The sequence below is a fragment of the Doryrhamphus excisus genome, linkage group LG3 (genome assembly GCF_037039965.1).
Source record: "Doryrhamphus excisus strain RoL-2023G ecotype Guam linkage group LG3, RoL_Dexc_Guam_v1.1, whole genome shotgun sequence".
Lineage (NCBI taxonomy): Eukaryota > Metazoa > Chordata > Actinopteri > Syngnathiformes > Syngnathidae > Doryrhamphus > Doryrhamphus excisus.
In genome coordinates, this window is record NC_136359.1 from 7,403,346 (window position 1) to 7,521,260 (window position 117,915).

General features: G+C 46.4%; 8 protein-coding genes across 17 annotated transcripts; 4 read left to right on the plus strand and 4 right to left on the minus strand.

The window, feature by feature from the left end:
• Positions 1–12,813: 12,813 nt before the first annotated feature.
• suds3 (SDS3 homolog, SIN3A corepressor complex component) lies at positions 12,814–18,806 on the minus strand. Of its 2 annotated transcripts, none has more exons than XM_058069679.2 (12): positions 18,588–18,806; positions 16,791–16,860; positions 16,652–16,707; positions 16,049–16,120; positions 15,959–15,978; positions 15,733–15,889; positions 15,563–15,658; positions 14,459–14,520; positions 14,378–14,399; positions 14,186–14,291; positions 13,404–13,488; positions 12,814–13,317 (listed from the first exon to the last, which is right to left on the minus strand). In XM_058069679.2, the coding sequence occupies exons 1-12, from the start codon at positions 18,700–18,702 to the stop codon at positions 13,219–13,221; spliced, it is 960 nt and encodes a 319-aa protein (XP_057925662.2). In that variant the 5' UTR covers positions 18,703–18,806; the 3' UTR covers positions 12,814–13,218. The 2 variants fall into 2 exon arrangements, with proteins under 2 accessions (XP_057925662.2, XP_057925663.2); XM_058069680.2 differs by lacking the exon at positions 18,588–18,806 and adding an exon at positions 18,086–18,286.
• Positions 18,807–19,025: 219 nt separating this feature from the next.
• taok3a (TAO kinase 3a) lies at positions 19,026–66,947 on the plus strand. 3 transcript variants are annotated; one of them, XM_078789562.1, is made up of 22 exons: positions 19,027–20,845; positions 20,913–21,081; positions 38,987–39,069; positions 42,023–42,255; positions 42,624–42,695; positions 43,218–43,319; positions 43,602–43,647; positions 44,689–44,785; positions 45,072–45,185; positions 46,320–46,411; positions 46,503–46,596; positions 49,574–49,655; positions 54,442–54,609; positions 55,418–55,615; positions 56,429–56,554; positions 59,327–59,563; positions 60,863–60,991; positions 61,104–61,307; positions 62,449–62,688; positions 62,762–62,974; positions 64,092–64,274; positions 65,090–66,944. In XM_078789562.1, exons 4-22 carry the CDS (start codon positions 42,124–42,126, stop codon positions 65,249–65,251), a joined length of 2,691 nt encoding a protein of 896 aa, XP_078645688.1. In that variant the 5' UTR covers positions 19,027–20,845; positions 20,913–21,081; positions 38,987–39,069; positions 42,023–42,123; the 3' UTR covers positions 65,252–66,944. The 3 variants fall into 3 exon arrangements, with proteins under 3 accessions (XP_078645689.1, XP_078645688.1, XP_057925602.2); XM_078789563.1 differs by lacking the exon at positions 38,987–39,069 and having other exon boundaries at positions 19,026–20,845; positions 65,090–66,945; XM_058069619.2 differs by lacking the exons at positions 19,027–20,845; positions 20,913–21,081; positions 38,987–39,069; ... (6 more) ...; positions 46,320–46,411; positions 49,574–49,655 and having other exon boundaries at positions 46,512–46,596; positions 65,090–66,947.
• LOC144898216 (uncharacterized) lies at positions 30,174–31,919 on the minus strand. Its single transcript, XM_078789245.1, has 2 exons — positions 31,841–31,919; positions 30,174–30,911 (listed from the first exon to the last, which is right to left on the minus strand). Exons 1-2 carry the CDS (start codon positions 31,917–31,919, stop codon positions 30,358–30,360), a joined length of 633 nt encoding a protein of 210 aa, XP_078645371.1. The 3' UTR covers positions 30,174–30,357.
• pebp1 (phosphatidylethanolamine binding protein 1) lies at positions 65,964–69,434 on the minus strand. 2 transcript variants are annotated; one of them, XM_058069695.2, is made up of 4 exons: positions 68,911–69,434; positions 66,550–66,659; positions 66,383–66,483; positions 65,964–66,309 (listed from the first exon to the last, which is right to left on the minus strand). In XM_058069695.2, the coding sequence occupies exons 1-4, from the start codon at positions 69,130–69,132 to the stop codon at positions 66,092–66,094; spliced, it is 651 nt and encodes a 216-aa protein (XP_057925678.2). In that variant the 5' UTR covers positions 69,133–69,434; the 3' UTR covers positions 65,964–66,091. The 2 variants fall into 2 exon arrangements, with proteins under 2 accessions (XP_057925678.2, XP_057925679.2); XM_058069696.2 differs by lacking the exon at positions 68,911–69,434 and adding an exon at positions 68,073–68,295 and having other exon boundaries at positions 65,967–66,309.
• On the plus strand, positions 68,834–73,370 carry vsig10 (V-set and immunoglobulin domain containing 10). Of its 2 annotated transcripts, XM_058069642.2 has the most exons (9): positions 68,836–69,119; positions 69,201–69,533; positions 69,798–70,106; positions 70,170–70,439; positions 70,497–70,781; positions 70,876–70,992; positions 71,059–71,071; positions 71,781–71,923; positions 72,012–73,369. In XM_058069642.2, exons 1-9 carry the CDS (start codon positions 69,071–69,073, stop codon positions 72,098–72,100), a joined length of 1,608 nt encoding a protein of 535 aa, XP_057925625.2. In that variant the 5' UTR covers positions 68,836–69,070; the 3' UTR covers positions 72,101–73,369. The 2 variants fall into 2 exon arrangements, with proteins under 2 accessions (XP_057925624.2, XP_057925625.2); XM_058069641.2 differs by having other exon boundaries at positions 68,834–69,119; positions 70,170–70,781; positions 72,012–73,370.
• A 143-nt stretch (positions 73,371–73,513) lies between these two features.
• Positions 73,514–77,066, plus strand: wsb2 (WD repeat and SOCS box containing 2). The gene is made up of 9 exons (XM_058069666.2): positions 73,514–73,782; positions 73,896–74,064; positions 74,695–74,888; positions 74,959–75,090; positions 75,493–75,593; positions 75,671–75,867; positions 76,097–76,186; positions 76,264–76,380; positions 76,580–77,066. Exons 1-9 carry the CDS (start codon positions 73,743–73,745, stop codon positions 76,791–76,793), a joined length of 1,254 nt encoding a protein of 417 aa, XP_057925649.2. The 5' UTR covers positions 73,514–73,742; the 3' UTR covers positions 76,794–77,066.
• rfc5 (replication factor C (activator 1) 5) lies at positions 77,028–79,324 on the minus strand. The gene is made up of 11 exons (XM_058069681.2): positions 79,155–79,324; positions 78,805–78,869; positions 78,592–78,728; positions 78,442–78,521; positions 78,305–78,378; positions 78,083–78,242; positions 77,781–77,862; positions 77,588–77,717; positions 77,442–77,519; positions 77,295–77,349; positions 77,028–77,215 (listed from the first exon to the last, which is right to left on the minus strand). Exons 1-11 carry the CDS (start codon positions 79,199–79,201, stop codon positions 77,116–77,118), a joined length of 1,008 nt encoding a protein of 335 aa, XP_057925664.2. The 5' UTR covers positions 79,202–79,324; the 3' UTR covers positions 77,028–77,115.
• A 148-nt stretch (positions 79,325–79,472) lies between these two features.
• ksr2 (kinase suppressor of ras 2) lies at positions 79,473–114,601 on the plus strand. 5 transcript variants are annotated; one of them, XM_078789560.1, is made up of 21 exons: positions 79,473–80,338; positions 83,405–83,545; positions 84,155–84,305; positions 90,729–90,764; positions 91,113–91,617; positions 98,140–98,312; positions 100,350–100,419; positions 100,999–101,082; positions 101,182–101,267; positions 104,196–104,216; positions 104,329–104,438; positions 106,029–106,197; positions 106,268–106,309; positions 108,060–108,129; positions 108,979–109,027; positions 110,107–110,468; positions 111,009–111,105; positions 111,176–111,309; positions 111,647–111,775; positions 112,956–113,085; positions 114,409–114,601. In XM_078789560.1, exons 1-21 carry the CDS (start codon positions 80,165–80,167, stop codon positions 114,553–114,555), a joined length of 2,880 nt encoding a protein of 959 aa, XP_078645686.1. In that variant the 5' UTR covers positions 79,473–80,164; the 3' UTR covers positions 114,556–114,601. The 5 variants fall into 5 exon arrangements, with proteins under 5 accessions (XP_078645686.1, XP_078645687.1, XP_057925593.2 ...); XM_058069610.2 differs by having other exon boundaries at positions 79,478–80,338; positions 111,641–111,775; XM_078789561.1 differs by lacking the exon at positions 104,196–104,216 and having other exon boundaries at positions 79,477–80,338; positions 111,641–111,775.
• Positions 114,602–117,915: the final 3,314 nt, after the last annotated feature.

Consider the following 117,915-nt stretch of genomic DNA (forward strand, 5'->3'; position numbering starts at 1 on the left):
TGTTATTGCTGGCAATGTGACACCTCGCCACACCACACTCGTTCACAATGGCTCAGGCCACCAGCCAAAGGCTAGTGCGTTTTATTCTGCTACGTGAAGCTTCAAAATGACCAAAATACTGTAGTATTAGTATTATAATATACTAAAGAAGTGTTGTGTAACTTCACGTTTTGCAAGAACATCCTTTAGCACATAGAGGAAAATCCTGGAGGTTATGGCTGCGTCCATTCTCTAGTGTTTATACCAACAGCAGGCATCTAGCTACAGCGCTACACGTCAGCTAGCCCAAAGGCCTGCAGCCTTTAGCATGAAGAGAGTTACAGACGCTGTATTTTCCTTGGGCCTGGAAAGCATCCTACTCCAGAGTGATAATAAAAGCAACCCACTCTATAAAGTGTACTATGGCCGTGTACAATAAACACAGTTTATGTAGCACTTACACCTACACAACCACAGTAAAGAAAAGTGTGACATTTTATTTCAAAGGGCAAAAAAGTAAGATGCTGAATTCCAATGGGCTGAAGATGAAAAGAATGAAGAGTACTCTTGGCTCATTTCCAACATTGGATGTCAGTTGGGAGGCTGACAACAACGTGCTTCCTGATTGTGGGGGGTGGGGGGCTAACTGGCCAAGGTTGCAGCTGGTAGCGTTGGGAAGTCCTCGGGCAAACGTGCTCTCATCCCGTGGGACCGAGCTTGTGTCCATAGGGACGACCCACGGACAGCCTGAACCAGAACGATGAGAACCAAACATGGGCCTTCAAACTTCGGGTTCCGCCCAGTCTCAGAAGGTGGTGGGTGCGTGATAGCGATGGACCGAGATTCCATCCAACAACCCTTCATGTCATGGCCCAGATAGTCCTCGGCGACGTGATTAAAAGCGCTGAGTAATGCATCCTGCTGGCACCACCGCCGTCCATCTCCTCTCTGGCTCGTGCATTCCGTGCTGCCCCCCCCTCATGCGAGCCTTCGGTGGCAACATTTGGGAATGTTTCACCATCGTCAGGGGCGAACTGCTGATTCCTCAGGGCGCCTCCTTCAAGGAGATGCTCAGGAGGGTTCATCGTTCCCCCGCAAATCTTTTGAGCGTGTTTGCCGGAGTGTTAAATGACTCCAATTAATTGACTCTCATTTTTTATTTGGGCGACATAATCACAGGATAATGGGCTCCCAGCTGAAGGCGTAGATGCTAATTTCAAGTCAATGAATGCTATTCTGGGAGAAGGCCGGCCGCTGACAAGGACCATATTGCTTTCAGTTGTGGTGCAATTAAAGGCTCTCGTCGTACGTCTTCATCAGAAGGCTCTAATTAAGAAGGAAGCGCTGCCTTGGATCACAGACGCTGTCAGAATCAAGCGAGAAAGGATTTACCGTCTCTGACACTCGCCATTGAGCTAGTCATGCCGCCATGCTGTAGATATGGCATTCATGGCACCCCCTATGGGCCGTGCTGCTACAACGTCGCTCCTTGAAATATTTCTTGACATAAAACTTATACTTGCTTACAACCATAGATTTTTTTAAACATGATTATAGCCCTTGAGCCATGAAATAACACCCCTATAGTCACCTTTACACCCAACATGGTAGACATAATCAGAAAAAATAAGACATAGAAAACTTGTTTATGATCTTCTAAATATGCTTTATAGGATTATTAGAGACCTCTGGATATGAAATAGCACCCCTATGGCCACCTTTACACGACATGATAGCACAGGCAACACAGCAAGGTTCATATTTGGACTCATTTCCAACCTTTTATGTGCAGTGGTTCAGGAGTAGAAAAGATTGATCAGATTGGATTTTATTGGGTGCTTCAGACGTCATCGCAGTCCTTGCAGAAAATATTCATTCAGTTTGAAAATGACTTCGGGGGCCTTGGTTTTTGGAGGCGGGGGTAGTGAGAGAGCGATGGCAAAGGAGGAAATGAAATGGAATGAAAAGAACTCTTCTGCTAAATGGAGCTTGCAGATGTCGCACACAAGCTCGGCCGCGCTCGGCTGCGTCAACATCTGCCGCGCTCGGTTACGGTTGCCAGGCTGGGATTGGCTGATCAGCAGCTCGGGGGCGGGGCTGACCTGCCAATTAGCTGTGGTTTTGTGAGCGTAAATCACCCCCGTCACAAGCGCCAGTTCGTCCTTCTGCGCCGACTGTGGGTCACGAGGGTCACAAAGGTCACGAGGCTCGGCGTGTGGGACGCGTGCTTCCATTGAGTGGCAGCGGCGGGAGAACGGCGTGAGCGAGTCCACATGCGAGTGATGTTGTAAGTTTGAGATGTTTCACAGAGCCTTGACTTGTTTTCCTTCTCTGCATTCATGAGACACCCAAAGGTGGGGAGGGGGCAATGTTCGCTCCTCCAGAAGAACCTCTGAAGCACCGTGGACAAAAGCACCTTGACTTTGGAGGATCCTTCTGGTTGCCTTCAAGTCTGGTGTGTTTTTGTTTTTCATGAAAGACCCCATCCTTACTTCCCTTCTCCACCATTGATGATCATCTGCCGGGGCCAATGGCCTCCTACTTTGCATCATCACAAGGAATTATAATGAGGACAAATATTCCCATTTTAGAAGCAGAAAGTAGAAATATTCCAGAAAAGTTGAGGTTGTAATATTGTGCAATAAAATATCAATATTACGGGAATAAAGTCATAACATCACAAGAAGAAAATTCCCAAAGATGATAGTAGTATTATCCAGCATGTACTGCGTGGTACCTGCAGTGGAAGGGGGGGTGTCCCATTACATCCCCTGAAGGAAATACGTGTTGGTGTTTCACGATTGATGGTGAGACTCAGTGGGGGGGTGCTCCCTCCGTCTTGGGAATGCTGGAGGAGGTCAAGTATCTCGGGCCTTTTCATGAGGGAAGGTGGGAGCGTGAGGTGGGCAGGCGGATTGTAGTAATGCGGTCCCATATATACGTCCCATTCCCACCTATGGTCATGAGCTTTGCGTTGTGACCGAAAGAAGAAGATGGCGGATACAAGGGGCTGAAATGAGTTTCCTCCGTAGGGGGGCTGGACTCACCCTGAGGGAAGGGGGAGGAGCTCAGTCATCTTGGAGGGGCTCAGAGCAGAGCCGCTCCCCCTCAGCTCAGAGTGAAGCTGAAGCTTCGATCAGATAGTCAAAGTCACACAAAGCCAGCCTGAAGGACACCCGGCAAGAAGATGAATGGACATCTCCGGGAGCGCTCCAAAGGCGGCTGAATGAATTACACCTCCCAAATTTAGCCAAGCAGTCTACCTTGAAATCGGGCTAGACTTCCACCTTTGGAGGCGCACAGGTGGCATATTTATTCTCGAGACACGACCTCTATTTGTGCTGTGATGGCAAGGTAAGGAAAGGAAAGACAAATAGGGTAGGACCAAGAAGAAGACGGATGTTCGAGCCAACATTTCACGCTCACCTGAGTAATACGGCCAAGATGGAAGGTTCCATCCGACACCAGCACTGGCAGTTAAAAACCATTTGGAATTTGCCCACATTAACCCTCTGATGGATAGATAGATGCTTTTATCATCTCCACAGATGCTGAACTGCACTGTAGCACTGTCGAATCCGGCACACAAACCTGCACCAGCTGACGTTAGACTGAAATGCTGTAGCTAATATGCTGTTAGCATGCTAACACCCAGACCTGACAAACTGATGCCAAACTGGACTACTGTAGTTACTATGCTAACACCTCGCCCTGACACCAGACTGAAATACTGTTGCAATTATGATAACTGTTAGCCTGCTAACCCCTGGCCCTGATGAGCTGATGTCAGACTGAAATGCTGTAGCTAACATGCTGTCCGTTAGCATGCTAACACCTAGCCCTGACAAACTGATGCCAGACTGAAATGCTGTAATTACTATGCTAACATCTCGCCCTGACACCGGACTGAAATACTGTTGCAATTATGATAACTGTTAGCCTGCTAACCCCTAGCCCTGATGAGCTGATGTCAGACTGAAATGCTGTCGTTATCATGCTAACTGTTAGCATGCTAGCATTTAACCTTGATGAGCTGAGGCCAGATTGAAATGCTGTAGTTATCATGCTAACTGTCAGCATGCTAACACCTAGCTCTGATAAACTGACGCCAGACTGAAATACTGTTGCAATTATAATAGCTGTTAGTATGCTAACACCTACACCTGACAAGCTGATGGCAGACTAAAATGCTGTAGTTACTATAATAACCATTAGCATGCTAACACCTCGCCCTGACGCTGGACTGAAGTATTGTTGCTATTATGACAACTGTGCTAACACCTATACCTAACAAGCCAATGTCGAACTGAAACGCTGTAGGTATCATAATGACTGTTGTCATGCTAACACGAAGCTGCCGCAGGACTGAAATGCTGCAGTTAGCATTATAACACCTAGCATGATAGCAGTGTCAATGTTGCTAACAGGTAGCATAATAGCACTTTCTCCTCAATTAAGTTTCCACATACATAAAGGCACTACGGGAAAAAAGCAGGTTTTGTGTGACTGATTGAAGGGAGGCATAGAAAGCAGTCCAGAAATGTCTGCTGCGTATGAATCAGCAGTGAGTGGACAAGACAGCCTCTTCATGCTTGGTTAGCTTTTCACTCTCCTCGGGCTCACAGCGCAGGAAGGTTATTACGCCCATCAGCTTGAAATCACATTGCTAAGGTGCCTCTTGCTCAGCGTCCTGTGGTCTTTGTGTATCCTTGAAAAGAAGTGGAAACGCATCAAAAGCAGGGCCGGTTAGAATCCTGACCACGACGACTGTATCGCTGATGCTGACAACAGGCTTCAGGACTGAAGGGGAGGTCAAGAATACGGTGACCCCCCCCCCCTCGCTATCATGCTGCCATATTCAATTAGTGCAAGTGACTTTTGGCAACCCCCACCCCCAACAAAATTTCTCTGCTGGAGACAGGATTTACAATTTTGTCTCATGCTTGGCCTTCCTTCTGAGAGCTTTGCTGTGACACATTTGCTCAGGATGGATGGGGAGGGGGGGTCACCGTACTGTTGACCTCCCCTTCAGTCCTGAAGCTTCAGCGGCTGAAGACACACTCGACTTATCTCTCGAACGCCGCTGTCACTACACGGCCTCGCCGCTTTTTCAGGGACAAGACAACACTCCTGAGTTATGGTGAACCTGCTCTCTCTCTCTCTCTCTCTCTCGCCGTGCGTCCTTAAATGTCAAGTGAAACGTGTTCAACCACCATCCAACCACGTGGATTTCATATCAGATTGCTCCACGATCGAGAAACAGGAATGAACTCAGGTGAAAGACCATAAGAATAAGAGCAATAAACAGTCCAATTCACACTTCTGTTCCATTAACCTCTACTCAATTAACAGCTGTGGCTGTAGGCAGTTTCCTGATGTCATTTTTAAAAAAATTAATCAACATGTTAACGTTAGCACGCTAGTATCAAAAATGCCAAGTCTATCCTGCAGTGTTCCTACTTCATGCAATGGCTGTTTTTGCATTTAGAGTTAAGGAAATTAGCTAAAAAGCTAAGAGTCTAACAGTTAACATGCGAGCCCCTAGCAAGATAGCTCTTTGCACCAAAGGTGCCAAGGCAATTCTGTAGTCTCTCTACATTAGATCATCTGTGTATTTGCATGTAGTCAAGAGCAAATTAACTAAAAGAATAATATGCTAACATTTAGCATGCTAATGTATAGCACTGTAGACCTTCTGTCTTGCTAAATGTTTGCATGATATCAGTTTATAGAACTCTGGGACATTTTCAGTATTTAGTGCTATCTTGGTCGGTGCTAGCATGCTTTGCTAGCATGCAAGTTTTGGAAAGTTAGCATTCCCCCCAAAAAGGTAGGTGTCCTATTTAATTGCCTGTTTACTTTGGCTTTGAGTTTCCACTCTGCCATTAGTCATGGGAAACATGGTCCATCCTTTAATGGCTCCACCGATCCTCTCCAGATGACCGTAATCAACTTGTCACACTTGTTGTCGCCACATGACAACAAAAGTGCACAGAGCGACCAACAAAAGTATATACCACTGCAACAGCAACACAGTTTGCATTAAATGAACAACAAAGATGGAAACATGGAAAAACAAATATAATTCAAATTAAAAAATAAAATAAAATTTAAAAATCCACATTTATTGCCTCTTTTGCTATATAAGTCACAATAAAACCATTACCTCCCTCCTCAGACTTGAAAATGGCACGGTCTTGTCATGTTAGTACTGCTAGCTAGCAAGTGGAACTTACAAGTGGCGGTTTATGGCGGTTATTTTTGGAGAAATTGATGGTCTCGTTACTGTTTGAGTCACAATGGAAGATACATTTTTTGACTCATGCTGAAAGAAAATGGAAAATGGTGCAGTCCTGTCGTGTTATGATATCATGCATGAAACAGGAAGTAACATGCGAACAAAAAACACCACTTGATGGGCCACAATTTTTGTATTTATTTTTAAAGAATTGTGTGTTTAGTTACTGTATGAGTCAAAGTGAAAGAGGAAAGTATTGACTCATGATGAAAGAGAATGGAAAATGGTGCGGTCCTGTTGTGTAACATTATTCTGCTTGAAACAGGAAGTAGCCTGCTGGCAAACAAGCGCACACACGACATGCTCCAATTTTTGCAGTTTGTTTGAGGGATCTGTCTTCTTGTTACTGTTTGAGTCTATATGGAAAGATCTTTCCTCCTCATGAATATAAAAACGGTATGGTCCTGTCGTCTTACATCATCCTCCGTGAAGCAGGAAGTAGTTGCCAGCGAACACAGACACGTTGATCCGTGCTGGATTTATCCCAGCCAACATGTGTGGCTAAAGGAAAGGAAAGGGATACATTTTTGCCTTCTTTTTGTCTTTCATGCAGTCAAATGCAAGAGCTGTCACGTTGTGGTTGTTGCTAATGTGACACACACACGTGCGCACGCACACAGGCTCACACACGCACGTCTGCATGATGACTCAAGTGGCTACAAGCACAATGTAGCACATCTCCAAACTGCCATCTTTCCTCCTTCTTGCATGGAAATGTTCTCAGATTTTGAATTCTAGAAGAAAGTGAAAGGAAAAATCTGGTCCATCAGCCACAAAAACAAACAAAGAAAAAAAGCTGACAAATGGGCAGAAGCAGCATCCTCAGAGCACCCCAGCAGCAACAGCGGGACGCCTCAGGATCGATGCAGTGCCGGGCTGATCCCGGGTGCGTGTCAAGCTTCTGTGTGAGCAAAACATGGATCATGTCAACCAGACGCATAGCGACCAGGCCACGCCTTTTTGAGCATCGCGGCTGGCATGAAGGGTAAAAACGCTTTCCTTGAGCAAAGGATGGAGACCGGGGGCAACCAAACGTTTTCTATATCTAGGTGGTCATCAAACACAACCCCAGAGCAGCTTGTGACACGTCCACGGCAAGGCCACACCGTCCACATCAAATCGAGCGAGTCGCGAGGCATGAACTATACCAGGAAAGCAGTAGAATCCTGCCTAGCAACAGAGTCTTGCTAGGCCGCATGGCATAAGAAGGCCTAATAGGAGATTGGCTCTAGGTGTGCTGGCCAGATGAGCTGGGAGTGGAGTCCTCAGCAGGACTGCAAGGAGACAGCAGACAGCAGCGGACCAAGCAGAGTGAAGAGTGAATCATGACAGTACCCCCCCTTTTAGAAGACGCCCCCTGGCCGCCCGCCTGGTTTTCCAGGGTGGCGTGCATGAAACTCTTTGATGAGAGAGGGGTCGCAGATCCAGGAGCGGGAGATCCAGGAGCGGGAGAGTTCACTGTAAATACCTCCTGGCCATCGTTCACACGTGGAGGAGAGGACGCACAACCTGTGAGGGCTTAGCTGGCAGGTGGCGACTGGCTTGAGGTTGGAGACGTGGAAGACTCTGGGTTGACCTTGAGATTGGGAGGCAGCTTGAGCTTGATTGTTGCCGGGTTGATGATGGCATCGATGTTGTAGGGGCTCACAAACCTCGGCGCCAGCTCCCTGGAGACACCAGCAAGTCTTAGATCACATACTGAAAACCATGCCTCCTGGCCTGGGAAATAGTCAGGGGCTGTGCCGTTCTGCCAGCATCCTATTCCGCTCAGCGGTACGTCCCAGGGCAGCACGAGTGTCCCGCCAGATCAGATGGGGATGAATGGATGGCACTGAGACATCTGATTCTTGGGATGGAAACAAGGGGGGTTGGAAACCATATGCTGTCTCAAAAGGAGACATAGTAGCAAACTAGGGTGTTGTGGGGAGATGAGTAGACCAAGCGGAGGGGTGGCGATGGCAGACGCAGCGCAGCATTGCCTCCAGGTCCTGGTTAGCTCGCTCTATCTGGCCGTTGGATTGGGGATGATGACCTGAAGATAGGCTCGCTGATGCTACCAGTGCCTTGCAGAAGGCCCTCCAGACCTGGGAGATGAACTGAGGTCCTCTGTCAGATGCCATGTCAGAGGGTATGCCATGAATACGGAAAATGTGTTGAATGAGCAGTTGGGCAGTTTCCAGAGAAGTGGGAAGCTTGGGCAGCGCAATAAAGTGAGTCATCTTAGAGAATCAGTCTACTACCGTCAAAACGAGCGGGGAAGAGCAGTGACAAAGTCCAGGGATATGTGAGACCATGGCCGCAGTGGAATACAGTGCATCCAGAAAGTATTCACAGCGCTTCACTTTTTCTACATTTTGTCATGTTACAGCCTCATTCCAAACTGAATTAAATTAATCTCTTACCTCAAAATTCTACACAAAATACTCCATTATGACAATGTGAAAAAAGGTTTTTTTGACATGTTTTGAATTTATTAAAAATAGAAAACAAAAAAATCACATTTACATAAGTATTCACGCCTTTGCCATGAAGCTCAAAATTGAGCTCAGATGCATCTTTTTTCCACTGATCATCCTTGAGATCTTTCTACAGCTTAATTGGAGTCCACCTGCAGTAAATTCAGTTGATTGGACATGATTTGGAAATGTAATAACTGTCTATATAAGGTCCCACAGTTGACTGTGCATGTCAGAGCACAAACACCAAGCATTAAGTCAAAAGAACTGTCTGTAGACCTGCGAGACAGGATTGTCTTGAGGCACAAATCTGGGGAAGGATACAGAAAAATTTCTGCTGCTTTGAAGGTCCCAATGAGCACAGTGGCCTCCATTATTCGTAAATGGAAGATGTTTGGAACCACCAGGACTCTTCCTAGAGCTGGCCGGCCTTCTAAACTGAGCGATCGGGGAAGAAGGGCCTTAGTCAGGGAGGTGACCAAGGCCCCGATGATCACTCTGTCAGAGCTCCAGCATTCCTCTGTGGAGAGAGGAGAGCCTTCCAGAAGGACAACCATCTCTGCAGCAATCCACCAATCAGGCCTGTATGGTAGAGTGGCCAGACGAAAGCCACTCCTTAGTAAAAGGAACATGGCAGCCCGTCTGGAATTTGCCAAAAAGCACCTGAATGACTCTGAGACCATGAGAAACAAAATTCTCTGGTCTGATGAGACAAAGATTGAACTCTTTGGTGTGAATGCCAGGCGCCATGTTTGGAGGAAACCAGGCACTGCTCATCACCAGGCCAATACCATCCCTACAGTGAAGCATGGTGGTGGCAGCATCATGTTGTGGGGATGTTTTTCAGCAGCAGGAACTGGCAGACTAGTCAGGATAAAAGGAAAATGAATGCAGCAATATATAGAGATATCCTGGATGAAAACCTGCTCCTGAGCGCTCTTGACCTCAGTAGACTTGTCATGTACCTTGACCATATAGACAGTAGACATTAGCACACAGCCAAGATCTCAAAAGATTGGCTTCAGAACCACTCCGTGAATGTCCTGGAGTGGCCCAGCCAGAGTCCAGACTTGAATCCGATCGAACATCTCTGAGAGAGATCTGAAAATGGCTGTGCACAGACGTCTCCCATCCAACCTGATGGAGCTTGAGACTTATTGCAAAGAAGAATGGGCAAAACTGCCTAAAGATAGGTGTGCTAAACTTGTGGGATCATATTCAAAAAGACTTGAGGCTGTAATTGCTGCCAAAGGTGGATCAACAAAGTATTAAGCAAAGGCTGTGAATACTTGTAATACTAAATGTGATTTTTTTATTTTCTATTTTTAATAAATTCAAAACATGTCAAAAAAACCTTTTTTCACATTATCATAATGGAGTATTTTGTGTAGAATTTTGAGGTAAGAGATTAATTTAATTCAGTTTGGAATGAGGCTGTAACATGACAAAATGTAGAAAAAGTGAAGCGCTGTGAATACACTGTAGGTAGGGGCCGTAACAGTCCTACAGGGGGGCGATGGGATGCTTTATTGCGGGCACAGACAGAGCAAGCAGCGACGAACGACTTGACATCAGCGGCTTGGGGTTGCTGGGCTGTGGTGGCTGGTGCGGGGGGCCGGGCAGTGTGTTGGGGTGGGGCTTGCTGTCGCTCTCGGGGACTGGAGGCCTGGCCGGGGGTGTTGTTTTCGCCCCAGGAGTCCTACTCAAACTCCTCCTACAGACCTCGGCCAAATTAGCCCAAATCATTCGGATGGGCGGTGACAGTGCCAAGGATTTTATTGTGGGTGGGGCATGGTGACACAGGGTGACAAAGGTTTGCCATGCAGTACCTGACCCAGGGACCCTCCATCCCGCCGCAAAGGCCCGTGTGATGCCGCTCAGATTTATTTGTCCTTACAAAGCAAAGGCGGTGTGTTATCCCCCCCAGCCGAGGCAGGAAGAAGGTGTCATGTCACAGATTTACACGCGTCTTTTCTGATTAGGCTCAAAGCGCAGCGAGGAGCAAAGCGGCTCTTTGTTCCAACGTTCACGCTGGGGGGGACAATCAAATTGTGGAGAAGGCTCAGGAGATGGAATCCTTCTGCCGCAGGATCAACGGGGCCTAAGCGCCGCTGACGATGAGGAATGGTAACACAACAGATGTGATGACGGCTATAGAAAATATTATATACGTATGTATACATATATAATAATCGAATAAACTATACTATAAATACCACGATTTTACTTTATTTTTCTTTATTTTTAGCTCACTCTCCACCAATATTGAGTAATTCATGCAAGGATTTATTATTTCTACATTTAAAAGAATCAAATTTATTCACCTATGACATCAGATCTCATATTTATTACAATATTGTATTGTAAATTTAGATTGAGATGTTTTTCTGTCCATTTTCTCATGCACTCCTGATGATTGAAGTGAAGGCTGTGAGCATCCCGTTCGACACGATTACTGACCGATTACGCAGGCGACAAAGCCTGGATAAGCACAAGATAGCAGTATGGGCTGGATATTCACCTTAATTAGGGGTGTCACTAAATCGATGACTGCCTCATTTAGTGCTTTCATGGCTTTAAGCTCATTTTTAGCTCATCTCTACCCTGCCTGTGCTGGACCTCCTCTGCTTGACTTGTTGGGGGCGGAAACCAATTGTCAGGCACACCCTGAAGCCATCACCGATTGGCTCATTGAGTGTGGGCTGGTCGAGCATCCACAGAGAGGCGCCCATTATAGTTGGGTGGGGAGGGCACGGCGAGGAGCGGCAAGGAGGCAGGCAAGTGGAGCATGTGAACACACTGATACAATACCTCAAGATCAGGGCTTTTCTTTGCAAGAGATTAATTAGATCAAATAATTATTCAGCTTAATTCATCCCTAATTGGAGTGAAAGTGAATAATTGTAATTAAAGAATCAAATTTATTAGACATCAAATATATTATAAAACATAATGTAATTAATTCTATATTACATTTAAAAACATTTGTAAAAGGTTTTCTCAACCACACTAATAATGATAACAATAATAATGAATTCATTCAATTTGCAAAATGCTGTGGGCCAATAAAAAGCCAGCTGTGTACATATACCGGCCCGCATGCCGCATTTTGGACATCCGATTGATGGCTTGGGACGCTTGCGGGCTAACATAAAGTACGTAGAAGGGTACGCTTGAAGAGAAGAGCGGGGGTGGGGGAGAGGGGCAATCATAGCGTCCTGATGTTGGCTGCAGCATAAGTTTTAAAAATGATCGCTGTGTCGTGTTGCCAAGTCACCCCCCCGTCCCCCCCCCCAGACCGCCGCGCTCTTCCTGAACCTGCGGGTCAAATAGCGAGACTCGCAAACTCGCTCTTGATGAGTTCCTGAGCTTCCAGTGCACAGCTGCTGCATGCTGATAAAACACACACACACGCACACACAGACAGGGCCCGATCCAACTCTCTTCCCGCCAGATAGAGTCGCCGCTCGGAGCCATGCCACGAGAGCCAACATGCGGAGCGGCGGACGGGCAGGAAGGGAGGATGAAAGAGGAAGTCGGTCCTCGGATTGAGGCTGCTGGGGGATTCTTCTCTTCTTTTATTGACGCCTCGGGCGGCTTTTTATGCACACAAGCAATAACCAGCCAAGTGTTGTACGGCCCGGCGAGAGCAGAGATGCGGCTGTTATTACACACCATGTGTCCATGCATCATTACGTCTCCACCTTCACTCAGCCCAGGGGTGACCAAGCTGCGGCGTGGGGGCCACGTTCAGCCCGTAGTTCCTTTTCTATTGGCCCCTGCCGTGGGGTGAAGACATGAATTTGCTAAGATGTTTGGGTGGGATAGTAGTGGCTTTCCAAAGGAGACGCCATCACACGTTTAGATGATGATGGCGGGAACACCGGGGTCGGCTGGGTTGTGATGTAAAGCACTTCCGGTTCACCTGGTGGGATGTTTGGGGGCCATTTTGCTGGTTGATAAATGGGAGCGGTTATCATCATGTGGTAATTATCAACATGTTTTCTGAGATCATATCTTCATGAATTATAGAACAATACTGAACGGGAGCATTTGGAGCAATGGCACAGCAACACCGTCTGCGAGCGCACACTTTTTATTTTCTATTTACATTGCCGATCAAACGCGTCATGCTCCTCTTCATCCTTCCTCATCACTTCCTTCCAACACAAAGGGACTCTTTAAGTCAATTCTAAGAGTAATATGTTTATCTACAGCCCCTAGCTAGATGAACCCGACACATGTCATGTATGCCCCCCTCACTTGGCAAAAGGGGCTTTACTTTGTTTTTTCCGATTTGTCCTTATTACGGAGACGCTACAGTGGATCTTTTGTAGCAAGAAGGGGCTTTGCTAGCCTCGCTAGTGTCTTGACAATGGAATCAGATTTATTCTGAAAAAAGGAAAGGAAATAAAAACGGGTGAGACGTGGGTGGAGGAAGTGTACAGTAAGGGCTCAGGTATAAAAAGGTACAGCTTGAAGTTTTCACGCCGCCGAGCGCCGCCGGATAACGAAGGCCCCCCTTTGCAGCTGCCCCAGGTAGATCCTCATCTTGGTGCTGTCGCTGGTTTTCCTCACCCAAATCTCCAGAAGAAGAAGCAGAAGAAGAAGAAAGCGGCGCGTGTTAAAAGTAGGAAGTACGCCAAGCGTGTAGAAGAAGAAGCAGCCACCTCATTGGTGCCCACTGAGCTGATGACGCAGCTGATCTTGGTGTTGTCTTTGGACTCCAGATAGATGGCCTGGCTCTTGTGGTACCTGCCGTCCAAACAACAAAGAAGGTTTTCTCTGGTTTTCCACTAAAACCCAAACCACAATTGGATTCAGTGTTTTGTATGTACACAGGATTATTTATACGTATGAGAGAAAAATTTGTCCAACAAGATGCCCTGTAATTGGCAGCGCCCCGCCCCCAGATATGCGCTCTCATTTTATGATATAAAAACTAACCCAGTTTTTGTCCTTATTGTTTGGGGTTATAATTTGACAAAATTGGATTGTTGTTTTTTAACTTCTAACAGTACATGATATGCTTTCTACTTGTTAATATAGTGTACTTTATGAATTGTATTGCTGTCATATTATTTATGTTTAAGTGGCGTTCAGCATTCTCCAACACAGCAGTGGAACGTAAGGTTGCTTTCACACATGGAGGCCTTAAAGGCGTCAAAGGGAGCGTTCTTCCCTTGTTTCCACCTCCTACTGTCCAACCACGAGCACAGGAGGGAGGGAGGTAGTGGGGAGGGAAGCAAGGAGGGAACGAGGAAAGGAAGCAAAAAGAGAAAGAGGAAGGGAAGCAAGGAGGGAAGGAGGGGAGATGAAAGAGCCAAGCTGCAGCTAAAAACTGGAGCGTTCCAAGCATTCCTAACAAACAGTCACCATCTGGTGGTGAGAAGGAACTCCTACACCCCCACCAAGTGGTGGGAGAGAGCGAGCGAGAAAGAGAGAGGGGTACCATCTTTTGTCATAGTACAGACGGCCTTCCTCGATGCGAGCCTCAAAGCGCTGGGACGGGTAATCCAAGGGGGCAGAGGGGACGTGCTCCGGAGACGAGGGGGACACTGGAAGCGACAAACAGCGAGACGTTGGCGTGCCTGTTACGTGGTAGTACCTGCAGTACTAGGTGTACTCCGCCGTGACGACATACCTGGCCGCTTGGGCGACTTGAGCTGGAAGGAGAAGGCACGTTAGCGAAAGGAGCAGAAAAAGAGGTGGAAATAGAAGGTACCTTATTTAACATTCTCAGGTCTTCCATGATCTGATCGTCCGTGAGAAGGTAATTCAGCTGCGGTTCCAGGAGTTAAGGAAGTGGATGTTGGCTCTTCAGGAGACACTTTGGCTCCAATGGTCCACGAAAGCACACACACAAGGAAGATGGCAAAGAAACTCAATGGGAAAGAGAGGAAGAATGGCAGTCAAGACCAAAACACCTAAATAATAAATTGAAAGATGGAAAAATGGGGGAGGAAGGGCAAAATAAACAAAAAACAGCAAAAACAGAGGCGACAAAGAGCTAAAAGGAAAGAGAAAAAGCTAAATTTGGGAATAAAGCAAAAAAAAAGCAACATAAAACTGGAAAACTGAGCAGGAATATGCAAAAAAACACGTGATTAAAAACTAGAGAAAGAGCAAATACATGTAATTAAGTCATGTCATGGATTAGGACCAACCAACACAGTCCTAACCTGAGGGGTGTACAAACTAGACTTAGATCTACAGGATAAAAAGTAGCAAGGGGTTATGGCCGCCATGTCGCTGTTGAGGACAAGATACTCGGACATTTGTGTTGTTGGAGCTACCATGAGCCAGTGGATGGATATTAGACCTACAGGGAAACCAATGAGGCTGGTTACCGGTCCAGGGTGTACCTGCCTCCTGCCCCAAGTCGGCTGGGATGGGGTCCAGCTTACCCGGAGTGAGGACAAGCGGCATTGAAAACCGATGGATGAAAGCGATGGCATCCATTTTCTACCGCTTATCCTCATTAGGGCTACAGGGGAATGCTGGAGCCTATCCCAGCTGTCTTTGGGCTAGAGGCGGGGTCCACCCTGCACCGGTGGCCAGCCAATCCCAGGGCACATATAGACAAACAACCGTTCACACTCATATTCATACCTATGGACAATTTGGAGTGGCTAATTAGCGTAGCGTTTTTGGATTGAGGGAGGAAACCAGAGTACCCGGAGAAAAGCCACGCATGCACGGGGAGAACATGCAAACTCCACACAGAGATGCCACGTGGAGAATCAAACCCAGGTCTTCCCGATCTCCTGACTGTGTGGCCTACATGCTAACCACTCATAGATTGCAGTCCTGTGGATGTCAAGGATATCAGGTGCTGGCTTTCTTCGTTTGTCGGGAATGGGCACCGGGTCGTTGGGTCGTCTCCTCAGCTTGCGTGTCATGATGGGTTTCACCTCCATAGAATCTGTGTCAAAATGGCCATTCTATAAAAGAACACACCCACAATATCCCCAAGAGGTCTTTCTGACGCCACTTTACCGCCTGTGAGCTCCATGGTTAGTTTCTCATTCTCTATCATTTTCTTCTTCTCCTCCAGCTCGGCGATGAGGTTCTCCTTCAGTTCCACCTTCTTGTCGTCAAACTCCTTCACCGCTGCCTTCTTCTCCTTGACGTAGTTCCTCTCCACCTGGTCCGTCTGCACCAGAAAAGGCTGAGAGTGAGAAGGCACCATATTAAAAGGCCTGTGTGGTCCTGATGGGCTCACCTCAAGCTGAAGAAACAGATCTGCCAAGAAGAAAGACGAAATGTGGATGAGATGTTCACTCACTCATTCATTCATGGTGGTGTCGCTTACCCGCATTGCGGAGCCTCTCTTTATACTGCTGGTCCAACTTCTTCATCCTCTTCTGGTACTCCTGCAGCGTGCCTGCAAACAGCTAGATTTGCTTAGTAGACGTCCTATGCCATCCAATGAGACCCGGTGTGTAGGAACCTACCCAGCTGCCCTATTGTAACACCTAAAGGAAAACCATCGCTGTGTAGTAGGCAATAGTGTTGTCATTTAGGCAATAGTCAGGCATTCTGTGTGCCTAACTGCTTCACAACACCAACGCAATGATTTCTTGCGTCTACCAGGTGTCCCCAAATCCGCTATGAACTACGACATACTCTGGAAAGTACGCTAAGAAAAGAAGCTGACTCAAGTTTACCACAGTTTTCACAGCAAGGCTGTGAAAGAAAAGCTGTACTTCCTCTACTTCTGACCTGCCCCTAGCTGGATGAGCCCACCCACCAGGCTTCACTATCTTAAAATGAAGTCATCGGCTCTAAGTTGGATCGTTTTGTTTTTGTTTCAGCAAATAGGCTAACCTCGCATGGTGATGATGATGATGTTAAAGTGTGAGTGTAATGTTAGCACTGTAGCAATACATCGCTATGCTAGTGTTGCTAAGCTTACCTTCTTGTAGTTGCTGCAGTTGCCTTTTTAAGGAGGCCAGTTTGTCCTGGTACATTCTGGAAGGAAAACAGCAGCAGATATCAGACACAGGTTGATCTTGCATACGTCACAATGCTTTCAAATGAACAATAGGACTCACTGCTCCTTGATCTCCACATAGTCGTCCTCGTCGTGCTTGGCGAGGTCGGTTTCACTGGCGTCTTCTGTGTCTGCCACAACAGAAAGCAGAAAATAATTCGGACTATTCATGTCAAAACACAGGCTACTGGTAGGCCCCCCTCCGTGCCAACAGAATCATCAGCAAACCATATTATGTTTGCTAATATTCTTCCCGCTATGTTTGCTCATATTCTTCCAGCTACATTATGTTGGCTGCTATTCTTCATGCTATGTTTGTGATACTCTTCTGACGTTTGCGATACGCATTTGACTGCCTTTGTTCGTATCCTTCATGCTAGCTTCATCAAAGTTCATCAACATCAAAGCACCCACAGAGGAAACATCAGCATTCAGAAGTCACACTGGTATCGATACCCAAACGTGATACTGGATCGGATCGGCCCCAAACCTGCTAAATAGCTTTTTCCTATTACAGAAAAAAATTACAAGCCTGTGACTTTTCTACCCTGAATGGAGTGCTCATAGTCCTCCAAGCAGATATGATCAGTGTTCCACAAACGTAAAAAATGCTCGGTGCAAAGGTGGACTGGATTTGGTTCAATTTGGCCCCAGTTGCCACGGTGAAAAGATCAGCTGCGGTAAAAGCTTTGGTAAAATGTCAAACGATGCCTTTGATGTCTGGGTTGGGCCAGTCAAGCTTGGAATGTTTTGTTTTCAAGAAAAAGGCAGGAAGTCCTCTGGTAGATGCCTTATAAATAATCAATTCATCGATGCTGGTGCCATGAAGAGTCATTCCCCACTACCCCGTCCCCATCTTTCAACCCTCGTGACGTCCCCGGTGGTGTGCCAAATGAAGTGTCCACTGGTGAGTCTATCATGGTTCCACGGTTTCCTACGAAACCAACCCGTCCATTAGGAGACACGGGGGGGGGTCCTCGTCCTGCCACGGAGCCTGTGGATTCAAGTTGTGCGGTTTCTTTTAAGAGAAGTAACATGTACACTTTTTACGTGTCAGGCGTTTTGTCGCGTGGAAAGGATTGATCGTGGATTAATTGCAGTCAACCCCCGCGGAAGAGCAGCTCAGATCGGACGTGGCAAACCTACACCGCCGGTTAGGACAACCTTTCACCCACCGGGGCCCTGCGAAGCTGACACACAGCTTTCGTTTCCAGGGGTTAGCATTCGTAACCGCCGCGCGCTAGCTCAAGTTAGCCTGGTCAGTTGTTGTTGGAAAGCGGAATGAGTTTTTAAAGACACTTTGGAACGGCGAGACGAGCATGCAGCGGCAAGTTAAAGTGAATAAAGTTGGCTAACCTTGGATGGCTGCCATCGCGGCCCCCGTCTGTCTCTCTCTTTGGCGTCTCAATGAATGGCGTGAAAAGGGCAGGACGCCGGACACCGATCGCCTGCTTGTTGCCTGTCACGTAGATGTTTACGGCAAGCATCGCGCATAAACTGCCGTTTGTAGTCCGGTGAATGCACACACGGTCGAGAAGCATCTTTGTTAAAAGTGTTTAAAAACATTGTAACATTTACAGTCGTGACTTGGTAAAAAATAAATAATAATTTGTGAACAATGGCAAATAACTACCTTGGAAGCTAGCCTTGCGCGTAGTGGCCTTCCATCACCGTATATAACAGTACTAAATTCCCTCCAAGCTAGTTTAAACAACACATAACTTAAATTATTAAAATTTTCTTATTTTAAACGTGCTTTAATTTGTGACAGCCACGTGTGTTTGCGTTTCACTTCCAACAACTAGACGGAGCCCTGCAGTCGTGGCTGCTACTCTACTCCATTCCCGCAAGGCTTTACCTTCTTCCGAGTCTCTGCCTCTGAAGCTGCGGTCGTCGTCGTCGTCCACACTGTCGAGTTCCTCTTCGTCGTTGTAGTAATCCACCATGGGCGAGAGCAAAGCGGTTGAAGCCATGTATTCCCTTTAGGCAAAAATAAAAACGTAAACAGACAAAAAATAAACAATCGAGTTGGTGTTTTGTGGCTTGCTTGGGCGCCTACACGGGAAAGGACCCACTTCGTCGAAGGTGCCAATGTTATGCCTGTCCAAAAACAGAGCACTCCTACTGCAAAGTGGAAACATTTGTATCTGTCTTTATATATTGATTTCGTTTTTAAGCTTAAAAAACTGTGTTTGTGGATTCAATTATATGTAAATGCTGGCTCGTGTGTTTTTGACTGAACACTGAGTCAGGCATATTTTTGAACACCATGAACACATGGGGTTTGGCTGATTTTCATTCCGACGTTACTGCCGCACACGCGAGAGGGTCTCCAATCACTTGTGAGGAGTTTATTTTTACTCAAAGTTACATACTGGACAAATCATTTTCCCCTAAAATTGACCATAATATCTTCTTTAGACACAGACAAAAATAAACGAAGAACGATCGATGTTCTTTTACTTGCTTGAATGGCAACTGAGAAGACCCTACCGCGTGAAGGTGCCTAACGCAATGCCTGCAAAAAATAGGGCACAGATAATGCGAAGTGTACACGTTTTCAATACTTTCGCGGTTTGATTTAGTATGTACTTTTGGCAACCTGTGATACGGAAGACAGGGTTGGCTGGAGGAGGAAGCTTCCACAGCTTAGCATACATGATCTGTCATTAGCGAAGAAAATGCACCTATTATAACTGCTTTTCAAAATTTTAAACGATACTTAAATCCTTGAAAGTAATCCAGACCAAAAATGCACAATGTAGTATATATCCAATCTGTTCCAATCTGGCTTCACCTTGCTTTTGCACCCCCTTTCTTATTTGTTTGGTTTTATTTTGTCCATGTCCACTTTATTCTGCGTAAGAGGGCTGTTTCTATGTTAATATGTGCGGTACTTGACTTCACTATATTATAATGACATTCTGTTTGTTAATAATAAAATAAAATAATAAAATAAGTTGTACAAAAAACGAAAACGAAAATAAACAATAGGAGAGGATCTACACGAGTGGAGGTGCCCCAAGGTTATGCCTGTTCAAAATTCGCGCACCCGTCCTGCAAAGTGGGTACATTTTATGTACGTTTGTGGATTAGTTTCTTTTCAAAGTGTTGGCAAACAGTGTCAGTTAATGCAATGATAATTAAATGCTGATTAATACGTTTTCATATTAATATTCAATCAGGCAGATTTTTAAACACTATAAACACGTTGCGATTGTTTTTCCCCAAATGCACACCGGAGACGGCCTGCAATTACTAATGCGTGGGGAATAATTCCACTCCAAGTTCTCGGAATTGCAAATAACGAGGTTGCGTACAAGTTAACGTTAATATCTTTATAGAATATGGTGGGTTCGGCAAGGTGGTTGGCTGGGAAACTCCGCCTTCTCCGGGCTCGCATTGGTTGCCATGGTTACTTGACGAACCCGCACATTGTGATCATTTGTAAACACTGGAAGAGAACAAAGACAGAGGACCTGTGGCTGTTGTACTGTTGTATGACAGACGTCATTGAGCTACAGCGCATGCGTCGACTGAGGGCCGAAGCACTGCAACTTTTCTTTCCAAGCAGTTTCTCCAGCAGGTTATTTAATTGGCGAGCTCCTTATCCAAACCACCTGCTTTAGTGTCTCGGTTCTCCCTGGAAGGAGTTTGACACCCCAGATCTATAGCTATCGTCACGGTGAGATGAGGTCATACTTCTGCAAGAAGATTGTTACCCGTGGCTTTTCTTGACATATTAATAAAGCTTCTCATGTTTCCCATTTGTGAAGCCATCTGTGATTTGTCAATCGTAGTGCCGGGTAGCATTGTAAATATAGAGTTAATCTAAGTTAACCCCTTTAGCATGGAGCCAAATATATGACTTGGACCATTCAAATGGCGCCACATGCCCAGCGGGTGCAATGCAGAGCAGCACCAGCAGGTGGCAGCATTGTCTTTAGACGACGTGATGAGGGACGCGCTTGCAAAGTTGCTCAAACGCAAACGCCACGGCTGTCCACAAGCTCCAATTCATCTGCCAGGCTGGGAATGTGTCGTGGTCGCTAGATGGTCGGAGAGCTGATGCCCCCACCCCCACGCCCACCCGCTCGCTGAAAGCCTACTCTAAAGGTTCGTGTTCCCCGTACCCTTGGCAAACTTTTATCCCCTCACCGTTTGCACATGTGTTCTCTTGCAGCACTCCACTTCCGGCCGGGGTGTCAAAGTAGCTGTCTGGCGAGGGGGGGGGGTGATCTGCACGAAGTCCACACCGACTCAAGTGATCACCAAGTCGCACCGACACCTCTCTGCCGCCCGGAACTAAAAACAAATGAAAGAGAGAAACATCAAAACGACACAAACAGAAGGTGAGCAGCATTTGGGGCGGGGGGGGGGGGTCTTTTAAAGTGTTGTCTGAGGAGGGGGGGGGTGACACTTCCTGGTCAGGGATTAGCGGCTAATGCTACAACCAGCAGCTCTTAAGGTCAAAGCAGTAAAAGTGGTACAAATGTTTATTAACGTCGTTGGTATGTCCGTGTTGTTACTACATTGATTATTATTTTGATTGGCGTCAGTCGGCACCTGCTCCGCGTCGACGACGCAATTTGGTCACGTCTTGGTCGTCACGGGTGGGGGGTGAGTAGCGTGTTGGTCTCGGAAGGACGGGGGCAGTTTTAAGGTTGCCCCGGTGCTTGTGTCAACGATGTGGGTCGGTGTTGGCGAGTGTACCGTGGTGCCTTCAAGTGTGCCCGTTTTTATTCAGCCATTACGAAAGCCACCGCGATCACTGCCCCCCCTGCCCCATTCCCAATAAATAAATACCCCGACCTTCTTGCCTCTTATGTCCGTTTCTTCCTACGGTGCATTCATTCCAATTCATAAAAAAGACAGACACGCGCCATCGTAGATTTGATCTATCGTGACCAACGTGCCATGAACGCATCACGAGCAAGTCGTCAACCTGCTGGGTTTGTGTTGACATGAAAGTCATAGTGTGGTGGTGGTAGTAGTACTAGCAGTACTAGCAGTAGTATCAGTATGACTATTACTGAAGAGGCTGAGTGAGAGAACCGAACCGAAGATGACCAAAAATGATGTCATCGCTAGTGCACGAGAGGCAGGCAGCAGAACCGTGTGCGCGCGCACATCAACGGCGGGAGGAGTTGTAGTAGTACATCAACGGCGGTAGTAGTTGTTGTAGTGGTGGTAGTACATCAACGGCGGTAGTAGTTGTTGTAGTGGTGGTAGTACATCAACGGCGGTAGTAGTTGTTGTAGTGGTGGTAGTACATCAATGGGGTAGTAGTTGTTGTAATATTAGTACATCAATGGCGGAAGTAGTTGTAGTATGTCAGTGGTTAATAGTAGTCTTACAGAATTTGGTGCTAGTAGTAGTACTTTATTGTTGTCAGTAGTAGTGTCTGTGGTATTGTAGTAGTATGTTGTACTTCATTATTTGTATTAGTAGGAGTGTATGTGCTTTTGTAGTTGTAGTAGTATTTAGTACATTGTATTATCAGTAGTAGTTGTGTGTTCTGTGCTTTAGTAGTTGTAATTGTTGTACTTTGTAATATGTTTAGAAATAAGTGGCTTAGAACGGTGCAAAGTGATTTGGTTGGAAGTTGGATTCTGAAAGGAAATACACATTGCTTTGATGTTGGCATTGCTTTTAGCAGTAGCATTATGAAGGGAAATATACATTGCTTTGATGTTAGCATTGCTTTTAGCAGTAGCATTATGAAGGGAAATATACATTGCTTTGCTTTTAGCAGTAGCATTATGAAGGAAACATGTTGCTTTGATGTTAGCATTGTTTTTAGCATGAGCATTATAGCATTGTCTTTAGCATTAGCATTATAAAGAGAAATGTAAATTGCCATAAAGTTAGCTTACTTTTTAGCATTAGCATTATGAAGTCCACCCACATCAAATCAAATATGTAAATAAATCATATTTGGTCCTGAAAATATAATGAAATTAAAAATAAAATAAACTATTTAAAGTAAAAGTAAAATGAAAAGTAAGAATTAAACATTAAAAAGTAAATAAGTTTTCTCCGAGGTAAAGCAAACAAATGAGGGAGATGCTGGATGTTTTTCACGTTTGGTGCTCCTAAACAGGCTCTCGGCACACACATGACATTTCAGATTGTGTAGCGAAGCCTGTTTTTGTACAGTTTTGATTGAGGGGGCTGTGAGCGTTTGCTGACTCGGGGCTCCTAAAGAGTCTCCAGGGCCCCGCTTTCCGGGTAGCACATCCTTTTCCATCAAGGGGGCCTTAAAAGCGAGTCTGTGATGTATTTTTACACTTATCGTGTCTTTGTTCCGTCATGCGTGTGCTTTCATCCACCCTCACCTATATTTAGTGGGAAAGCGCGCCAGGGAGCAGAATGTCACCCGCTTCTTCATTAGCGTTGGAATGTAGGGCAGGTCACTCCTCGCCACTTGGCATATTATTTTTTTGGCTACACGTCTTGACATTTTCTACTGTCACGCTTTGTGTGTAAACATGGCGTGAATAGTTAATTAAGCTGTAGCTCTGCCAACCATCCATCAGTCTGTTATTCTAACCTCGCTAACCTAGTATGACCCTGTTGCTAAAATGTGAGCATATTGTTAGCGCTTTAGCTCACATGGCTAGCTAGCATTGCTAGGGCTCACTAAAAGCACATTCAAATGATCTAAAGTCAATTCAAATAAAAATTGTGTTAAATGAATAGCAATAAATCATAAAACAAAACAATCGAACTTGTTAAAAAAAAATGTTAAAAAAAGGAAAATGTTAAAAAAAAAAAAACAACTGAAATAAATTGGATCCAACAGACAGGAAATAATACTTCCCATTTCAGCTGATGATCCCAATTTTCTTAACATGGCATGACGTTCTTCGAAAATCTGCCTTTTTGTGTCCGTGTGTTTTTTTTTTTTTGTCTTTTTTTTTCCACCGTGTGGCCACAGCAGCAGAGCGTATGAAATATGAAGGCGCTCCTGTCGGGCTTAATGAGTGGTTAGCGCGCAGACCTCACAGCTAGGAGACCAGGGTTCAATTCCACCCTCTGCCATCTCTGTGTGGAGTTTGCATGTTCTCCATTCGACCAGTCCAGGGTGTACCCCGCCTCTCACCCATAGACAGCTGGGATAGGCTCCAGCAGCACCGGAACCCTCGTGAATGTTACACATGACAAGTGGTTGTGGCCCCCGCCTCTCCTCCACCAGCTTTCATGCTCATTTCAGACGGTGGCCCGACAGGGGGCCAGCATCGTTAGCCAAGCTGACATCTTCCTCCGCTGGCCGTCAAGGCGACTTTGGAGCGCCGATATCGCGTCCCTGGAAGGCCCATTCGCTCACGGCCGCCTGAAGGATGACTCGAGGGGTGGAAGTCGACAGCGCTTGCTAACGGATGGGCTTGTAAAAACGGCAGCTCATTCTTGGCCACGCTAACCCTCGTCATCATCAGAGGCATTTTAGCGTTGTGCCCACTGCCCCCACAGACAACCCCCCCGCCCCACTTAGGGTTGCCTTGCGACTTGGGGGGCCAATACCCCACTGCCCCCACCGACCAGAACTCCTGCATCACTCCAGGTTACTGGTGTGTGTCTGTCTGTGAGAGAGAGAGAGAGAGAGTGAGTGACAGGATGAAAAGCCCAAAGCTCTGACTCAATTTGCATATAAATCTCTCGACTCCACGAATACGCTCAATCAATGTATATTAACGTAGGGCTTTATCCCTCTATGTTACTGGTGTGTGAGTGGCAGGAAGAAAAGCTCTGATTCTTGGTTTACTTGATTTTTTTGCAGGCCTTTTTAGCTGAATTTATATACATTACTAGTGTGTGTTTGTCAGTGATAGGAAGAAAAGCTCTGATTTGTGGTTTGTGTATAAATCTGTAGACTCTTTACTTGGGGGGGAAATACTGCTTCATCTCTTCAGATTACTGGTGTGCTGGTGTGTGTGTGCACGTGTGTGTGTGTGTGAGAGAGAGAGAGTGACAGGAAGGAAAGCTCAAAATCCCGACGGCATATATAAATCTGTTGGCTTCACATAAGCTGACACCACTGTTTCAGACCTTTTTCTTGGAAAAAAATCAGCTGCATCTCTCCAGATTACTGGTGTTGTGGGAGCATCAGGAGGAGAAGCTCTGATTTCAGATTAGTTTTTTTGTATGAATGTTTAGACCCTGCATGTAAGAGACCCTTTTTCTTGGAAAAAAGCTGCTGCTTCTCTCCAGGTAACTTGTGAGTAGGTGTGTGTGAGTGACAAGAAGAAACGCTCTGGTTTGGTTGGTTTGCCTGTATAAATGTCTAGATGCCGCACATAAGACGACACCACTTTGTCTCTGAAAACATCCAGCAGCATTCCTCCGGGTTATGGGTGTGTGTGAGTGTCAAGAAGAAAGGCTCTGACTCGCAGTGGTTGATGCTGAAGCTGACTTTGGCCAATCAGAAGCCAGAAAAGGCAGGTGTTTCCCGGGAATGAAAGCGTGTGTTAGCTCGATAGAGAAGATGGACGGATGCTGTGATCCGTGAGTGCTGGCCATCAACCGTGGCGTGGAAGCCGGTCTGCAGTGGCGGCTTCTGGCAAGGATCGCCGTGAGCACGACATCAACGCTTGATGATGCCTCGTCTGTTGGCTTATCAGCGGGAAAGTAGGCCTCCATGCCGCACGCCTCTAATGCTGCCACTGGCAGCCTCCATTGGGTCAAGTGGAGATTTGTCTCTGATCGTCTGTGCGTGTGTGTGTGTGTGTGTATGCATGTGTGCGTGTCGGGGGAGGTTGTGTCACCAGCCAGCAGTGATTTATTTATTTTTGGGGTATTTAAGTCTGTGCCTGGCCTGGTATGTTAACCACAGGATTTCCCGCCAAGCGTGGTCCAACGCCAAGGCTAACGGCTCATGAACGATGAACGACACCCCCTCCCACCTTCATCAATAATTTCCAGAATATAACCCACATCAGCTTTTTGCACTGATTCTTACACTGGGGCGGCACGGCTGTCTAGTGGTTAGCGCGCAGACCTCACAGCTAGGAGACCAGGGTTCAATTCCACCCTCGGCCATCTCTGTGTGGAGTTTGCATGTTCTCCCCGTGCATGCGTGGGTTTTCTCCGGGTACTCTGGTTTCCTCCCACATTCCAAAAATATGCTGGGTTAATTGGCGACTCCAAATTGTCCATGGGTATGAATGTGAGTGTGAATGGTTGTTTGTCTATATGTGCCCTGTGATTGGCTGGCCAACAGTCCAGGGTGTACCCCGCCTCACGCCCGAAGACAGCTGGGGTAGGTTCCAGCAACCCAGCAACCCTCGTGAGGAAAAGCGGTAGAAAATGAATGAATGTTCTTACACTGACTTTTCATAAAGCCAATTTCATCATAATTTCCCTTTAATGCAAAATACATCAATTCAGAATGGAAAAAAATCAACTTTTATCTTTTAAGCGTTAAGAGTGCTTTACTCTATTTTTATTTACGCTATTTCATTCTTCATATCCTCATGAGGGTCACAGGGGTGCTGGAGCCTATCCCAGCTGTCTTGGGGAGAGATGGGACGCTAATGACGCTAATGTGGGAGGAAAGCGGAGTACCCGGAGAAAAGCCACGCATGCACAATGGAGAACATGCAAACTGCTATTTTTTCCATTTGAGTTAGTATTTTCATTCATTTGAAATTGGTTTCATTTTTTTTTTCATGTATTTTTCCCGAAACTTTCCATCACCTAATTTGTCAACAAACGTCGACCTCCTGAGGAAGACATGCCAATTCTTTGGATTCATATTTTTTAATTTTAATGTGGATTTATTTTTCTATTTTTATTGATTTACTTCCCCTGAAACTTTGGAAACATGGTCTTCGGGAGGAAGCCATTTTGTGTGCCGGTTGTCCAAGCACTCCAAAGGTGAGGTGACGAAGAACCATGGAGCACACCGAAGACCTCATCAGCAACCTGAAACCTTTGATAAGTCGAAAGCTTTGCCACAGACCTCCGTGGCGGCACCGTGGCTGCTCATAGCGTGCGCCTGAATACAGTGCACCTTGCTGGGCCACAGTATGGGGCTCCTCCCCCAACAGCCTCCTTTTCAACGATTTCAACGGAAGGAGATTTCCGAAGGGTTTTCAAGTTAAGGTTCGTGTCTCAGTCGTACGTCCACATGCAGAAGGAGCAGCGGTGCAGCGTGGGGGGCGGGGTGGTGAACTTGAAGGACCAGTCAGGACCAAGCGGGCGAGTGGCCTCGGCAGATGTGCCATTGTGTCGAGCTGGTGGATGGGCCCCACCCGTCACTTTGCACATACTTGCTTGACCAGAAGCGGGACAGATGTTATTACGGGCTTCCATGTGGCCAGGGGGGGAGCGGGGGGCAGACGAGCAGAGAAGCAGCTTTCATGCAACACATGCTCATCTTTTTATTGCTCTATTGGCCTCTTTTGCTCCGTTCTTCTATTTTTCTTTTGACTTTACTTTGCTGGGTCTTGCTTGCATTTAGCCAATCTTGCCTTTCTTGCTTTTCTACTGTTTTCCTATTTATGCTGTTTTTCTTGTTTGTCTGTTTTTACCATTTCTGAGGTTTTGGGTTTTTTGTTTCTGCCAGTTGTTGCCATTTGCAACATTTTTGGGGCAAAATTTGCCTTTGATTCTACTTTTTGTTCCAAGTGTGCCGTTTTCCAATCGGACCAGTTAAAAGTAGTATTTTTATTTCCAATGTATTGACTGGTCATTTTAGCCACCAAGCCAGCAGCACAAATAAACAAACAAAAGCTTTTAGACTAAAAAGCATGACACATTTTCTATATTTCTCACGCTTTTTTTGTTTCCTCCTTTTTTCTGTGTGGCAAATAGAAAAAGAAGCGATGCTGTTACTAATTCATGAACATTCAAGAAGAAATATTTGCAATATAAAGATGCGGTGAATGAATTATTGATCCGAAGAACACAAAGAAGCTTTCCTTTTGTACTTTGCTACCAGCCTATCAGCGCTGCTGGGAGGATATCAGTAATATGACAATAAATCTATGATCGCATGGTTGTCCTTTAAAGAGGCCCACAGTGGAAGCGCTACTTTGACTTTCTTACTTCAGTTATCATGTGGAGTGCATGAGAAAGTGGAAAAGAAGTGAGAGTACCTGTTGAGAACCAGAGTATAGAGGGGGCGGAGCCACCTGCTGTGGCCTGGCAAGTTGCACTGTATTCAGGCGCACGCTCCGAGCAGCCGTTGTGACGCCACAGAGGTCTCGGCAAACCTTTTGCTGCGCTGGCCTTTCGGTGGCTGTATTTTACGCTTTTGGGGGGTTAAATTTTCCTTTTTCTGTTTCCTCATAATATGTAGCTGCGGGTCAACTAAAAGGAAGGAAACGGTTAAAACGGCGTAAAAGAGTGAACTGTAAGTTCATGAATGAGTCCTTTCTGTTTTTGATGATCAAATTGCAATGAGTGATGGAGCTAAACAAGCTGACTTTGCAGTCTGTTGTGTCTGTGATGAGTCACATGTAGGTGTTGCAAGTGTGCAAGTGTGGTTGTGCTATGTGAGTGCGGTCACATGTAGGTGTTGTGCAAGTGTGGTTGTGCTATGTGAGTGTGCTACGTGAGTGCGGTCACATGTAGGTTTTGTGCAAGTGTGGTTGTGCTACGTGAGTGCAGTCAGATGTAGGTGTTGTCCAAGTGTGGTTGTGCTACGTGAGTGCAGTCAGATGTAGGTGTTGTCCAAGTGTGGTTGTGCTATGTGAGTGTGGTCACATGTAGGTGTTGTGCTGTGTGAGCGCGGTTACATGTAGGTGTTGTGTTAGTGTGGTTGTGCTATGTGAGCGCGGTTACATGTAGGTGTTGGGTGTTGTGTTAGTGTGGTTGTGCTATGTGAGCGCGGTTACATGTAGGTGTTGTGTTAGTGTGGTTGTGCTATGTGAGTGCCGTCACATGTAGGTGTTGTGTTAGTGTGGTTGTGCTGTGAGTGCAGTCACATGTAGGTGCTGTGCTGTGTGAGTGCGGTCACATGTAGGTGTTGTGCAGTGGTTGTGCTATGTGAGTGTAGTCACCAAGCAGCACGGAATGTGGGCTTTCTAGCGGTAAAGGTGTGACATCATGGTCGTGCTTTTGCAATCCAAAGGAAAGGCTTCCGCCATGACAGCGTTGCTGTGGCTACGCCTGATTAATCTTTCTGCTGCTCTTGATTAGAAAATCCGTCGGGGCTTTAGAGCGGGACGAGACGTCCAGCGGCCAGATCATCCGCTGGTGGAAAGACGACGCTGGCGTGCACACGTGTCTGTGGACATGTATGAACGCTGTCACGCGTGTTGTGTTGAAGAGGATTTGACCAGCGGCCTTTGTTGGCATGTAGGCAAGGCTTCCGTCCCCTCTTAAGACGCACCAGCGTCAGGCCGCCGTTTTTAATGCCGGAGCTTAAAGCCTCGCCGTGACTATGCTGCTGAAAATGCTGCTTGCGCCATGCAGACTTCTGATAAATAACATCCTTTTCATTCCATTTTCAGCATTTGGTAGTAGTACTAGTACTAGGATTAGTAGTAGTAGTAGTGTGATGTCAGCAAGGCTACATGCAGGATGTAGGATCCTCGGATGCTTTTTTTCCTTTGTCCTCTGACACAAACAGCAAATGCATACGCAATGTAGAGGACTCCTTGACTGTTTTTGCAGATCGTGTCTGCCAATTTGACTATTTTGGAATATTTTCGAGCAGGTCCTCAAAAACGTCAGTACTCATGCAATAGAGACAATCTTTGATTGTTTTTGCACAGTATGCCTGCCAATGTAATGATTTTTCTTGCAGTGGATTCTCATAAAACAGCAGATGATGTTATATAGAGGATCTTTGGCTGCTTTGGCAGTAGGTCTTCAAGAACAGCAGAGTGCTGATGTAATTGGAGGATCTTTGGCGGTTTTGGCAGCTCTCCTCGAGGTCGTCATGCTGAAAAGTAGAGAATGTTGGACTGTGGGTCGAGAGCAGCGGACGTCATCCGGAGGCTGGATGCCCCTGCTGCCGGCAGGAGGTAGTGCACACAGCCGGCTGTGTGGGCTCCGTGATAACGAAGTAGGTTAGTGTGACGCCCGGGGTTTTTATTTTTAACCCTGGGAAGTAGATGACTAACACACAAAGCTGGTGCAGATCTATGACTTGAATGTTCTTGGTGACTTAACGAGGTCCAACGGGGAGGATGCGTGTTGGAGTTTGGGTGAGTCAGCTTCAGAGGAGGGGGTTAGTCTGCTCAAGATGAACATGTCTGATCCGCACTTGTGCCTCGGAGGTAAAATGCATGTTGAAATGAAAAGAAGACATTTTGCATGCAGACACGGTTTGCTCCTTACCGATTGCTCCGTCTAGAACCCATGCCATATTTTGACTTGTTGTACACACGATAAGAAGTCAATACTATAGGGGTCTGATAGTTGTTGAATCATCACTAGTACAAGAGGGAGGTTCAAAGTTTATCACAAGGCCCTACATCAGTAGAAGGCAAGACAGACAGTGGAGCATTTATGGGTTGTGAATCTGTATGCATAATATGTTGCTTTATTCTACAGAAAGGGCTATGTGTATTGTTCAAGTCCGGCATAGCGCCAGTTAGCCATAACCTTACAGACTCCACACCCGTTCTAACAGGCTCGCTAATCACCTGTCCCCCGACTTGTTCTAGTGCAGGATGTCATGTGGGACTTAAACAGTAATCTATATTTCTGGAAAGGGTAAGAGCACCTTCCCCATTAGGGTGAAGGCCATCTCTACCAAACAGTCGGGGGTTCCTCCAGAAGGAAGGCCAGTTATCTACAAACTGAAATCCCTGTTCGTTACAGAAGCCAGCCAGCCACCGGTTTAGCGAGAATAATCTACTAAACCTCTCATCATTGCCTCTCGCAGACAAGGGACCAGAGACAACTACTCGATGCCGACACATCTTTCTGGCGAGATTACAAGTCCTTGCTATGTTCCTTTTTGTAATCTCTGATTGCCTCATCCTAGTGTCATTGGAGCCGACGTGTATCACTATATCAGAGAAACTAGTGTTGTTTGCTTTATGTCGGTGTTTGGACCTGTTGCGAGTCAGCTCCCTAAGGCTAGCTTCAATATCGGATGCTCTGGCCCCAGGAATACACATTACGGTGGCTGGGTTCTTAAGCTTAATGTTACGGGTGATGGAGTCACCTATAACTAATGTGCGGGAGCCAGTAGACCAGGGGTGCTCATTAAGTCGATCGCGATCTACCGGTTGATCGCGGAGGTGGTACTGGTCGATCGTGGCGTGACATTAAAAAAATATCATCCTAGCATCAATGCCGTCACTTGATTGATATACAGGGCAGCCATTCAGATGACAACTGAATGTTGCCCTTCGGGTGACCAATCAAATCAAACAACGTCTCTAAGTGCAGCAGAACTTACGATGTCAGCCTATCATCCATCCCTGTTACTTGATTGACATACAGGACAACCAATCAGATGACAACTGAATTTTGACCTTTAGGTCACCGCTCATGCGTAAACAACGATGCAAAGTGCTAAGCTAGTCGGCGAATTGCGTCAGATTTTAAGCCCTCGCTGAAGTTTATGGTCACTAAATGAGTGAAGTAGCTGGACCAAGTAAAAAGGCACAAACATATCACTTCCATACGGAATGGGAGGTGGACTTTTTTTTTCACAATGTCTTTTTCGAAGTGCGTTTGCCTGACTAACCTGGCTATCAGCAGCTACTGTCCGGACTATGCATCCCTGGCTGATTCAATTCAGTGCAAGTCATCAAAGTAAACTCAGGTAATTACAAAAAATGTTAATAGTTAATTATGTGTGTTTTGCAATATTGGCTCATTTGGTTATGTAAAGTACATCAACATACATTGTACGTACAAATAATCCTCAATACATTTGAAAATAAATAGATGTTTTGCATTTTTGCAGTGGGTAGATCATTTTGACTCGGTCATTTTAAAAGTAGCTTGCATGCTGAAAAAGTGTGAGCACCCCTGCAGTAGACTGTGACATAGTGGGGCATTCTAAGGGAGTGTAACTGTTATGCGTCTGAATTGGCTCACCGCGGTTAGCCGGCCGCTTAGGGCTAATAATAAGCAGACTAGTAGGTTGGCTACAACCTACGCTATCCGGTGTGCCCGCCACATCTATTGTTACGAAATTACTCTGCTCTAGTTGGCGGACACGTTCCTCCAGCAGGGAAAGCCTCTCAAGGAGGAGGGAGCAGGAGTTGCAAGAAGCCATACTCACGTTTCTTGTTGATCGGCGAGTTAGTAGGAAACTTGAAGAACAACTCCGGTGACACCGCTGGAAGTCCAAGTCGACGGGCAAGCTTGGTCCAGTCAGTCGTTTTAGTTTAAGAAAAAAAAAATTGGTTGAGAAAAAAGTCTAGAAGAAAAGATCTGTTGAAGATCGGAATGAACGGAGCTAGCTTAATTCAACGAGCGCGCGCGAGCGGTCTGTCAGCACAGGAAGTGCTGTCAACATAGTCTAAATATCTGCTAACACAAGAGCATGGTGGCGGCAGTGTGCACGAGTGCTGCTGATCTATGTGCAAATTGTGCTCCCGGTGTGAAAACCCAGCATGAGCGCCGCTTCCTTCTTTCTGGACGTGGTTCAGCATGTTGGGCTTCATCATCATCATCGTGTTTGGGCTCCTTACCACGTTGGAAAACATCATGAAGGCTAGCGTGACTCATGCTCCATTTAGCAGCGTCATGGCAAGTGTCGAGTTCATGATTGGCCCCGGTTGAACCCCCCCCTCCTAGTGGAGGTTCTCTTGGGTCGTTAATGTTTTAACCGGGTGAACCACAGCTACACCACGTCCCAGCATCACTCGTGCATGCTACCACAGGCTGGGCCGGACTGGCTTTTGCCAGATAGTGGAGGGTCTCTTGGGTAGGCCCCCACTCCGGGTCAGAGGTCTGCACGTGGTGTCGTGGATGGAATATGGACTCATGTTCTGCCCAGCTGTTTGTTGTTGACCTGACCTGGGACGGTCTCCGGAGGTTAATTTCATTCCACTTCCCATTCGGGCGATCCATGCAACCTGTGGATGCACTCGTGTACCCCCGTTGTTCTCCCCCGCACCTTTTCACTCCCTTGCCACCCTCTGATGTGCAAAATGATTGATGAATAATGGAGTGATGCTGCGCTGCTTTATGCCAGCAGAAGCAGATAGGAGGAAGGTGTATTTTGTAAGGACGCACACACACACACACACACAGTTAGTGACCCGTAGAAAACGAGGCGGCGGTTGCCAGAGCGGATGAATGGCTTTCATAGTGAAAAGTCCAGGCGTGGCTCCAGAGGGCCATGCAGCTCGACCCTTCTGGATTCATGGCCTGAAAATGCTGTGACTGACGCATCTGTGTGCGCTTGTTTTCATCACCCGCACGGCCTTGTGCAAAGACAATTTCTTCATATTTGCAAATGGGAAGTAATGTAATTACTTTGCTTTCTTTTTTGTCCGGAACGTTAGCATTAGTGCTGCTAGTTGACCTTCGAATGACCCTTAGCAATCACTAATCCCTCCATAGAAATTGAATATTTCCATAGCTACAGCATAGAAAGCCTGTTTACCACCTTCTAAATATGCATTTTACCACGATTAGAGCCCTCTAGACATGAAATAGCACCCTTATAGTCACCTTTGCACTCCTATTACCCAATATAGTAGACATAAGACTGTTTACCACCTTCTAAATATGCTTTTTACCATGATTAGAGCCCTCTAGACATGACATAGCACCCCTATAGTCATTTTTGCACTCCTATTACCCAATATGGTAGACATAGAAAGCCTGTTTACCACCTTCTAAATACGTATTTTGATATGATTAGAGCCCTCTAGACATGATATAGCACCCCTATAGTCACCTTTGCACTCCTATTACCCAATATAGTAGACGAGAAGAGAAAATAAGACATACAGGACATGGATATTGGATAAGACTTGTGTGTGATGCTGTAAATGTGGTCCAGTGGTAGTGGGGGGTGGGCGGGGTTCCTGCTGTGCGATGGCTCATTCAAACCTGCAATAAAAATGTGTCTGGTGCTTGTGTGTCCCACGGAACTTTGCAGTCACAAGCCCACCCCCTAGTGACCAGTGTGTGTCAATGTAGCCATTTTTCTCCATGGAGATGCTTCATTTAAGCCCAATGACAGAAGATTGACTTTACAAACTTCACAAATTATTTATGCATGAATATATATTTTTATAACATACACAATACGTCACATTTTAATGTTCTTAATGGTTGCAAGTGTAAAAAGAAGTGATGCGGTGCTGATATTAGTCCAATAAATTGTCGAGGTATATGAACTTCTGATTTTGTTTGCATGAAAGCAACAATCCCCAAGGCAAAAAATGACAACTCTTGATTGACAAAAAGGTGATAGAAAATGTCCAAACTTCATCAACTAGCATCTAAAAAAAGAAATGCGGTGACGAGCTAGCACATTGTCATGGTGACGCTTGGATGAAAAGAGAAAAGGAACAGAAAGCCAACATGAGTCCCGACCATACCTTTGAGTGTCACACGCCATCCCCGTCTGAGCTGAAGAATGGTGGACGCGAGAGTGAAAAGTCAATGGGACATCCCGGGCAGAACGGCTGTCATTCAGGAAAACCCTGGTTTTCCTGAAGCATGGCCGTATTTTTTACTGGTCTGGCTGGCAGCAGCTGTGGTAATTAGCATGGCTGTATCTGGCAACGCAGCGTCCCTCCCAAATCACCCCCGCCCCCATGCCGAGCGGAGGCTGAAGGGAAGAGGAAGAGCGAGGAAGAGGAGGGTTGGTGCCATGTTTCCCGAGGCTCCGGCAAGCGTCAGTTTGCGTTATAAATCATTCAGGGACGCTCAGCGGGGGCACCATCCCTTTTTATCCCTCTCCTCGCTCTATCCCTTCCACCGCTTCTTCATTATTGAACGGGGGGCGGATTGTCCTCGCAGCGCCCACCAAATAAGCAACAACACTTGGACCAAAAATATCACAAACGTCCGACCGATGTTGTAACGGCGCTACTGATGTTGATTAAACAAACAAACATGACAGGCGGACACGGGATGGCAGAGAGGGCCAGGCGTCTACTTGGGGCAAGGCTTTTTAAAAAGGAAAGGGTATTATATTAGTATTCAATACCGAATGCAGTCATCCTCCTCAATAGCAGTTCCTTGGTTACACGGCATTCAACATCTTAATCGGGACATTTTCAGATTTAGGAAACCTCTTTTAAGACTTTTAAATGTGCAGTTTAATATCATTAGAGCCCTCTCGACATGAAATAGCACCCCTATAGTAACCTTTATACACGTATTACCCAGTATAGTAGATATGTAATACAAATAAAACCTGTTTGCCCCCTTTTAAATACTTTTTAACATTACCAGAGCCCACTAGACATGGAATAGCAGCCCTATAGTCACCTTTACACTCCTATTACCCAATATACTGTGTGTATGTATATATACAGTGAAGAAAATAAGTATTTGAACACCCTGCTATTTTGCTATTTCTCCCACTTAGAAATCATGGAGGGGTCTGAAATTTTCATCGTAGGTGCATGTCCACTGTGAGAGAGATAAACTAAAAAGAAAAATCCAGAAATCACAATGCATGATTTTTTAACAATTTATTTGTGTGATACAGCTGCAAATAAGTATTTGAACACCTGTGTATCATCTAGAATTCTGACCCTGAAAGACCTGTTAGTCTGCCCATTAGAAGTCCACCTGCACTCCATGTATCATCCTGAATCAGATGCACCTGTTTGAGGTCGTTAGCTGCATAAAGACACCTGTCCACCCCATACAATCAGTAAGACTTTTAACTTGTAACATGGCGAAGACCAAAGAGCTGTCCAAAGACACCAGAGACAAAATTGTACACCTCCACAAGGCTGGAAAGGGCTACGGAGCAATTACCAAGCAGCTTGGTGAAAAAAGGTCCACTGTTGGAGCTATCATTAGAAAATGGAAGAAGCTAAACATGACGGTCAATCTCAATCGGAGTGGAGCCCCATGCAAGATATCACCTCGTGGGGTCTCAATGATTCTAAGAAAGGTGAGGAATCAGCCCAGAACTACACGACAGGACTTGGTCAATGACCTGAAAAGAGCTGGGACCACCGTTTCCAAGGTTACTGTAGGTAATACACTAAGACGTCATGATGTGAAATCATGCATGGCACGAAAGGTTCCCCTGCTTAAACCAGCACATGTCAAGGCCCGTCTTAAGTTTGCATATGACCATTTGGATGATACAGAGGAGTCATGGGAGAAAGTTTTATGGTCAGATGAGACCAAAATAGAACTTTTTGGTCATAATTCCAATAAGCGTGTTTGGAGGAAGAAGAATGAAGAGTACAATCCGAAGAACACCATCCCTACTGTGAAGCATGGGGGTGGTAGCATCATGCTTTGGGGGTGTTTTTCTGCACATGGGACAGGACGAGTGCACTGCATTAAAGAGAGGATGACTGGGGCCGTGTATTGTGAGATTTTGGGGAACAACCTCCTTCCCTCTGTCAGAGCATTGAAGATGGGTCGTGGCTGGGTCTTCCAACACGACAACGACCCGAAGCACACAGCCAGGAAAACCAAGGAGTGGCTCCGTAAGAAGCATATCAAGGTTCTAGCATGGCCCAGCCAGTCTCCAGACCTGAACCCAATCGAAAATCTTTGGAGGGAGCTCAAACTCCGTGTTTCTCAGCGACAACCCAGAAACCTGACTGATCTAGAGAAGATCTGTGTGGAGGAGTGGGCCAAGATCCCTCCTGCAGTGTGTGCAAACCTGGTGAAAAACTACAGGAAACGTTTGACCTCTGTAATAGCAAACAAAGGCTACTGTACCAAATATTAACATTCATTTTCTCAGGTGTTCAAATACTTATTTGCAGCTGTATCACACAAATAAATTGTTAAAAAATCATGCATTGTGATTTCTGGATTTTTCTTTTTAGTTTATCTCTCTCACAGTGGACATGCACCTACGATGAAAATTTCAGACCCCTCCATGATTTCTAAGTGGGAGAAATAGCAAAATAGCAGGGTGTTCAAATACTTATTTTCTTCACTGTATGAAGAGCTTGCAACCAAAAGGCGCTAAATCCATTTTGACTGATTTCGAGAAAATCAATGATTTTCAATTACGCACATATCAATCTATTTGGTCATCAAGTCTATATTGCAAATGAAAGAGCTATCAATATAGGTCAGGGGTGGGCAAACTTTTTGACTGGCGGGCCGCATTGATTTAACAAAATTGACGGGGGGGCCACACTCGATATTTTACATGAAACAGTCCAGCTGGAATTATTGTATCTGTAAAAGTGTCATACAATCTGCTTTATGGGCACTTTGAGATCATTTATTTCATGTAAAGTGTGTTATAAATTTATAATAATAAATTGATTATTATTTGTAATTATTATTATTTGTTATTATTATTATATGCTTGTGTCCCTTTTTTCAGGAGCACTTTGTAAATAACAGACCACATCAAATAACGAAATTATTAAATCTGTAAAAGTGTCATGCAATCTGCTATATGTGCACTTTGAGATCATTTACTTGATGTATTATTATTATTATGTGCTTGTGTCCCTTTTTTCACTTTGTAAACAACAGACCGCATGAAATAACGAAATTGATAAAACCGCCAAACCATGAAAATGTCGGCTCAAACCATGATGCCAGCTTGTATGTTGACTTTAAATGAAATACTTTGGAAAGAACGGGCGGGCCGTATTCAAACACTTGGCGGGCCGGATGTGGCCCCCGGGCCGTAGTTTGCCCACCCCTGATATAGGTCATAAAAATGCATGCTATAAAAATCCTGCACACACCCTGTATTTTATATATATTTTTTTAATTAATTTTTTTTTTCGGATTTAGCGCCTTTTGGCTGAAATGATGGATTTAGCGCCTTTTGGCTGAAGTACATTTGAAGTCACCTTTTAACTTCTTCAATGGCATTGTTGTAAAAGAATGTAAGGTGCTTTAATGTGCTATGCTAATAAAATAATTACACAGAAGCCATTCTCAACATACAATACACCCCCCACCCCCCACACACACATGCACTCGTTCACCTTCACACATTACAGAAACAAAATGTTATAACCTATCACTAGTACACTGTTACTGATAAAATGTTGTTAAGATATTATAGCACACATTAACATCATCCACATTCCATGATGATCAGCTTTAACACAACTCAACATACCCAATTATACAAGACAATGGTACAAGACATGTCATACATTGCAGGTGCATTCAACCTGTAGGCTGCAGTAGAGCGACACATGAAAAATAACAATTTGCAGACAATAATGAAAATTTTATTAAAAGCAGTGCTCATATTTGACTGCACCATGAAGGTGACAGTGACAAAAATCATCTCATTACAAACTCTTTACATTGTAAAGAGCCACACGCACATCAATTCCCTAACACCAAATGGCACATATGGGACTGAATCAAACACAAAATTTCAACTCACCTTCACCGCTATTTGATCTCCTTTTAGCCTTGTTTTTCTTCCATTCTCCTTCATTCTTCTGTCTTTTCCTTGGGTTATTTGTTATATCAGCTAGCTCATTCATGGTAAAACTGCACTAGGATTGTATAAACTGCAGTATTTTTGCGGCTTCGTATTCGATCAAAATGTACAGAAACAAAACGGGATGCGCACTGATACTGGCTTTCTGTTTGTGCAGGGCCAATTGTATTCTTCTCTCTGATTGGTCAGATTATCAATAGATGGGAAACTTGGGCAAATCAGAATAAAGAATAAAGAAAGGGATTTCGCTCCTTTTGGTTGAAATCTGAAATGGAAATAGCGCCTTTTGGTTGAAAGCATAAATTTCATATCACTTTTTTTCATATTTTTTAAAATGATTTCAAGACCAAAATATGTGATTTGAATACACATGACAGAGGTCTATTAAACTCATGAAAAACATGCAACTTAGTGAAAATTGGATTTAGCGCCTTTTGGTTGCAAGCTCTTCATATGTGTGTATATATGTGTGTGTGTGTATACGTATATGTAATATAAAGACTAAAGATTAAAAATAAGATCTAGAAAACCTGTTTGCCACTTTCTAAATACTTTTTAACATTAGAGTTTTCTAGACATGAAATAACATCCCTATAGTGACTATTGAACTCAGATTATTTACTTAACTGCAGAGAGTATGAGATGTCCATCAAGGGTCACGCTTATAAAAATTCCAAACTTTTTTGTAAGCCAACAATTCGCTTGTATTGATCCACTTGAACGCCAACAACATTCCTCCCTGGCAGGATGAAGATGGCGGCCAGACAGAAATCTCTTTGGGCGTTTTAAAGGAGGAGCAACACGTCTTCATCCGTGGCATTCTACACAGGTGACAACACACACACACACAGCTTGTCTGGAAAGAAAAGGTGAAAAGGGTTGATGGGAAGGCTTGGTCGTTCCCAGCTTGATGCCAAAGAAAGATGAATCAGCTGTTGCTATGCTAACAAGCTCAACATGCTTTGCCTCCCAGGTGATTAGTATCAACGTCGCTCCTTTTTCCCGTTCTTGCTGAAACATAAGATAAAACATTTTCTTGGACATGCTGACTTTGCTCCCGTAGACAACCCAAGCTCACTTTCCCACGGCGACAACTTTTCCTTATTTTTCTTGAGTGTTTCTACTCTCTATTTCTACGCTCTATCTCCTCTTTATCTACTCTCTATCCCCCTGCTAGACCTCTATTCTGCTATAGTGGCCGGGTGCGTCACCTATAAACACCCAGGGTCTCTCATCAGTGCAGCTTTGGCGTCATCTCTGGCTGTAGACAACCTCCTGATGGCATTTTTTTTTCAATTTACTCCACACGATGGTCATAGCAGCCTTTCATGGCCACAGTTTGACTCTGGAACTGATTATCTCCATCACAGGGTCCGACGTATGACATGTTGCATTGTGGGGTGGTTGGTCCACCATGTGCCAACGTGCCAATGTGCGTTTGAACTGGCATCTGCTGTCCATAATGAGGCTGACCCATTTAGTCTCATGCAACACACAACACAGTCTTTATGTTTCTACTTTGTGAGAAGACAAATACGTAAAGTGTGTAGTAGTCCAAAGTAAGTGTAGAATGTGTAGTAGTAATAGAGTAGTAGTGTGTAGCTAACGTGAACTATTTGCTCAAGTCAGAGGAAGTACACGCTGTACATGCTGTACATGCTATTGCAGTTTGCTGGCGTGTAGCGCAGCAAGTTGTAAGGTTCACAGCATTTTTTTATGATGTGTTTGGCTTAGCTAAATCCAGCTCAGGCAAAGTACAGCAAGATAAATATTATGAATATCATAACTTACCTTTGGAAAAGGACCCCCCCCCCCCCAACTGAACAGCCGTGGCTGCATGAATTAGTCATAGCTGTGCCGGAGGGGTGGGCAGTCTTTTCTGGCTTTAACTTGCCAATGTTTCGTCGACAAGCTAACTCCATTGGAAATGTGGGCGTCTTTCAGGGAAGGGCCGGTCCCAGCACATGGACCTGTTTCCCTCGGTGGTCACGTTTTGGGCCCCCCGAAATCCTCGTGTGAGATGTTTTGGAGGAAATGGGTGCGTGTCTGGCCACGCACCCAGGAAGCAGGACTGTGTACTTTTTACGTTAGCAAGGCTAGCATGGCTATGTAAGCTAAGGTGCTAACATTACGCTCCCATTTGAACAGTAGCATCATGCTAGGTTAGCGTGACGTCGTTTCCGATCCCGTACTCAGTGAAGTGCAGGCTGCAAACTGCTTCTGGAGGTAGATGCTGGACTTGGTTCAGTATGTTTTTCATTCAAATAGTACTCATGCCAAAACGTTGTGTTGCTGCTGGATGTTCACAGTAGCCCAGTGATACTGTAAGTTTTTCTATTCCAAAAGAGGACGCTTTAAGACAACAATGGACGATCAAGTGCAGAGAAGGAGAGCAAGACGGATGCTTACCTCCGATTCTGTTCTGTGCAGTGATCATTTCACTGATGACTGCTGGGAACACCTTTCCAAGAAGCGTTTGGCTTGGAAGTACTCTTTGGAAGTACACATTTTGAAAAAGGATGTTATTCCAAAAAGGCGAGAGTAAGTCAAGTCTTGTTGACATGATGTCTTCTCAAGACTCTTCCATGATGGCGACAAGGCTGCACGGCACGATGCATCTTATGTAAGCATCTTTTCAGACACACGTATGTTTACTGTGAGGATGATGCAATCTAAAAGAAGACTCTTGTGCTGATTTCAAACAGTAATTACCTCCAACAGGCAGTGCGGAGGTGATGTTTTTGCCAACATTTACCTCTTTAGTGTTGAAAATAACTTCAAAAGGTTTGGTTGAAATTGCCAAACAATATCCAGCGTATTTAAGCAAAGCTGATGAGTGATGTCGGGGAGCCTTTAAGAGGCTGATGCTGCGTCTCCACGGCGGCTGAACGCTGTGCCTCCTCCTATCCTCCTCTCCTCCTCTGCTGGCTGCATCTGGATGATGTGCAGGCCGATTCCCTGCCAGACCCAGATGGTGAGTGTGTGTTGCATGTGCAGCCAAGCTAACTGGAGCAAGCTCTCCGGCGTCAGTCCACGCTTGACGGCCCGCCTGCGGCCTCGTCATGCACTATAATGCGCCTGGCGGAGGCCCATCTGAGCCGATGACGCCTTTGGAAAGCTTGTCATTAGCATGTCTTCACACCAACATCATTAGAGCTCGGAAAGTAGGGCCCCCCCTTCTATGAGCCCCCTCCTGTGTGGCCCAGGACCTCCATTTTGCTGTCATGCCAGCACAATTCAACTCATTCAGGTGTTCACCAATGCTGCCTTTCTCATTCGTGCTCCCAACTCCCTTGACATCATTAAGCAGCTCCTCCCTTGTCATCCTAAACCGAAAACTAGCAACTAAGACTAAAAATTTGAGTTTTAGAAAAATAACGGGCGATGTGGAGATCGTCCCTCATGTCCGTGTGGCGATGACAAAGAGGAGTAAGCCGACTCCTTTGGACCATCCTGCATCTCCCCCTCATCTAAATCTAAATGGCGAACATTTGGGGATGTTTTTAGAAAGATGGACACGAGTTCCAGACAGTGAAGCCATCTTCAGCAGCTGGAGGGCCTCCTGGAAACATGGCATCAAGCACGGCCAAAGCCGTTTGGGACACGTTTGGTTTCTAGTTAAGGGTTTTTTTCAGCTTCGGTCTTCCACTTTTGAGGAGCTCATGAACAGCCTGACTGGAATGTTCATACTGACATCATCTCATCCTTCCCCTATGATGGTCTCTTCCATGACCCTTCACCCCCACCCCCCTAAGGAGGCGATGCTGTGTTTGTCTCCACAGTTCTTTCCTGGTCTGGCTGGCCAATGCCGGGCCCGTCATGGACGTCTGGCGGCGGTCGCAGCAGTAATCGTGTGAGCTCGGTGCCCGCCGCCTAGCCCGTGATGCCGTCGTCCACTCGGAAGGGCGCAACCAAGGACCCCGAGCTGGCCGAGCTCTTCTTCAAGGATGACCCCGAGGACATCTTTTGCGACCTGCACGAGATCGGTCATGGCAGCTTCGGGGCCGTCTACTTTGTATGTGTGTTTTCTGTACTCTTTCTACTTCCTATTGAAGTAGAACTAAAACTAATATTGGATGTATTCTGTACTCTTTTGTACTTTCTATTGTATACATTCTTAATATTGGAAGTATTCTTTACTCTTTCTACTTCAAGAAAAAAATTCTAATTTGTTTAATTCGTAATAACATATCGATTAGCATTTATTTATTTAATAATAATTATTATTATATATTTTGATGCTGATCCTCGTGTGGTGCTGTGTAAGTGTGGTATGATGCTCAGCGTGTGGAACTCTGACACAGCGTGAACTTTGTGTTTTCCTTTTGGTTTTACTGTTTGCACGTGGATGATATGAAGGACGATGTCTTCTTTCTATTTCAGGCCCGCAACTCCTATTCCAACGAGGTGGTGGCCATCAAAAAGATGTCCTACAATGGCAAGCAGACAACTGAGGTAACACACACACACGTCATGGTCACACAAGTGTGCCAAATGTGACAAACATGCCAAATGTCTTGTGTTTGTGTTTTGAAAGACCAAAGCCAGCACCATCTTCATGTAACGCCTGAGTGAAGTTGTCCCCCACCCCACCCAAAACTCTGGTCCACCAGTCTCTTTCTTTGTGCTGCATTTGTGCTGTTTTGTGCATTTCAAATCACCATTTCTGCTGTCATAATTTTTGAATTAATATTGAGTTGATTTTTTTTTGGCTAATGCATAATCAGGTTTTCTGACCTATAAAAAAAATCTGTAATATCTCAAAAAAGAAAGCACCTCAGATGTACATTTTAATTTTACAAAGCACCACAAACGACTGGGACTACTTTGGTTTCATTTGGAGGAAATGTGGTTGAACTTATAAGATGGAGTGTGATAACTGAAAAAGCTGCTTTTTGGCACTCAATTTTTCACTTGACAGATACACAACTTATATCCTTATATCCTGTGCATGTGTGTGTGTGTGTGTATGTGTAGAAGTGGCAGGACATTATTAAGGAGGTCAAGTTTTTGGGGCAGCTGCGGCACCCCAACACCATCGAGTACAAAGGATGCTACTTGAAAGACAACACTGCCTGGGTGAGTGTAGCATCAGTGTTAGCATCCCTGTATCGCGCCTGCGAACACGTTAGCGTCCGTGTATCGCGCCTGCGAACACGTTAGCGTCCGTGTATCGCGCCTGCGAACACGTTAGCGTCCGTGTATCGCGCCTGCGAACACGATAGCGTCCGTGTATCGCGCCTGCAAACACATTAGTGTCCGTGTTTCGCGCCTGCAAACACGTTAGCATCCGTGTATGACGCCTGTAAATATGTGTTATGTGCTGTGTTATGATGATGATGTGATTCTTTTGTGTTCCAGCTGGTGATGGAATACTGCCTGGGCTCTGCATCAGATTTACTAGAGGGTAAGCGTATTTCTCTTTTCATATCTGAAAAAGGAAATAAAGACATTTGGGGGCAAAGCCAGCTTTTTCACACCAAGCTGATCTTACAGGACTAAATATAACATTTCAAAGATGTCAGGATGACATAGTGTACTGCAGTAGCGGTGGTTTCATCATAGTGTACTGCAGTAGCGGTGGTTTCATCATAGTGTACTGGAGTAGCGGTGGTGTCCATCATAGTGTACTGCAGTAGTGGTGGTGTCCATCATAGTGTACTGCAGTAGCTGTGGTTTCCATCATAGTGTACAGCATTAGCGTTGGTTTCCATCATAGTGTACAGTGTAGTGTACAGTAGCAGCGGTGGTGTCCATCATAGTGTACTGCAGAAGCCGTGGTTTTCATCATAGTGTACAGTAGTAGCGGTGGTTTTCATCATAATGTACAGTAGTAGCGGTGGTTTCCATCAAGTAGTACTGCAGTAGTGGTGTTTCCATCATAGTGTACTGCAGTAGCGGTGGTTTCCATCATAGTGTACAGTAGTATTGGTGGTTTCCATCATAGTGTACTGCATTAGCGGTGTTTCCATCATAGTGTACTGAAGTAGCGATGGTTTCATCATAATGTACTGCAGTAGCGGTGGTGTCCATCATAGTTTACTGCAGTAGCAGTGGTGTCCATCATAGGTGTACTGCAGAAGCGGTGGTTTCCATCATAGTGTACAATAGTAGCAGTGGTTTTCATCATAATGTACAGTAGTAGCGGTAGTTTCCATCAAGTAGTACTGCAGTAGTGGTGTTTCCATCATAGTGTACAGTAGTATTGGTGGTGTCCATCATAGTGTACTGCATTAGCGGTGGTGTCCATCATAGTGTACAGTGTAGTGTACAGTAGCAACGGTGTTTCCATCATAGTGTACTGCAGTAGCGGTGGTTTCCATCATAGTGTACAGTAGTACTGTATGTGTCGCTGGACTGCGACCACGGTCCAGCGGTCGGTGATGCATGGTGTTTATTATTAAAAGGCTGTAACGTGTGCGTGTGCATGCATGTGTTCCCCCCAAAGTTCACAAGAAGCCACTCCAAGAGGTGGAAATCGCTGCCATTACCCATGGTGCCTTGCTGGGACTGGCCTACCTGCATTCCCGTAATATGATTCACAGGTAAAGTAGTTCCTGTTGCTTCCGCCTTCCAATGGCGTCTCGGCAGCAACGCCACATGACCATCTTCTTATGGTCCTGTTGTAAAGCCTGCTATCTCAGCATCTGCTCGGACATACGTCTTTTTATCTTTCATGGCTCACGCCCACAACCTTTGGACTGTTGCAACACAAGCTTTTCCCAAGCTGCAAGTTCATGCTAGCCACAAATGCTAACATTTGCTGTGCTATTATGATGTGCTGCCTTCATAATCCTTCATAAGGTCGCGTACCATTTTGTCCTCTTGCAGAGACGTGAAAGCCGGGAACATCCTGCTGACGGAGCTGGGACAGGTCAAGCTGGCTGACTTTGGCTCCGCCTCCATTGCCTCACCCGCCAACTCCTTTGTGGGCACACCTTACTGGTGAGTTGTCTTGAGTCTAGCGTCTTGGCTAAACAACAGAGCTGACATGTCTTTAAGATGTGTAGCAAAGCCTGCCCTTTTTGCCGAGTGGTGGGCGTATACACGGGGCGGGATCATCAAGCGAGGGCAGGTCACAGGTGGTATCATGTCCACGAGGAAGGAGATGTTTCCTTCATGTCCGTCTTTGTTTTAAGAGGTATAGTGAAGCCTGCTTTTTTTGAAGGGCCTGTAAATGGGGCGGCTCGTCTTGCTAGGGGGCTCAGACGGTGGTCAGAGGTGGTACCATGTACACCAGGACAAAGATTTTCCCTTCATGTCCATCATTTTAGGAAGTGTAGTGGGTACATACAGTACGTGGGGGGGCTGCTCAAGCTTGGATGGGTCAGAGGAAGGAGATTCTCCCATCATTCTGAGTGGGATGATCTCTTGTCTAAAGCGTAGCAAACACGCGAGGCATATGATAGCGGTCGTCACGCTCGATGCTCCACATGGAAGCTCTTCATTCCGAGCCTCAAAGGGAAGCCATGCTGTCATATATGGCAGACAATAGCTCCTCCCATCACTCACCCTCCTTCTGTGATGTCGGCGAGGAGACATCCCTCGAACAGTCGGACCTGCGGATGAACTCTCGTCTTGGTACACGACGCGGCGATGAGGCGAGGTTACCTGTACTGTGCAAGTGAGCAAATCAAGTGCTCCCCCTGCCCCATACTTCTCCTGAGAGTGGTGATGTGCTCGTCGCCATGTCAGGATATCCCAATCGGACTAATCACAATGTTCCAGCCCTTGCCTCCAGGCGTGTACACACTACACATGAAGAAGTACGGTAGAGATGGGTACCATGCAGGTCCTGGGAAGCCGAAAGGGATGGATGGCTGGATGATGGATAGATAGACGGATGGATGGACAGATGGATGGATGATGGATGGATGGATAGACGGACAGACTGACGGACAGATGGATGGCTGGACGGACGGACGGATGGATAGACAGACAAATAGATAGACAGACTTCCTTAATTGTCATTGCCCAAAAACACGGCAGTGAAATTGCCCACAAAATGTGGTTTCCTGAAAAAGAGGATATTGTGCATGCTCGTATATTTAGGATTCATCGGCTGTCGTGTGTCCCCAGGATGGCCCCGGAAGTGATCTTAGCCATGGACGAGGGTCAGTACGAGGGGAAGGTGGACATCTGGTCCCTGGGGATCACCTGCATCGAGTTAGGTGAGACGTCAAAGGCGAGGTCACAACACGTGGACCCTGTGCAAAGAATTGGACTTTCACAAGGTTGAAACTCTGTCTCTGTCCCAATCAGCGGAACGTAAACCGCCCTTGTTCAACATGAACGCCATGAGTGCCTTATACCACATCGCCCAGAACGACTCCCCCACTCTGCAGTCCATCGAGTGGTAAGTTGGCCGTGTGATTTGTCGGCGCTAATAAAGCCTCCAGAGATGACGTAAGTGGCATGTTTGAGTTCAGGCCAGGATATTTCTCCACCAGGAATATCGTGTGTCGCTGCCATCAGGCTGCTGTTGATTGGCTAAGTTAGCTCTCTGAGTTGTCCAATCGATGAAAGGCTGGAAGACGATGAATGGTCCCTAACTGCTGCGCTTAGCGTGTCGGCAGATTTAAATGATGAATGGCGTCTCTGGCGTGTGTGAGAGGCTTGCATTATTCACACACTGCTGGAATGCACGTGATGCATTTGAAAGCAGCAGAGTTTGAATTTCGGCCCAGTGGCGCCAAAGCAGGAAGTGATGGATAATAGGAATGGACAGTGTGACTGTATGGATATACATTGTATGCACCAAGTGGACGCCCATCATGTACTCCACCAGGCATCCTCACATTGTGACCCAGGTATATTCATGTTAAACGTCACACCTTCCATCACAAAGAAGAAAGTACGTAAGTTAGCACGCCCTTAACATCAACATTAAATGATCCAGCTACGTAGCTAGCTAGCGTGTGCAGCTGGAGCCCTTGGTCCTCCTTGACAAGCAGGTGGACTCGAACACCAGCCCAGCCCAGGAATATCCAAGTCCTGCGTACATACGAGTCCTGTCACGTCAGATCGCTGCTGAAGAACCAAACATCTGAGTTTGCGTGCATGCTAGCATAGCGCCGTGCCAAGGCAAAAAAACGGTGGCACTGCCACTGAGCGTTGGCGGTGGTATTTTTGGAGGCCCTCCCTCTCTCACTCTTGCTCGCTTGCTCCGTGACGGCCTGAGGCTTCAGCAGCATGCATCCAGCCGAGACTGGTGGACGAGGACCACATTGTATGAGTCCAAGTATACGTGTACGTTAGGGTGCATCAAATTTGAATGGGAAATTTTAATTTCATAATATTAATTTGGCTGGCATTTCATTTTTTTCTAATGAACATAAAAATGTCTTTTGCAAAATTTTGAGGAAATCCATTGAGATTTAGGGGTGCCACCTCACACATAAACTTTTGTAAAATTTTGGAAAATGTGCAATTTCTAGTTTAATTGCCAAAAAGTTGACCTGGAAATGTTGAGTACAATGAACTTGCTTACAGCATGATTTTCTATAGGGTTATCAAAGTAAATATATTTGTTTTCTCTTTGGATTGGGTATTCGTCAGAATTCAACTTTCAAGATTCTCCATTCATTTGTCCTATTGACAAAATGAATGGCGGGAAATGGGACATGTTCACATGGCCTTACCCAGTGCATCTAACCCCAGATTTGTCATCCCACCTGCCACCCAGGAGTAACCCTCCTATTCAGGGATCAGCTTGCGTTTGCAGCGACGAATGTTTGGCTGTTGGCTGTGGTCATGTTCAACTGCCTGCAGCACATTCTGCAGGTGCTGCTCCCTCCTGGGTCATTGCGACAAAGTCGGATGTGAGTTTGACGCCATGCTCGGCACAGTCATTCACCACATTCATCACACAGACATTGACCGGACTTATTTTGAACGCAGCATTGATAGCCCATTCTATTCTCGGTCAGCTGTTGCATAGGAGGCAGAGAGATGTAGTATGTAATCACCGCATGAGTCTGCGACCAGGCCATGAGTGAAGGCAGCCTGTTGCATTGGCGACATCTTCAACCTTGCAGCCAGTGACACAACACTCGGCTGAGGATATCAGGCGGAATGAAGACTAAAATAATAAATGGACAAGTGTATATCAGATTATGTAGGACGACAGTACTACTCTCAATAAATATGAAGCATCAGTAATACTGTCTACCCTGTGTTACTGTTGTTGATGTTAGGCTTTCTCAGCTATTAGCTAACTGTCATTAACTGTAGCTAGCTAATGTTAGCTACAGTAGAGGCAATGAGCATTAAATACCTATAAATATGACTACAAGTCATTCAAATTACAAAGACAAAACCACAAATTTGGTAGTAATATGTAATAGGAGTATAAATACCAACAAAAACATCAAAGATCACTGCAGTTCTTGAGCTGCAGTCTTTGCTGACCTCAAATCTCCATGGCGACCAGTGAGCACTGTTTACCACTTTATTCCACAAAAACAGATGTATGGTGGCACCCCTAAATAATCATGTATTGGAAAAATATTTTGTATGTGTTGTTTCTACCTATATTGGAGCACTTTTAGTACCCAGCCATATCAAAATTCAATAATTGTGTTTTTTGATGCACCCTAGTGTACGTGTACTGCAGGACTACTCACAGAAATACGTGATGGCATCGGGTGACGCCATACTGACCGTCGTCGTAGGATGAGGTTTGATCTTTTTAGCGTCGCTGGTCCTCCATGTTTGCTCCCCTTCTTTACATCATCCATGCATCCCGTACTGTAGGGGACAGGTTGAGGTCGCTGTCGGCAGAGGTGTGGAGGGTGTAGTCAAAGGAAAATGATTGTATTCAATTCCATAGATTCACTTACAAACACTACACTACACTACACATCACTGTACTTTGTAGGATACACTCCACTACACGTCATTGTACTTTGTAGTATACACTACACTACACATGTCACTGTACTTTGTAGTATACACTACACTACACATGTCACTGTTTCGTTGTAGTATACACTACACATGTTATACACTGTACATTTTAAAACAGTCACTACTGCCCCAAAGTGCTCCACATGCAACATCAGGCAACAAAACAAGCAACAGCATGAAAGTCAAAGGCTAAAACCTAACTGGCTCGAATAAAGACACTCGGGGCGCCATCGGGACACCGTAGTAAGCACGGATGCCGTAGGGACGCCATAGTAAGCACGGATGCCATAGGGACACCGTAGTCAGCACGGACGCTGTAACAGACGGTGATCACAGGAGCCGTGAGCGTGAAAGAAGTGTTGTGGTAAAGGAAGATGTTATCAGATGTTATCTGAGAGGAAAAATCCTTGCTGGTTTTGTCGCAGGTCTGACCCTTTCCGGAGCTTTGTGGACTACTGCCTACTGAAAATTCCTCAGGACAGACCCTCGTCGGGGGAGCTGCTCAGAGTGAGTGATCAGAAGGAATCTAAGCTGACTCGGTGTGAGGTTCAAACTTCTGTGACACTTGTGCAAACACTTGAATACAGAAGAGACAATATTCAAAGTTACTCACAGCGAGGAGAATGAAACAACATACCCAGTGACATGCAGCTCCACTCTGAATATGCAGTTCACACTCCTCTCTTTTTATTCTCTTTGGGGGGTCCCTACTACATCGTCGTGCAAATCAAGGGGGGCAGTTGCACAAGTTGTATTTGTTTGTCTATGTGTGTGTATATCAGCTGTCTATGGGGCTTGCATTACTGAGCTATGGGGCTTGTTATTCCTTGTGCCGTTTAGCTATAGCTACAATATTAGCTTTAGCTACAATATGGGCTTGCCCAGCAATGCAAGCCCCATAGACAGCTGCTAAGCTATTATTATATCTAAATCTTCCCATTTTTCCGCGTGTAATGCGGCCAAAACCACAAGAAGGACCCCTACACATGTTACACCACCGGAATCATGACGCTCGGGACTACAGAGGTATTTATTTTTTTGAAAGGTTCATGTAACCATGGCGACGCTATGAACCAAAATGTTTAAAAAAATGGGCCACGAGATTAGGTACACATGTTCTATTTTTAGAACAGCACATGCCAGAGAAAAAAACAAGAATTTACAGACTTCTCACATCCTTGTAGCTCAGCCATACGGCATTTTGAGATAAACTTCTCAACACTCTCTGTGGTAAGTAGTTTTTTCATCTGATGTTTAGTTTTCGCTCTATCTTCATCAGAAGGAGGTGTGCGCAGGGCCCTCGTCTCCCACTCTGACTCCCACTCTGAGCAGGGGAGGCGAAAAGATAACTTTTTTTTTTGCAAACAACTCCTTCCTGGCCACACTGTTTTAGCTAGCTTACTTTATTTTGGTGAAAACGTAGGAATTTTTGTCCCCTTTCCAAAAATGTCACTCTTATGTCTGAGAGATGTACGGTTTTCCTTCTGTGGCGCCTAGAAGCGACCAAAGTCTAGAATTTCTCCCATAGTCTCCCATGTTAAAGACGGCGTCTTTTTTTTTTTGAGGTCGTTTCTCATCCGATATGCAAACTGCAAAACAAGCAGATCTATACGAAGCCCCGACCCTCGGGCCGCTCACGGTCGTCTTGTGGTGTCGATATCTTGAATCGTTTGGCCGTAAGAAGCTTCTGTTCGACATGAGCGATTTAGCCTTTTCAGCCATTTGTGCCGATTCACTGTCATGGCCGCCATCTCCTCCTCCTCACAGCCCCTCCATTCAAAAACCACGGCGTGTTGACATGTGCGGTTACAATGATTCCCTTCCCAGTTGATACCATAGAGCTCATATATTTGGTAGATTTTAAAATTTTTATTTTTGTATTTAAGCAGTGACTCCAGGCACCTCAAAGACCAGGCAATATCAACATTTTTATAGAATCCATTATACAGCATTCAGCTGTGTTATCATCATGTCATTCATTCATTCACTCATTTTCTACCGCTTTTTCCTCACGAGGGTCGCGGGGGTGCTGGAGCCTATCCCAGCTGCCTTCGGGCGAGAGGTGGGCTACACCCTGGACTGGTCGCCAGCCAATGACAGGGCTATCATCATGTCAGGAATCAATAGTTCAGTATCGACCCGCATGTCACTCCCTCTCTGCTCTTTAGTACACCACAGCAGTGCCTGGCAACTTTCATGACTTGATGCTATATTGATAGGTGCTAGAATGGTTATTGCTAGCATGTTAGCATTTAAACTAATTTACTCATGTCTGGAGGCAAATACACACATGGCATGATGCAGCGAGGTTAAAGGACAACCTTGGCAGTTTCTAAACTTGAGGCCCACTTGCTAGGTGCTAGCATGGTAGCCGTTAGCATGTTAGCATTTAAGCTAATTTACTCATGTGTACAGGCAAATAAATACACATGGCATGATGCAGCGAGGTGAAAGGACAACCTTGGCAGTTTCTAAACTTGAGGCCCACTTGCTAGGTGCTAGCATGGTAGCCGTTAGCATGTTAGCATTTAAGCTAATTTACTCATATGTAAAGGCAAATACACACATGGCATGATGCAGCGAGGTTAAAGGACAACCTTGGCAGTTTCTAAACTTGAGGCCCACTTGCTAGGTGCTAGCATCGTAGCCGTTAGCATGTTAGCATTTAAGCTAATTTACTCATATGTAAAGGCAAATACACACATGGCATGATGCAGGGAGGTTATAGGACAACCTTGGCAGTTTCTAAACTTGAGACCCTCTTACTAGGTGCTAGCATGATGACTGTTGGCATGTTAGCATTTTAGCTAATTTACTCATGTCTAAAGGGAAATACACACATGATATGATGTCGGGAGGTTATAGGACAACCTTGGCACTTTCTAAACTTGAGGCTCTCTTGCAAGGTGCTAGCATGATGACAGTTAGTATGTTAGCATTTTAGCCAATTTACTCGTGTCTAAAGGCAAATACACACACGGTATGATGTGGGGACACTATGGGACTGCCTTAAACTTTTCGGGGCCTGAGGCTGTCATGCTAGGTGCTAGCATGGTTGCCGTTAGGATCTTAGAATTTAACTAATTTACTAATGTCTAAAGGCAAATACACACATGGCATGATGCAGGGAGGTTATAGGACAACCTTGGCAGTTTCTAAACTTGAGGCCCGCTTGCTAGGTGCTAGCATGATAGCCGTTAGCATTTAAGCAAATTTACTCATGTCTAAAGGATAATACACATATGGCATGATGTATGGAGGTTACAGGACAACCTTGGCACTTTCTAAACTTGAGGCTGTCTTGTCAGGTGCTAACATGATGACCATTAACATGTTAGCATTTTAGCTAATTTACTAATTTATAAAGCCAAATACACACATGGCATGATGTAGGGAAATTATAGGACAACCTTGGCAGTTTCTAAACTTGAGGCCCTCTTGCTAGGTGCTAGCATGGTAGCCGTTAGCATGTTAGCATTTAAGCTAATTTACTCATGTCTAAAGGCAAATACATACATGGCATGATGCAGGGAGGTTATAGGACAACCTTGGCAGTTTCTAAACTTGAGGCCCTTTTGCTAGGTGCTAGCATGGTAGCCGTTAGCATGTTAGCATTTAAGCTAATTTACTCATGTGTAAAGGCAAATACACAAATGGCATGATGCAGGGAGGTTATAGGCCAACCTTGGCAGTTTCTAAACTTGAGGCCCTCTTGCTATGTGCTAGCAATGTATCCATTAGCATGTTAGCATTTAAGATAATTTACTCATGTCTAAAGGCAAATACACACATGACATGATGTTGGGACACTATGGGGCTACCTTAACACTTTATGGACTTGGTGCTTTCTTGCTAGATGCTACCAAGCTAGCTCTCAGCAAGTTAGCATTTTAGCTAATTTGCCGTTCTCTAAAGGCAAATACACACATGGCATGATGTGGGGACGCTATGGGACTGCCTCTTCACTTTTGAGACTCGGTGCTTTCTTTTTAGCTGCTACCATGCTAACTGTTAACATGTTGGCATTTTAGCATGTCAGCTTTGTTGCTAAATTCCTCGTCTAATGTATGCTCGGCATTGCTGGATCGTCATGTAGATCGGGATCAAGGGCAGATGCTGGGAAAAAGTAAAAGTCTGCTGTGTCCTTCCTTGCCTCCTTATCTCCCTCTCTTGACCCGCCCCCCCTTCCTCAGCCCACCCACCGTGCCACCATCTGTCTGAGTCGTCCCTTAAAGCAACACTTAAACCTCCCACACGCTTCATTGAGGCAGACTTCTCTGTCAGGTGGTCCTGCCATGTCAACGGTCCCTGAGATGCTAACAGTAGCACATCACCCCACGTCCCCTACGTCCCCCAACATCCCCCACGTACCCTCAGCCTGGTCAAGCAGCAACCAGGACAAACATTCACTATGTCCCTCACATGTTTGCTCTGCGTGGAGAGGACGAATGCAGTCCATCGCTTTTGACAGTGGAGACAACAAGGCTTAGCTACACATCCTAAAATCAGGCCTGGAGCCTTCCCCCAGACAGACAATGTGTGGCCTGACTGAGACGCCAGCCGCTGTCACACAAGCAGCGCTGCAAATCAACATTTTCACTGCCGACACCTTTCCTGAGGGCTACGTTCACCTCACAGCGTCTCCCTCCAAATGAGTGTGACTAACAGGATGGGGGGGGGGGGGTGCTATTTTTATCTTTTAGCCTGTGACGGAAAGCAAATTACACCGCTAACCATAGAAAACTAAACAAAAAAAATACCACTGCCACAAACGATGAGGTTTATTGATCAACATGGATCATATTTATCTCATCAAACTTGTTTACAGAAAGCTTTTTGATGATTCATTTTTTTCCTTTCATCTTCTCAACGTCTCCCCACACTGGACCACATTGAATAACACCAAGAGGGGGCCGCCCTTGTGGCCAAAAAGCACACAGCACATCCAAACTGCAAAGTGAAACACAATGTGACAGTTGGAGCAGGAGTGGGTCTTCATCCCAAATAAAAAAGATTTCAAGGATATCATTCGTAAATGTTATATTATTTGATGTTTGTATTTGATTGATTCATACAATGTGCTTGTGTACTTCCTGCAAAGCAGACATCTTGAATTTAAAGTGGCATCAACATCAGACGGGCGCCCTCTAGTGTAGCGCACCAAGCAATACAAAAACGGACATTTTTACTTTATTTTAGTTGGATTGCAGTTTAAGTGAAGTGAAGTGTACATTTCTGGGCATTAAACTGTCAACCCCCCCCCCCCCCCCCTCGCCACCCCCCACCCACCCAGCATGACTTTGTGCGGCGGGAGCGCTCGCCGAGGATTCTGATGGACCTGATCCAGCGGACCAAGGACGCGGTGCGTGAGCTGGACAACCTGCAGTACCGCAAGATGAAGAAGATCCTCTACCAGGAGAAGCACAATGGCCCCTTGGGGGACAGCCAGGAGGATGAGGAGGTGGGAGGAGCTGGCCTGAAGGAAGTCACCGTGTCCGTCTCTGTCCTCCACGGTGGACACTTGATCTTTTACATCAAATACATTTCAAAGGCCTATTATTATTATCAGCAATATTGTTTTTTTTCATTACTGTGTCACGTAAAAAAGGCCACTCAAGCCAAAAAAGCTTCCCAAAAAGTGCTATATTTTGTATGAATGTTTTTCCACTTTAAAGAAATCAGTTTTAAAAAAGAACTTGGCTCTTCCACATCCATACAAAGTATTTATTATATTTTGACTTCATTACTTTTTTAAATCCGCTATGATTTTATAACGCCACTTTTGTCTCTTACCAGTTTTCATTTCTTGTGGTAACGTTCTTTCACCTTTCAACGAATAATTCGACTTCTTCCTCATAAGACTTTTTCCACAACTCCTTTTCGTCGTTTGGTCGTTTCTTTTAACCGAGTGTCAGGGCCACCTTTTGGGAATAAAGTTGTACAATTGCAAGAATAAAAGTCAACTAAATGCATCATTTTATTCATGCAAATGTACGCCTTTTTACCTCCATAAGAGTTTAAGATTTGCAAGCATAAAGTTTATGCGTGGAAAAAGTCGTAAATTGACCAAACTGAAGTTTGTGAGGAAAAGTGAACATTTACGAGCATAAAGTCAGAAATTTTATGTTCAGCCTTTTGTTTGCCCCCGTGATATTTTAGAATGTTTTTTTGGTCAATGGTCTTGTGAAAGGGTAAGCGTAGGGTCGGGTTGAGCTTGCCAGGTAGGATTAGTCCACGTGCCCAATAAGTGTGTGTATGTCCCGGTGCAGGACAGCGAGGGGGCCAGCTGCAAGATGAACAGCCTGGGCAGCAACCACTCGGCCCCCAGCACGTCGCTCAGCACGGGCAGCCGGAGCAGCAGTGTCAACAGCATGCAGGAGGTGTTGGACGACAGCTGCTCCGACATGACCGTGATGCACCCCCGGGACTACACTGGCACCCCGAACTCCTCGCCGCACGCCAAGAAGGTACCCCCACCCTCGTGTGGCCCTTTCAGTCACATGATCCTCTATTTTGGGCAACGCCATCTTCATAGGACAGATTCTATATATATATGTATATACAGTGTGTGTATATATATATGTGTTAGTATACTGTATATAGTATGCTAACATTAGCATACTAGCATTTTATCCTTTTTCATAAGTCAACACAAAAAAATTTACCACAATTACGTTAGCATTCACTGACATGAATATAAGACCACCCCTCTTTCTGCTATAAAAATCAGACGTTTGATGCCACTTTCTGGGCGGCTCAACTTTTTCAGATGTTTCATTTATTGCATATTTTTGGTCCAAGAGGTGGATGGAAAAGTACAACATTGACACAAATATAAGGCCACTATGAATATAAGACAACCCCTCTTTTTCAAGACCTGCTTCTTTTTGCAGTAAAAATTAGACGTTTGGCACCGCATTCTGCTTTGCATGCATATAATAATCTTTAGACTCCAAATATAAGACGCCCGCCATCTTTTTATTTTGTTTTTGTATTATATTGATTTATTTTCCAAACTCCAAGAATGAATAACAATGTGCCACCTGGCTTGTGTGGTTCGCACAGGACCTAAGGACTCCAAATATAAGATGAACCGTCTGACCGGGGGGATATATGTATCAAGCCTAGGCATATACGTTGTTATCAGAGTACATGAACTGGAAATGCTCAGGAGAAGGTTACCAGGATGAATGGAATTCCAGGAGAATTCCAGTCACCAGGAAATCAGAAGTCAGAAAAGCTTGGAGGACGTCATGTGTCCTTTGTGTCTTTGATGGCAGGAGCAGCAGTACAACTGGGACGACGGCATCCACAGGGACCACAGGCTGATATCCCTGGACAAGAGCAGCCAGGCCCAGAACTACAAGAACCAGGGACGCTTTGCCACCATCAAGTCCGCATCCCTGGTGAGATGTCTCACGGAGGCTGTGTCCAGTGTTTGTCTTCTTTTTACACTTGTAAGATGTAGGGATCCCTTTCTTTATCCACGCCTCAGCTTGTCCTTACTACCGAGTGTCGGTTATTTTCCACTCGTTTTGTTTGTCTTGTTCAAAGCCCCCCCCAATACAGCACATCTGACTCAATATTGGGTCTTGGTGGGCGGGCACTTGTCTCTGTTCTTTTTCTATGCTGGTTTGTTGTCATAGAAACAAGCAGTAGTAAGTAGTAAGTCGCGCCGCTGCCTTCACGTGATCACTTTAACCCACCCCCCACCCCCGTCCTCATGTTGTCCTTGACGAAGGCTTGCAGCCTGACCCTCCTGGCATCTTGTGAGCGAATGAATGCAAATACGATGGAGTGATGGGTGGTTCCACAGGTTGGACTTGGTCGGGTTCAGGTTGGCTCTGGTCTCATCTTTGTAACGCCGTCGTGTAAACCACACAACCCCCCCCCCCCTTCCCGCTGCCTGCCGGCTCTGGAGAGATGACATCATCTTTTCTTTCCTTGTCCTCGACTCGACAAGCGACAGACGGGCAGGTAGACAAACGACAACAGACGGAGACCCCAGCAAGACGCCCAAAAATACAATAAAAGAATAAAACATACACGGAGGACAGGATAAAGGATGTGGGACACCAGGGAGGACACTTGAAGGAGGTCACAAGGATTTGAGGGGACACGTTGATATTAAAAACACACATGACATGCAGGAAGACATTGAGTTGAGACAACTATCTGATATCAGGGACATTAGTATGAGAGGACAAAAGGGTAAGACATAGACCAGGACGTAGCAGGGATATTACAGAGACATGAGCAGGCTTGTGTGGTGAGAACATGCCAGGAGGATGAGGGGAGTTGATATCAAGGACATGAGGATGACAAGAGACAGACATAGCTGCGAGGAAGAGACATACCTACATAGCTAAACATAGAGATCATCAAGAAATAGGACATGTCCATCTCCATCAGGTGTGGACATTGGGGTGGGGTGGGGGGTGACAGGGACATTCTTCTGTCCAAAATGACACTTTTCACATACGGGTGCTGGTGAAAGAGCGCATCACATGACCTGACTTGGCCCTTTGTGGCGCTGAAACAAGTGAGGAGGATGGAGGGCTGGGGTTACAATAGAGGTATTGATTCAGGGTTGATTTCAAACTGGGGGCTGCGGTGGGGGTATCGGGTGGGTCAGGGGGCCTTCACCTGTCCCCATGCCCACTAAGGTTTATCTTATCCCTGTATGTTATGTCTTATTATTTATTTCTATTCCCCACCCCCCCAAAACCCCCTCTCTCTCAATGAGGTATTCATGTGACCCACCTGCCGCCCGCCTCTTAGTGTTAGCACCGCTAAAGAAGAGGCGCTCTGTGCCGGGCTTGGCCGCCCGCCATTAGTGGCTCACGTGGCCTCTGCGGCTGTGTGCCCTGGGCGCGAACAAGCCCGCCGCTGGGGCGGGGTTTTGAATGCGGGACCCTTGGTGAGGCATGGAGGGTGGGGGGGATGTGGTCCTTGGACCCGAGACGGGCTGGAGTCAGGCGTAGGATGCAGCGCAAGATTCCCGAGCTCAAGTGGCAGTGATGTTTGGGCTGAGGCGCTCGGCAGGTGGGAGTTATGAGAAGATGAGGAGCGACAACCACCTCCTCCACGACGATGGAGACAACCCCTTCCTTCTGCAGGTCTTACTTGGCGTGGATCACGTATGACGGGTGGGGGGGGTCAAATGAAAGCGTGTTTGTTGAAAAACACTTGGGACTTTTTGTTCCTCCTGCAGGAATTATGATAATAATGATATGTACATATATATATAATGTTTATTATTATTATTTTGTTATATAAGATTATGATATAATGATTATAATTGAAATGAAATAAATGATTATAATGATATGTATATATATATATATATATATAGCTTCCTATGCTAGCTTCCTAGAAGACGGGGTTCTGTCCTCATTGATATGTTAGCATGTTATCTTAGTTCAAAACATGTTAGAAAGGACAGACATTCATCTGTGAATTGTCTAGTTTATGAAAATACATATGCTAGCTATGTTGAAGACTTCAAATTGTCTCTGTTTACAAAAGTATGTATGCTCGGTTCCCTGAAGATTAAATTGTCCTCATTGCTAACATGTATGTTATTATTATTCAAACTTTACATGAAAACCTGTAAGCTAGTTTCCGATATGTATAGCTTTGTTGACTTTGCTGGTGTTAGCAAAAACGTGTATGTTAGCTTTGTTAAAGACTCTAAATGATCTTTGACTTCCGCACACACACTGTGTGTAGTTTCTGAAAACACATGTATGCTAGGTTCCCAAAATGGCTAATGTTAGCTTTGTTAAAACGTTCAAACATGTTGGCTTGCGTCAGAATTTTTGAAACAAACAATTAACAAACACGTTTGCTTCATTGACTTTGCTGGTGCTAGCGAACAAGTATATGTTAGCTATGTTAGCTTTGCTAGGTTCCTAGAAGGCTAAACATCCACATTAGCGTTGTTGAAGACTAAGTTGTCTTAGAAGGACAGACACTTTGGCCTGCTGGAAGACTAGATTGTGTTTACTCATAAAGAAACCAAGTAGAAGACTCTCTGTGTGTGTGGAGGACCAGGTCAATAAAGGTAGTATGTGAAGTTAGCTCATGACAGCTAATACAACTGATCCAGCAAGATTGCTGTCAGGTAGTGACCTCCTCCAAGGCAAAGTGTGACTCGTGTGTGTACGCGCCCACAGGTGACCAAGCAGATCCATGAGCACGAGCAGGAGAGCGAGCTCCGCGAGCAGATGTCAGGCTACAAGCGCATGCGGCGGCAGCACCAGAAGCAGCTGATCGCCCTGGAGAACAAGCTGAAGGCCGAGATGGATGAGCACCGCCTGAAGCTGCAGAAGGAGGCAGAGACGCAAGCCAACAACGCCTACATCGAGCTGGAGAAGCTGGCCAAGCGCCACGCCGTGCACAGCGACAAGGAGGTGGGCTCCCGACACCGATTCCGAAACACTATTAGTCTGTTCCTGGGTCAAACTCTCACCAACTGGCATTTGCATACGGAAAACATAGTACCACTGTATAGAAAGAAGTAGTATCTCCTAATTGAACCACTGTGACAATACTATTAGCAAACATGTGATACTAGAGCCCAGACCCCCACCAAGGCAGCTTATCATCAGCAACCTGTTCATCGGCTAATGTTTTTCTAAAAATGCTGTTCTTCATGTCCTCTTTTTGACTTTGAACTCATTTTTAACTGGTGTAGCCTGCCTCTTCAATACGCTCCAACGTCTTCGCAGCTACAGCAGCACTTATGCCTCTTTTGTTTCCTCATTTTTTACTTTTTAATGGCATTTTACTTATCACCACACAGAGTATTGCATCATCATTTTTTGTTTATTTTTCTGAAATATTGTATTTTTATTTGTTTGAAATAAATTATTTCTGTTTTTCTGAAATTTTTTCTGTAATACTTTATTTTTTATTTCCTGAAATATTAGAATATTACGGAAAATATTAAATTTTATTTTTTTGAAATATTTTATTTCTTTTTCTGAGATAATGTTCTATTTTTATTTTCTGAAATATTCAATTTTTCTTGAGAAAAGTTATTTTAATTTAATTTTTCATGTTAAAATCTTAGATTTGTATTTGTCTGAAATAATATAATTGTATTTTCGTGAAACACAGGGTCATGTAAGATTATCTGACACATTTGTAGGTTAAATAAAAGGAAAATAAAGTAAAACAAAAAGTACATACAATGCCATTCTGTTTCATTACGTTGAAAAAATGAAATAGTTCTGGCGGTGCGAGGTCGGCCAGTTGATTTTGGTTCCAATGCAGATCCAGTACCTCCGAAGTTGGTAACCCAAAACAAGATGGTGTTTCCAGCCCCTACGGGATCAGGTCTACCGAGATTGAAGTGCAAACGAAACACTCGTTGTGTTGCAGTTACAGATTCCTTTGTTTTGATAAAAGTTTTGATTAACAAAGATAACGCCATGCTCACCAGTCCAATTCATGGCAGCAACCAAAAAAGAAACCAAAAACAATGCAGTTATAAAGAAACAAAGCAAAATGGCATTATATGTACTTTTCCAAAATAAAAACACTTTTGTTACTTTACTTTATTTGCCTTTTATTTAACCTACAAATGTGTCGGATCATTTTGCCTGACCCTGTATTTATTTACATACATACTGTATATACAGTACAAAGACCCCATGATGCTAAGCTAGCATACTAACGCTAATACTACTACTAATAATACGTTCCAGATGAAGAGCACGTTGACGGATGAGAAGAAGTTTCAGCAGCAGATTGTGGCTCAGCAGAAGAAGGAGTTGACCAACTTTCTGGACAATCAGAAGAAGCAGTACAAACTCTGCAAGGAGAAAATGAAGGAGGTTGTTTTTCTTTCTACAAAGCCAAACATCCTAGACAACAACAACAATAATAAGCTCTTCTTTCTGTTCTATGGTTATCATCATCTTGTTAACTGCGACTAATCCCTGCCAGGAGATGAGTGAGGACCACAGCACACCCAAGAAGGAGAAGCAGGAGCGTTTGTCCAAGCACAAGGAGAACATGCAGCATTCCCAGGCCGAGGAGGAGGCCCACCTGCTGGCCCAGCAGAGGGTCTACCACGACAGGAACTGCCGCGCCTTCAAGCGCAGGACCATGATCAGGAGGCACGACCTGGAGCAGGAGCAGATCCGAGAGGTGATGCCTTCAGACGCTTCTAAAGCTGGTTCTAAAGACCTCCAACTGTGGAGCTCATTCTTCCTTCCTTCTCGAGATCAGGAATCAAGACAAACATTCGTCCCTGTCTCAAATCCAAAGTCAAGTAGTTAGCTTCGTCCCTCCGACGAGAGATGGTTACGTTACATAACAGCCTGTCACCCACCCAGTTTTACTCGTACGTCGTTTTTAGTTCCTACAAATTCAAATGATCTTCTTCACCTCCTTTCTAATCTATTTTGATTGGTATTTATTTTATTTCATTGAATTGAATTGAAACTGCATGGATTTCTGGATTTCTTTTCAGTTCCAATATTGTTATTAATACCTACATATTAATAACCTATGTTATTAATATTCTTATTTACTTTAAATAGATTTTAGCAGTTTAGTGTAATCGTAGTTTTTGTATTTTGTTGAATATCAAAAGTAGGATGTCGTAGATGTGGGGACAGCGTGACCAGGACGTCGTAGATGTGGGGATGACCAGGACGTCGTAGATGTGGGCACAGTGTGACTAGGACGTCGTAGATGTGAGGACAGCGTGACCAGGACGTCGTAGCTGTGGGGACAGGATGACCAGGACGTCGTAGATGTGGGGACAGGATGACCAGGACGTCGTAGATGTGGGGACAGGATGACCAGGACGTCGTAGATGTGGGGACAGCGTGACCAGGACGTCGTAGATGTGGGGATGACCAGGACATCATAGATGTGGGGACAGCGTGACTAGGACGTCGTAGATGTGAGGACAGCGTGACCAGGACGTCGTAGCTGTGGGGACAGCGTGACCAGGACGTCGTAGATGAGGGGACAGGGTGACAAGGAAGTTGTCTGTGGGGACAGCGTGACCAGGACGTTGTAGATGTGCGGACAGGGTGACCAGGGCGTTGTAGATGTGCGGACAGGATGTCGAAGATGTGGGGACAGGATGTGCTGCGCCACCCGGTGGCGGCGTTCACATAGAAGAATTGATTGAAGGCGTTTTAAGAGAAGAGCGATGGAAGGTGGACGTTGTGTTTGGGTCCATGTTGGGATGTCGATGCTCCTCACAGATGCGGGTGTGGCGGTTGGCGGAGGATGAACTTGGTAAGATGGCGGTTTAATGTAAGACTGTGTGCAGGAGCTGAACAAGAAGAAGAGCCAGAAGGAGATGGAGCACGCCACGCTGATCCGCCAGGATGAGTCCACGCGGGAGCTGGAGCAGCGGCAGCTCAGGACGCTCCAGAAGCTGCGCGTGGACCTGATCCGCCTGCAGCACCAGACCGAGCTGGAGAACCAGATCGAGTACAACAACCGCCGCGAACGTGAACTCCACCGCAAGCACGTGCTGGAGCTCCGGCAGCAGCCCAAGAACCTGAAAGTGAGACCTTTAGCGTGGGACAGGAAGTGATTGCGGGCGGGCGGACCTTCATGCTCCCCTCCTCCTCCGCCAGGTGCTGGAGCTGCAGATCAAGAAGCAGTTTCAGGACACATGCAAGGTGCAGACGAAGCAGTACAAGGCGCTGCGCCACCACCAGATGGAGGTGACGCCCAAGGCCGAGCACAAGGTCGTGCTCAAGTCCCTCAAGGACGAGCAGACCCGCAAGCTCGCCATCTTGGCCGAGCGCTACGAGCAGAGCATCAACGAGATGATGGCCTCGCAGGCGGTGAGTGCCGCGCCCACGTGTACCCGTGTACGCATGTGTGCCCGAATGAAGTGCTACTAGTAGTACTAGTCGTACTAGTGCTATTTTATACTGTTCTATATTGTATTTAGCAGTCCTACCCTTTATTATTTACTTTTTCATCATCTTCATCACAAGTGCTACTGCTATTGGTACAAGTAGTGGCTGTAATAGTAGTACATTTTTACAGTATTTTAGTTTTTACTATTTAGCAGTACTAGTAAATTTTTTGATGTAATATTTTTTGTGTTTTCATGATACTTTTGTTATTTTTAGTAGTACCGTCATGTTTTTGTATGTTTTTATGACTTTTATATTATAAGTTGTATTGGGGACGCACGGTGGCTAGTGGTTAGCATGTAGGCCACACAGTCAGGAGAGCCTGGATTTGATTCTTTGTTTGGAGTTTGCATGTTGCGTGCGTGGCTCCTCCCCCTTCCCCCCTCCCACCTTCATTAGTCCCCCCAAATTGTCCATAGGTATGAATGTTAGTGTGAATGGTTGTCTATATGTGCCCTGGGATTGGCTGGCCACCAGTCCAGGGTGGACCCCGCCTCTCTCCAAGACAGCTGGGATAGGCTCCAGCATACCCCCACCCTCATGAGGATAAGCGGCCTAGAAGATGGAAGTTGTATTGGTAATTGCAGCAGTATATTTTCTACTAATATTTGGAGTACTGTTTTCTTTTTTTGAACTAATATTTTTGGTACTTTCATTTTTACTGTTATTATTAGTAGCAGTATTTTTAGGTTTTATTATTAAGGCGTGGTTAGTAATACTCTCCAGAGAAATATTTGTAGAAGTGGTATTAGTAGTATAACGACTATGATGAGTATGGGTTGAAGTACTGTTGCCGTGGTTACGCTTTGCGGTGAGTATTATGGTGGTGTCATGTCCAGCATGGTAGAAAGTGTGAACGTGTTGGTGAGGAAGCGTGGTGCCAAGCCCGAGACGTGCTAGCGTGACGGGGAACATTCCCGTGTAGCTGCCGAGAGGTCGTTGACGGAGTCATAGAAGAAAGACGGGATTTCGGTAGAAAGTATCCAAGTGAAGTCTGGAGACGTGACCCGCTGTCCCACTGTCGTCCGTGGCCGTCCAGCTGCGTCTGGACGAGGCGCAGGAGGCGGAGTGCCAGGCGCTGAGGCAGCAGCTGCAGCAGGAGATGGAGCTGCTCAACGCCTACCAGAGCAAGATCAAGATGCAGACGGAGGCACAGCACGAACGCGAGCAGCACAAGATGGAGCAGAAGGTGTCCCTGCGACGCGCTCACCTGGAGCAAAAGGTCAGGCGACGCCCCCTGCTTCTTTACATTTTTCATACGGGCAAATACGATATCGTATACATGGTACATATACGATATACATAAATCCATATATGTGGATATGCTGTGTGTATATGTATGTGTATATATAATTGTTGTGAGTTCCTATCCTGGAGTCACTGATGGTGGGGAGGGGTCAGTGCCCCCATTTGTACCCAATGCAAGCGCACTGTAACGTCCAAACATCCCTTTTATTTGGATTTGCACCAAAAATTGCCGCCCCCTGGTGGCTGTGACCATCGCAGCATTCTGATTGGACGTAAGTGCTGTGATCCTCAGGCGATGCTATGACGTCATTTCCCAGCCCAAGTATACACAAATCAAATAAAAAAAACAGTTATAAACTAGTCATTCATTTATTCACGACGTCTTTAAACGCGTCATTCTCGTGCCCAAATGAGACTTGCTGAGTGATGACGTAACCGTCTAGCTGACGGCACACAGACAACAAAGAGCCAGCAGACATGTTGTTTCCCGCTCAGGAGAAGGTAAAGCAGATGTGGATTCTGTCGCCCTCCGATGGCCGCCCGGCAAAGTGCACCTCACACATGATGACGTCATCTCATGGAGGCGCGATTGTCCCAGTCTGGAGTGTGGTTTAATAACCAACCACCCCATCGTCGGGTTTGTTTGCATCTTTCATTTCACGTGCTAATGCTAACGTGCTAGCTAGCAACATTGGAGTCCAAACATGGGGTTCTTCCTCAAAACACCCCCCCCCCGCCCCAAAGAGTTGGTGTTGCTCCCCCCTCCTTGAGGCTGTGCTGTGTTTGCAGATGGAAGAGGAGCTGGTTTCCCTTCAGAAGGAACGCACGGATCGCATCAAGCACCTGCTGGAGCGCCAGGAACGGGAGATCGACGCCTTCGACGTGGAGAGCGTACGGCTGGGCTTCGGCAACCCGGCCGCCCTGGACCTGGCCAAGGACGACTACAGATGAGACATGAAGTGACCTCAACCCCGGCGCCCCTCCCCCAGTCACGCTGAATGACTTCCTGTTGTGGCGTTCCCTCCTCCTCCTCGGTTTTGACCCCTTGTGGTGACAGGAGGCGGGGCTAAACAGCGTCACTTCCTGTTTTGGTTGGTTTTGACACGTACATCACCTGACCACTTTCAGCACGTGAAGAAAATATGTGACGTCATCGCACACAAGGGCTTCCTGTCAGGGAGGGGGCGGGACTTTGTACGGAAGGATTTATGGAGAGCTCTTATGTATTTTCATATTCTATTTTAAATCTCATGCAAATGTTGGAAGATTGTCTTTACCTATACCCCCCCCCCGCTAAACGTGACTCCATCATCAGTGGATTATTTTTCTTAACACTTTCTTACCGACCCAGCAGCACCAACCACGCTCGATGATGCCGATGATGATGACCATTGCATGCACTTTAACTCCCCCCCCTCCCGAGAAAAGCATGGAAGTGTTTTAAAGTTTTTAATTATATTTGTAAATAAAGTTCTGATGACACAACGGCTGCAGCGCCCTCGTGTCCTCCCCCTGTCACTCAACAACTCTCATATTTGTAATTGTAAAAATATGACCCTGTGATTATGACCAAGTTTCATTAGTGTTCACATGAGTAAAATTAGTTTATAATAGATGAATTATTTATGAGGTGTGGCTGCACCTGAATGCTCTAAAAGCTCTAAAAAGAAAGAAAAAAAAGCCCATCCTAAGTGTTACGTTCATTTATTGTCAGTCACAGGAAGTGGCCCTTTCACAGCAGATGTATTGAAGTGGAAGTCCTCCATCCAAGAGGGGAAAATATATATTTTTTTACTTTCCAGCGAGCTGCTGGTAGAGTTTGGGCACGTAGTCGTCCCATTCGGCCTGGTAGCAGGTGCCTGCCACGGGGGCGCCCAGCTTGTGGTTCTGTCTGAAGCTGTAGATCTTAAACTTGCCACGCCCCTCGCCTGAGCGGTTGGTGAGGACTGGCTCGCTGCAGGACAGCTCGCCCGACTGCTGGTAGACCAGCCACACGTACCGGTGCAGACCTGCGGGCCGGGGTTTGGTTATGATTAAGCCATAATGAAAGAGTTTGTCGTCTTGATGTGGCATTTGTCTCACCCGAGCCTTGGGGAGGACCCGAGCCCACGTAGTCGGACATGACGCAACCGGACGACACGTCGTTCCCCTTCATGTTGACCACCAGGAAGTGATGCCACTCCCTTTAAATGATCACAGTGGAGGAATAAAAGACTGAAAAGTCCAGTTACTTCCAGCACTTTACTCACCTGAATTTGGGTTCCTTCCTGCTGGGGGCGTCTGGGTCAGTCAGGGCCAAAGTATAAAGTTTGCTGGGGTCGCACCCCTCCCACTCGATGCTGGTGGGTCGGTTTTTCACCTAAAAAACACATGAAGTCTGTTTGAAGGCTCAACCCTACCAGCCACGTCCACTGGGGGCGCTGTTTGTGAAAACGCTGCAGAGTGTAATATTATTAGGACCAAAACTGCCAAAATAATAAATAAATAAAAGTGGGAAAAAAACAAAAATGAAAAAAAAGAAAAAAATTAATACAAAAAAATAAATATAAATGGAAATAAAAACAAAAATATTTTTTTTAAATTTTTGAATCTTGTTTTTTATTTTTGTATTTATTTTTGCTTTTATTTATTTATTTATGTATATATTTTTTTATTTTTGTTTTTATTTCCATTTATATTTATTTTTTTGTATGTAATTTTTTTTCATTTTTGTTTTTATTTTCACTTTTATTTATTTATTTATTATTGTGGCAGTTTTGGTCCTCAGAAATGCAGAAGGAAAAACTATTCAAATGAGGGGGCGGTCCTAAGTGTGTCTTGGGTTGAACTGTTCGCCTATTGGTTGATCGACATGCGAGTGTGCGAAAATCGACTAGGTATGCCTGCAAACAGCCACAGCAAGAGGAAGTCACCACACCACTCTCGTCGGATTCGTCCGAAGTTGAAGCTTGTGAAAGCAGAAAGTAAAGAGTCAACACACCTGAACTGGAATTAAGTAAAAGCGTAACACATCAGCTGTTTCATACTTACCACGTTCCAAATCATCCAAACGATTGGCAGCGTCCCTGAGAAGCTCGAACACCGACTTCCTGGTGGACCCCGCCATTATTGTCCCGGTAAATTTATACTTTTCTCCCTGTATACTTCCTCTTGCTGTGGCCGTTTGCAGGCATACCTAGTCGATTTTCGCACTCACATGTCGATCAACCAATAGGCGAACAGTTCAACTCAAGACACACTTAGGACCGCCCCCTCATTTGAATAGTTTTTCCTTCTGCATTTCTATGAGGACCAAAACTGCCACAATAATAAATAAATAAATAAATAAAAGTGAAAATAAAAACAAAAATGAAAAAAAATCAAAAAATTAAATACAAAAAATAAATATAAATGGAAATAAAAACAAAAATAAAAAAATATATACATAAATAAATAAATAAATAAAAGCAAAAATAAATACAAAAATAAAAAAACAAGATTAAAAAATTAAAAAGAAAATTATTTTTGTTTTTATTTCCACTTTTATTTATTTATTTATTTATTATTTTGGCAGTTTTGGTCCTCCATATAATATCGCATAACTGCCGCACTAGTTCCAGAGCGGTTCACTGTGAGCTGCACTAATACGTGAAATATGTTTCCGTACATGTTGTTGACATTATTTACGCACATTTACCACAAAAGACAGCGTGTTGGAATAATATGTATGCTAACGACGCCAGCATGCTACGAGCTCGGTTTTGCTAGGCTATGCTAATCAGAATTAGCATACCTGCGTCGGCGTGAGCACTTTGCCCAGCTCGTCTATTTCCACAGAGCCGTATTTAACGGTCAGCGGCTGGCCGGGCTTCTCGTCCACCTCCTGCAGGGCCAGCTGGCCTCTCCACTGGTTCAGATCAACGGGCATGTTGGCTTGGACTGGACGGGGTTTGTTAGCTCCGCACAAGTCTCACATATGATAGTAACAGTAGACGTTTGAAAGTGGTGCGTTCGGGGTACCAGCAGAAAATACGGAAATTACTTATGGCATGATTAATTGAAGTCTCTGCAAGATGGGTAAGAATATAGTTGCTAAGTTTTATCACATTCACACTTTAGTTTTGTTATTCTTGTGACCGATAAACAGGATTATGCCTTTTAAAATACCGTAAAATGTATTTTCTAATTACCACTCTGATTACACCCAAACGCCACTGACCAGCAATGGCAGATCAAGACCGCTAGATGTCTCTATTTCATTACAGTATGTCAATGTGTTATAAAACATTAGAAATATTAATAAATAGATCAAAAATATCATACATATTTTCTCGTTTGTGCCAAATCAAATCGTTAGCGAGTATACACAGATTCGTGCTGTCTGTAATGTATTTATGAGTATTTTTATTTTTTTGCATAGGATGAACTGCATTTTTTAAACAAAATACTGTAAAAAATAAAACTATTTTCACACGGCAGTGTGAAAAATGAATTCCCGATGGATTATTATTATTATATGTTTTTTTAATCCGTGTGCCTGTGCCTTTAAGAAGGTGCATTCAGGGTGTGTCTGGTGGTTCAAAGGTTCCGGTTCAATCTGTTGGAGCAAACAAACAAAAAAAAGCTGTCACCGTCACACGGTTCCCCGGACACAGAGGACCCTGAAGGCAACATGGACACTGTGGTGTCTCAGGTGGACTGGGTGGGACCCCGCACTTAAACTGGTTGGACTGGTCGGACTGGGACACTTTTTCAACCACCCCTGCAGGAAATGAAGCCGAATGGTGGCCGATGATGACGACGACAGTCAAACTTCTCTGCTTGTGTTGGTGCGCCGCAGGTAATTTCGGCATCACGTGACCAGGTGGCCCGTGTCCTTAACTAGTCTAACTAGACTAACTCGGGCCTGTCCTCCTTCCAGTCCCCGTTTGGGCCGACGAGCCTTCGGCCGAGTCTATCATCGCAGCCTCGCCCGGCGACGTCGTTCGACTTCCGTGCTACGGCGACGGTCAGGTTACGCCGTCACGAACCACGTGGTCGAAAGATGGCCAGCAGTTGTCTCTCGGAGTGACCCTGACAGACACCGGGGACCCCCCAAGTAGCCCCACTCGTGCCGGACGTCGCCTGGACCTGTTGGAGGACGGTAGCCTGGACTTCTGGTGGGTGAGGGAAGGGGATGAAGGGGTCTACTTGTGCGCCGCCCAACTTCCGGGTAACATCACGTGGCACGGACGCGTCCTGCTGCAGGTGGCAAGTAAGCAACTTAACATCACGTGACCTTTATTAGGCAAGGGAAGTCACCATATACACTACATGTCTCACTATGTGGCAAATGCGCTTTATTTTATTTTTTATTTGAGGTACCAAAAATGGCATTTTAGTAGTATAACATTTAATACTTTTAGCAAAACTGTTGTGGAAAAACTTGTTATATTCGGAAACGACAGTCGTAATGAAATGAATGTAATGAAGTCAACTATGAGAAGAAAAGATGCTGAAGAGCAGAGTGGTCCTCCAGGCGCTCCGGCAAACATGTCCATGTCCATCGTGCCTGCCACCCTCCTGTCCAACGGCACGCTGGTCACCTACCGCGGCTCCACGGTCTCCTTCCACTGTGCGGCCTCCTCGTACCCGTCTCAGCGTCTCACCTGGATCTTCAGAGGGGCGTCGGCCGGCGACGGCTCACTGGTGTCGACCGCTGAGACGTCCTGGCTGGACTTTAGGCTGAAGGACATCCAGGCCGACGCCCAGGGGGTGTACAGCTGCACGGCCAACAACACGGTCAGCCACCAGGCGGCCAACAAGAGCGCCCAGCTGCTGGTCTACTGTAAGCCTCTGCAGCATGGTGGCGTGTCAGGCGTGTTGACTAAAAGTCGTGCTTGTGGTCCAGACGTTCCAGACCGACACCCTGAATGCACATGGCTCCGGTCCCAGGACCACACCCAGGTGCTCTTCAACTGCAGCTGGCCCGGGTCATACCCGGCGCCCACACTGCGCTGGGGCGAGGAGGGGGCCAGGCGCGTCTTCGCCTCGGGGGTGACGGACAGCCTGACGGTGGCGCTGAACCGTTCGCTGCTGTCCGGCGGGCAGACGGTCAGGTGCACGGCACAGCACCTGGCGCTCGCTCCTGCGCAGGAACGCTCCTGTTCCTTCTTACTCGGTAAGCACGACATGGTTGTTTGGTTTCCTCTAACTAACTGCTGGCCACGCCCCACAGAGCCTCCGTACCCCGAAGGCGAGCCGCTGGTCTCGGCTCAGGAGGGGAGCAATGTAACGCTTGCCTGCACCGAGTCCACGTCCGTCCCGCCTGCCGCCACCACCTGGAGGCGGGGCCTGGAGCAGGTGGAGGTGGTCATCGGCACCAAGTACTTCCTGTTCGAGGACGGCCCCGCCTACTGGCTGACCATCGCCAACGTCAGCAAGGACGACGAGGGTGTCTACTTCTGCCGCAGCGAGAACCCGCTGGGTGTGCGCGAGCTGGAGGTCTACCTCACGGTGAGAGGTGAGTAAGACAATGCATGATATACTGCGTGCCTTTTTTAGAGATACAATGCTGACGAACCGGCCGCCCCGCCCTTTTCCCTCTGCCCCCACAGCGTCTTCCTCGGCGTTCACGGGCGCCATCGTGGGCGTGTTCATCGCGGCGCTGATCGTGGGCTGGGCCGCGGTGGTGGCCAAGGTGGTTTACGCCAACCGCCACAGGGTCTGCCTGGGTGAGTTCCTGATGCAGTGATGCCGCACGCACACGTGCTGACTTCCCCCCGTGTGTTGTCTTGCAGGAGGAGCCCTTGGGTGAGTCAACTTTGCCAACACCCCCAATCCATGAGTGGAACACCCGAGGATTGACAGCCCCTCATGTTGGTTGTCTATTGGCGTGGCCACTTCCTCACACCCGTTCACATTTGGCTAAGTCATGTCATCACAGCGCACAGGCAGGCTCGTATTCCCGGCATGTGGCGGTTAATCATGATCTGGAAAGTGGAAAAGGTCATTTCTTAACGGGACTACTGCAACAACACAGCAGTGGCAGCAACCAAACCAATCTTGTAATCATGGCAGTATTTTCAAGCGCATGTAGATGTAGACCAAGCATAAAAAATACCAAAAATGTCAATATTGTAATAATTTGAACCACTAAAGAGCCATTTGACTCAATGACTCACTGTTTTGGTTTGATCAGTTATTGTCCCCGTCATAAACGTTGTCAGAGATCAGGCCAACTATGGAGAGAAAGTATATCAAGGAAGAACATCGTTTTTGATGCTCTGGTATTTTTGGTTCAAGGTCAAATTCCAAATTTACGACCTGACAAAAAAGTCCAATGACTTCCATATAAACACCATTTTCCCCCATGGGGGGCTGGAAGGCGGACAGCCGAGGTGTCTTTGGCCCCTCCCCACCCTGGGTCACTGTTACTTCGGTGAAGCGCGTCTATTCCAGCGGAGCTCACGTCTTGAGAGAAATCCTTCTGACGTTGAGTCATCTCATCACATCTCTCCAGGCGCCCGGACAACAACTGCGGTGATGTGCTGAGCCTGGTGGACTCGGACGATGAGCAGATCTTCCAGGCACCCGTCCCTCGACTCCCTCCACCAACGGACGCGGGTCGCACCACCCTGGTCCAGATCCACCACATCCCAACTTGTACGCACCTCACCTGGAGACCCAGGAAACACGTCTATTTGGGATCTTATTGTTTTTACTAACGTATCGCTAGTACCGCCCCCTGCAGGTGAGAAAGAGGACATGAGAATGACGATCCGGACGCCAGAAGAAGAAGACGAAGCAAGAGAGGAGCTTCCGGATCTTGTAACGTTTTAGTTGAACGTGAAGGAAGACGTCTTCTTCTTCCTTCTTATTCCGCCACCCTCCACCCGTCCAGGCTTCACACACGAGGATGGAATTACCTGAGATACATTTACACGTATTCCAAGACGTTTACCGGGCCTGTTTCATGAAAGCTACAACGCAATCGCTCCTTTTTAAGACGCTTGCCAGCACCAAGATTGACTGCTCCAAGGAACGTCTCTTATTATTTCCATCATAGCAGGGTGGCTACTAACCTGGTTGCTCCCATTGGTGGAGTCGTCATGGAGGACCTGCTGTAACCCAGGACGCTCCTATGGGGGTTGGGGAAAAAACCCAGATCGTCATCCGAGCGTTCAGTGCAGCTCTTGATGCAGCAGGAGCGAGGCTTGCCAACAGTCTGGCTAGCATCCGTGACACCAGCTCAGGGCTCGGCAACCTTTACGATCAAAATGAAAATGAAAAATACTCCCCATCGATTGGTGTAAAATACCAAAACACTGTGTGAAGATCCTGGAAGCCAAAGCGATACCGTAGCGCTGCTCTCATGGAGGACTAAATACTCACGTTTAAATTAGAAGCCGAGCCCAACAAAGTCGTTGTTGAGGTGCATAGCGGATCATTCATCAGTCAACTGCTGCGGATTGAATGAAACAGCTTTATTTAGAGTGTGGCATTCTGACACGTATCTGTTTTAATGGCCCGCCTCCAGGCACGCCCACTCCGCTGTGATTGGTCACACTGCCTAGTGCATAGAAAGAGGCCGCTAACTCTGCAGTTTTTTTTCTTGATGTGGGCTTTTAACATACAGCCATAGAGAGTTTATCTTACAGCCACGCCCATATAAGGAAGGCCACCCTCTGTGACATCACAACGGAACAGTTTAACCACACCCTCTGAAAGCGAACATTTTGAACCAACATTCTAACTACATTTATAGGTCATAAAGGCGGGAAGAGCATCTTAGGTCCCCTTTAAATATATATGGAGAATGTTGATTGTATACGTATATTGAAAAGAATAAGACTGGTGGGCAAATGGATGAGGGTTGATGTAGGTTAGGGTTAGTGTTTTATTGTGGCTGTATGACATCACATGTAAATAATCTTTTGCTATTAAAATGTGTACAGTGTTTCTTTAACAAGCAATGATGTCATTTATAAAAATGCACTATAATAAAGTCAAATCATACTAAAAGTAACCTATTTTATCAGAAGTTTATATATATATATATATATATATATATATATATTTGTTTTCATTTTTAATAAAATGGGCCAGCAGATACAAGAGCTCTTAAATTTGTTCAAATGAATTCTTTTTTGGACATTATTATCGTATTATATGAAAACACGTACCTTTTCATGCTACCTAGCCGTGGCCCTGCCTTCTCCACGCTTCGAGAACGAGACTTATTGGGGGCGTGGCCTAGCGTCGTTGCGTAATGAGACGTGAACTTGACCAAGCTGAGAAAATGTCGTAATCGACGCCGGCCTCACCATCAAAGACTGCAAGAGACCCTTGGAACCTTCCATTTTTTGTTTTGTTCTGTTCAGGCGAGGCTCGAAAGTCCCGCTAGGCCCCAGCTCGGTCTCCATGGATCGGACACAACCGCGGAGGTTCGCTTGAGGAAGTAGAAGAATGTGAAGAGGCGACGATGTGCTCCATGCAAAGCAACGCGGAGCCCCAGCCGACCGGTAGATGACGCCTTCGCTCGCCGCTCTTAGGTCACCAGAGAGCGGGAATTTGCGCCTCGTCGCCGCGGTCCCGTGATTCATGCCGTTGTTGTGTTTTGCCGTCGCTTCCGCAGCCTCCGACCCGGCGCTCATCCTGGAGCTAAAGACGCGGCGCCCCCCGTCCCTGGAGGGCCGTCCCGGATGTGAGACCTGGAGCGTGGACTTCTCCCCCGACGGAGCCTGGTTCGCCTGGTCCATGGGACACGGCATCGTGTGGGTGGTCGCCTGGCCCCTCGACTCGGAGTACGTGCACGTGAAGTTCACACGAGGCGTTCACCGACCCTCGGATATTGGCCATCAACAATATGTATCCAAAATAGTAACACAATTTCTTGTAATAGTAGAATAGTCTTCAAATAACAACCCCGGATCTGATGATTGTTTCAAATGGACAAAAACGCACATTTGAACAAGTGGTTAAAATGCTCTGGAGATGTATTTTGTATGAGAAATCATCCTGAAACAACACCCTAGAGGACTGTCATATTTCTTATGAACGCATCCATCATGATCCGGGTCTCCAAATGGCTGTAGAACATTTAAATGCAACGAGCCATATGATGACTAATCATCCTGAAAGGCAAGTCCTGCTCACCTATAAATATATATATATATATAGTATATATATATTTGAATGTCATAAAATTGAGGCTATTAAAAATCAAATTTACAAGAGTTATGTCGTTGCTTTCTAAAGGAAAAACAACAGCTGGTTTTCACCCCATCGCTAACAGCTGACTCAGCATGTGCAAAGAATGATTTCTTGTGTCAAAATATGTCATCTCGTCTCCAAAATATTCCAAAGTAACCAAGCGATGCATGTCAAACTAATCAGAGCCTACCGTCCATCTTTTCTGGGTCATCCCCCCACAGAGAAGGTCAGGACGGGAGCGTGGACCGAGGAGACAAGAGCTTCAGCTGCGGGTATCCAGTGTGGGGACTGGCCTTCGGACCCAGACCTCCCAAGGGGGCCTGCGCCAAACCGGCACCGAAAGGGAACAACGACAGTCTCCTGTTAGCCACGGGCCTGGAAAACGGCGTCATCAAAATCTGGAACGTTCTCACGGGTGAGAGCTCAGCTCCTGACGAGGACGCCATGTGGTCTTTATTTCACCCGCTTATTCCCGCGTCCACCAGGCATGGCCGTGTTTGACCTCCACGGCCACGAAGGCGTTGTTCGGCACCTCGTGTTCCCTCGGAACGGGACGCTCACGCTCGTGTCGTCGTCCCGGGACAAGACGTTGAGGATCTGGGACCTGACGCAAAAAGGTAGACAAACATTTTCATACATAATTCATATTCCGAATTTAAAGTGATCTGTATTTAAAAGAGAATCACATTAAATGTGAAGGCAATTATTTATGTAGCCTGAATATTCAGGACTAATATTCATCATGCATAGTTTCAAATGTAATCGCCAAGTAGCCATTGGGTTACTCCTGGCATATTTACTAATATTTATTAAGTGTTCATGAACTGTAAATCAATAGAAAATGATGCCATTAAAAGAATGGAAGGCTGGCATGCTTGTTGATTTCCTCAAGTGTAAAAAGAAGTGCAGCGGTGTAAATAGCAGGATGTTAAACAATAAAGCAGTTTTGGAAGAGCAGCTTCCATGAATGTGGTGCAAGTGTAAAAAGAAGTGAAGCCTTGTCACGGTTGCATGGGCAGGTAAGAAGGTCCAGGTGCTGTCAGGCCACAAGGACTGGATCAGCTGCTGCTGCGTGTCGCCGGACTGCAGCATGATGGCCACCGTGGGGAGGTTTGACAGAGTGAGCATCAACCGTTCACCAGCGTCCCCACTGAGGGGGACACGGGCGGTCACGCTGGTTTTTGCTTTCTTCCTCAGATGGTGTGCCTGTGGAGTCTGCGCTCGTACACCTTCATCAGGAACCTGACGGGCGGCAACCACAAGACGCTCTACCTGCTCTCCTCCTGTGACTTCTCCCCCGACGGTGCCCTGCTGGCCACGGCGGCCTTCAGCGGCGCCAGCTGGTGGATCGTCCTGTGGGACCCGTACACGGCCGAGAAGCTGGCCACACTGGTGTAAGAACAAAACCCCTCCCCTTTCCTTCGCCAGGTTTAAATCACTGGTGGCCGACGGCGTCTGGACTGCAGTACTTGGCTGCACCAGCAGTGGTGCTCAGCAACATGGTGTGAGCTGGGGGTGGCGTTAGAGCATCATCATGAAAGCACGCATGCTGATGTTCATCTGGTTTGGCAACTCTCGCTACCGACGTGCATCATGTCACCTGACTTCTAGCTCCTCCCACAGGGACTACTTTGAGGACTACGGGCAAAACCAGATCTCATCCATCCAGTTCTCTCCCAGCGGCTTGCACCTGGCCATCGTGACTGACGACAGGTGAGTCTGTCGTCGCGGTAATGGTCGCTCACAGCGGGTAAAAAAACAAAACGAGAGTCGACTCCTCACCTTGGCAGAGCACTTCGCATCTGGGAGCCCGGGAAACCAGGCATGGCCATGCAGACCAAAGCCGACAGGGAGTCCAACGGACTGTGCTGCAACTACCATCCACAAGGGGGCGTGGTCGCCACGGGGTAAGTCCCGCCTGGCTTGGTTTTCAACCTAAAACTGCCATTTATTTCATACATTTCCTAGTTTAAAACAGTTCGGATCTTTATCATAAAATTAATAATACATTCATATTACATTTCATAAAATATGTATATACATTAATCAAATCATGTAAACTGTGAGTTTGTAGTATTTATTAGCTGTGCCTAATATTTTGTCAAGGACCCGTGACGGCCACGTGCGGTTCTGGAAGGCCCCCTGGACTGTGCCCACCCTGCGCCACCTGTGCCGCTCCATCCTGCGCCACTCTGTGTCCACGCACCAGATGGAGCCGCTGCCCCTCCCAAAGAGAATCCTGGAGTACCTCACCTACCGCGACATCCCCAACTGCCTGAGGGGGCACCACGCCTCGGCGGACGACACTTGGCAAACCTAAGGCTTCGAGGGGCCTCGTTTACAGCCTGTGATTGTTGAACTGCCTCATGAGGTTTAGTTGTTGCTTTGCCATCATTTGATTGGCTGAGCCATTCCTACACTAAAGTTGTATTGCACTAGCACATCACTGTTAAATGATTTAATATATAGACATAATACTGCTGCTAATTTATTGTGTACATAGGAAAGGTGTTTCTAATGTTCCACGGCTGATCTCATGCATCACGACTCTACCTGCATGCCAAGAACTTTTATTAAAATCATTTACACAGAGCGCGGTCTTGTTGTTTATTGGAAGGTAAAGACTGACTGACTTGGCGGCGCTACGAGGCCTCGCTGACCACCAGGTCCCTGACCGCTTGGAAGGCTGCCACCATGGAGCTCAGCTGGATCTTCTCGTTGGTGCCGGACGCCAGCCTGTGCCTGCGGACGAGAGGAACGCCGCTTTGTGTCAGATAAAACGCTTTGCGCTCACGTCTCGGCGGAGAGTCACGTGACTTACTCCACGTCGGCCAGCTTGATGAGCAAACCCATCCGGACCGAGGCAGGGAAGTCCACTAAGGAGAATGAAAAAGGAGCAGTACAGCTTCAATTGGTGAATATTACAATGATAAGGAAGCACCAACCAGAACTTAGTGAATGCTCCTACCTCGGTGGATGAGCAGGTGGACTTCTGTGAGGATGTCCTGCAGCGCCAAACCTTTTAACGTCTTCAGCTCAAGGATCTCTGGTGTGGAGTTCAGGAACACCTTCAAAAACGCCTTTTTGCCTTTCAGCCACCAGGATAGAGGATACGTGTGTAGGCGGTGTTGAAGTCCTTATTGAGGGACCAGTCCAGGATGTTGGCAATGTCCGAGCGCAGGGGGTGACCCGTGCAGGTGTACACCGTGTCCTCAGTGACCGTGGAGTACGCCATGCTGGTGCTCTGTCGTCACAGGAGTCAATCAGAGAACACAAATGAAAATAGCAAGAGGTGGACCTCCAGTACCTGCAGGATGTTGAGGGATCTTCTCATGTCGCCTGATGACAAAGTGACCACTGCCTTCATTCCATCTGGCCTGATGTCGATGCTGTGGCAAGGGAAAAAAAGATCACCCTTCCAGAAGGAGACATTAAGGTGAGCATCAAGTACTCGCTATGGGTCGGTGGGTCCAAAGTCTTGCACAAAAAACACACACTTCATCAAATGCCAGAAATCCCCAAATCCGAGGTTTCCTGAATGCAGCATGTCGGGGTGGAGGTGTGTGTGGGTGGGGGGGTTAAAAAAATCTGAATTAAAAAAACACTGACCTCTCCTGCTGGATGACGTGCTCCAGTCGGGGGATCATCTGCTCCGGCGAGAGCGGCCCAAAGCGGAACCTCGTGCAACGCGACTGCAGCGCCGGGATGATTTTGGAGAGGTAGTTGCAGATCAAGCAGAAGCGAGTGTTCTCTGTGAACTTCTCTATCACTGTCAGGAAGAAGTCGATAACTTTATGGCTATCGGACGCGATCGATGTCTTCTGAGCTCACCTCGCCGCAGAGCATTCTGGGCATCCTGTGTCATGGCGTCGGCCTCGTCCAGTATCACCAGCTTGAAGCCCTTCCTGCAGCATGTGAAGGACAAGAGAGGTAAACAAAGACATGAGCCTTAATGCTGGTGAACTTACTTGAAAATGGTTCTGGTGCTGGAAAAGCTCAGGATGGGCCCTCGGACAACATCCATGCCTCGGTCGTCTGACGCGTTCAGCTGCACATCAACATAAGCTTCAATCAAAACGCATTTGACCATTTAAAAAGCATGCGCAGCGGAGACCAACCTCCAGAACCATGGAGTTAAACTCTTTGTCCTTGTACAGCTGCTTGGCACACGCCAGTATGGTGGAGGTTTTTCCGGTGCCGGGAGGCCCATAGAACAAGAGGTGTGGAAAACGGTCCTCGCTGATGAACTTCTGGACTGGAGAGTGAGGCGGAAGAAGATTGTGTCAAGGACTGGCAGCTGGAACAAAAGTTGTATCTTGCCATTATCTTACTGGTGCTGAGAATATCCTTGTGGGAGATCAGGTCGTCGAGTTTCTGCGGTCTGTATTTTTCAACCCTAAAAGAAATGAAATGGCATCAGTGTGATTAAGACTCAGCATCGTCTTTAGTCTATGAACTGCATTGGAAAAACTTTCCGATTTAAGCATTTGTTCTTATTTTGTGGAATAGATACGTCAAACTCTCGCTTACTTGAACCACTTTAACAAATAATGAAGCAATTTTCAATTCAAATTATAATTTGTACTAATATATAATTTTCAAATTATGTTATTATTAAAGTGCCGCTACGTATGGACATAGCTAGAGAGCTAGCTAGCTAGCTAGCACGTCCTTCGCTCACCAGGGTAGGTTTCTAGACTGCAGTGGTGCTTTACTGGAAGACTCCATGGCTCATATATGTTAATATAAACTCCTGGGATACACAATCACGACGTTTATCGGCTCATCTGGTTGATGATGTGTAGTTGCTGCCAGTGTTTGGCGCGCTATACGCTGACCCGGAAGAGGTCAGCATTATGCGTGTCACGTTATGCGTGACACGACGTACAACCAATGGATGGAAGGGACGTTTTCCGGTATTGTGGGCGGGTTCTACATGACGTCACGGCAGATTTCAAAGCGCTGTTGGGACATGTTAAGCCCAAACAGTTTCTCAGCGTGCACGCACGGTACGTGACAGATACGTTGTCTGTCAATCTCATTTAATGACGCTAACATTGACCTTATAGACCGTTGATAAAAAATAATGGTGACCCCTGGTGGTACAACAGCGCTGGTGCACGTCCTCCTTCTCTGCTCGGCTTTGATTGACAGCCAACATGTCGATGGTGGCGGCGGTGTGCTGGCGGAGGGAGAGGACCGGCCGGGATGCAGCTGCTGCCACGGGAGACAGGGAGTACCCGCGTCCGATCCACGCATCATCACCTTTAAACGACCGAGGGATACCCCCTCCCCCACCTTCCCCTCCCCACGCACACTCACCACCTCCCTCCTCCCGCCTCCATTCCTAACAGCCTGAACCGAGCTTAGCGAGAAGCGAGAGGATGGATACTGCGGCCGGCCGAGTCGTCCTGGCCGCCATCCTCGTATCGTTGTGACCGAAACTCCCACCCACCCATCCGACCCCTTCCTCCTCCTCCTCCTCCTCCTCCACCACCACCATCATCATCATCAGCGACACCTTGACGAGACAGCAGCCACGACGATGGAGCCTCTAAAGCGGCAACATCTCCTCCTCTCATGATGATGGCCTCCAGCCTCCCTGTGTCTCCTCGCTGAATTTATACTTTTCATTTTTTGTACATTTTTTGAGGGGGGAGAGCGGGGTTCAAAAAAAGGACTGGCCAAACTATGAACGAGGAGATGACCAAAAGCGAGGAGCAGCATTTGAGTTTGCAGAAAGCCTTGCAGCAGTGCGAGTTGGTGCAGAACATGATCGACATCAGCATCTCCAGCCTGGAGGGGTTGAGGACCAAATGTGCCACCTCCAACGACTTGACGCAAAAAGAGATACGGATGCTGGAAGTAAGCGACACACACGCACGCGCGCGGGCACACACGCACACGCACGCACGAGGGAGAGTGCGTGTTTTCAGGCGTGCAACAGTCTACCTTGCTATTGTTGCATAACCCAGCAGCCTGTTTAGTGCAGGGCAAATCAGAAAAAAGGCTGCAGTGGCTGAGAGAGACGTGCGCATTCTGCAGGTGGTGGAGGAAGAGGAGGAGCACCTTCTTCCTCCATCGCAGCCTCCTTAAAGGAGGCCGAGGCCTGCGGCCAGGCGGCCCATGTTTACCCTCCATCACGCCAGCCTGCTGCACCATCCAAGCCCATCAGACGTTCTCATCGCCTTCATCTCAAGAAGACATTCGCTCTCCATCCCGGGTGTCATTTTACTACAAGAAAACCAGGGATGCTGCTGGTGGCTCCACTGTGGACATCAAAGAGGCCAAAACTACGGTGGCCCTCAGGGTTCAACCTCAAAAGTAAAAGTAACCAGGCTTCCAGGATTTAGCCACATTAGCAGGAAGTAAAGAAGAGTACCAGGAGTTTAAGAGGCCAACAGGAAGTTAACGAAGCTAACAGGCGTACAGGAAGTAAAGAAGAGTACCAGGAAGTTAGCTAGACTAGCCGGAAGTATTGGGATGCATAATAAAGTTAGTGGGGTGAAACCATCCATTGTTACTTTGTTTCAGTTGGCTGTGAACTGGTATTTGTATACATCGGTATTACACCTTACGTCTTGAAATACATATACCCCGCAGGTCTGGCGCCTCTGCTAGCTTGGTTAGCATCCTGCTAGCCAAGTTAACTTCCTGGTATAGTGTGGCTAACTTCCAGAAAGCCTGGTTTACTTACTATTAGTCTACTTCACTTGATTAACGTCTTGGTAGTGTAGCTGACTTCTTGGTAACCTAGTTAATGTCCTGCTCACCGGGGTAACTTCCTGTTAGCTTATTTAACTTCCTGGTAGGCTGATTAACGTCCTGCTAGCTTACTTAACTTCCTGATAGCCTTGTTAACATCCTGCTAGTGTGGCTGACTTCTATCACACGAGTGTCAGTCAAAAGTCAGGATCATGTGTCTATGTTACCTCTTGGAAGACCGTTTCCTCCACTGAAAAAAGTTATCCCATTGCTAAATCAGGATTATGAGATAAAAAGTCAGGATTATGGGATAAGAAGTCAATATTATGATAAGAAGTCAATATTATGAGACAAAAAGTCATACCATGAGATAAAAAGTCAACATTATAAGACAAAAAGTCAACATTATGAGTTAAAAGAGATGGCGACACTATTGGTCCTGGAAAAACGTCCCGTAAAGCCTAGGTGAGATGGAAGCCCATTTCCGCCACTGAAAAAAGTTATCCAATGCTAAGTCATAATTATGAGATAAAAAGTCCAAATGATGAGGTACAAACTGCGCATGTGGCACACGTGCCGCCTTCTTCACTTGGCAAAAATGGCGACTCAAGGTGGGTTTCCTACTGATGTCCGTGCTCGCATTCTTCTTCAGTAGGATAATTCTGACTGCTTATCTCATAACATTGACTTTTTATCTCATAATTCTGACTTTTTGTCTCATAATATTGACTTTTTGTACCATAATATTGACTGTTTAGGATACGCACCTTGTGTCGCCATTTTTGCCAAGTGAAGAAGGCAAGCGCAGTTTGTACCTCATCATTTGGACTTTTCATCTCATAATTATGACTTAGCATTGTGTAACTTTTTACAGTGGCAGAAACAGGCTTCCATCTCACCTAAGCTGGTCGTCAGCTCGGAGGCTTTACGCGACGTTTTTCCAGCACGGTGTTCAGAAAGCCAGCTCGACCAGCGAGGAGCCTCAGACTCACTTGAGCGTGGAGGACCTGCAAGCACGCGACGGCGACGCCTCGGGAGATAGAAACAAACACCATTAAAGGGCCATAAGGCGGCCATTAAAGTGGCTTGGAGTGGCAGGGGACGTCACCTTACGTAAGAATACGGAAGCCACAAAAGCCGAGAGTGGAAGCAAAAGTACCGCTTTTATTCAATGACATCTTGTATGCTGGAAGCTTGGTCATACCCCCCGCGCTAAGAACGTTAAAAAAACAGCAGATGAAAGGAGTGCATAGTGACAGCTACCATGGGGAGGGGGGGTCAAATTCAATCTACATCGGGACCTCGTCCATCCAAGGTCCAACTTAAACTGAATTTTATCTATCCATCCATTTTCTATACTGCTTATCCTCATGGCCTGGTCGCCATCCAATCACAGGGCACATATAGTTTATTATTTCATGAATTCTTTTAAAACTTACATTTTTTTTATTTCAGTTTCTTACTGGAGGACCAATGCAATATTTTTTTCATATGTTCTGTTTTATATTTACTTCATTTGATTTTTTGTATTTTTATTAAACTTTTTCAAATTGTGTGTATAGATTTTTTTAATTGAAGTTTAATTTAACTGAATTTTCTGCAGTCATTTTATTTTATTATTAAGATTGTTTTTCCTTGCATGTTTAGTTCTTTTGTTAATTAAATTGAATCGTTTTTTCATTAGTTTTTATTTCCTTATAAATGGTATATATATAATATACATGGATTGGCGTTTGTGGGCGTTTTGCTCGTTGCCGCGTGACTGTCGACATTTTGTTGCATTAGAAGTTTGCCACGTGTTGTCTGAAGGAGGTTTGGTGGACTGACCTTCTTCTGGAATGTGAAGTCAATTTCACCAAAAATGGGGGCTGCAACAGTCCCCTCGTGGGCGGCCGGTGAGTTGCTCCCTCCTCCACTACGTTCTTGGCCACTATACAGTGGACACTTGGTACATTCGTTCTGGTTCTGGTTCTCGTCTCCTTCTCATTCTGGTTCTGGTTCTGGTTCTGGTTCTTTTCCAACAGCAAACAATGTATAATCCCCCAATCTCACTATAACCTGACCACAATGATCGGGTATGAGAAGCGTTGCACCCACATCTCCATCATCTTCATGTCGATGATAAAACAAAGGCGTGTGAGATCCGGTATGAGAAGCGTTGCACCTACATCTCCATCACCTTCATGTTGATGATAAAAGAAAGGTGTGTGTGTGTCCCAATCCCAGGGGAAGCTGGTCAAGTACTTCAGCCGCCAGCTGTCCTGCAAGTGCAAAGTGGCCTTAGAGGAACGAAGCACCGAGCTGGAGGACTTCCCTCGCCTCGGGCACTGGTTCCGTATCGTCAACCTGAGGAAGGAGGTCACGCAGGTGGGGCCAACAGTCCTAACGGGTAATACTTCAGTATAACAGTAATACTTCAACATGTGACTTTGACATTTTCAGTAGCGTTCAGTGCCTTGCATATTTGCCCTTTCTTTTCTCTGATTGAAATTGTAAACAAAAAGAGTACTGCAGCTATTGATCCGGCAGAGGGCTCTTTGTCAGAAAAGGGATTCAAACCCGCACCTACAGACAAGAATGAAAGCTTTTTCATGAAAGCTTTTTCATGAAGTATCTCCTGATGTCTGTAGGACAGATAAGGACCAAGTCCAAGGTCCAGTACCCGAGACGACTGCGAGGTCCATAACCCAGCTTAAATCGACTGGGACCTGAACGCAGTACCGTAGACCACGGGCCATCCTGACACATGTCTTTTCACAGCACCATTGTCTGAAACTTTATTTAAAATGGCTTTGTTTACACTGTGCTCCAGGTAATGCTAAGGAAGCTAGCATGCTAGCCTTGTTACCGGTTTGTAATTGCTTTTGTTTATTAGTTGCCAGTATGTTTTGATAAAGATGAAAACACGAGATGGCAACTCAACATGAATGGAAGGTCATTGGGGGGTTTCAACACTTTTTTTGTGGGTCTACAAAGGACATGAGCCCGGGCGAGGTGACTCTGGAGGGTCTGCTGGACATGAGCGAGCAACAAGTGTTTGAGCTCCTGCAAAAGTTTGGCGCCAACCAGGAAGAATGCGCCCGACTCAACGCCTCGCTGTCCAGCCTCCGGAAGGCCCACCAGCTGGGTAAGATCTTCCCTGCTAGTTTAGCGGCTAGCTATTTTGTATTGTATTTATTTATGGACCAACATAACTGGTCAATAACCATACTTCATGGAAGTCATGCCTTCTAATTTATCTGCTTGCACCATGGATGATAGAAGAAAGAAAATACGGAACTACGTAAAACAATTCTCGTTGCCTGACATTGAGCTCTGTAACTGAGTCATAATACTAGATGGACGGATGACGATTGGTATCCGGTTATGGGATATTATAACATATTAGAGTCATACGGCATGCAGGTGAGACTCTTTTAAGTCTTTTTTTGCTTCTTGCATGATTGCTGACAGCCTCATGAAGCACAACCCAATGTTGCGTTCACGGCCTATCCGATAATAGTGGGCGATAATGCGATATATATCGTAACCACAGGATAAAGATGTCTATCTTTACTGTTAAGAAAAAATGTCTACATTGCAGGAGTTTGGTTGGGAATACAACACAATAGTGATTTCTGTGAGGCATTTCCATGTACACTTCGATCAAAAGTTCGTGCTGGTGTTGCAAGGAAGTCAGCAGGCTAATTGGGAGCAATTAGCAGGCACACCTGCTTCCCATTAGCTGTTGTTTACTCGCCCCCTCCAGCTCGCCTCCAAGATGTTTGGAAAAAAAAATCTCCCCGAGTGTCATTCATGAAGGAGGTTATTTGTTTCTCCTCCTCCCCTTATTTTCCTTTCTGCGCGTTTTTTCCATTGTGTTGTTTGCGCTGCCGTGGCTGCTGTTCCCAGTTGAGACACTTGGGGGCGACAAAGACCGACCTGTGGGTTGTCGGTCGTTCATGTGCTTTGCCACTGCAATGACGCCATATAAATGGGGGCAGTAGAAGCTCACTAGTCAAGCTGTTCATGGAGAGCCGCTATTGCCGTTACAGTTTTGACTTGAACAATTGAGCGATTTTTGCCTTTTTGGTGATCATGAACATAGGACAGGTTTTAGGCAAAAAGTGTTTGTATTCATCAGTTTTTATTTAACAATATATTACTGGATTTTGTTTTGATTGTATTTATTGGTTTTCGGTAGTCGATGTTCCTTGCACTTCCTCCTTCCTTCCACTGCAATGATGCCGTATGGCCAGATGGGGGCAGTAGAAGACCACTAGTCCAGCTGCAACACAACCAGTATTGCCAATACATTTTACTTGAACATTTGTCAAGAATATTGAATAATCTTCAGATTTTTCCCTTTATTTTGTGATCATGAACACGTGTTTTCATCAAACTATTATTTAAAATTGTATATATGTGTATATATACATAAAAGACAACATAGAAGGATTCCCTTCTCCTGCATTTGTTTGTTTCTTTCGGCGTTTTCCCGATTACGGCATACAGTTTTGAATCCAAATAAAGGCAATATACATAAACAAAATAGCCATGGTATCAATGCTAATGATACTTTGATCGACCCACCCATCGTTGGGACATTGTGAGGGTGATTATACGAGGCATTTTGTCATAGTTAAATGAAACAAATTCAAGTTTTGGACTCTGCTTTCCTCAACAACATTTCTTCCTCCTCCTCCTCCTCCTCCTCCTCCTCCTCCTCCTCCTCCTTCTGCTTCTTCTCCTCCAAACAGCCCAGCCCCTTCCTTCCTCGGATTGCCTTCACAGACTCTTTGGCACGCAAAGACAGAATGGAATTAAGCGAGCTAATGAATCAAATTAGGCGGTAATGTGACTCAGTCCGGTTCCAAGAGAGCCGTGCTCGCAAAGAGGAGTCTTGCGGTCTACTGTGATTAAAAACTACTTTGCGTTAACAAACCTGCCTCCTGATAACCAGGGGCCTCCTTTATGAAACATGGCGTAGAAATCGCACCAAAAGTGTGCGTACGCCACAAAATTTTCCCATTTCTAAAAGTGTGCGTACGCACACCTGAATGCAAAGATAGCTTGATAGTCGCACTCCACTTACACGTTTGCGTAGCGAGACTCACCTCCCACCAGCCCCGGCAACCCACATTTTCCCATCAACGGTCCATGCTAAGTACCACGGATGTTGCCGCCATGCTTCATGAGCCTGTGTTGCATTTGGCCGGCTTCTTCTGAATCGTGGCTGCTGAGAAGATGAAGCCGAAGACAAAAGAAAAGTGATAAAGGGAGCACGAAGGAGATTAGCTGTGCCTCGTAAACTTAATCCATGTGATGATTGACGAGCTAGCCTGATGTTTATGTGATATGTTCATGTTTGTCATTGAAGGCTGCTTTGTTTTTTTCATCTAGCTTTATTTTAGTCAGGATATGCGTCATGGTGCGTAATGCTCAGTGTCAAATAACAAGACTTTCCACAAATGTTGCTTGTCAATGATGGATCCATCTCTATCGGCTTCCATTGCACCTTTATTTCTACCATACGGTTTCACTCCACCGCGTCTAATATGTGTCCACGTTGCCACATGGCGTACACAGCTTTCAAGCCCCGTTTTGTGTGTAAGCATTTTTTCTAAATGAGGCCCGTGATCCTTTGATGTTGACGTCATGGCGGCAGTGGCGGCTGATATGGAACATCTTGGTACCGGTCCGATACGATGTGCGTACAAGTACATTGTGCCAGCTTAGCCTAGTCGGAAAGAACAAGGAAATGATTCAAAGTAGCGCTCCCATGTCTGTCTCTGGCTGACGGATAGTTGGCAGAGCTTTGCTTTAAGATGTGTAGCAAAGCCTTCAAGGGGCCAAGTGGTGGCATATTCATTTGCTGCTCATGAAGAGGCGTTAAAAAGTCACTTTCCTGAAATGCTAGCCACACCAGATGGGGGAACCTCACTCCATTGACATGCTACCAGTGTGCATTAACCCGAACCGGTTTCAACTTCCTGTGTATTTATGTTGAATGCATCAAGTAGCTCTCCTGTTTCTTCCACTGTGGCTTGCACAAAGACAACAAAAGCCTATTTTTGACATAGGATTCTGGTGAATGGAGTGAGGTTCCCAAGTGTGGTGAAGTTAGTGCACTTTAACTTTGGCACTTTCCCTTTCACATGTTGGCTTCCTGCCTAATCGGCTGGGACGATCCAAGAATCCACATGGGAGGTAAACACAAAGAGAACAGCAGGCTTAGGGTGAATGGAGTGAGGTTCCCAAGGCCGGTGAAGTTAGCACATCATAGCTTTAGCACTCTCCTTTTCATACGTTGACTTGCTGTCTAAACAGGCTGCGGAAGAAATCCAAATGGGAGGCAAATGTAAGGAGAACAGCGGGGCTAGGGTGAATGGAGTGAGGTTCCCGAGTCTGGTGAAGTTAGCGCATCTTAACTTCAATAGCATGTCATCATAAATAAATGTGTCGTCCCTCGTGTGATGTGTCCAGTGTGTGGTTTGAACAGGTTAAAGAAGCTCCTGAGAGCTTTGGGGTGTTATTTTTACCAACTGGAATGGAGAATCCGGTCCTATAGGAGCATTTGGAAGCTGCCAGGAGGATTAAAGATTATGTATCTGTGAGAGAATATGTTGTCCCTGTGTCATGACTCATGGGGTGAATTATATAAAACAGGCCGGCATGGTTGGTGGCTACAATCCGGGGCGGATTAGACACGGCATCAGAGGAGAGGTGGAGGGGCTGCACATGGCGTGATGGTGTAGGATGGAAACTAATAGAATTCTTCGCTACGAGCTCCTGGGACTGCGGTCCGCCAGGCGCAGGGAGGATGAGTCATAGGTTTCAGAGGCAGCTGCTCGCTGCTTTTTTGCATGTTAGACCTGCTGTAGATCAGGCTAATGGTGCTGATGGCCACCTCGCTCCGCAGGTGTCCTCTCATGGCTCCACCAGGGAAGGAGTCCGCCTCTCCGGGCCTAGACGGCACCAAGGGGGCCCGCATGAGTAAGACCAGGAAGTCGGGGGAGGGGACGGTTGAGAATTGGAGTGAGGACTGTTGAGGAATTTGCTAACAAGCGAGGATGATCAGGTGACGTCCTTTGCTGAGCTGTCACCCACAAAAGCCAAAGAAAAAGCAAAACACAGGTGTAGAATTCATCTTGTGATGCTCAGCTAACCACGCTCATCTCCAAATCTCAGTGTGGAGATTGAGCAAAGTATGTACAAGAAGGAATGTGGAATTCTGCAAAGTTAGCATATCGGAACGTTGACTTGCCGCCTAAACGGGCTGTGGAAGAAATCCACAGAAACCCAAACCCACAGAAAGGGTTTGGGTGAATGGACTGAGGTTGCCAAGGCCAGGGAAGTTAGCCCAACTTAATTTTAGCCACCTGCTTTTCCCATGTTGAAATGCTAGCTAAACGGGCTGCGTCTATGTTAGCTGTGCTAACAAGCAGGGGACGTTCTTCTCTCGTCGTGCCCTCTTATGGACAAACGTTGCAGTGTAAAAGCTAAAGAAAAAGCAAAATACCTTTGAAGGAGTTCATCCTTTAAAGGTGACGGTGAATGGAGCGAGGGTCCCCATCTGCTGACGTTAGCGTGTCTATGGGCTAACGGATCGGATTCAGGTTTAGCTCCGAGCCTGTGAATCTTTGCGTCCGTGACAATGAAGGTGTTTTTTGGATTCATTGAGTCGGAACGCTGCCACATGGAAGCCAAATGAAAAAACACCCAAGTGGAGGCGTGAGAATGTCAAACTGGGGTGATGTTTTTGGCGATCCAGTTGCCCGGCAACCGGCGAAGGGCGGGCCCAACCTCAGCATCACCTGACAAACACACTCAAGTCCTTCCCTGAAACTTTCCCGGTTGAAATTGGCCAAGAAGTGAACCGCATGGACTGAATGTGAGCGCACCCGGTTCAACTTTATGACAAATGAGCACTCCAAAGCGCTCAGGCGTCCACCACTTTGCCGCCTCTGCCTCATTTAGCCCGAGGCTGCTGGCTCAGGTGAGACGGTGCAGATGTGGACGTTCATTAGCGCTCCGCCTCGGCCCGGATCGTTGCTAAGATACTCACTGCTGCGGCGGGGGAGATTGACTCCTAACATGGTGTGAGTGTGATTCCAGTTGGCTGAGAGATATCAAGGGTGTCGGGTGATGAGCGATGTCCCTGGAGGTGGGGGTCCATCTCTTAAGGCCACCGCCGGCTCGGAAAGAAATATTTCTTTGGATTAAATTACACTTGGAAGATGGGAATCTTCCACAGCGCTGTCAACAACATCATTTGGCAAATTTTAGATACGGTCCGACAGAAGTTGCTCGTCAGGGACAAAACTCCTGTAGTCGTACAGCTTGGATAGCAGGATGCATTTGCTGTCAAACACAGCACATTATTGACGCATGGCAGGGTCGCGTGCACGAATGCTGCCAGCACATTATTGGTCAAATAGCTGGCAACACAAGTGAGGCTCAAAATAATTGTATCATGCCTACAGTCAAGCTCGGTGATGCAGGTGCACGAGTGCTGCCGGCACATTGTCTACACAGCTGGTGAGAAAAGCGAGTACACCTCAGTAACATGCCCAAAGAGTGGTCCAAAGTGGCGGTATGTCCCGTAATGCACCATTACTCTGCCAGTGCCGGCAGCACTCATGCAGCCCCAGACAGTGACACTAGCAGCAGCATGACTGTTGTTGGCCGAGCCAAAGATGCGGGTTGTGTTTGTATCCCTCTGATGGATTCCAACCAGGAGACATTCAACTTCAAAGTAAACGGAGGCGTGTCTTGAATGCGACTAAATTTAAAAAAAGATGAGTCGCCGTGTCCCTCGCCTCGCAGCGTCATCTTACTCTCAGTTGGCTCCTTTTTCACTCTGAGTTCAGAAACTCAGTTGGGACCTTTTATTGGGGGTGGGGTGTTTTTTTTAAACGGGTTGAGTTGACGCTGCTGGTGTTGATCATTTGTCTTTGAAGTCTGCTTTTGATGCTTGTCTCTCCTCCGAGATGCCGCCACCGCAAAGCAAAATAAGAGCCGAGAGATTTGCATCAACGCCTTCTCGGTCAACAGCCACCTCAAGGCGGCCCCTTTTGACCCGCCGGGATATTGTCCCGCTTTATTTCATGTATGAAAGATGCTGAAAGCAATGCAGAGTAGGTCGGTGTCAGGAAATGAATACTTAAGTAGTTATCCACTGTTGGCATGATTAGAGCCCTCCAGGCGGGACATAGCACCCCTGAAGTCACATTTACACTCATATTACCCAATATATCATCATTAGAACAAACAAGGCCTAATGTAGACTGAAATGTTTTTTGCTTTCGTTATATTCATCATTTTTAAAAAATGTCATCATTTTGAATTTTTTTGACATTCCGTTGTGTAATTCTGACTTTTAACGTCATTTCTTTTTGAATGAACTTTTTGCCCAAATGTACATATTTTTGGATGAGTAATAGGTTGTATTCAAACACGAAACAGCAGCGCTATTAATAATAATATCTGGTTATGGATCATTAATTGATTCTCTTTCCAATAAAGAGGAATAAAGAAATTCCTTCTATTTCTTTGTGTCTTTCTGAAGAGCAACTTGAGGAGGATAGGTTGCACAGTAACGGAGGTAAAGTATGGCTGCTGTTTGCCCGCCGTGCTTCCTCTCCTTTTGCTTTGTCTTCCATTTTGCCACCGCCGCACGTTAAAGCTCATTCATTGGCCGCCAGCAACCTCACCGCCCACGTTCATGCTTCATAAGCCAGTAGCCGCCCAGGAAGTATGACGTGCATGAAGGAGCCATCTCATTCACCCAAAGCATTCTCCAGAGTCTTTCATCATCTGGAGTACATGAGAAAGTGCTCTATGAGCACATTAGAGACAGAGACAGGAAGAATTAGAGACAGACAAACTGCAGGATGCTAACTGCTCACGCTGCTGGTAGTTTGGTTCTCAAGACGTTGTATGTGGTTCACAGGGAGCCAGACCAAGCAGGACTGGTCCATCCAGTGGCCTACCTCCGAGTCGGGCAAGGAGAACACCCCCGTGGGTCAGCCAGAGGCAAGCCAGTGGATCCGCTTCCAGCTGTCCCAAAGCCCCAAGGTCCAGTCCAAGTCCAACCAGCACATGTGCCACAGCCTCCAGGCCCCGGCGCCCCCTCTGTACACGACTGACCGACTGACCGTGGACAGCCCCTCCACGGGACTCCTGCCCACCCTGAACTCTGGCCCCCGCTCGCTACCCCCATCGCCTCGCCAGAGACATTTTGGCCACACGCCTCCTCGGACTCCCCTGGTGTTCAACACCATGACCCCGCCCGGCACTCCGCCCATGCGGCGAAGGAACAAAGTGAAGGCCCCGGGAACGCCACCGCCGCCCAGTCGCAAGCTGATCCACCTGCTGCCGGGCTTCACCGCCCTGCACCGCAGCAAATCCCACGAGTTCCAGCTGGGGAACCGCTTGGACGACACGCAGATGCCAAAGTAAGTCGCTCTGTGTCCGTCAGCCGGATCTTTATTGATCTCTCAGCTTAACATTCAACGTTCACACATTTCTCTATCGTGGCGCCATCGTACCTGCAAACCTTCTCTAAATGCACGGCATAACACCTGCTAGTCAAAGATCCTCTATACCACAGGAGCACGCTTCTGTTTCTCAGTACAGACTATAAAAGCACAAGGCTAAGATCCTCTACAGGCGAGGATCACTCTTCTGTTCATCAAGCTCTAAAACGTCAAAGATCCTCTATATGACATACACATGCTCTGCTGTTTTAAGGACAAAAACACAAAAGATCCTATGTATGACAAAAGCATTCTGGAAAAAACACTCTTCAAAGATTCTCGATGTAAGAGAAGCACTCTGCTGTTTGTCGGGACCTATTGCAAAAACACAAGTCAAAGATCCTCTATATGAGAGGAGCACTCTCTAAAACACAAATCAAAGATGTTCTGGATGACAGACAAGTGCTCTGCTGACAAGCCTATCAAAGATCCTCTATTTGACACACTCTGCACTGTACTGCAAAAACGTGAGTCAAAGATCGTGTGTATGACAGGAGTGCTGTGCTGTGTTGGTAAAACTGTTCAGAAGAGAAGGGAGGCAACGGAGTGAGGTTCCCCAGGCTGCAGAGGTTAGCTTTATTTGAATGAGAAGAAGTTGGCGCTATAAATCCATCATGGCGGTAGGGTGACCGATAACGTAGCGGCTCCAAAGATCTCCATCGCGTTCTTTCCTGGAGTCCCATCATTGGAACCCACGGACACGGTCCAGATAGGAGGCCAGGGGGGGCGGGGGGCAGTTGCTGACCGTCGGTGTTTGCGTCTGCTGCTATGCTGATCAGATTTTGCCATAAACAGAGTCCGCCACTGCCGGCTAATCAGGAACCAGAGCCGGCCCCGGGGGGGCTGCGCCCATTCCGATAATGCCATTAGATGACAGTGCTCTATTACCGCCACACTTGCTGACAGTCATCTGGGCCGCCATGATCACGCTGGCGCTGAACAGCATTAGAGAATTGATTACCGGTCCCTGAGCAGCCGACTGCAATCCACGGGCCTGGAAACCATTCATCCACCTGACGGGGGTGAGGTAGAACATCCTTGATGAGCATCACACGGCTGCTTTCTTGTTGTGGCACATCGTGGCCATGTGTATTTAACCAGTACAATTGCTCCGTGCTTGCACGGCTTCTTGTTGCTAGGCAGAATTCATGGGGCCCAAAGAAACAGAACCCTTTCCTGGGAAGGTCTTCCCAAAGACGAGGTCACATGTCAGCTCATTGGTTTACCGAGCTGCCATAGCGTTGGGAGTACTCCGGGAACATGGGGTCCCAGACCACCTAGTTCAGGGGGTCCCAGACCACCTAATTCAGGTGGTCCTAGACCACCTAGTTCAGGCGGTCCCTCCACTGTAGACCCGTTTCCAGTGAGGGTCGGACTCCGCCAGGCCTGGACCTTGCCACCCATTCTGTTCTAGGTGCATCCAGGGCGTTCCGGTTTGGTGGCTGCAGGATCGGGTCTCTGCTTTTGTCGATGGGCCAAGGATGAGTTCCTACCCCAAGTGGAGGTCTTTGATGGAACACGAGATGGACAGGCGGATTGGTGCGGCGTCTGTATGGGTCTGTTACTGTGAAGGGGGGGCATCTAGGTTCCCATGGTTATGGATGGCGGTACAAGTGGGGTGGCCAGGCTCTCCCTGAGAGACAAGGTGAGAAGCACTGTCATCTGGAGAAACTCAGAGCAGAAGCTACTCCTCCGCATTGAGAGGAGCTGGGTGAGAAACTCGGAGCAGAAGCTACTCCTCCGCATAGCTAGATGAGGTGCCTCGGGCTTCTGGTCAGGATGCCTCCCGGACACCACCCCCCGGTGTCAAGGACACATCTGACCAGTAGGGGCCTCAGGGAAGACCCAGGACGTGTTGGAGAGACTATGTCTCTCAGCCCCTGAGACCCTGACCTGGATGAGCAGGAGAAGATGAATGGATGCTATCATGGACTCTTGTTGCTAGGCAGAATAGACAGGGCCCAAACGAAGCAAACTAAGCGGCATGGAAAATGGATGGATGATTGGTTTAGCGCTTCCTTCCCTACTGTCGCCATCGTGTTGCTTTTGTTTTCCCAAAATAGTCTGAAAATAGGCTTTAAAACGGCCACCGACACTAACAGGGAATCACACAAAAGCTGAGCTTTTGCTGCTGCTGTAAAATATCTCCTCCACGTCTCCTCCCGAAACCACCTCGGGCTTTTTAATAAGCTCTCATGGCTCCTCAGGCCCTCGTTGTGGGCGGCTTAATTGCCTGGCACGGTGGCCGGGACACAATAACCAGGGATTACCCTCTGACCCCTGGAGACATTTTCTAGCCGCCATCCAAATGAGATATGACACGTTATCTCATTACGGCCGCATAATGCAGCGCCGCTGTGCGCATGAATATGCATGGCGTGTCGAGGGGAGGGACTCAGGCCTGCTGATGCGTGCCGGCCGGATGAGGCTTCATACCATCATGCTTCTTTCCAGAACGTGTCTTCATTGTTCACACATGAATTAGTAATCTTCATAGGAGGACAACTGATGAGGCGTCTTCAAGATGTGTAGCGAAGCCTAAACCTTAAAGCCAGCATTTGAAAGTAAAGCAAACAAATAAGGGAGGTGATGGATTAGTCCTGAAAATGGCCTTCCAATGACCTTTGACCCCAGCTCCAGGTCCTGGGGTTATCTTTCAACGAGGGAGTCATTTGCGACGTCTCCTGGTGGTACGCGTCCGCCAGACCAGCCGGCGCCACTTCAACGTTCGTCTCCAGACAAGTACATCGTCCGCGCCGTCTCCTGTCGTTATTTTTGGGACACGAGTGCCGCCGCTCCCTCTCCCTCCATGGCCTTTTCACAGCCGAGAGGCTCTTTGAGCTGGAGAGTCCATTCATGAAGCGCGTGGCGGATGTTAATGAGCGCTATCGCTAGCACGCTAAAGGCCAAATGACTTCTCTGCTTTGGCGCCGCCGCACTTCTGGGAGGCGGGCGTGTTTGCTTTTGGGGTGGTTTTTTTTGCTTTGTTTCCTAGTGGAGAATATAGATACTCTCGTGCAGCTCTTTGGTCTTGCCTGTGGTGGTGGGGGGCTTTGAAATGACAGGATGCAACTCTTCCACTTCTGCTAAGAGTGATACATCTCACCGTGCGTCTCAGCTTTGTCATACGCTGGAGGGGAACACTACGATTGTAACTTCCGACGTGGCGCCGTCTTCTGCCTGGGTGCTCGGCTGGAGCCTCCTCCTCCTCCATATAAGAATAGGTTGTTCGTGGAGACGATGTGATGGAGATGATGCGGCGGTGCTGATGAGTGACAGGCAGATGATGAACATCTCCCCGCCAGAAGACGCAAAGGTCAGCCGCCGAGCACGTCGGCACACCTCAAACACCTGCACCGCCTCACGATGAGCCGCTGTAGCACAAAGATCATCACGGCGCCATGGCAACCCGTCTCCCTGCCGTGCAAATAAAGACCTTATTGTTTTAGCCTGCTAATCACACCCCTCCCTTGCTTGTCTTTATTTACTACTCACACATTTAATAGTTGGAATTTCCTGTTCCTTCAAGCCCAGTGAAGGCAGCCGTTTGGTTTTTGCCACTCATAATACTCCCACTTTATTAACTGATTCTTCTTATTCTATTGTCTAATATCTAATATTAGGACCTTTTTTGTCATTTCTCAGAAGGATTACTCTTTCTACTCTTTTCTTGAAATATTCTGGCTATATAGTTGAAATATTCTTGCTAAATCAGGACTTATTCCTTCACCACTGTAAAATTGTACTTTGGTCCCTGAAAGTATCCTGACTTTATTGTTGTGAAATGAAGTCAATCTTCGATCAGAATTCCAGCTTTTCCTTTTCCCGACTACATTTCTCGTATTTCTTAGTTTTTGTCATGATACCAAGTGTTTGTCTCGTGTAATTGCAGTCTTTTGTCGAGTTCAGTCCATGAATTTACCTCGGAAAAGTACACGTGTTGCTAAAGGTATCATTGCAGTACTTCCCCCCCAAGTGATGGGCTAAGATTGCAGTATTTTGTCATGAGATGATGACTCTTATTACCCATGGATAGCCTGTATAGAGAGCTGTGTGGTTGCTATAGCAACTGATGCAGCGTGTAAACACCTGATGGTGTTAGCAGGTGAGTTGCCATGGTTACCTACGGGTCACATTTCTATTCCATCTTGTCAAGTGGGAAAAAAAATCCTCACGCGAGACTCAGCTGCTGACCTTTAGCCCGAGGTCGTCTCCCGCGGCGACCTTCCTTGTTGATCGGCACTCTGACCCCTGACCCCTAGTGTCATCAGACACCCTGGGGGGGGGGGGGGGGGGGGTCGGTAAATATCTCCATTTTACTACGTGAAATATCATGGCTGACGGCCTTCCATATGCAGTATTCAGTATGCATCATATACTAGTATATAATGATATACTAGACAGACATAGACATATAGACTCCCTTTATTGTCATTGCACAAAAACACAGTAGTGAAATTGCCAACGAAATGTCGTTGCCTGGCTCCCATATAATAACAGACACAAAAGAAGATAAGTAATAATAAATAATAATAATAATAATAATGTGGAGAATAAATAGATAGAATAGACACCAAATATGAACAACATAATGTAAAGTGCAGCGTGAACAGTAAATTGCCCAAATAATTTAAATAAATAATAATAATGTAAGTAAAGGTAGAGGGGCTTATTTGGCATTCAGCAGTCTGATGGCCAGGGGGAAGTAGCTGTCTCTGAACCTGGTCGTCCTACAGCGGATGCTGCAGAGCCTTCTCCCCGATGCCAGGCGAGAGAACAGTCCATGCTGGGGGTGTGTGGGGTCAGAGCAGATCCGATGGGCTCTAGATACACACCGGCTGTTTGCTATGTCCTTAATGGGGGGGAGCTGGGTCCCGATGATCTTCTCCGCTGTCCTCACCACTCTCTGCAGTAACGTCCAGTCCGAGGCCTTGCAGCTCCCAGACCAGACGAAGATGCAGTTGGTCAGCAGGCTCTCGATGGTCCCTCTGTAGAAGGTGGTAAGGATAGGAGGGGAGAGGGGGGCTCTTCTCATCCGTCGCAGGAAGTGCAGTCGCTGCTGTGCCTTCTTCGCCAGAGCGGAGGTGTGGAGTGACCAGCCGAGGTTGTCCGTGATATGCACCCCCAAGTACTTGGTTGTGTTCACAACTTCTACGGCTGTGTCGTTGATGCTGAGTGGAGTGTGGCTGGGTCTGGATCTCCTGAAGTCGACGATGATCTCCTTTGTTTTGTCAACATTCAGGATCAGGTTGTTCGCCTTGCACCAATCCACAAGGTGTCGCACTTCCTCCCTGTAGGAACGTTATTGTCCTGAATGAGGCCCACAACTGTTGTGTCGTCCGCGTACTTCAGGATATGGTTGCTGCTGTACTTGGGGCGACAGTCATGGGTCATTAGGGTAAACAACAGGGGGCTCAGAACACATCCCTGGGGTGAGCCGGTGTTCAGGGAGATGACACTGGATGTGTTGTTGCCCACTCTGACATACTGGGTTCTATCTGTGAGGAAGTCAAGCAGCCAGTTGCACAGGGAGGTCTTGAGGCCCAGTGACTCCAACTTGCGTACCAGGTCCTGGGGGATGATCGTGTTGAATGCTGAGCTGAAGTCTAGGAACAGCATCCGTACATGGGTGTTTTTCTTCTCCAGGTGCCCTTCATAACGTTGTAGTGTACTGCCATAAAATGGTATACTAGTACATGCACGTACCCCCTACTTTGTGGTGAAGGTGGAATGCCTCACAGTTCCCACTGCATCCTGGGTGGGAATCCACGTGAGCAAGGAAGCGACGTCCAATCAAAACCATCATTTGATTTCTGTCCGGCTGGAAGTTGATTTTCCAGATCTTTCCGAGCGGAGCGTGAAGATGTGCTGATGATGTCAATCGGTACTCCCGCTGCACGAGAAGTCGCACAAAATCAGGAATCCCCCCCCCCCGCCCTCCCACAGGTCCTTTTCTTGACTCGTCACAGCCTCATCCCGCCAGATGAATGCTTTCATTTCCACTCGGATGGCACACGCATGCACGCACGTAAGTGGCCCAATCGGAATGGCTGACAAAGGCGGCGTGACGGAGGAGCGCTAACCTGCTTCCTCAGTGCAGGGGGTTGGAGATTGGGGTGTATGAAGTGCTGGTTTCAGCTTTAATTGAATGAGTCGGTGAAAGGGGGGGTGGGGGCATTTCATCACAAGTGCTCTTTTGGCTTGAATGTTCCTGATGATGAATGAAATGAAGATCCTTTCCTTCCTTTCCTGACGTCTTCTGGCGTCACCGCAACTTCTAACTACACCCTTCCCCAGTCCGCAGAGACATGGGTGTGGCTGTAGGCAACCTCCTCATACACCTACACACTAGACACAGGCCAAACGTGGAAGTCGAGCTGGAGGTGCGTGATTACGGTAGAATGAGCAGGACTGCGAGTCTTTCCTTTTTGTCTCCCCCAGAGCCAAGAAGAAGACCAAGCCCCTGAACCTTAAGATCCACAGCAGCGTGGGAAGCTGTGAGAACCTGCCCACGCAGCGCTCACCCCTGCACACCGAGCGCTCCCTGAGGTCCTTCTTCTTCCCCTCCTTCGTCCCATCCACGCCTCCTGTGCACGCCGAAACGCCCTCTGCAAGTGAGCCCTCCCGCCGTCTCATCTTGTCATTTTCCTCCATGCGTATGTCTGCAGGCCCGCCCTCATCCTATGGCGTGGGCGGGAATGCTTCGCAACTCGTTCCCGTCCATCTGTCCCGTGTCTGTCATGTTGAACCTTGGAGGAGCTCAGCAGAATACGAGGCCTGGCCTTCACTTCCTGTTTGTCTGTGAACACGGGTTCTTGAGGTTCGTTTGGATGTCGCTGAACGGGCGTACTGACTGACGTTTGGGGGTTTGAGACACCCCCTCCCATGAAGGGTAGAAATTTTCCTCCTTCTTCTCTGCATGTGAACGTGTTTGTTCCACATGGCGGAGTCGCTGTTTGACGCTGTAAACAAAGCCCCCCCACGCTTCCCCACAATAATGGCCCTCATCTCCATAATCCATCTCCCTTTGCTGGATGCACTTAAGTGTGCTGGAAATTGCCACAAGCGAACAATGAGGCCTCGCGGTAACGAGCAGAGGTGGGGTGTCTAATGCGTGGCGGGAACAGCGCGGAAGCCATTAGGGCGGCGCAGGAGACCACGAATGAAATAATGGAGCGGGTGCCGAGGAAAGGGCTGATCTATCGTCAGTGCTTAGTGTCGCCGAAAAAGGTATTCGGGGCGAAGCGCCCGAGGTGTGATGCCACATAATCACGCTCCTTGGAGGCCCTTTGTCATGGCGGGACGTCCAACGGGGACGCTTTGTCACCACGCTGTCGAACCATGGCCGACGCAAAGCCTCGCTCGTCAATAGTAGCGCCATTTGTCCCGACGCCTGCGGGGACTCATGCTGACACCCGCTGCTTGATTACCGCAACCTGGCCGCCGCCGTTCCGATTGAAGCCGACTCGTTTAGCATGCCGCGTTTGGCTAATCGGCTTAAACAAGTCAACCTCTGCCTCAAGCCTGCAAGAGACCAGCGGTCCCCATGGTGTAAAGGTACAGCTGCTGCCTTTCAGGCAAAGCTATTATTATTATTATTATTATTTATTGTTATTATTATTATTATAGTCTGTTCCAGGGTCAAACTGCGGCCATCATGCAACCTTTTTTAAGCATACAGGCGATGCTTTCAAGTTGCATTTGAATAATACAGGATGTGATTTTATTCCTTTTTCCAAGGGCCAGCTTACCAAAAGCTTTTACTTCTTGAATATTTCTCCACGACACTGCTAAAATTCCTCATTTTCTCATCAAATTATGACTTTTCATGTTCAATGTTTTCTGTGAATATTTATGATTTTTGCTCTTCTTTTTCCAAATCTTTTATTCCTGTAATATTTGGACTTTATTCCTTGACTGCCGTCATATTTTCGACACATTCAACATTCAGCAACTTTTTAGCGTCCCCAAAGAAAGCTCATCTTGTCCAAGGTGCTGCCGATGGCCCCCAGGCCACACTTTGGGCAGCCCTGCCCCAAGGCGTTCAGGTGCTGAGATGAGCATGGAAGAATAAAAGTTGTGATGAGGGCCTTTTTGGCGTGGATTGGCTCTGTGTCGGTTTCCATGGCAACAGCGCAGCCTGGCCTGGTGTGCGTTGTCTCCGTGGATGATGTCTGACTGAGTTCCTACTTTACAAATACTAATAACAACCCAAACCCACCCCCAAAAAAGGAGGAAAAGTTTACATTTACATGTTTTTTTGACATCTCAATGACCGAGGTAGACTACAGCATTACCCAGTAATAATCAAGTTTTGGTGTTTGACCTGGAAAATATCATCAGGAAAGATAGATATGGTTGGCCGTATTGCAGCAGAATATAGATTGACGAATTAAAATGCATAAGAAAGTTGTTGATTTTGAATATTATTTTGAACAGTCATTTCTGTGATGGTTTACTTGTGTTAGCAAAAATAAATTTTTATTGTGGTAAGAAATGCTTGAGAGCCAGATACAGTCATCCAAAGAGCCCTACCTGGCTCCCGAGCCATAGGTTCCCTACCTCTGCTGTATTGGAAAGGCTGACGTGAAGGATTGTTTATTTCCTGGCTGAAGGACGTCTCCGTCTCTGTCTCCGTCTCCGCTCTACAGACACCCTCTCAGTGCCTCGCTGGTCCCCGCAGATCCCCCGAAGAGATCTTGGAAACTCCATAAAACACAGGTAGGCCTGCGGGGGGGGGGGGCGTGGGGTGGGATGTAGGTTCTTCCACGGGCGTTAGCCACAAAAGACAACCGCACCGTCTGCGCACGCTCCAAACGGCTCCTCCTGCGCCTTTTCTTTACGGAAGGGGGCGTGGCGGCACTCACGCTTACGGGCTAAAGCAGGCAGAGGTAGCATTGTGAACACTGGAACATGTCCTGGGGGGAAGACGTGTCTTAGGGGGGAAGACATGTCCTGGGGGGAAGTCGTGTCCTGGGGGGAAGATGCGGCAGGTTGAATAGGAAGACGTGTCCGGGGGGGGTTGTGGGGGAGGAAGGTGCAGCAGGTTGAATAGGAAGACGTGTCCTGGGGGGGAAGGTGCAGCAGGTTGAATAGGAAGACGTGTCCGGGGGGTATTCTGGGGGGGAAGGTGCGGCAGGTTGAATAGGAAGACGTGTCCTGGGGGGGAGACATGTCCTGGGGGGGAAGGTGAGGATGATTCCATCAGATTCAAGGGGTCACGCGGTCCGGCTCAGGCGCTGGCACCGCCCCCCCAAAGGTCACAGGTACTCCACAAGTGTCACTGTGGTCTTCCTGCAGGTTTTCCACCAAGTACTGGATGTCCCAGACCTGCACGGTGTGTGCAAAGGGAATGCTCTTTGGACTCAAATGTAAAAACTGCAAGTACGTCACCAACGCCGCCCTCGTTGATCACACTCACACACGTCTGTGCGCTCCAACCCCAATCTCATTCCCTACGTGCGTGTGCGTGTGCGTGTTCAGGCTGAAGTGCCACAACAAATGCACCAAAGAAGCCCCGCCCTGCCATTTGCTGATCATCCAACGAGGCGGCAGAGAGTCCCTGAAAGGTAGTTCATCCATCCTGACCTTCCAGTTTAGGTTTAAACCTGCAGGCATTTAGCATTAGCATTTAGCTTAGCATGTTTGCTAGCACGCCTGCAACTGACTTAGTCACACTCTTTTTCTCCTCCTCATTTTCACATTTCATACATTGTACATTCTTTTTTCTATTTATTTCTATTTTACTCTGACAACATTAAATTTATTCATTTTCACTTTTCTAAATTTATTTTTATTTAAGTTGTTTTGAATAATTTTTTAAAGTCACTTTTTGATGGATTTATTATTTATAATTTTAATGAATTCCTTTAGTTTTTTTAGTAACTTTGATATATATATGTACATATATATATGTATATATATAGTATATATATTTATATATATATGTCTATATGTATGTACATATATGTATGTATGTATATATGTACACATATATATGTGCATATATATGTACATATATGTACACACATGTATGTATATATATATGTACACATATACATGTACACATACACATATATATGTGCGTATATATGTACATATATATGTGCATATATCTGTACACATATGTGCATATATATGTACACGTATATATGTGCATATATATGTATATATACTATATATGTGCATATACGTATATGTATATATGTACAGTGAAGAAAATAAGTATTTGAACACCCTGCTGTTTTGCTATTTCTCCCACTTAGAAATCATGGAGGGGTCTGAAATTTTCATCGTAGGTGCATGTCCACTGTGAGAGAGATAAACTAAAAAGAAAAATCCAGAAATCACAATGCATGATTCTTTAACAATTTATTTGTGTGATACAGCTGCAAATAAGTATTTGAACACCTGTGTATCATCTAGAATTCTGACCCTGAAAGACCTGTTAGTCTGCCCATTAGAAGTCCACCTGCACTCCATGTATCATCCTGAATCAGATGCACCTGTTTGAGGTCGTTAGCTGCATAAAGACACCTGTCCACCCCATACAATCAGTAAGACTTTAACTTGTAACATGGCGAAGACCAAAGAGCTGTCCAAAGACACCAGAGACAAAATTGTACACCTCCACAAGGCTGGAAAGGGCTACGGAGCAATTACCAAGCAGCTTGGTGAAAAAAGGTCCACTGTTGGAGCTATCATTAGAAAATGGAAGAAGCTAAACATGACGGTCAATCTCAATCGGAGTGGAGCCCCATGCAAGATATCACCTCGTGGGGTCTCAATGATTCTAAGAAAGGTGAGGAATCAGCCCAGAACTACACGACAGGACTTGGTCAATGACCTGAAAAGAGCTGGGACCACCGTTTCCAAGGTTACTGTAGGTAATACACTAAGACGTCATGATGTGAAATCATGCATGGCACGAAAGGTTCCCCTGCTTAAACCAGCACATGTCAAGGCCCGTCTTAAGTTTGCATATGACCATTTGGATGATACAGAGGAGTCATGGGAGAAAGTTTTATGGTCAGATGAGACCAAAATAGAACTTTTTGGTCATAATTCCAATAAGCGTGTTTGGAGGAAGAAGAATGAAGAGTACAATCCGAAGAACACCATCCCTACTGTGAAGCATGGGGGTGGTAGCATCATGCTTTGGGGGTGTTTTTCTGCACATGGGACAGGACGAGTGCACTGCATTAAAGAGAGGATGACTGGGGCCGTGTATTGTGAGATTTTGGGGAACAACCTCCTTCCCTCTGTCAGAGCATTGAAGATGGGTCGTGGCTGGGTCTTCCAACACGACAACGACCCGAAGCACACAGCCAGGAAAACCAAGGAGTGGCTCCGTAAGAAGCATATCAAGGTTCTAGCATGGCCCAGCCAGTCTCCAGACCTGAACCCAATCGAAAATCTTTGGAGGGAGCTCAAACTCCGTGTTTCTCAGCGACAGCCCAGAAACCTGACTGATCTAGAGAAGATCTGTGTGGAGGAGTGGGCCAAGATCCCTCCTGCAGTGTGTGCAAACCTGGTGAAAAACTACAGGAAACGTTTGACCTCTGTAATAGCAAACAAAGGCTACTGTACCAAATATTAACATTCATTTTCTCAGGTGTTCAAATACTTATTAGCAGCTGTATCACACAAATAAATTGTTAAAAAATCATGCATTGTGATTTCTGGATTTTTCTTTTTAGTTTATCTCTCTCACAGTGGACATGCACCTACGATGAAAATTTCAGACCCCTCCATGATTTCTAAGTGGGAGAAATAGCAAAATAGCAGGGTGTTCAAATACTTATTTTCTTCACTGTACATATATATGTACATATATATGTACATAAATATGTATATTGTTCACAAATAATTTTGTATGCTTTTATTGAAGTCATGATTTGTATTTCAGAAAGTCCCTTCTTTTATGAGTACATAGAGTATAGTCCATGTATGTACTGTATATATTGAAGTTGTGTATTCATGTCATTTTGCTTCCGCTTTCCTTAAAGTCACTTTTATGATAAGATAAGATATGCCTTTATTCGTCCCTCAGTGGGGAAATTTGCATTGCACAATAGCAAGAGTACAGACCTGCATGATCTATTTTTATTTACTGTCAAGAAAGATTGACTTCATTGTTTTTACACTTTGAAGTCATTGTCAAATATTCATAAAGAAGCTGTTAGTTAATTATTATGAGAATTAATAATTGTGAGAATAAAATAAGATGCAACGTTTTAGCAGCGGTACGGTGAAATGGTCAAGAAAAAGAAGTATTTTTAAGCTGTAGTATTGCAGTAGTATTGCAGTATGAGAAGCGACAAGCCTTTGGCCAAAACTTAAAGTGGTGTGGTGAGAAGACAGCTGGCATTCCCGCTAACCATGGAAGGTCATGGCGCTCCTCGCTGAATGGCGGCGCCATGATTGATGCATAAAAAGTAGAATGTCATCACCCTGAGATTCATGTGTCTCTGCCCCCCCCCCCCCCCCCTCCTCAGACCACCCAGGGATGAGTCCAGGTAAGCGGACCAATGAGTGTTTGTGTTTTGTACGTGCAAAGACGTGAAGACAAAGCTCATTAGCGGCCTGAGAGCACCCACACGTCTTCTTCTTTCTTGGCTTCTCCTGCAGCCGCTCGCCTGGTGCGGACCGAGTCGGTGCCGTGCGACATCAACAACCCGCTCAGGTACGCCGACCTGCACGTCAGCCAGACGCTGCCCAAAACCAACAGAATCAACAAGGTGAGTTTGGGTGTGTAGCGCCCCGTTTGGCTGTTTCCTTGGCGATCCAGACATAAAACGCAAATAACCTGGGACTGAGATGACCCAATGGAAAGCCTTCAACAAAATAAAAGGGGGACAAAGTTTCAATAAATTGTCTCTGGTGTTTACAAAATCTCCTAAAATATTTTTACATGTTTTATGTCTCCATGTTTTATCACGTTGAAAAAACCCCACCTGTGTTTACAATGCTAACAATACACATACATACAATAAAATTATTGTTATAGTTACAAAATACGTTACAATAAAATATGTTACAATATTACACTAAAAGTGCGTTACAATGTACATACAATAAAATATGTATGTTACAATATACGTTACAATAAAAACGTATGTTACAATAATACGTTGCAATAAAAGACGTATGTTACAATATGCATTACGTACATTACGATATACTACAAACATGTGTTACAATATTATATATAGTATATATACTATATATATATATATATATATATATATATATATATATATATATATATATATATATATACATATATACTATATATATATGTTACAATATAAGATGTACGTTAGGATATACAGTTCATTCATTCATTTACTACCGCTTATCCTCATGGGGGTCGCAGAGGTGCTGGAGCCTTTCCCAGCTGTCTTAGGGCGAGAGGCGGGGTACACCCTGGACTGGTAGCCAGCCAATCCCAGGGCACATATAGACAAACAACCATTCACACTCACATTCATACCTATGGACAATATACAGTATATATGTCCCAATATTCTTATATTAGGGTATAAATATGTTACAATATAAGCCGTACGTTGGGATATACAGTATATATGTCCCAATATAAGACAATAGGATATATTCATTCATTCATTCATTTTCTACTGCTTTTTCCTCACGAGGGTCGCGGGGGTTGCTGGAGCCTATCCCAGCTGTCTTCAGGCGAGAGGCGGGGTACACCCTGGACTGGTCGCCAGCCAATCACAGGGCACATATAGACAAACAACCATTCACACTCACATTCATACCTATGGACAATTTGGAGTGGCCAATTAACCTAGCATGTTTTTGGAATGTGGGAGGAAACCGGAGTACCCGGGGAAAACCCACGCATGCACGGGGAGAACATGCAAACTCCACACAGAGATGGCTGAGGGTGGGAATTGAACCCTGGTCTCCTAGCTCCTAGCTCCTAGCTGCGCGCTAACCACTAGTCCGCCGTGCATATAGTATATATAGAGTATATATATATATATATATATATACTCTATATATACTTATACTTATATATACTTATAACATATATATATATATATATATGTTACAATATATGTTACAATACAAGATGTACGTTGGGATATAGAGTATATATGTCCCAATATAAGACGTTAGCAGTATATATAGCAGTACCAGTTTGGCTCAATGGTCTCCTTTGTTTGTTGAAGTTGAAATTGTCTTTAAAGTCGACGTGACGCGTCCATGTAGCTCGCCTAGCTTGTCCTCAGCATGTCTACCTGTTGTCCAGGCGTCCAAGATGGAGCGGAGGCTACCAATAAGCTCTCTCTCCTCCTCAGGACCACATCTCCGTCCCCTACCAGCCAGACTCCAGCAGCAATCCGTCGTCCACCACCTCCTCCACCCCGTCCTCTCCGGCCCCTCCCCTGCCCAGCAGCGCCACGCCCCCCTCGCCGCTGCACCCCTCCCCGCAGTCTGCCCGGCAACAGAAGCAGTTCAATCTGACAGGTGGGAGAAGAGATTGTTGTGATGATAAACAATGTCCACGTCTTGTAATTGTCTCTTTGTGCCTCCGCAGCGTCCAGTTACTTCAAGTACAAACAGCAGTTCATATTTCCAGGTAAGGGGCCTTCAATTGGAACTTCATCAGCATAATTAGCTTTTTGATGGGGGGTGGGTAAGAAAACCATGGCGCACACCAGCGCAGCGGTGTTTGGAAAAGTATAAAAGGTTTGCCAGGGACCTCCGTGGCATCACAGTAGCTGCTTGCAGCGTGTGCCTGAATACAGTACACCTTGCTGGGCCACAGCAGGTGGCTCCTCCCACTCTATGCTCTGGCTCCCCTAGTAGTGCTCATGTGCTAGCATGTCATGATATTTCATTAACCAATAGGTACACTGTATATCCAGTGTATACGCACATACTGTATACACCCAAGTATATGTATACTCTATGTACTGTAGCTATGCATAGAAATTGACAAGAATGGCTTATTTTTCATTCAAAACGACATTGGGTCGTCTTAACAGCTCCGCTGTGACTGCCATCAATCAAACGGCACGCAGCCCTAAGTGGCGCTAATGCGGCATGCGCGTCATTTACATCAATCGCATCAATTAGAGGCGGATTTTTTGATGCTTTCATGGCGCGCAGGTGCTGCACAGGCCTGATAGGAAAAGCATAGAACCCAAAAGAAAAGCCTGCAACAGAAAAGAAAAGCTGCAAAGGCTGCAGGCTGAGTGGCTGACGCTTCGGTGCTTTTCCTCCCGCGTCTTTTGAGCGTCGAGCCAGGCGAACACCAGGGCTAGCCGACGCGGCGGTGAACCAAGCAGATGGCGTTCAGACGCCGGTGGAAGGCTCCATGTTGATGGCGTTCGCCAAACGGTGATGACAGCAACATCCATGCAAAGCTCCCATGATCTGGTCTCCCATTATCCCAAAGCATGCAGCAAAATGTGCTCCTTCAAAGGAACATCATGGTCTTATTCGTAGTACTGATATTCACTCAAATATTACTACGACAGTATGTAAATATTCTTCAAATAGAAAAGTGCTAAATACATATATACAGTATATCATGGTGTATTTGTAGAATGCGTGTATTCCAGGTGTCCGTATTTTGTCGAAAAGCACACGAGTGTCTCTGTGACCACTCCAAAATCAAATAACTGCAAATAAACGCAACCGGCCTCCATGCAGTCCATCGGCCTGGGGGTCCTCGGCTGGGGTCCTGTGGCTTTGCCTGCCTCATTTCTTCACTTTATATGTCCATTTCTACTCTTAGTGTGTTTTTGTGTCATTCCTGATGCAGTGGTGTGGAACTGTTCCACTATTCAGTGATAATTGTCCACTTAAGAGTCGTCTTCACGTGCTTGTTTTTGCAAGACAATTTATTCTACTAATGCATTTTCCCAATTAGCATTTTCCACCACGTGGCATTGTGGGCTTGTTATCATTGGAAGAAGCTATTATTATTATTATTACTATGTATGAGTACTATGAGTGTCCACGAGTGCGGAGTACAAATGAGCTCTTGAGGAGACATTTGTGGCGCCCCCTCTGGTTGTGTTTGATATGCCTTGGAATTCAAGCTAGCATACGCACAGATAGCATCAATCATTCCACGTACGTATGTTCACTCAGTTATGGTGACGTCTGCACAGACGTCTTGCACCATGGCGGCCGTGATTTTCACCCAACCTTACTCAAAGTTTACACGTGTGTGCTTGTCAGTCCCCACAAGGGGTGTACCAAATCTCACAGCCATTGGTCGAAACGCCGTCAACAACAGGAGTGTATTTTGTACAGTTTTACATTTCCTGTTTCACCGTGCTTTTAATTGTTTGTTATGTTTGGCCAAAACCCCCCAGATGTGACCCCGGAGGTTCCTCCAAGCAGAGCGCCGCAAGTCATCCTGCACCGCGTCCTGTCGGAGCCCGGGTGAGTCCCAAAAGAGGAATAAAGTCTTTTTAAAGACTCGTTAGCGCTCCCTTTCTGAGCTCGTCTCCGTGGCGTCGGGGCGGTCACAGAGGTTGAGCCAAACTTACTGGAGCACAGATATTTGGGCGACGACTCCATCTTGACGAATCCTGGCAGGCTAATGTTAGCATGGCCTTTGCTTCACGCTACACTTGACAAGCCAAGCGCATTTCCAGCGGTTCTTTGAGGAAGCTAGCGGTCGCAGGGAAAGACGGGAGACGGGATGCCTCTCGACCCAGATGTTAATCGGATTAGGATCCCGATCCGTCACAGGAAACGAGGCACTCTCCTCTCTCCCTCCCTCCCTCCCTCCCTCCCTCCCTCCCGTGGGTGCAACAGACCCGGGCTCGTAATGACTTCATCAATAGCAAATAACGACTCACTTCATCTAGTTTTTGAAATATCAGGAAGCCTCAACGATGCATAGCGCTTTATAGATCCCATTATGACATGAGCCATGATGTTTGTGTGCTAAAACTATTGCTTCCTGTTGCTCAGGCTTTAGAGGACCGTATAAGCTAAAGTGCTAACGTCACCTAGCAAAACCATGCTAGGTTAGCTTAGCATGGTGCAGTGCTTAGCGACTGCAAAGACACTGGTCAAAGATCCTCTATGATAGGAACACGTGTGCTGTTTTTGAGGAGCTTTTGCAGCAATTGGAGTGAATGATCTGGAATAAGGCCGCAGGGAAGATGTTACTGAACGCTCTCCTGCTGGTCCATGACGGGACCCACAGTAGAAAGTCTCATCAAAGATCCTCTATATGCCGAGAGGGAGAAGATAAACAATCTTTGTTGTTTGTGCTTGCAGCAACGAGGGGAATCCTTTACTTCAAATTGAAGTGGAGCCGACGTCTGACGTGAGTGGATGTTGCTGGGTAAACGTATGAATAGAAATGATCAGCATCGGGGGGGGGGCTTCAAGAAGGTCAAGGAACCCTAATGGACGCTCGCATTTCATCATTTCCATATGCCTCACATTTCCATTCACACTTTCACGTTTGTACATTTTAAAGCTTAGCGGGATAATTGGGATATTTGGCTTCCTTTTCATAATTTTCTGGTTCTGATTCATAAAAGATGGCAGGACTTCAGGAGGCTCTCCGAGCTGCAACCCAGACAAGAACCTGTATCGCTTTACTCCATGCTTGTACCGATATCCTAGTTAATACGCTACATGCTCATATTTACTACCTTCAACATCTACCCATATTATATTTATTCATATTTACTACCTTCAACATCTACCCATATCATATTCATATTTATTACCTTCAACATCTACCCATATCATATTCATATTTATTACCTTCAACATCTACCCATATCATATTCATATTTATTACCTTCAACATCTGCCCATATCATATTCATATTTATTACCTTCAACATCAACCCATATCATATTTATTCATATTTAAAACCTTCAACATCTACCCATATCATTTTTATTCATATTTACTAACTTCAACATCTACCCATATCATATTTATTCATATTTACTACCTTCAACATCACACATATCATATTTATTCATATTTACTACCTTCAACATCTACCCATATCATATTTATTCATATTTACTACCTTCAACATCTACCCATATCATATTTATTACCTTCAACATCTACCCATATCATATTCATATTTATTACCTTCAACATCTGCCCATTTAATATTCATATTTATACCTTCTACATCTGCCCATATCATATTCATATTTATCACATATGATAAGGATGTTTAGGAATCTCCTGACAAAATGCCAGTCAAAGATCCTCTAAATGACAGGAGCACTGTGCTGTTTTTAAGGACCTAGTGTATAAAAGAGCTCGCCAAAGATCCTCAAATGACAGGAGTGGTCTGCCTGCTGTTATTGGGAATCTGATCCTGAGGTACCGTAAAGCAAACCACACGACTTGATCGTTCTCGCCCGCAGAACGAGGACGCCAACGACGAGGAGTCAGGCGACGAGTTTGAGGAGATGAACCTGTCGCTGTTGTCGGCGCGCAACTTCCCCCGCAAGGCCAGCCAGACCAGCATTTTCCTGCAGGAGTGGGACATCCCCTTCGAGCAGCTGGAGATGGGCGAGATGATCGGCAAGGGACGCTTTGGAAAGGTGTTCCACGGCCGCTGGCATGGCGAGGTGGCCATCCGCCTCATCGACATCGAGCGCGACAACGAAGACCAGCTGAAGGCCTTCAAGCGTGAGGTTATGGCCTACCGCAACACCCGCCACGAGAACGTGGTCCTCTTCATGGGGGCCTGCATGAGCCCCCCACACTTGGCCATCATCACCAGGTACGTCCTCCCATCACCTGCTTGTCCCACAAACGTCTGGTTGTCCTATAGTGGACTTGTGGCATAGGTGTCCTATACTGGACTTGTGGCATAGGTGTGGTTGTCTTCCATGTTGTTTAGGTCAATAAACTAGTGTGTGTTTAGGTATGCTAGCATACGTGTGGTAGCATACATCCCATACGTGTGCTAGCATACGTCTCATACGTGTGCTAGCATACGTCCCATAGGTGTGCAAGCATACGTCCCATACGTGTGCAAGCATACGTCCCATACGTGTGCAAGCATACGTCCCATACGTGTGCAAGCATACGTCCCATACATGTGCAAGCATACGTCCCATACGTGTGCAAGCATACGTCCCATACGTGTGCAAGCATACGTCCCATACGTGTGCTAGCATACGTCCCATACGTGTGCTAGCATACGTCCCATACGTGTGCTAGCATACGTCCCATACGTCGGCTAGCATATGTCCCATACGTTGGCTAGCACGGGTGTTTCTGTTGAATAAAGGTTCTAACGCGCCATTCCTTCTCCCAGTCTGTGCAAAGGCAGGACGCTTTATTCCGTGGTGAGGGATGCCAAGGTGGTCCTGGATGTCAACAAGACTCGACAGATTGCCCAAGAGATGGTGAAGGTAGCGTCCAGCAGCACCAAGATGTCGGTGGTTTGGTGCTTTTGTTCAGCTTGTGCGTGTGCGTCCACAGGGGATGGGCTACCTCCACGCTAAAGGCATCCTACACAAGGACATGAAGTCCAAGAATGTCTTTTACGACAACGGCAAGGTCGTCATCACCGATTTCGGACTCTTCACCATCTCTGGCGTTCTCCAAGCCGGCAGGTGAACTTCTCGTTGAAACAGGACCGGGTCCAGCTAGTGTGAAGGCCTTCAAAGCAGTGTAGACCCGTACCATCTGAACTCAAGGCCAATTTGAAGGTCCTCTGTGATGCCGAAAGTCACCTTTTCGTCACGTGCTAACAGTTCCATGCGACCAAAAGCGAGAAAAGTGTCCCTTTCAAGAGAAGGCACCACATGATAAAGCAGGCTTTGCTCCATGTGTAAAAATAACGCCTGCTGCTTAACATGGGTCCATCTCCCGTTTTTGAAGCTCTACGTAGAAGAACCAGAGGCTTGGCTATACGTCCTAAATAACGCGTGTCCGTCTGTGCAGCCGCAGGGAGGACAAGCTGAGGATCCCCAACGGATGGTTGTGTCACCTGGCCCCGGAAATCATCCAGCAGCTTTCTCCCGACACCGAGGAGGACAAGCTTCCCTTCTCCAAGCAGTCCGACGTCTTTGCCTTCGGGTAGGTCACACTCCCAACCCGGGTCACGGCATTCCGAGCCGTTCAGGGCTGACCCCGCGTGCCGTATACGCAGCGGGAGTCTTGCTGCCATTTGGTGATGCCGTCAGCCCGCGTCTCATCTTTGGTGGAAAGTCAGCATCGTGAATCCTTTTCATATCATGCCGCGGCCTGGCCATCCTATTATTAGGTAATAGTAAGAGAATTACATCATAATACTAATAACTATAACTAATAACTAATAATTATTACTGCCATCATTCCTGTAACATATTATCAAGCATCCACGTTGAAGTCCCATTCCTGAGTTGCCACGGTACTGTCAAGTGTAAAAAAAAACTAAGCTCTATGCAAGAGTAAAAATACCTGACCGAGCACTTCCTTTTGGACATTATTCATTGAAGTGTAAAAAGAAGCTAAGCCTTGTTGAAGTCGTTTAATAGCTCAGACGTATTTTGATGTTTTTTTGCACCAGAGGCAACAGGAGGCAATGACGAGTCGCTTTTAAGCCATAAAACGGCCACAAGGTGCCACTTCCTCTGCGGGACGCCGCGTCAGGAGATGACGTTCTCTGTCCACACTAACGCTACACTTGTCCTCCGTCATGGACGCCATATGTCACAACATGCTAACATTAGCAAGGTGAGCTGGCATAGCTGCGTGCCGCTACCGTGCTAACATTACACGCCCAACATCATGCTAGCTTATCCTACTTGCTGAAACCTGCAGCTTGAAATCCCCTCAGTCTCTGCGGTGGAGGCCCTGCTGTCATATAATATGTTAGCATTAGTATAGCATTCAGACCTTCATTTTAAGACCTGTAGCGAAGCCTGCTTGTTATGACTTCCTGGAAAACAGGAAGGTGTTTTTGTAAGTTGATGAGATGTTCTTCCTGGGCTGCCATTACAGAGGTATTGACGAGGGTGGACCCCGGGGGGGTCGGGCGGGGATGCTGGCACGCAAGGCCTGTGCCACCTAGCGGTCACCCCTGGAGCATTCTTACATATTCATCAGCAATCACTGCAGCCTATTTTTAGCACACTCTGGTGTGACTTTCAGGGGGGGGGGGTCATTGCTAACGTCAACAGGCTAATTAAAGATGCGTCTTCCTCTGAGAAGGTTGAGGAGCAAAGGAGGAGGAAATGGAGGCTGCTCTGTAAGCTTGTCCGTGCTTCGCCGCCAGGACCATCTGGTACGAGCTCCACACACGCGAGTGGCCTTACAAGAGCCAGCCGGCCGAGGTGATGGTGTGGCAGATCGGCAGCGGCATCAAGCCCAACCTGGCCCACAGCGGCATGGGCAAGGAGATCCTGGTAAGTTCATGAGTTCATGAAGATGAACACAAGGTCACACTTTCATCATCCAGTTTTCATCATGTGATTGTTTCTGTCTTGTAAAATAAGAAATGGGTGAAGGTCGTCTGAAGGCAGGAAGTGTTTCATGAAGGTGGTGTAGATGAGCAGGGAAGCTGGTGAAGCACCTGCATGAACGTTTAGATGAAGACATAAATCATCTCCCTCTGACTTTTTAATGACTTCTTTTTATGGGCGCCAAGCAAACAACACGATTTCTTAATATTCCATCATAAATCATCATGGACTCATCAATTACTACTCCTTACATGAAACACGCTTGGTGTACTACACCTGCATGTGGATGCTGGTGAGAAGATGCTTGTTGAGGTGGATGGTGGTGAGAAGTTGCTTGGTGTTCCATGGATGGTGGTGAGAAGATGCTTGGTGAGACGGATGGTGGTGAGAAGATGCCAGGTGTTCGGTGGATGGTGGTGTGAAGATGCTTGGTGTTTCATGGATGATGGTGAGAAGATGCTTGGTGAGACAGATGGTGGTGAGAAGATGCCAGGTGTTCGGTGGATGGTGGTGTGAAGATGCTTGGTGTTTCATGGATGATGGTGAGAAGATGCTTGGTGAGATGGATGGTGGTGAGAAGATGCCAGGTGTTCGGTGGATAGTGGTGTGAAGATGCTTGGTGTTACGTGGATGGTGGTGAGAAGATGCTTGGTGTTAGGTAGATGGTGGTGAGAAGATGCTTGGTGAGATGGATAATGGTGAGAAGATGCTTGGTGTGAGATGGATGGCGGTGAAAAGATGCTTGGTGTTCCATGAATGGTGGTGTGAAGATGCTTGGTGTTCCATGGATGGTGGTGAGAAGATGCTTGGTGAGATGGATGGTGGTGAGAAGATGCTTGGTGTGAGATGGATGGTGGTGAGAAGATGCTTGGTGTTCCATGGATGGTGGTGAGAAAATGCATGGTGTGAGATGGATGGTGGTGAGAAAATGCTTGGTGTTCCATGGATGGTGGTGAGAACATGCTTGGTGTTAGGTGGATGGTGGTGAGAAGATGCTTGGTGTGAGATGGATGGTGGTGAGAGGATGCTTGGTGTTCCATGGATGGTGGTGAGAGGATGCTCGGTGTTCCATGGATGGTGGTGAGAAGATGCTCGGTGTTCCATGGATGGTGGTGAGAAGATGCTCGGTGTTCCATGGATGGTGGTGAGAAGATGCTTGGTGTTCCATGGATGGTGGTGAGAAGAGGCTTAGTGTTCCATGGATGGTGGTGAGAAGATTTTCCATGGTGTAGTAAGGAGATGTTTGGTGTGTTTGGGTGCCTGCAGGACATTCTGCTGCTGTGTTGGGCCTTCCAGCAGGACGAGCGTCCCAGCTTCTCCAAGCTGGTGGACTTACTGGAGAAGTTGCCAAAACGGAACCGCCGCCTTTCCCACCCGGGACACTTCTGGAAGTCAGCTGAGTATGTGAAATGAGTTGAGGACCACCAAGACCAACCACATGAAGACTTGAAAAAAACAACCATGAAATGTGGGCATGCTGGTGTTGGTGCGTGAATCAATCTGGCAATCTGGAGTTCTTTCTTGGAACAGATGGAGATGTTGTACAGTTGACTTTTCTTTTCATGCCTTTCCGTCATCACATTAGCATTAGCATTACCATAGCGTACCGCTTGAATGTGAACAAGCTAGCTGGTGGCGAGCTTCATGATTTTACACGGAGACTGTTCTCCATCAGCCGTGAGGAAAAACAGCAGACACTTGAAATGTAGAACTTCTCATTTACATGAGCTTGGTGTGGAGTCTTGCTGGAGGTCCAGGCACGGCACGGCAACAGCATGGCACGGCAACAGCACGGTAACGGCACGGCACGGCACGGCGTGCCTTGACTTCCAGCATGGAGCCGCTGTGGCGTTCCAAAGAAATACTAACTAGTTCCTCTCACATCCCAACATCTCAACCTATTGCTTTTCACACTTTGATTATTCAAGTCCATGTAGGTCTTTTCTATTATTACTATTATTATTATATTATTATTATTATTATTTACACCTTATTCATATTTGTATATGTTTATTTAAGTTATTTTTCTTCATGATTGAAGTCATTTCTATTTCTATTTATTTACAAAGATTGTTGACATGTTGATTTAAGCCATTTTTCTTTGAAATAATGTAATAATAATAATAACATTTATTGAAGGGGTGTTTATTGCTGTGGAAGGAAGTGAAGGAAACCAGGAAGGAGATGCTGAGTGATGCATACTTTATGTAGTAATGAAATATCAAGTGTAGTAAATAAGGATGTACAGCACGTGTACTGTACTCAGTAAGTCAGTGTAGAGTCAGTACTGTACATGTGAGTACTGTCGTGTACAGTACAGTACTGCAGGTGTAGAGTGAGTACTGTACATACACAGAAGATGGCTAAAATATTCTTCAATGAACAAACCAAGATATTATGAAGTCATTTCTTCCTTCCTTCCTTCCTTCCTTCCATTCGGTTCATTTCCTTTTGTAAGATTTTATTCCTGTAAAATTCCCAACCCAGTTTTCCTAAACTCCCCATTCTAGGAATTGTTTTGCTTTGTTTCTCGTGCTGTTATGACCTTCTTTGATGCTACTGATGACCTTGTCTTTCCTCCTAACTTTCATCCCATAAAGTTGAAAAAAACAACTTTTTCCTGCTAGGAATGACTTTTTTCTTCATGTTTGTTTTATTCTGGCAAATGGATGCTTTTTTCCCTGGTTTCCTCTTATTTTGGTCCTCTGTGGTTCTTCATGTCTGTGGTTCTCCATGACGGTGTTCTCCATGTCCGTGGTTCTCCTTGTCCGTGGTTCTCCTTGTCCGTGGTTCTCTTTGTCCGTGGTTCTCCTTGTCTGTGGTTCTCCATAGAAAGACTTAGGGCCTTAGAAAGTTTTGGTTGAAACCACGAGAACAACCATCAGCACTTTGACGAGAGTCACGTCCCAATAGTCGGAGAAAAGACGCATTCAGAGTTGCTTGGGAGAATAACGTCAAATGCGGGCGACAAGCGATGCTTGCAAACATTCGCACTCTGCTGGCTTCCCCCCGAGCTTCCCACCCAGCTGGTCTCAGGGAGATTGTGGCTGTTTTCTGTTCTTTTCCGCCTGGCTGACCAAGGCCGGACGTCAGAGGTGGTGGTCGGGAGGAAGAGGCTGTCCTCCTCTTTCCATCTATCCATCCATTTCCCTGTCTGTCCTGTTTGCCACTCCACTAACTTCTTCTCCGCTCTCCAGCAGTGAGTCACACGTCAACATCACTATATTTAAATCCTCATCACGTGTCCACGTGGGAAATACTCCATCGGCACTCGGGCCGCTGAGAACTGCTGGCGTGACTCCTTCCTTTGTCATGCTTTCATGCACGCTCTCCTACAGCGCTCATGGGGCACATGGAGGCGTACGGAGTGAAGCAGCTATGGAGATCAGGAGAACCAGGATGGAGGGGGGCCCTGGACACCTGGTCTGTCCAAGGGCGAGCCCTCTCATCGTGGAGGTGTCCAAAACATCAGGTCCTGTTAAGCCTCTCGTAAAGCCTGCACAGAGCTCCATTTCCATCCCGACTTGAACGGGTTTTTTGGTTTGGGGTCAAGGCGAACTGGAAAACCCTCTTCCACGGTGACAGTTCAGTTTGGGAATACTTGACCTTGCTGTATTCCTTTCGCCGGTCCACAACACCTCCAGTCCAGATCAGTGTACTGCTCTCCCCCATCGCTGATGTCCACCAACGGATCCACACAGTCAACATCAGCAACATTTCCTATTCAATTATTCAATATCCCGAGGAGTGAGCTCTCCATCCATGCATTTTCTACCACTTTGGAGTCAGGAAGCAGGGAAGTCCAGACTTACGTCTCCCTGGCCTCCTGGCCACCTCCCTGTGGGAAGGCATCCTGGCCGAGCCAGCTCAATGTGGAGGAGCAGCAGTTCTACTCCAAGCTTCTCACCTTATCTGAGCTCTGCCACCCTACGGAGAAAACTCATTTCGGCCACTTGTCCCCATGATCTTGTTCTTTTGGTCGTGGTGGCTGTCGTCCTGCACTGACTCTGCACCCTACCCCTTTGGGACCCATGTTGGAGCTCCAGGTCTTTCTTTCCTTTGTGTTATGCCTCCCTCCCCCAGCTAATTTTTGAAAAATGACAACTTCATTATTGACTTTATTCCTGTGAACTTTTTTTCTCCTTAGAATATTAATTCAACGTTCTTCTGTAAATGTTGCTAAAAATGTCACCATGTTGAAATGAGTTCCCACCTTTAAGGCGCTACTTTGACAGGCGATGATCCATTGGTATGATTTCTGAGTTCCATAGCTGCGATGTGGCCCAAGGTGAGCAAGAGTTTGACGCCCCTGCTCCAAGTTTCCTAATCATTGGACAAATAGTCAGTGGCTTCTGGGAAATTGGTTGCTGAGACGTTTTGCTTGATATGTTCAACCACCAACTCAACACACCCGTGCTTGCCGCTCCCCTGAAGATGCGTTTCCAATTTTGTGGCGATTCACCCAAACACACTCAAGTAGCAGAGTATGTTTGTTCTGCTATGTGAGAAATTCCAAGTCCGTTCAACTTTAATAAGAACGCCACCATGTGGTGGATTTGTCTGAAAAAGAAGAGTAGGGGTGCATGTTCTGACCCCCTTTCTCTCTTTTGTGGGCAAAGATGGGGGCACCCCAGGGTAATCGAGATGGAGATAAACGGAGATGATGAATCTCCCAACAATAGCACGCGAGCCAAAGCGTGTATTTTTATTTTCTGCTGATGTATTGCAGTATGCTGGAGCTTATTCAGCAGAGACACAATGGCTGGGCCACGT

Coding starts and splice junctions, on each gene's coding strand:
- wsb2 (XM_058069666.2), top strand. CDS start 73,743: ATGTGCTCCATGCAAAGCAACGCGGAGCCCCAGCCGACCG. Junction 74,065..74,694: donor GCCTGGCCCCTCGACTCGGA/GTACGTGCACGT, acceptor ATCCCCCCACAG/AGAAGGTCAGGACGGGAGCG. Junction 76,187..76,263: donor GCCATCGTGACTGACGACAG/GTGAGTCTGTCG, acceptor TCACCTTGGCAG/AGCACTTCGCATCTGGGAGC.
- LOC144898216 (XM_078789245.1), bottom strand. CDS start 31,919: ATGGCTTCTTGCAACTCCTGCTCCCTCCTCCTTGAGAGGCTTTCCCTG. Junction 30,912..31,840: donor TGTCCGCCAACTAGAGCAGA/GTAATTTCGTAA, acceptor ATCAACCGGTAG/ATCGCGATCGACTTAATGAG.
- rfc5 (XM_058069681.2), bottom strand. CDS start 79,201: ATGGAGTCTTCCAGTAAAGCACCACTGCAGTCTAGAAACCTACCCTG. Junction 78,729..78,804: donor CAAGGATATTCTCAGCACCA/GTAAGATAATGG, acceptor CTCACTCTCCAG/TCCAGAAGTTCATCAGCGAG. Junction 77,863..78,082: donor CACGTCATCCAGCAGGAGAG/GTCAGTGTTTTT, acceptor CCCTTGCCACAG/CATCGACATCAGGCCAGATG.
- vsig10 (XM_058069641.2), top strand. CDS start 69,071: ATGATGACGACGACAGTCAAACTTCTCTGCTTGTGTTGGTGCGCCGCA. Junction 69,120..69,200: donor CTTGTGTTGGTGCGCCGCAG/GTAATTTCGGCA, acceptor TCCTCCTTCCAG/TCCCCGTTTGGGCCGACGAG. Junction 69,534..69,797: donor CGTCCTGCTGCAGGTGGCAA/GTAAGCAACTTA, acceptor GTGGTCCTCCAG/GCGCTCCGGCAAACATGTCC.
- taok3a (XM_078789563.1), top strand. CDS start 42,124: ATGCCGTCGTCCACTCGGAAGGGCGCAACCAAGGACCCCGAGCTGGCC. Junction 49,656..54,441: donor CGTCGGGGGAGCTGCTCAGA/GTGAGTGATCAG, acceptor CCACCCACCCAG/CATGACTTTGTGCGGCGGGA. Junction 62,689..62,761: donor AGCAGCCCAAGAACCTGAAA/GTGAGACCTTTA, acceptor CTCCTCCGCCAG/GTGCTGGAGCTGCAGATCAA.
- ksr2 (XM_058069610.2), top strand. CDS start 80,165: ATGAACGAGGAGATGACCAAAAGCGAGGAGCAGCATTTGAGTTTGCAG. Junction 83,546..84,154: donor TGAGGAAGGAGGTCACGCAG/GTGGGGCCAACA, acceptor GGGTCTACAAAG/GACATGAGCCCGGGCGAGGT. Junction 98,313..100,349: donor CGCCGAAACGCCCTCTGCAA/GTGAGCCCTCCC, acceptor TCCGCTCTACAG/ACACCCTCTCAGTGCCTCGC.
- suds3 (XM_058069679.2), bottom strand. CDS start 18,702: ATGGCTTCAACCGCTTTGCTCTCGCCCATGGTGGATTACTACAACGAC. Junction 14,521..15,562: donor ACGAAGAAAGCCAGCACCTG/ATATCCTTGACA, acceptor AACTCCTGGAAC/CGCAGCTGAATTACCTTCTC. Junction 13,489..14,185: donor CTGTACTATGACAAAAGATG/GTACCCCTCTCT, acceptor TTTGGACGGCAG/GTACCACAAGAGCCAGGCCA.
- pebp1 (XM_058069695.2), bottom strand. CDS start 69,132: ATGCCGAAATTACCTGCGGCGCACCAACACAAGCAGAGAAGTTTGACT. Junction 66,660..68,910: donor GTCCGGGGAACCGTGTGACG/GTGACAGCTTTT, acceptor TGTGTTTTTTAG/GTGAAAAACCGACCCACCAG. Junction 66,310..66,382: donor GGGTCCTCCCCAAGGCTCGG/GTGAGACAAATG, acceptor CCCGGCCCGCAG/GTCTGCACCGGTACGTGTGG.